Raw genomic sequence first — 144,179 nt, 5'->3', positions numbered from 1 at the left:
AAACAATGATTTCTTTGAGCTTCTTCAGGTAAGTCGCTATCTAAAAAGTACCCATTTTTTTCAAATTTGGTGGAAAATAAAAAAATTACCCTCGCCATGTTTTTAAAATAAGCTCTTCGAATGGCCCTTAACATATTTAAAAAATTTGGTTGCCCGCAGTTGCCTCAATGTTTTTTTTGGGGGCAAAAATGTTTAAAATGCATGTTTCAACTATTCGCATGTCGTTAATTCCGGGGAAACCCACTACTATGTTATTGTTATTTAAGGTATATCTATCTATCTCTATCTATGTATATATATATAAATGAATTTCTGTTTGTTTGTGGGTTTGTAAATTTGTTTGTTTCGTATAGGCTCAAAACGGCTGAACCATTATGCCAAAAATATAACCCAAAATCAAAAGTGATATCAAAGGGTATCAAATGAAGGTGGGCGGACCCTTCCCCTTACCCCAAAAGTACTACCCAAAAATAAAAGTGGACCGATCGGGACAATATGGGATTCAAATGAAAGGTATTCAAGAGAAGAGTACGAATTTCGTAATAGAAGTTGGGTCCAAGTACCTGGGGGCCGCCCCAGCCTCAAAACCCCTTAAAATAGGTTTATTTGACGATCATGACAATATGGGACTCAAATGAAAGGTATTCGGGAGTAGATTACGAATATGGTCAGAAAGTAGGAATAGGCTGTATAATTTATTGATAACGGAAGGGGGCGGACCCTCCACCGTTACCCTTAAAACACCACTCAAAATCAAAAGTGGACTGATAAGGACAATATGGGTATCAAATGGAAAGTATGGGTATCAAATGGAAAGTAACGAATCTGGCATACAAATTCATGTGGGGGTCACCTCACCCTCAGAAAAACGCCCAAAATGGGCATATTAGCCAATTACGTATATATGGGACTCGGTTGGTTTGTTCCGTATAGACTGAAAACCGATTTTCTCGAGTTTTTCGCATATTGAGTAGGTTGGTCTGGAAGGAAACATATGCTATATAATTTTTCGGTATCGGAAGAAGGACGGACCCCCTCCCGGACCAAAATCGAAAGTGGAACGATCGAGACAATAAAGATATCAAATTAAAGGTATTGGAAAGTAGTATACGAAAATGGTATTAGAATTTGAGTCTAAGTACCCATCGGGCAACCCCAACCCCAAAACTCCCCCAAACAGACATATTGGACGTTCATTTCAAGATGGGGCTCAAATGAAAGGTATTCGGGAGTAGATTACAAATATGGCATAAAACATTAGGTCCAAGTAATGGGAGTTCGCCCACCCCAAATACTCCCAAATGGGCATAATAGCCGACCACGGATGTATGGGACTCAAATGAAAGGCATTAGGGAGTAGATTACGAATATGACATTAAAATTTACGTTCAAGTATAGGTAGCGCTATTCCTCTTAAATATACGTTAAATGGGTTATTTAACCCATTATGACAATATGGGACTCTAGTGAAATGTATTTGAGAGAAGAAAACGAATTTGATATTCAATTTTGGAGCCAAGTGTTTTGGGGTACGCCCTAAACTGAACTTCATTTCCGTTGAGAATAAAGAACGAATTTGATATCTATTTGCAGTGCAAAGTGCCGGTGGCCGCCCCAGCCCCAAAACACCCTCGAAACGGTTCATATTTACCGGCCATGGCAATATGGGGCTCAACTTAAAGGAATTTGGAAGTGCAGCACGAATTTGACATCCATATTTGAGTCGAAATGTCTGAGATGCCATCCCTCCCCTAATGAGAACATTACCACCAAGAATCCAGAAGGGGCAAATTGTCACACATCAATGAGTGCTTTCCGATTAAAGTTTAAACTCAAGGATAAGGGACCTTTTTTTTTATAGCCCAGTTCGAACGGCGTTCCGCAGTGGGACACCTATTTGGGGAAAATTTTTTAAATTACCATGCATGGCATTGTACCTCGTAAATGTCATCAACATAAAGAGGAGATAAACACCGCTTTGTTTGATGTTCTCGCCAGGATTCGAACGCGTTCAGCGTCATAGGCTAGAATGGCACAAATTCGGTATCCGCATTCAGGGCTAAGTGTCCCCATCCTAAAAAGATATTAGAGAGTTAAAGAAGACGCAGTGGAGCGGGCCCTGTTCGACTAGTTTACAAATAAACTTAACTTTAGATGAAAAAATTATTTTCGCAAATTTTTATAAGTCATCTACAAAAAACTTGTTTTCAAACCAAAAATCGGCTATAAGTAGTTATCTAATTTTATTTCCATTTAGGGACAAAAGTGCATTAAGCCGCAATAAATTATTGTGTAAAATCGCAACACAATTTTTTTTTACAACAAAAAATTCGTTGAAATTTGTGCGGCATCCTGTTGCCTATCATTATCATTGTGAAAATAGACTAGGCTATTTAATCTGGTAAAGCTCTCATATAAGCCAGGGCATTTATTCTTTCACATCCCGAGGTTCATCCAAATCGAATAAAACTTCAGACTTGTAAGGGCTCAAAAAGCGAAATATGGCAATCGGTTTATATGGGAGCTGTATTCAAATATTTATCGTTTTGGGCCACTTGCATTCCACAAAGATAAACGTCAAATTGAATCCACATAAAATTTCAAGATAATACTTTTTTTAGTTGGAACAGTATCGTTATTTTTATGGACATACATACTACATTGAGAAGATAGATATTTGCAAATGATATTGGGAGCTGTATTAAAACACAACTCCACCAACAACAAAAATGTTTTCTCAATTTTAAAATTAGTTAGATCCTTACACATAATATAGTAAAATTTTTCTCCATTCTAATACAATATGTTAAACTAGTATGCTGTTTTTCAATTAGCTTAGCTGCTTGTTTATAAATCTGGAATGGTTTATATTGTTATATCATCTTACTACTCATTTTCGAATATTATAAATGATTGTTTGAGCCAGCGTTCAGTTGTGGATGTGTAATGTGCTGGTTCGGCTCACACTATTGCTGGCTATTAACCTTTGGGGTCTTTTACGACAGCGAATTGAACAATGTTACATTCATTCAAATTCGATGGCTTCCATATAATGTGTGCAGAAAAAATTCACCAAAATCAACTTAAACCGGGGACATCAGTATTTCATCAACATTATTATTATTATTTTTTTTTGAAATATCCCATTTTTTAAATCATGAACAATTTGTGGATTCGTAAACTGGACTGCAAAAATATACACAAAATTGAGGGCGAAAATTGATTGATGAACGTTAAAGATTAAAATCAAGTTACAAAAAATAATCAAACGACGTAACCAACAAATTATAACTAAATAAAAAACACAAAAAACTTTTGTTATAATGATTGATTATTTATAAAAAAATCCTAATTAAAAATGGATCTTAATTTAATAGTAGGTTCTTGTTTCAAACTCACTTGAATTCCGCAAAAAATAAAAACAATGGATCTTTTTTACTATAAATAAAACACTTTTATTACTTACACTTTATTTTATTAAGTTTGTTTTTATTATAACGGTGTAACGATTCGCTTTAACATACCAAAATTTGTATTTTGTGCTTGTTGTTGTTGTAGCAGTTTATTGTGTACTATCTTTCGTCTGCTTGATTCTGTTGAGTGTCAAGACCCAGGAACTCCGCGACTAAGATGGGTGCGTCCACAGGGATCTGGGTCTGAGTCGAGTGGGTCTGGCCGGGCAGTTAAACAGGTGACGTGTATCGTGCGGTCCCTGGTTACAATCGGGACATACATCTTGCACGTCGGCATCAATCCTAGCTCTGTGGGAATTGAGGCGGCTGCATCTGCCGGAACGTAATTGAGCCAGAACTACTCTGGTTTGCCGGGGGAGGTCGATTTCTTCGGGTGCAATGGGTAGCGGTCGTTCTCCAAGGACTACATTCACCCGGTAGCCAATTAACGCGTCTGCTACCGTGTCTGCATGAATGTTGTTCAGACCCGCTTGATATGCCGCTTGATGTAGAGGTTCTCTCTTGTAGCGCTGAACCTCACGCTCTAGATCGTGTAGATCTACCTTAAGGCTTCTGGGCGGTGGGTATCTATCCACAAGATGATGATTTGGATGATTTCTGCGATAACAGCCCAAAAGGTATTGCTTAGACAGCATGTAGTTATATCTTCGCACTGGTAGGATCTTTGTCTCCTGATGGAGGTGGTCCACATGAGAACTGAGGAGACAGCCCGTCGCAGTTCGGAGGGCGGCATTCTAACAGATCTGAATATAATTCCACTGCGTGTCACAACGTTGACGAGACCACACTGGCGCTGCATAACTTTCCACAGACCGGCCAATTGCTTTGTACGTGGTCAACAAGGTTTCTTTGTCTGCACCCCAAGTGCTGCCAGCGAGTGACCTGAGGACCTTGTTTCTACTTTTGACTTTATTGCAGATTGCTGTGGCATGTGGGGAGAAAGTGTAGGAACTGTCAAATGTGACGCCAAGTATTTTGGGAGACTTGATGGTCGGAATCATTTCTCCATCGACCATCACAGTCAGCTCAGTATTCACCTCACGCGTATTTGTAGTGAACAGTGTGGCTGAAGATTTGGTGGCGGATATCTTCAGATTTCTTGCAGCGAAATATGAGGCAAGCTCGTGGAGGTAGACGTTCAACCTATCGCAGATGTCATCAATGGGTGGGGGGCCTGATGCCATGATCGTACAATCGTCCGCATAAGATACGATCTCTATGCCGTCTGGAGGAGGTGGGATGGAGGATAGGTAAAGGTTAAACAGAGCCGGAGATATCACCCCACCTTGGGGAACTCCCTGTTTCACTCTACGGTGTTTTGAGTTCTTATCCCTAAATTCCATAAATGACTGGCGGCCACACAGATAATTCGCGACCCAACGTTTTAGGCCTGGCTGGAGGGACGTGTTGGCGATGTCCTCAAATAATTTGGCATGGCTGACCGTGTCGAATACCTTCGATAGGTCCAGTGCCACGAGGACCGTCCTATCACATGGCCTGGGTTGATTGAAGCCACGGCAAATGTGTGTGGTGATGGCATGCAAAGCTGTTGTTGTGCTGTGCAGTCTCCGAAATCCATGTTGATGCTCGGCGAATGGAAATTATCCTACGAGGCTCTGGACGAGTAATGCCTCAAGCGTCTTTGCCACTGGTGAGAGAAGGGAGATCGGTGTGTACAACTCCCCCAAACTCGGGTCTTTTCCAGACGTCGAGAACTATAAGAGTGTTCAATGACAGGTTAAGGACAGTGGTAATGTACTCAACTCCAGGTGAATCCAGATTCTTCAGCATCAATGTAGAGATTCCGTCGGGGCCCTTGGAAGATTTGGCCCCACGGATGACATTCGTTACTTCGCCCACGGTAAATTGTGATGACAGTTCATCGGCTCGGAGACCACGAATACGGCGAATGGCTCTCCTCCTTGCCCTGTCTCTCTCGGGATGCACAATAAATTGACGGTTGAACAAACTGGCGCATCTCTTCGGATCATTCACAGATATCTCGCCAAAAGTGACTGAGGTCCTGTCGTCCCGTCTACCGGGGTTCGAGAGAGACTTAACAGCTCGCTGATTCTGGGGTTAGCGGGGTCCATAGCACGAATCCCATCACGCTCGTCTGCGAGTACCACTGCTTGGGTCGCACTTGCGGTATTCGACCGGCTGGTATAAAGCGAGCGGCTGCTGCGTTGATGATGTCTCCTCGGCCGCAAGCACATCAGAGGGAGGTGGCAGTTCATTGAAGCGGCGATTGGTATACTCTCTGAAGCCAGTCCAATTGGCCTTCTTATAATTGATGAACGTCCGGCGCTCAGAGGTTATGAAGTCGGGTGGTCGGTCGATGGTGAGGATTATGGGGAGGTGGTCTGACCCCAAAGAGATGACGGCTTGCCAGGATACGTCACTCAGGAGATCAGGGGATGTAATTGAGATGTCTGGCGAGCTGCTGCACCTCCTCGTAATCCTAGTGGGGCATCCTCATTCACCGTGCAAAACGTGGAGCTATCTATCTGCTCTGCCAAAGCTATGCCACGCTGGTCGTTACCTAGGGGAGAATGCGTTGACGTGTGATGTGCATTAAAATCCCCCAGAACCAGACGACTATGGCCAGATAGCAACCCACTTATGTCGGGGTTGTAGGCCTGGCCATTAATCGGGACACAGCTACCAACCGGCGGTATATACACGTTGTATATCTCTATCTCGGCAGTACCAGACCTGACTGCTACCCCCATACATTCCATGTATGGGTCACTAGCGTCAAGCGCAGGCGAGATAGGTCTATACTGCACGGAATGGTGTATAACGAAGGCCAATCCCCCACCTCCATTCCTTGAGCGATCCTTACGTAGCACATTGTAGCCGTGACAACTGTGCAAGCTGCAGGTGTTAGTCAGCTTTGTCTCCTGGATCGCTGCGACCGATATGCTCTTCCGACTCATAAAATCTACAATCTCATCAATCTTGCCACGCAGTCCGTGGCGGTTTAACTGCAAGAACGATACACTTCCCGGCACTGGCCTGGCAATAGTAGGGCTAGGGTGCTATCGTTGCATAAATTGCCGGGAGAGGTCGGGGGGGTCACATAGTCCGACGACGAGGACGCCAAAGGCGACGACGGCGACGCTTGTGACCCACTGCTGGCTGTGTTCGCACAGCACCTAGCGACATAGCCAGTATGACTATACTCCCGTAGCGAAGTTAGGCCAGAGCAAGAACGGAAATGTACCCACTCCAAGCACCGGTTACACCTCACCGACACCGACCGATGATGAAGGCGGTTCTGGCAAACCTAACAGAACCAGGGTCCGGGGTTCTTTTCAATCCCGGCACGGACCAGAAGCGTACGGAGAAGGCACTCCGGGATGTGCCTCTCCCATGACGAAAAAATACGAACACGTACACTGAGGCGGCAGCCCTTGCCGATGAGGATTCCATCGGGTCAATCCGGTGCGTACAACCGGCTGCCATAGGATTGCGTACAGCCGGTGCGTACAACCGGCTGCCATTGTGCTTGTATTTGTATTATATTAATACCCATACAAAAGACAGGGTCTTCTATAAAGTATGTGGAAGATAATCGTACAGTTTTGATTTGCAACATAATCACAGAGTTAGAATAAAGTGATATATTTTAATTTTAGCAATTTGAAGGCAGCAAAGAAAACGTTACACCCAGAGAAAAGTTGACACCAAACGTGCTCATTTCAGTACCATACGGCATTGATGGTAAAGCAACACCGTATCGTACGAAAACAATACCGCATGGTATGGATGAGACATAACAAGTAAAAGCGTGCTAAGTTCATACGGACCGAATCTTGGGAACCCACCACCTTGGATTATGCTAAAATTTTATACAAAATAAATTTAATTGAAGGGCATAATTATACCCTTCACCATAGGATGGGGGTATACTACAATAATTTTGTCATTCTGTTTGTAATACCTCGAAATATGCGTCTGAGACTCCATAAAGTATACATACTCTGATCGTCATGTCATTTTAAGTCGATCTAGCTATGTCCGTCCGTCTGTCTAAAGCACGCTAACTTCGAAGGAGTAAAGCTAAGCGCTTGAAATTTTGCACAATGCCATTAGTAGTGTAGGTTGGTTGGGATTGTAAATGGGCCAAATCGCTCCATGTTTTGATATAGCTGCCACATAAACCATCTTGGGCCATGACTTCTTGATTCTCTAGAGGGCGCAATTCTCGTTCGACTTCACTGAAATTTCGCACGTTGTGTTTTGGTATCACTTCCAACAACTGCGCTAAGTATGGTTCCAATCTGTCCATGTTTTCATATAGCTGCCGTATAAACCGATCTTGGGTCTTGACTTCTTGAGCTTTTAGAAGGCACAATTCTTATCCGATTTGGCTGTGATTTTGCACGTGGCGTTTCGGTATCACTTCCATTAACTGTGTTAAGTATGATTCAAATCGGTACATAACCTGATATACAATAGATACCATATAAACCGATCTGGGATCTTGACTTCTTGAGCTTCTAGAGGGCGGAATTCTCATCCGATTTGGCAGCAATTTTGTACAACGGCTTCTCTCATGACCTTCAATATACGTGTCTAATATGGTCTGAATCGATCAATAGCATGAAACAGCTCCCATATAAACCTATCTCCCGATTTTGCTTCTTGAGCCCCTACAAGGCGCAAATCTTATCCGAATGTTGATATAGATACAATAGCATAACAGTTCATATTCAATATTCTTTGTTTGTCTAAAAAGAGATACCTCGCATAGAACTCGAAAAATGTGATCCAAGGTGGAGGGTATATAAGATTCGGCCCGGCCGAACTTAGCACACTCTTACTTGTTTTATTATACATACTTCTAGGAAGCAAACAAGGATGAACTGGAGATCGGTTTACATGGAAGCTATATCAGGTTAAGGACCGATTTAGACCGTCTTTAGCACTGTTATTGGAAGTCAGAACAGAACACTATATGCAAAATTTCAGCCAAATCGGACAAAAATTGCGGCTTGTAACGGCTCAAGAAGCCTAATGGGAGCCATATCAGGTTATATACCGATTTCGAACGTACTTGACAGAGTTGTTGAAAGTGATAACAGAGCACTACATGCAAAATTTCAGCCAAATCGGACAAAAATTGCGGCTTGTAAGGGGCTCAAGAAGTCAAACCAGGAGATCGGTTTATAACGGGGCTATATCAGGTTATATGCCGATTCGGACCGTACTTGGCACAGTTGTTGGAAGTCATAACAAAGCACTACATGAAAAATTTCAGCGAAATTGGACAAAAATGGCGTCTTCCAGGGGCTCAAGAAATCAAATCGGAAGATCGGTTTATATGGGACCTGGATCAGGTTATACACCGATATCGACCGTACTTAGCATAGTTGTCATAACAGAACTCTGCATGCACAATTTCAGCCAGATCGGACAAAAATTGCGGCCTGGAACGGCTCAAGAAGTCAAACCGGGAGATCGGTTATATATATCAGGTTATAGACCGATTTGGACCGTACTCGGCACAGATGTTGGAAGTCATAACAGATCAAAAATGTCAGCCAAATCGGACAAAAATTTCGGCTTCTAGGGGCTTAAGAAGTCAAATCGGGAGATCGGTTTATATGGGAGCTATATCTAAATCTGAACCCATATGGCCCATTTGCAATCCCTAATGCCCTACATTAAGAATATATATGTAAACATAAATAAGCACTTAATTACCAATTGTTGGTATGTTTATTATTTGTTTCAGCTATATTTTTAAAATACCATCACTTTTTTCAAATTAAATTAAGTTTAACAAAAATTAATTTAATTTGTCAACATTTGGATATGATTTTTGTGGGGTGAATTTTAAACTGCTGGTAATTATTTCATTTTATTTTTTTTTTATTATTTGAAAAATGTCCACTGCTGCCGCTAAAATCTATGTTTTTTCACATTTCAGTCTGCAAATCACATGGCTTTGCAAAAAAACATGTTTCCAATTTTCGAACGGGAATTCGAAAAATTGTTTTTACCCTCTATCACAGAACAGCTAATTTTGGCAGGGGGAAAGTGAAATGTTTTCGAAAAGTGAAGCTGAGGTGAAACACAGAACAGACTCTATTAAGTATCTGACTGTATCAGACTGTTATTGGTTTTCGTATCAAACCGTTATTGCTTCCACCTCCTAATGAACCAAAAAAACCATTGAAAATAATTTTCGAATTCTAATTTTGTTTCGATTATTTATGCTAATAATTACAAAAAGTAATGTTACACTGTGACCAACCTCAATGCTTTGAATTCAGCAATTGATTCCATATCCATTGATTCCCAGAATTGGTTTTCATATGAATACACCAACACAGCATCGTTTACCACACAATACACTATCATGTTTTTGATGTAGAATGTCCTTAGAATTTGTGCTATTTCCATTTTCAACACTTTCGAGAATTTGAGCAGGTTTCTACGCACTCAAATTGTATTAAAACATTTTATTTACTTACAAAGTACAAAGCTCAACAACACTTCTGGCGCGACGACAAGAATACAAATGTAAGGCCGTCAATTCTTAATAGCTTCCTTTGTCTGGTATTGAATTGATACCAAATGGTTTTAAAAATCTTTGCCAATGACGCGAACAAAATAATACCATGCGGTATTGACAAAGTACCGTAAATTTTCTATCAGTGTAGACATAAATATAGAATTATTGAACGTAAGTAACTTTGTTTATTTACCCCTTAACTAATGGAAAAGAAAACTTGCCGAACGCGAAGCAAATATATGATTCTTTCATTGTTAAATAAAAAATTCTTTAATGGTAAAAGTGTTTTGTTAGCCGCAAACGATGATTCCTTTACCAGATCAATAAGTATTGTATGTGTCTCTCCTACTAAAGAAGAGAGAAAGGGAGAGAGGTTTGAGCGTATACACACAATTTTGTGCACATACATTTTTTTTGTTCTTTGACTGAGCGATCATTAGGTTGGAAGAGAGATGCCAATATTTATGTATTTTCTATTCCTCGTGAACTCTTTCTCTTCTCTCAAAAGTAAGGCCTACATTTGACTGGGTTGACACCTCTGAGTTCATCTAGTGCCTGAAAGAAAAAATAAACAAGTATCCTATTTTTACTTAGGGATACTGCAGGGCTTTGGCATAGGAAATGAAAACTATCCTCTGTAGCGTCAATATCGAGACACCAGCGGCAGATATGATTGACTAAGCTTATTGTGTCGAGTTACGATCCCAATGGCTGCACGTAAATGCATCTCCTCCATTTCTTCGAACATTCGTCCCATTTTTTTTTTTTTTTGTAGAGCTCTTGAAGACCATACATAATTTGTGATAGCAAGTACATCGGTCTTTTCCTTTTCCTTAATATCCTTGTGACCGGCACCCAGCGTTGGGTCAAGGTATGGTATTCCTGTAGACGCATCCCGACAGCGGCTCAGGACTTTGAATATGAATTTCCGTTTGGTTGGTATTAATAGACAACATAAGCTCCGCTGCTACAACCATCGCATACACTTCTGCTTGAAAGATGCTGCAGTCTATCTCATCCGCAAGGAGACGTTGATATCGGGTTCGCTGCAACATATAACACACCCTGTTCCATTCTACATTTTCGATCCATCTGTAAAAACGTTAATGCCTGAAACCTAACCCGTCCTTTCTGACAATATGCTAGGGTAGGTTACCTTTTCCGCAGTTCATCCAATCCACAACGTCCATTCCTATCTGGTAGTCTGTGTGAGAGACCGCCATGGTACTATCCAATATATCAAGCTGTGACAATCTGAGAAGAGTTCTCTTCGCTGTTTTCCTTATAAACAAGTCCATAGGCTGAACCTCTTATGACCTAGTCGCACTGGTTGCCATAGCCCCAAGCACAAATTCTTGGGTTATGTCACGTACATGTGACATAAAATCAGTCGTCGGCCAACAGAAGTGGCAACAATTTGCCAGTCCTGGCAGTCCAATTTTCACCTGCGTGGAAAACAACCAATGTATAAGGCTAGGCCTCAAACCTCACTTGCCCCCTACGAGCTTCTGCCACGAATACAGTGCCGCAAAGCCCTTCTAGTCCTCGACCTCATGTTTCTTTTCCATTTCAATTTCAGTTTCGTCTTTCCAGCATTCAAACTCGGGATGCAACCCGATGCCAAAGTGGCAGTGCAGCCTAGCGCATCATCCAGAACCTCCGAAACCGTGTTCAGTGGCGAGAATAACCAGATCGTATGCATACGCACAAACTCTAACAACCATATTCTCCAATCTCTTAAGAAGACCGTTTATGGGCAAAATTTGCAATTTGCTTAGGAAGACCATTTATCGCGAGGATCCAGAGCAGAAGCGATATCACCCCTTCCTGAGGTGTGGCATTCACCTTCACCGTCTCGGCTACTATTGGTGGTAATAATGCAAGCAATCACACTGTTCCCCAGACCTGCATCCCTAAGTGCAGCATTTATGGCAAAAGAGCTTACGTTGTTAATAGCCCCTTCAATATCCAAAAACGCCGCCATGGTATAGTCCTTATCATCTATTAGTCTTTCCAGATGATGTATTATATGATGCAACGCAGAGTCCACTGATCTGCCCTTGATAGCAGCATGGTAAATGAGATGTCCCCAAGTTTCTGCTGATATGGAGGTCTAAACTCGTCTCCAGCGTCATGACAAGGAAAGAGTAGAGACTACTTCGTCTAAAATTCTTTGCTGAACGGTGTTGCAGCTTTCCCGCTTTCGGTGTAACAACTACCTTAAACCTCATATACTTGTATGTCAAAAGCCTCCTGCAGCATTTTTGGATAAATGCCCTCCGGGGGATTTAAATGGACGAAACGTGTATAGCGGCCAATGCATACTTTCATTTGTTACTCCGCGTCCGTATAATTCAGCAGCATCGGGGCATCACATTGAAGCCTGCAGGGAGATGTCAAAAATAATCATTTCTTACATTTATAATGGTGAACTTTGGAAAGGTTTTTGAAACCTTGTAAATAAACTCGCACTTGAATTTTGTAATAACGTAATGAAAATGGACATGATAAACCTAAAAGGAAGTGGTAATAAGACCGAGAGGTATTTAAGAGGTAACTAATGTTAAATGTTGCTATACTGGATCTCTGATTCCAGAATAACGGCTAATTCTTTGGCAATACATCAAGCAAGAGTGGTTTCTACAGGTAAGTGTGGTACTGCTTTTCTATATTTGGACTGGGTTAGGTTAGGTTGAAAAGAGGGTGCACATATTAATCCGCCCATGCAACTATGGACACACACCTAAGCCAGTAATCGGCTTATTGTGTGCTCTAAAAACTATAAAGTAACCTCTAAAAAAAATTTAAGTTTGCAATTCCGTGCTACTTACAAAATCCTTAATTGTTTTCAATACCACTCCCCTAAGTTGGTTCATGTCTGATATTGTGTCTCCACCTAAGTACCGGTATCTGTTGTACGCGAAAGCCGGGCAATGACAAAAGAAATGCTCCAACGTCTCATCATCTTCCGAAAATCTTCGGATTAACCAAATTTATTGATGGAAGGCCTCTGACCTTCACCGTAAAATTGTCTGCCCTTTTATTTCCCCTTACTCCGTTATGGCCCGGCACCCAAACGATGCGGATTTTGCCATCCTCAGAAAAGGGGTTAATCTTCTTCTTACACTGCAAGACTGTTCATGACCTTACCGTCCTGGTTGTTATTGCCCTAATGGCAGGTTTACTGTCGGTAAAGATGTTCACACTCGACGTCCTCGCGTTAGCACCACACCACTTCACGCATTCCGTGATCGCCCGAATCTCCGCCTGCAGGACTGTATTATGGTGTAGCAGTCTAAAACAGATCTCAGTCCCTGGGTTCTCAATGTAAACCGCCAGGCCCACTCTGTCCTCTAGCTTTGATCCATCCGAGTAACATAATCTTCCAAATGGCAATACTAGGGTTTCGCCAATCCAAGGCTGTGCCGATGGCAGCAGTGCCTCGCACTCGACTTTAAGGTTCATCTCAGGTATCCGATCGAAAACCTTTTCCCTTCCTTCCAGGTTTCCTATCGTCGCCTCGATTATACCGCGACGGTATGAGCTGCTGCCATCCTCAATCCATTCTCACATCGCCTTAAGTCTCATAGCCGCAGTGCCTGCCTCACACTTAATCTGTATGTCAATGGGTCGGAGATCTAAAATAGTCTCCAGTGCCCTAGTGGGCGTGGTCCGTATCGCTTCGCCTATGCCAAGACAACATGTCCTCTGAACCTGTTGTGTGGTCCTTAAGTTGCACTTTTTCTCCATAGCAGTCCACCACTACTGAGACGTAAGTAAGTATTGGTCTAATCACGCTTCTGTATATTTGGACTAATTCGTTCCCTATTCGGGGCAAAATTAGCTTATTGTATTACTTTAGCCTGATGAGTAAATTTTTATTCCTGTTGGTATGATAATTCGCCACGACCATAGCAACCGGCAAGCACTAGCAGCGCGCAATCACGGCAAAGCGACATGAGGTCAACAAAACCCAACAAGAGATCATTCAACCATTTTAGGAACAGAGGTCCTTTTCTACTAAGCTTAAGTGGAACTGGCCAGCTCGCCCTAATATGCGAGAAGTGTCTTTTTGTTGTCACTTGATACAATTAAAAATTTTATTGAAGCCAAGGTTTAACATTTTATTACTAAATTTATTTTAAAGAAAAACAAAGAAAAAGGTATTAAGTTCGGCCGGGCCGAACACTGGATACACACAGCCTGGGGTATATATGTAAATCCCCTTTCGTCACAATCCGGTGAAAATTTGATAACTTATGCACCCAAATTCGGCACGAACATTGAGTGGTATAATATATATGTCACTATTCAATTTTGTAGAACAAAATATTGGTCTTTTTGACAGATATATCCAATTATAAACCGATCCGAGCCATATTAAGGTCGGATATAGTGAAGCTCACAAAACTCACGGTTTAAAATGTGAGCGAAATAGGATACTAAATAAAGCTTTAATAGGCTTCAGTCCCCTTATCGGCAGATCGGTTTATATGCCATCTATATAAAATATATAGTCCGATCAGAACCATATATAGATCGGATTTTGGGAGGTCTTAAACTACTCACTGTTTCAAATTTCAGCGAAATCGGGTAGTAAATAAAGCTTTTATTGGCTTCAAACCCCTAATCGGCAGATCGGTCTATATGGCAGCTATATTTAAATATAGTCCGATCTCAACTATATTAAGTTCAGATATCGGGAAGCTTAGAATAACCCACTGTTGCAAATTTCAGCGAAATCGGGTAATAAATAAAACTTTTATTGGCTTCAGACCCTTTATCGGGAGATCGGTCTATATGGTAGCTATATCTAAATATAGTTCGATCTGAACCATATTTGGGTCAGTTGACGGGAAGCCTTAAACTACTCACTGTTTCAATCAATTTCAGCAAAATCGGATGAAAAATCGGAAAATCAGTCTATATAGCAGCTATATCCAAATATGGTCCGATTTGGACCATTCAAGAACTTAACTAGTGTGCATCAAAAAGACCTATCTGTGCCAAATTTCAGCTCAATATCTCAATTTTGAAGGCTCTAGAGTGATTACAACAGACGGACGGACAGACGGACAGACACACGGACATCGCTTGAAATATAAACACTTTGTAGGGTTGGAAATTGATATTTCGATGTGTTGCAAACGGAGTGACTAAATGAATGTACCCCCTATCCTTAGGTGGTGGCTATAAAAAAAATTTAAAAATATTTGCAAAAGACAAGTAATTTAAAAAAAGAAACTGGCTGATTTTTAATTTATTGCACTGGAATCGACCATAATGTTGTTTGTGTCTTTTTAATGAAACCATTAATATAGGAGAATCATTGGATAATCATTAAATTTCTTAAAATATATTTCGGCCCCACACATAGTATCAGACATTTTCAAAACTATAGTGTCATATTTTTATTATTTTTTTTAAAGATTTTACTATTAGCAAATTAATGGCGGCTTTGCCAAAAAAATCCACAGGCCAAAAAACTTCCATTATAAAGATACAAAAATAAGTTTGCAAGCGTTTATAAATTTATAGAATTTTAAAAGTAGATTATCTTGTATTTCGAAATCAATAGAATGTGGCTAAAGAAATGGCAAATAAATTTCAGCTTACTAAAGCTGCTTTGTCTCATCCTAAGAACTGTGCTTAAGGCAATTCAAATTTGAAAGCTGCCAACATAAACAACGCCAATATCTTTTCATAATTTTTTCAAATTAATCACATTCATTTTTCTTTCAATCATTTTAACATTTCGCAAACAAGCAAAAACAAAATGCCTTAACAAGAATGTGCGAATATTGAAATACAAAGAGAATTATGATTTTACACACTACCGCCATTTACAGTGAAGGCTCGAAAAAACGGATAGGAATATGAATAAAAATACCACATAATCAAATCAGTCAAAACGTGTATGCGAACAAAAGACTGAAGACACGAACTTGTTGAAAGCACTCATTAGCATGGTTCTGTCTTAAGTCTTCGGTCTTTTCATTTCGGTGTTCGGTTTCCGCATCAATTATTCCATAAAAAAAGTATAACTAAAGATGGTAAAATGCCCACTTCCACATTGGACATGCCCATCACCTATCACCCACCGATCATCGCACGCGTACAACAAAAATTTGATTTGCTTTGATTTGCAATTTTCAATTATCCATACATATTGATTGATTAAAAATGTCCAACACGTGTTAACTTTGGGGGAAAAAACCTTTTTAGAATCGCGTCAGAGAGAAGTTTTTGTATACACGTTTTTGTTTGTCTCGGAAAAAGCCAACTTAAGTCAATGGGACTAATGGTGATTTCAAAGATACGGACTGCCTATGAAATGCCATACGGGTTCGAACAAATATTTACGATTGTTGCATAACTAAAGTATGTTTCGATGTGTTTGAATGCTAATTAAGTTTTTGACGGTGAATGTACATTAGACTGTCCCATGCTATAAAGGCATTTTTTTTTGTAAATTAATTTTTTCCCTTTTGATCCCAATAAACAAAATACGAAATATTTTGGTGATTGGTTAACGACAACCAAAATATAAAAAATCATATCTATTGAACCGAAAAAGGATAATTGAATGATTTAAACGTCATATGAATGTTTGGAAAGGATGCTACGTCTGTAGGTTTTTAGTTATGGCACAACAAAGTTAAAATTTGTGGAAAATGGTAACTTTACAAATTTTGTCCATGAACATTCCACTAAGGTCCTATTCAAGTTTTAAGCTCAATGATAAGGGACCTCCTTTTTATAGTCGAGTCCGAACGGCGTGCTGCAGGGTGATACTTCTAGGGAGAGAAGTTTTTACATGGCATAGTTCCTCAGAAATGTTGCTACTCCAATATCTTACAAGTCTTTAGGGATAATCCAGACCTGTAGTCATGTTTTTGAAGGATTTTAAGAGTTCTACATTTTGCAAAAAGAATAATGAAAGATCGAATTGTAAATGCTTACTTGGCAGCACTTAAAAATGTGAAATGTTGGAAGTGACCAACATACACGCCCCATGACAACCCATAGACCTACTTGGTTCTCGAAATTGTGCATACTTATTGGAAACCTCTCCACATTAACAATGTCCATTTTCGTGTAAAAAAGTTTTAAAATATGCCTATACAAAAGGGCATTTTTTATTTGCCATCAAAGTCCAAAAATAGTGAAAAAAATTGGGTTTTTTTATATCCACCACCGAAGGATGGGGGTATATAAATTTTGTCATTTCGTTTGCAACACATAGAAATATCCTTTTCCGACACTACAAAGTACAATATATATATATTCTTGATCAGCGTAAAAATCTAAGACGATCTAGCCATGTCCGTCCGTCTGTCCGTCTGTCTGTTGAAATCACGCTACAGTCATTAAAAATAGAGATATTGAGCTGAAACATTGCACAAATTCTTTTTTTGTCTATAAGCAGGTTAAGTTCGAAGATGAGCTATATCGGACTATATCTTGATATAGCCCCCATACAGACTGATCCGCCGATTTATGGTTTTAGGCCCATAAAAGCCACATTTATTATACGATTTTGCTGAAATTTGGGACAGTGAGTTGTGTTATGCCCATCGCATCCTTCATCAACTTGGCCTAGATCGGTTCAGATTTGGATATAGCTGCTATATAGACCGATCCACGGATTTAGGGTCTTAGGGCCATAAAAGTCACATTTATTATCCGATTTTGCTGAAATTTGGGACAGTGAGTTGTGTTAGGTCCATTGACATCCTTCATCATATGGATATTGCTGCCATATAGACCCATCCGCCGATTTAGGGTCTTAGGCCCATAAAAGCCACATTTATTATCCGATTTTGCTGAAACTTGGGACAGTGAGTAAGGCCTCTCGACATTCTTCGTCAAGTTGGACCAGATCGGTCCAGATTTGGATATAGCTGCCATATAGACCGATCTCTCGATTTAAGGTTTTGGTGCCATAAAAGGCGCATTTATTGTCTGATTTCGTCGAAATTTGGAACAGTGAGTTGTGTTATGCTCCTCGACATTTATCTGCAACTTGGTCCAAATCGGTCCAGATTTGGATATAGCTGCCATATAGACCGATATCACGATTTAAAGTCTAGGCCCAATAAAAGGCGCATTTATAATCCGATTTCACTGAAATTCCTTGTCGTATATGGTTCAGATGGGTTTATTTTTAGATAATGCTACCAAAAAGATCAACTTTTTGTTTTACACAATTGAACAATGACTTGTACTTATTAGTATTTGTTCCAAATCGGAACATATTTCGATATAGCTGCTATGGGACATAAGGTATGCATTTTTCACGGGATTTCGACGAAAGGTGGTTTACATATATACCCGAGGTGGTGGGTATCCAAAGTTCGGACCGGCCGAACTAAACGCCTTTTCACTTGCTTAATTAGTAATTTACATAAAGAAGAAATCAAAAAAATCACTATCTCTGCATATGACGAATCTTTATCTGGTTTTCGAGATATTACATATAAAATAGGAACAAATTACTAAAAATTGGTCAACTTTTTCTAAGCTCAAAGCTCTAATTTTCTAAACTAATCTTACATTTCTATGCATTTTAGGGTATGCGTATAAAAAAAAATTTTTTGGGACACTCTAATGTACATAGAGAGTTGGTATTCCTGTATGTATATAGGTATGTATGTATGTAAAAAGATGTTAATGAATGTTTTAACCTGCTCTCCCATGTTCTAAGACTAAAATTTTATAATTCTGTTTGAGAAAGTTAAATTTTTATTTCGACATGCTGATGAGAGTTTATATTTAGTAGGGATTCGATTAAAGTGTACACTTCCAATAATTTTAAAATTTATTTAAATGGCGATAACTTGTTATAGGAAAAGCGTGCTAAATAATTAATTGAATGTTTGATTCTACCATGTTATAAATCTGCAAAGCGAAAGCTAAACATTTTTTTAAACTTTTGTTTTAAGCATTAGACAAGTTTTTGTGAATCAAGAAAAATTTATGTTGGTCCAAATGGTGAATTTAATTAAGTGGCATTACCTGATTTTTTGATCGCTTACAAATTTATATTTTCTTGTTTCAAAACGAAGAATAATATTGGTGTGTAATTCAATCCATCTTTTAGTTACTTCACTTTAACTGACTATGACAAAACATTTGTTTCACTTGCCGAACGTAGAAAAGCGTTAAAGCGCTTCGATCTTCTGCGCTCATTTTATAATCTCTGAAACCAAGTCTGGAGGTGTCTTCCACTACTTAATTTTCCATTGGGCGTTTGGTCGTCCCGGTTTGCCTTCAAAAGACTTCTTTATTCATTCTGACAACATGACCTAACCAACGCAATTGTTGTATTTTGATACGTCGTCATCATACAGCTCGTGGTTCATACGATGCCTATATACTCCATTAACGCAAAATGGTTCATATATTTTACGAAGAATCTTCCTCCCAAACACTCCAAGCACTGTTTCGTCTGCTTTCACAAGTACCCATGTCTCAGAACCACATAACAACACGGGTAGTATCAGTGTCTTGAATAGTGTAATCTTCGTCTGTCGAGAGGTGGACTTGTCTCCAAACTGCCTACTTAATCCAAAGTAGCATCTGTCTGCCAGTATTATTTCCCGCCCCATCCCAAAACTGGCGTCATTTGTTTCGGTTATGGTGGTGACGAGGTAGATAAATTCAATCGATCTCAGTAAGTTAAAATGCGAAAAATTCGGTCGAAGTTTAAATATACACCATAATCGATACATTTATAACTCCTAAGTCAGAGGAAAGTGTTTGCTGTTATCGGCCATCACTGCAGTTTTTGTAGTATCAACGTCCTTATGAGTATAAATCGTCGATGTATATATATGGGAGCAATATCTAAAACTCAACCGATTTAAAACAAAGTTAGTAACGTTTGTCTTTGGGCTAAAAGCGATATGTGGAAAATTTCGAAAAGATTGGGTAACAAATGCGAATTCCACCTTGATTACAATAAATGACAGAAGAAAACACGGTACATAAAGGATATGTGGACAGACGTTCAGGGCAAAATCGTATCAGGAAGAACTTGTGACTCCAACAATACACAGCATCACAGCTCCAGTAGTGGCGCAGAACACAGTTCATGTTTACGAATTTAATACTAGGACCGTAAATCCTTAACTGTTTCTTTTTGGATCAAAAGAAATCAAGTAAAAGTGCGTTAAATTCTACCGGGCCGAATCTTATTTACCCTCCACCATGGATTGCATTTGACAAGTTCTTTCAATGCCTTTTCTCAATACATAGGAGGTTCTTCAAGATATGGACTGATATGACTTTTAGAAGCTAAAAATACCGTTTAAAATTAACGCCAAATCGGATAAATATTGCGTCCGGCGATCCAGGATTAAGTTTGCCGGAGCAAAATTTCGCCAGAATCGGTTAACAATAGATCACAATATTGCGATGTTAGAACTATATTAAAATCTGATCCAATTTTTTCTAATTTCTATAGGCTTTGTCTCTGGGCCGAAAAAGAATGTCTGTGCCAATTTGAAGATGATTGGAGAAAATTGCGACCTGTATTTTGTACACAAATTAACATGGACAGACAGACGAACGGATATTGCTAAATGGAATCAGAAAGTGAATCTGATTCGTTGGTATATTTCTCATCTATCTCTCTCTCTCTCTAATGTGGAGGCCACCTCAGCGCTGAGGTTAGCATCTCTGTCTATGACGAGAAAGTCTGAGTTCGAATTCAGGCGAGAACATCAGAAAAAAGTTTAAAAGTGAGTTGTGTTAGGCTACTCCAGATTGGCATATAGCTGCCATATAGACCGATCTCTCGATTTAAGGTTTAGGGCCCATAAAAGGCACATTTATTGTCCGATTTCGCCGAAATTTGGGACAGTGAGTTGTGTAGGAACCTTCGTCATTCTCTTTCAATTTGCCCTAGATCGGTCCAGATTTAAATATAGCTGCCATATAGACCGATCTCTCGATTTAATGTTTCAGGCTCATAAAAGGCGCATTTATTGTCCGATGTCACCGAAATTTGGGACAGTGAGTTGTGTAGGGACCTTTGACTTTCTTCTTCAATTTGGCTCAGATCGGTCCAGATTTGGATATAGCTGCTATGTAGACCGATCTCTCGATTTTAGGTTTTGGGGCCATAAAAGGCGCATTTATTGTCCGATTTCGCCGAAATTTGGGACAGTGAGTTGTTTTAGGCTCTTCGACATTTTTCTGCAATCGGTCTAGATTTGGATACAGCTGCCATGTAGACCGATATCTCAATTTTTAAATCTTGGACCCATAAAAGGCGCACTTATCATCCGATTTCACTGAAATTTGACGGAGTGACTTGTGTTAGGTTTTTTTTGACATCCGTGTCGTATATGGTTCAGATCATTTTATTTTTAGATATAGCTTCTAAAATGATCAATAGTTTGTTAAACACAATTGAATAATAACTTGTAATTATTATTATTTGGTCCAAATCTGAACATATGCATATGCATTTTTCACCGGATTTTGATTAAAGGTGGTTTACGTATATACCCGAGGTGGTGGGTACCCAAAGTTCGGCCCGACCGAACTTAACGCCTTTTTACTTGTTTTTTTAAATGGTAGGTAAATAGATCCATAACTTTGTGTTTTGTTATTACAGAAAAAAATCTTAAATGGAGGTCAAATTATGGTTGAAAGTTAGAAAATTGCCTTTGGGACAAGACGACAGTGTTCCTTAGGTAAAGATGCAAAACAGTTTTTTAGTTTTTTTTTAGATTAAGAGGAATGTTCGATCAAATAATAATTCAACAGTTAACTGTGTAGTAAAATAAAAATAAATCGGCGATCGAAAATTAATAAATTAAATAAATTAGTGAATTATATTTAAAAATAGCATCTTTATTTTGGTTTTTGGCTCGTTTTCATTGGTAATATCCTGCAAGAAAGAAAATTACTCCACCTCATATATTTCTACCAAATGAAGACATCCAACTATGGGTACATTGAAAACTTACTCTCATGGCAATCAACGATCGTTTAGAATAGCAGTTGAGCAAGTGTGTTTTGTTGTAATAGTTAAATGTCTTCTTTTGGTATGTTCTCGCCAGGATTCAAACCCAGACGTTCAGCGTCATAGGCGCACATGTTAACCACTGCACTGCGGTGGCATCCAACGTTAGAACTTTTTGGAGGTTTGATGCAATGACCTTGTACCCTTACCTTAACTTGGAGTATTACACCTTTCAGATTTGCACTCGTCTTGTTTCAGCATTGAATTATTTAAAATTATAAAATCTTTTAATAATGGTTTCGTGGCAATCTCTATTCGTTTGCAGTTGTTTTTTCAAATTTTATTTAAGAATTATATTTACTATTTTCAAGCGACCTCCCCTTGAAAATAACTCCACATAATATTTAGCAAAGGTTGACATTTGCATATATGCTATGCTTTTATCATAACTGAACTTTAATATGCTGTTGTATTAAAATTTTAACTGAAAAGCGTATTAGCGAAATTTAATAGCAACTTAAGCGCAATGGGCGTATTTGATCACTCCTTCGGAGAAGTGTGTTTTTATGGTCATACTAAGTAATAACTATAGAAAATTATACTAGCTGTACTTGAGTTGGAATCGAGGGATAATTAAAAAAAAAAACAAAGAAATGTCAGCAGTTTTTATCGCTTTATAAAGAACTGTAAATGTTTTTAGACTATTTTACTAAAAAATAGTATTTCCCTTTTTTCTTGGGAAATACAAAATTGAACTCCAAAACATCCCATTGCACATTGTGCGGTACTTGGCAGTCAAAATGACAATCAATTCAGAGAAGCGTTCAATATTGATGAAAATTAACAAATACGGTTTTTTATGGCCTAGGAAAGAAAATATTAAAATTCTAAAAAAAATCGGTTCTGATTTAGATTTAAACTATTATTTGATAGCTCAATACGTCTGCCGATTTTCATAAAAATCGGTTCAGATTTATTTAAAACTCTCCTACATTTCTTTCATCCGATATCTGCTTTTATAGCTGTGAAAGCCACAATTTTAGTCCGAGCATTACCAAATTTGGCAAAAGATGTACTATTTGGTTTCTCAACACGTCTGCCAAATTTAATCAAAATCGATTCAGATTAAATATATCTCCCATATACATTAATCTTTTTCCAGATATACACTTTTATGGCTGAAATCGACGTAAGTTCGGTACGAATTTTACAAAATTTTGCATGAGACATTAGAGGTATTAATATGTGTACAAAACAACATCGGATCAGATTTAGATATGGTTCTTTATGGTTCTGGCTGCATGGGTATATAGTACGTATATGGCGAGCAATGAAAAAACACTTGTCGATCGTTATTTTTGCTATACTAAAATTGCAAAGAAACAATAAAAACTACAAGTGTAGCAATTCGTAGCAATTATCACGAACACAGTAAATTAGTTCACATCAAGAACTACCGGTATTTAAAATATCGCAAATTTGATCGATTTTGGACCAATATTGGAAAAATCAAAAAAAAAAATAATAAAAAAAAACTTTCCGAGAGACAATTGTAGAGTAAAATATTTTTTTTATAGTGGTCAATAATGAGGTATTGAGGTTGAAGGCTCCAAATTAAAAAAAACTAAACTTCTTTGACTTAAACATGACATTTTAAGTCGATCAACGATGTCCGTCCGTTCCGTCTGTCCGTCCGTCGGTCGAAGTCACGCTAACTTTCGAAGGAGTAAAGGTAGCCGGTTGAAATTCTGCAAAAATACTTCTTATCAGTGTGAGTCACTTGGGATTGTAAATTGGCCATATCGGTCCATGTTTTGATATGGCCGCCATATAAACCGATCGTAATTCTCGACTTCCTGATCCCCTAGAGGGCACAATTCTAATCCGATTTTTCTGAAATTTTGCATGAAGGGTTTTGTAATAACTTCTAACAACTGTGCTAAGTGTGGTTGAAATCCGTTAATAACCTAATATAGCTGCCATATAAACCGATCTGGGATCTTGACTTCTTGTGCCACTAGAGCCCGAAATTCTTATCCGATTTGGCTGAAATTTTGCACGAAACTTTTTTTTATGACTTTTAACAACTGTGCTAAGTACAGTTCAAGTGTGTACATAACCTGATATAGCTGCCATATAAACCGATCTGGGATCTTGACTTCTTAGGCCTCTAGAGGGCGCAATTCTTATCCAATTTGGGTGAAATTTTGCATGACATATTCTGTTATGGCTTTCAACAACTGTGCTAAGTATCGTGCGAATCGGTTTATAACCTTTTATAGCTGCTATATAAACCGATATGGGATCTTGACTTATTGAGCCACTAGAGGTCGCAATTTTTATCCCATTTGGCTGAAATTTCGCATGTCGTATTTTATTATGACTTCCAACAACTGTGCTAAGTATGGTTCAAATCTGATATAGCTGCCTACCGATCTGGGATCTTGACTTTTTGAGCCACTAGATGGCGCAATTCTCATCCGATTTGGATTTGTTTCATTTAGCTTACGCAATTTTCCGTTTTCTTATTTTTCAAAGAAACATTGGAATAGTTTAATTTTGGAGCTAGCCTAGAGATCGAAGTTATCGATCTCTAGGCTTGTTCTATTGTATTTTCGGATATCGTCATCGAATTTTGACTATTTTGTCGTAAAAAAAAATCGATTACTTTGCTCAAGTTTTTTGCCTGTTAGGGCGAAGATTATTATATTTTACAATATTTGTTTGTTTCTCTTTCGAGACGAGCTCAATGATCGGAGAATCAAATGAAAAAGGAAAGCCATAGATAGCAACACACACCATCTACCATGGGACGCGTTTCGTCTTTGGTTAGAAGACTTTTCAACCATATTAGGTGTGACGGCTTCAACGGCCGTGCGTTGGTATGTTGCATTTCAATCGTATTAATAGCGAAAACGCATCTATTTATAATACAATTACCACATTAACCACGCTCGACAACCCTGCTTAAAAAAATAATTAGTAATTTTGAGGGCCAAATACGCCACCGCTCATTGTAACCAAAATTGTTTTGGGCATAGAGTTCAACTTAGGCAATGGTAAAAAATTTAATCGAAAATGAAAATATGTCCTCAGCCAGGCATTTCTCCCCTTTTTGGAAAGTTTTTCCTCTAACTAGTATGTGCAAATCAATCCATCCAAATCACAAACATATCCAAATCAAATTAAATTGCGCAGTAAAACAAATTGGAGTTTATTTTCACTTTTCTGTAGAACCCGTTTTTACAATTTTGGGGCTTAATTGTGTTTCTTTATCTAAAAAACGCAAACTGGGTTATATTTTTACAAATTGTTCATGGGAGCGAAATCACGAGATTTTTTCGACAGCGGCGGATTATCTTGAGGAGGCAAATACAGAATAAGCAAATGAAATTATGGAGATATAGAATTTGATGTTCTGGAGACGGGGGTGACAAATCGGAAATACTTAACATGGATGTTGAAAGTCATAATAATACAATGCATGCAAAGTCGGATAACAATTGCGGCCACCAAGCACGCAAGATACCAAATGGGGAGATCAATTCATACAGGAACTATGGCACGGTTATTCATAGTCCTATGCTCAGAAAAATGCTTATCGTAAATATGGGTTGATTACATAATACACATTAGTTCATGATCTTTACTCACGTTTTATTAAAAATTCGTAAGGGGGTTAGGTTAGGTTTGAGTGGAGCCATCAAACTCATTTGGACGTTTTCGTCCATTGTAATACCACAGGAACGGAAGAAGGAAGATGCCTTCTACAATAGTTACTATCGTTGAACCATCCAGATCGCTTTAAAAACCTGAATAACTTGCGAATGTTCACATCCGCTAAATCAGACAGGTTTTCAAAAAAATGAGAATCTAAAGTGGAACTCCTTCTCACTGCTAGTGCGGGAAACACACACAGGTGTTCAATAGTCTCTTCTTCTTCGATGTCCTCGCAGCTTCTGCAAAAGTCGTTGCTGGCAACCTTCAGTCTGTAAGTCAGCATGATTTGGGATTAGACAGTGACCTGTCATGACGGATACAATGACTGAGACGTCTGTTCTAGGCAATTACAGCAAAGCAGTAGCCATCTTCAAGTCTAGATTAGGCCACATAGTTTTGGAATGTTCACAGTCCCCTCTTTGTGACCATATATCATTCGTTGTCCTTCGGCCCTGGTCCTTACATGTCGCTAGAGGCATACCAGATTCCAGTATCCATGGAATGTGTAGGGTAGTTCCTATTCTCACAAACTCGTCCGCTTTAAAATTCCCTGGGATATTTCTGCGGCCCGGCACCCAGAACAGGTGAATTTTGAACTGTTCAGCCACCTCGTTGAGAGATCTGCGACAGTCGGGGGCGGTTTTTGTGTTTAGAATACTTTCTCCAGGGATTTAATGGCTGCCTGGTTGTCTGAGAAGATATTAATGCTATGCTATCTATGTCATACACACCGCAGTGGTTGGGTAACCTTTTCGATATGACCAGTTCTCTCAATGACGCTCTTGCTGGTGTATAGGGCAAGAGTTGCCTTTCTTGCCCTTTCCAAAATGTTGCATTTGAAGTTCAATTTACTGACCAGACCAATTTGTGATTCCTTAATTTTTTTTCTTTATACCGAACATCGAAGGATAAACCATATAAACCAATATTCTGTTTAACCGTCCGTGCTGAGTTTTATCGAGTTTTCGTAATGCAAAATTACCCCAATTTCTTATAGATTTTAGGGGCCTATTGTCATGGAGTCCAAATTTTGCTATCAAATTCTTGCCTTTTATGATTGATGTAAAAATTTACTATCGAAAACAACACATTTTTGTGAAAGGTGATTCCCTTAGATAAATGGTATACAAATTGAGATTTTCAGGATGCATAAGTCTCTAAAGGATCATAACATAATCGTCTTCCGATTTGGTTTGAAGATGACCAAGAAGCTTGATTTATTTATCGATTTGGTTTCTTTACCTACATAGGTAAAAGCTGAGTACTTTTGAGTACATTTTTAGTGTAATTCGTGCTAGTAGGCCGTAAAATTTCGCTTCGGTTGAACCTCGGTAGTTTTAAATTGGTTTTCGTTTTTAAAGTTGTTTTAATCAAATATGTACATCATTGACTTTCATTACTGAGTTTAAAAAATCCTTTCCACACATACCCACAAACAGTTAATTGAAGTTCTTTTTTCATACCAAATGTTCAATTTGAAATTAAATAAAGTAAATGAATCTATCAGAATCACTACCATTGATAAATAGCGCGGTACTTAAAATAGTTTGGCGAAGATGTATTGACAGACTTTAGTATAAGTGTGCCATAAAAGTCAGTTTAGCTATGTGTTTGATGTTGGGGATATGAATAATGGAAAAAAAGACACCCAAAGGCGAAACCAAACAAAGTACATACAGACATAGTCGTACGTAAGACTTCTGTATGACTTTAAGTCATGTACGATATATGTATATAGGTAAGCATGTATGTGCGACTTTCCGAATGACCACGCAAAGATAACAACGACGACGATGACGGCGGCGATGGCGATGGCGGCGACGTCGTTTCTGCTTCGCAAATATGTGAATTTGTGGTGTAGTTGTTGTTGCCCTGGTAGTGGTGTTGGTGGTCGTGGTGATACTGCTGAAGCTGAGTGTTGAGCCGAGCAGGTGACAAGATCGAATCGAATCAAATCGAATAGAAGACGGGTACCTTTAGTCCAGATGAAGTTAGTCTGCTGTTAAACCGCGAACAAATCGCATGTTGGTCGGACCAAGTTACGCGGCAAAGAACAACAACAACAACAAGAAATTTTCAAAACCGATTACCAAAAAGGAATCCCCTCGAAACGAAATAAAATACAAAACATTGAATTGAATTAGTTTTGCAAAATAAAAGAAAATTGAGAACGAAAAACAAAAAATAATAAATAAAACGTGTGTGATAGTGTTACGAAAATTTTATTTTTTTTTTTTTTAAAAATTATAAATTTTATGTTGAAAAATTACTAAAATTAAATTTTGAAAAATTTTGTTCAACTTAAAAATATAAACATTTTTTTTTAAAATTATATCAAACGTTTCGTTATTTTCAATACAAACATTTTATAGGACTTTTATTGGAGGAAGAAGACGAGAAATACATTAAATAATTTATTCGATAACTAAAAGGCAAGTACATACAACAACAACTACAAAAAAAAAACAAGTGAATGAAATAAAACCGATATAATGAGCTGAAAGATGTTGTCCTTGCCAAGCCAAGGATGGATGCCCTGCTTGCCTGCTCTTCCACACTACAGTGGCCGCAATGGCGCGATGCTGTTGAAATACTAACACTTTGACACTTCACTTGCTTTGTCAATTCTGACTTCAATTTGGTCATTGGCGGTTATTTAGTTATTTGCTTGTTAAACGATCTCGCGCGGTAGTGTATGCTAAAGACCTCGAATTTGTTATTCGTCTTTTTCCGTCATTATTATTTATCTTTTTTTATTTAATATTTATTTTTGAAATTTCAATTCAAATTAGCAGATAAATGAGAGAAAAAACTTACTATTGCTTCGATATGGCTCACATATGGCGGACACGGATGCTTATTGTTGCCTATGGTGTGGCCCAGCATACTAATGTGAATGAAATTCAAATTTTCTTCATTTCTAAAGATCTTTTTATGAGACCAAACATTTTTTTCATTATTGGTGTGTATCATTGTCGCGATTAGACTAAGCCCACGTGCGTGGCCACGGAGGGACTGAAGGAGGTGATACGGGTAGGGGGAGTTGAGTTGAGGTAGGTCAGCACAGGGACAGAGATGTATATATGGAGATGCTGAGATGCTTGTTTTGGGAATGGGAGTTTATTGATAGCTAGTGGCAATGGCTCTTGGTTTTTTGGTGGGATGTAAACCAACGATTGATTGAATCAAAAAAAAAAAAAAAAAAACAAAAATAAATAAAAACCCGCTCTCGATCCCAGAGTATGGGTGGGCATTTTTTTGTTTGCTTTTGTTTAAACGAAATCAAAATGCCCTTCACTTGGAGGCAAGTGTATGTTGGCTTGGACGGGTTGATGTATGAACATGTCTGCGTTATGCACCCATAACCATCGAAGCACCACTAACTGTCAGTTTAACGCACCAAACCAAGCCAATTCGTGGTCAGATCACTTTATCGCAGTGTTGTCGTTGTATTGACGAATGTTTGAATATACGAAATTTCTTTTGTTTAGTGACTGCCTTCGGCCGCCAATAGATCATAGTCCCCACCTCATGTGTATCGAACTAAAACGGAAGTATTTCCTCCGATTTGAACTAAGCCAAACAACCAAACACCAGGGTGTTAATTGAATATTTGGTAAATTAATAATAAACGTTTCCCTAACCTCGACTCAGGGACTTGACTAAACGGCGCGCTGGTAGGGGATAGGCAGTCAATTAGCTCAATCATTTCGTTTCTAGTTCACCAAACAATTGAAGGCAAAGACCTCACCAGAAAAAAGAGAAGAAGAAGGAGACGAAAAAACAACGCAAGCTTCAAGAAGGTGACAAAAATTACAATTCAGCAAAACAAACTGAAACCAAGCCATTACCAGCCATCACCAATAAGCAACAGATACTCCACACTACATCACACTGCTCAATGACCGCATAATTTATATGAGTTTACAAATAGCAACAATAGCACCAAAAGTTTACACCATAAAATGATGTTTATTTAAATATGAATTGATCCCAAACCAGTTAGTACATCGTAAAAAAAACGACCCAAGCCACCAAAATTCAGAATTTAGTGAAAACTATTTCCGAGCAAACCATAAATTGTAACACTATCGAATCAATAGACAGCCACTAAACGCCAACTACCATCATCTCAAAAGCATCTTTTGGGCGTGTATGTGTGTTTGTGTGCGATGTATTGATTAAAAAGGTACACAATATACATAAAGACTTGTATTTCCGGTGAGTCTGAATTGAATAGAGATTTTGTTTGCGTTAAATACGAAAATTAAATTCCATTGAAGGTCAACTACATCGATCGCTAATCGAGGGACACATGGGTAGACCACACGAGTTCTTTGAATTAACCAAAGAACGCGTTTCATTTTCAAGGTTGGCTGAATTTTAAGTGGCGCAAAACCATCCGAAAGACCGTTAAACCGATAATACAGAACAAATAATTATAAACAATAGTTAAAAATCATTAGTTTATAATCTAAATAAAAAAAAACACTTGAAATTCCGAAAAAAATTATCTAAATTTTTTCACAAAATTTTTTACAAATTTTTTTAAAAGTTTTGATTTTTGCAAAAAAATTAGAATTTGGAAACTATTTTAAAATGTTCAAATATAAAAAGAAATAGAAATTTATTGTTTAAAGTTTATTTTAACCGCCAAATATATGAGGCCTAAGGGGCCTGGACCATTTAGTAGCAATATTCACCTACAACCAGAGTAATGCTTCTAAATACGGTCTGCTGATTTTACATAAGTTTTTTTTTTAATTTTGAAGGAAACCTTTTAATATTGTCCAGCTTCTAAACGATAATTAAATCGTTTTGTATATATTCATATACGTTTTTGGTAAATTTAATGGTGTATATTTTGTTAAAAAGCATAAATATTCATCACGTAAAAAAAAAACATAAAATCTTAGGAAATTAGAAATAGTTTATGTGATTTGTTCTTTAAATTAAAATATAAGATGTATTAAAAATTTTTGAACTATTAACAACATTTGACCATTTAAAACATTTCACATCTAACACCAACAGTAAATGTTAGCATTTTAGCAAATTTTCTATTGTCTAGGGCGGTATGCACCTCAAACGAAATTTTCGCCATAAGAAATGCATTGACGAATCCTAAGCCAAATTTTAAAGCATTATATGTTTTTTTTTATTATATTGGAAGACAACTATTGCTTTGATCATTTTTTGCACCACGTTATGGATTTGTTTCTACAAAATACCGCTTAATTTTGATAAATGCGTACTTTAGCAGTAAAAAAAGTGTAGCAGTTTGGCCAAACGAATGCATACTGGGCTTTACAGCAAAAATTTTTTCTGTTTTTGCTAACAAATTTCTCTGAGTGTATGTATTATCTGTATGCCACCGTAGCGCAGAGTTTTGCATGTCCGCCTTTGACGCTGAACGCCTGGGTTCGAATCCTGGCGAGACCATCAGAAAAAAATCTTTTAGCGGTGGTTTTCCCCTCCTAATGATGGCAATATTTGTGAGGTACTAGCCATGTAAAACTCTCTAAAGAAATTTCGCATTGCGGCATGCCGTTCTTGCCGACTTGACTATAAAAAGGAGGCTCCTTATCATTGAGCTTAAACTTGAATCGGACTGCACTCATTGATATGTGAGAAGTTGGCATCTGATTTTTAACGAAATGTTCATGGGCAAAATTTGCATTTTTGCATTTTGTATGTATTTTCTATGGGTACTGTGGAGCAAAAGTCTTAATTCGGTACTGAATTTCAGCCTAATTAGTGAACATTTAAGTTTTTACGGCATTGAAAATCTAAATTTGAGGTCTATATGGGATATATATTTACAATTAGAGAAAATTGTAAGAAAAACCAGCAAACGTTTTTACTGTCACAACAGAAACCTGCAGCAGTAAAAATTTTCTGCTGTTTTCTGATGATAAACATTTTATGATAGCCTGAAAATGTCAAAAATATTTTAGAAATTTTTACAATAAAATCAAAAATACAAATTGAATAAAAAAAGTCTAAATTTGGCGAAGAAAACTATTAATATATGCACTCAGAGAAATTTTGTAGTTAAAACAGCAAAAATCTTTGCTAAAAACATAAAATCTGCTGAAATTGGGACAGCAATAAAGTTTTGCTAAAACACCAAATATCTTAAGAGTAGCCTAAATACTTCAACGCCCAGAAGAGCGATAGCCACAGTGATACGTATACGTATCGACTCAGAAGCACTTTCTGATTCGATTTAGCTATGTCCGCCTGACCGTCCTCCGTTTGTCTGTTTTGTCTGTTCATGTTATTTTGTGTACAAAGTGCGGGTCGCTACTTTCATCCGATCGTCTTCAACCAACAACCCTGCCGTTGAGATTTTTTGAAAAGAGTAAAAAAAATTATACATATATTTTTTTTGAAAAAAAAAAGAGTCAATAAAGTGTATTTTTTAAAAAAAGGTCAGAGCCTTCTTTATTCCTCTTCTCTGATCAGTAAGACCTGCCTGGAAAGACAGGTTTCAATACACTTTCTTGTTCCACTTTGCCGCTTCGATGAAGACCTTGTATTTGAATGGCTTAACGCCTCTGAGTTCATCGAGTGCCTGAAAACAAAAAAGAACCAAGTATCCAATTTCTACTTTGGGATAGTGCGGGGCATTGACATAGTAAATGAAAACTGTCCTCTGCAGCGTCTATATTGTGACTCCAGCGGCAGATATAATCTTTTCTAATGCCTATGCAAGACATGTGTTTACTTAGCTTATTGTGTCCAGTTATGATCCCAATGACCGCACTTAAATCCTTCTTCTCCATTGACAGTAAACTTTCAAACTTTCGTTTCACATTAGTTTGGTTTGCTCACAGCCAAGTTTCTTTGTATCGCTCTTTGAGACCATAAAAATTTTGCGAGAGGGAGGTATGCATATCCACTTCCGTCATAGGGGGAAGATTTACTCCAGACTTAGCAAGTACATTGGCTTTTTCATTTCCTTCTCTATCCTTGTACACCGGCACCTAGCATAGAATCAATATATGGTATTTCTGTATATGAGAAAGTACCCTCGTTGTTTCTAAATGGATGTGGGAAGTGAGCAAATTCGAAATTCTTGTTGGTCAACATTTCTTGGTTCTGAACCAAGTGAGTCATCTGATCTATGCCTGTTTGCTTGTATTTTTTCCTATATAAAATCAGCTGATATCAATCCACGACCTCGATAACACCGCAATAACAAAGAGATATCTCTACTCTTTCTCACATGGCATATTTTTTACTAGTTTTTTTTTGATTTTCTCCCACTGTGCATCGTGATATATATCTAGTTGGACCTATTCGAACTTAGTTGTTTTTGATAACAACTGGACAAGAAATGCGGCATGTTCATTGGTTTCCACAATACATGGACAAACATAGCTAATCAAATGATCGATCTACTGAACGAGCCCTGCTTCTTATCATTTCAGAAATACAGAATGTTGAATACCCTGCATAACCGTAGAGGTTTAATTGCATACCATCCTTACAATGTCTGTTCACCTTTTAACTAGGCATATTCTTAACCAATGGTTTAGGTTTATTACCGATTTATTAGCTGAAGATTGTCTACATAAATTCATATATCCTCTGCCGGAGGGGGATATTGCTCTAAGACCCTATACCTCATAGCCATGATATTTCAAGACGGTGTCTGTCCGTCCGTATTTTTGAGTTAAGCTAGCTCCCAGTTATAAGCCTTTTATTACTAGAGGCAATTGGATGAGGTTCAAGGACGAAATTAGCAGTTGACACGGAATTAATAAGGGTTGCTTAACTATGTGGCTACTCCCGATAGGAACTTCTCTCATAACTTTCTTATTAATGTAGGTCAGTTGCAACAGTAAATGGGCCAAATCATTCAATGCTACGATATGGTTCCAACAAAAACTGACTTCCCAATCTGACTTCTTCAGTACGTGAAGGGAGCAAATATTGTCCGTTTTATCTGAAATGATGATTGTTGTATTATCCTCCAACTTCTACCTTGGGTATTTTCCTAAGCAGTCTAAAATGTATTTAGTAATTGGATGTACCTTCTTCCTTTCCTTTGGGGAAGGTACGTCTTTCGGGAGTCTATTGGAGACTATTATCTATCTTAGATTTAGTTTAAGGAGTTGCCTAACATAAAGTTGACTTAACTCTTAAACCTTGTATCTATAAACAAAAATTCTATATGGACTTTTGAATATGATCGCTTATTATTCTAAAACTTACTGGACAAACTCGCTTTATGGTGGAAGTTTTATAAGCCTGACCAAACTTAATGCACTTCCATTTGCATAAATTCCTTTTTATATCGAACAACCTTTATATTGGAATGATAAGCACATACGAGATGATAGCTTTGTTTTTAATACAAATCGACCATTCCATGAATAATTAGCCGTAATTTAAAGCAATAAATATCACGATTAGGCATTTTAAAATCAAATAAATAATGCACCCATTAAATCATTTTGAGGTTAAACGTTGTGCCCAAGTCCACAAGTGCACCGATTGTTTTGATTCTATTCCCGGCTATAAGACAAATATAAGCATTTTTAGCGGTGGTAATCAACCTTGCTCATGTCGTTCCTTAATTACATGGCTTCATGAGAAATGTTTGGACAACATATTTTTGAAAAATATTTTGCCAAAAGACTATCCGAATTCATTTTTAGTTAAATTAACAGAAGTATGTTAATGATACACTCCCATATATATATTTCCGTCTAGAACATGTTTAGTGTTCATTCACACTTCTTAAAAAATTTAGAGCAGAGATGTGACAATGCTGTTTGGCTTAGAATCATTGATTATACTTTGCGCTCTTGAAGTGTTTGATTTGCTTCAAGTCATTGCAAATAAGAATTTTTCATAATTATGTTCAAGTTTGAACATTATTTTTCCATCACTGAAAAATTTGACAATGCTTTTAACCTTAGCGTCGATATCGAAATACATATATGCAAAATCAGCACACTATCAAAATATGCAATTTCGCACATCTATAAAGCGCAAATTAAACGGAAATAGCCGATATTCATCGCCAACAACATGACCTTGGCCTAATATATGCGAAAATCAAACCCAAAAGCAGGTTGGCTTCGTAAACTTTGAAGTTGCCATGGCTGGCATTGCCAAATGTAATATATACTGGCAAAAATGGAACAAATCTGGGGAAATGAATGTGTTTCACCATACGTATCTCTATTTCAATATTCAATAGAACGCATTTCAAATGTCATGACGGAAGTTTTTCCCTATTATTTTGCAAATAAACTTGAATAAAAATTTTTTTGATATCGGCTTATGTATACATACATATGTCTATCTGTTTATGATAAAATCGCTTTATTTTGTCACTCCATAAAAAATCGCATATCAATGTGGCTTTAGTTTGTTGATTCAAATTAAATTCGTATATATAAAGAATTAACATATGGTTTATAAAATATGTATGTATGAATAGTTATTGTGAGATAATGGTGCAAAATTAAAAAAATATATAAACATTTTTTGTCCATTCCCAAGCTTTACGTTTAAACTGTTTTAGATTTTATTTTCTAGAAATTTCATAAATAATTTCACTTTTTCGAGTTTTGACCGGGACGAATCTTATATACCCTCCACCATGGATCGCATTTTTCGTGCTCTTGCCACGGTATCTCTTTTTTGGCAAACAAAGGATATAGGAAAAGAATTGATATGTTATTGGAACAATATCAAGTTATGGTTCATTTCGGACCATAATTGTACTGAATATTGGAGACCTTAGTAGAAGTCATTGTGTAAAATTTCAGCCAAATCTAGTAAGAATTACGCCCTTTAGGGGTTGAAGAAATAAAATAGGGAGATTGGTTTGTAGGGGAGCTGTATTAGGCTATAAACCGATTCATGCCATATTCGACACGTATGTTAAAGGTTATGAGAGAAGCCGTTGTACATCATTTCAGCCAAATCGGGTAATACTTGCGCCCTTAAGAAGCTCAAGAAGTCAAGACTCCAGATCGGTTTATATGGCAGCTATATCAGGTTATGGACCGATTTGAGCTATTCTTAACACAGTTGTTGAAAGTCATAACAAAACACCTCATGCAAAATTTCAGCTAAATCGGATAATAATTGAGTCCTCTAGTGGCTCAAGAAGTCAAGACCCCAGATCGGTTTACATGGCAGCTATATCAGGTTGTGGACCGATTTGAACTATTCTTAACACAGTTGTTGGAAGTCATAACAAAACACGCCGTGCAAAATTTTAGGCAAATCGGATAGGAATTGTGCACTCTAGACGCTCATGATGTCAAGACCCCAGATCGGTTTATATGACAGCTATATCAGGTGATGGACCGATTTCAACCACACTCAGCACAGTTGTTGAAAGTCATAACAAAACATGTCATGCAAAATTTCAGCCAAATCGGATAAGAATTGTGCCCTCTAGCGGCTCAAGAAGTCAAGATCCCAGATTGGTTTATATGGCAGCTATATCAAAACGTGTACCGATATAGCCCATTTACAATCCCAACGGACCTACACTAATAAGAAGTATTTGTGCAAAATTTCAAGCGGCTAGCTTTGCTCCTTCGAAAATTAGCGTACTTTCGACAGACAGACGGACGGACATGACTAGTTCGACTTAAAATGTCATGACGATCAAGAATATATATACTTTATGGGGCCTTAGACGAGTATTTCGAGGAGTTACAAACAGAATGACGAAATTAGTATACCCCCATCCTATGGAGGAGGGTATAATAAACTAAAAAAATAAGTAAAAGCGTGCAAAGTTCGGCCCGGTCGAATAATACCCTCGCATTTGTCAAGTACTTTGCCCGGTATCTATTTATAGGCAAACAAAGGATAAGAATTGCTATGATGTTGGAACAATATCAGGTTATCAACCGATTCGGGCCATACTTGGTTTGGAAGTTGGAGACCATGGTAGAAGTCATTGTGCAAAATTTCAGTTAAATTGTATAAGAATTTGAGCCTTATAGGGACTCAAGAAGTAACATAAGTAGCGGCACCTATATCACACCATGCTTAGCACAGTTGTTGGAACTCATAACAAAACATCTCATACTCAATTTTAGCCAGATAGGATAAGATTTTCACCCTCTAGAGGCTCTATAAATTAGGATCCGAGACCGGTTTATATGGCAGCTATATCAAAACATGGACCGTTATGGCCCATTTACTAAGCCAACAGACCTACACTAATAGGAAGTATTTGTGCAAGTTTGTGTGCAGTTCATTGTTCTATTTCTAAGAGACTTGCTCAATACAAAAGTTCAAATGTTTGTTAATATCAAATACGTTGCAATTTTGTTCTTCTTTTGATAAAAGTGCACATTATTTCATTGGATATCTAAAGAATTGGCATTACGTACTTCTAAGAATTATAGCAATTAAAAATTTTTAATTCGCATTTCGTCATACTCATTGCTAATCCTCATTAAAATCTGCCCAATGAAGGAATTTCATGCTAAACCAAAACAAATTGACTTTATTATTATGATAAGCTAATTAAACTGTGTAACAAGGAAATTAACATGGTAATGGTCAGTCACCACTTCTCTTCACCATGCGTAGAAATCCGGACGATTTTTCCATCGCTTTTTAATGTGATTCTCATGCAAAGATGATGTAAAGAAATTACTTGGAAACCAATTGTTTGGCAAGGAAAGTGAGAGTTCGGAATAGATTTCATAATAAACAATTACCTAAATAATAATTTATGACTTCCCTTCCACCTCCAGTGGCAAGTTGAGACACATGAAGTTTGAGGCACGCAAGCGTGAATTGTCATCATACAAATGACATACGTACAACTAAGTACGCTATATAATTATCTAAGATTTACTTGTCCCTAGGGGTGCTTTAACACATAATAAGTAACAAATTTTACTAACAAGGTTTCTTTGCAGCAAATATTGGTGGTGTTGTTCATCATAACCGCAATACCAATGATTTTAATGAGGCAAGGTTGAGCTAATAATTTGTCTAGAAACACATTTAAGCCTAATCGGATGAATGCACAAGTTTGGGTTTTCCATTTTCTTAATCACACCCGCTTAGATAAAATAACCCTTGTGCAAAAAAGTCCCATTGAAATATCGCTTAGCCTTAGAAGAGTTGTTAAAATGTTGCTATTCTGAAAATATTTTAGTAATTACAAGTGTAAATAATTGCAAAATTGTTATCTAAGCAGAATAGTTTATTTATCACTATTAAAAGTTTTTCCGTCGCCGTCATTGCGGTTTCCACAAATAAAAGACTCAAGACACACACTCGACTGTGTCAGACATTTGCAGTGATGATGATGATGATGCTGCCATAGCACCTTTGGTAGTTGTTATTTGTTGATTCACCATCTCAATAAGGCTGTGTGCTGGTTGATAGCAAATTTGTAGGGTTTGTAGAAACATGACATTTAATGCGGTGAATAATTTTTGAGTAGCCCAGGGGCTAGTAAGATTTTGTGACAGAAGCAAAGCAAATTTTGACGTTTATAAAGCAGTTGCTGGTTGTGAATAGATACGCAGGTCTAATACAATTTGCGAGCGGCGATTACTAGCCGCTTACACAAACATATTTATTTGTTTATGATTTATTGATGATTTGATTAAATATATTATTATATTATATTTTCACATTGCCATTTGAAAACGGATGACAAATGCTACACTGTTGAAAGAAATTAGCAAATACACTGTTGAAAGAAATTAGCAAAAAAAACGGCATCAGCATTCAATTGACTTTTATGGTACAATAAAATCATTAATCCAAAGAGACTTAAGCTTAACACTTAGCTTGGCTTGTTTTTTGCTCAGGCAGAAATGTCAACAATTTGTATAGTGAGAAAGTTACCGTTTACTGATTCAAATCAAATAAAGACAATATAAAAATTTTAAATAACATAAAATACAAAACAGAATAAAATCAAATAAAAAACAAGTTAAATTCCGATTCGGACCATAAATTAATGTATTGTAGAAGTCATTGTGTAATATTTCAGTTCATTCGGATAAGAATTGCGCCTTGTAGGGGCTCAAAAAGCAAAATCGTGAGATAGGTTTATATGGCAGCTGTATCAAGCTATTGATCGATTCTTACCGTATTATACACTTATTTTGTACAAAATTTCTGCCAAATCGGAGGAGAATTGCGTCCTTTAGGCTCAAGAAGTCAAGATCCCACTTCGATTTATATGGCAGCTATTTCAGGTTATGTACCGATTTGCGCCATACTTAGCACAGTTATTGGAAGTCATAACAGAACACCTCAAAATTTCAGCCTAATCGGATGCGAATTGCCCGTTCTATTGGCTTAAGAAGTCAAAATCCAAGATCGGTTTATATGAGAGCTGGTACCAGCTATACCAAATTTCGAGCAAATATGTTCAAACCGTAATAACTACGATTGACAAATGACAACATTATTGCAAATTTACCCAAATCTGACGAACATGTATATGGAAGCTATATCTAATTCTGAACCGATTTCAAGCAAACTTCCCAGACAATGTGGTAGTCGTCGAGGAAAGCGTTGTGCAAGATTGGTCAAACAATGCGCTTGCAGTAGCTCTAGAAATAAAAATCGGGCGATATATATATGAGTGTTATATCTAAATCTGAACCGATTTCTATGAAATTCACCAGTAATGTAGAGAGTTAAGAGAAAATCCTTCGTACCAAATTTAAAGAGAATCAGTTAACAAATGACCATTTTAATATTTACACTAATACCGAAAATCGGACGAACATATATATGGAAGCTATATCTAAATCTGAACCGATTTCTATGAAAGTTATGAGAGAAATTTTCCTGCCAAATTTCGCGAGAATCGGTTAACAAATGACCATTTTATTGCATTATTACTGCAAATCGGACGAACATATATATGGGAGCTATATCCAAATCTGAACCGATTTTTCCCAATTTCAATAGGCTTCGTCTCAAGGCCGAAAAACATGCCTGTATCAAGTTTGAAAACGATCAGATGAAAATTGCTACCTGTAGTTTGTATACAAATTAACATGGACAAACGGACAGACAGCGGACATAGCTAAATCGAATCAGAAAGTGATTCTAAGTCGATCGGTATACTTATCAATGGGTCTATCTCCCTTCCTTCTAGGTATTACAAACAAATGCACTAAGTTATAATACCCTGTACCACAGTATAAGGGGTATAAATAATTTTTCAAAATTTCGAGCGGTTAGTTTTACTCGTTCCAAAGTAAACGTGAACGGAAGGACATAGTAGAATCGACCTAGAATTTTAGACGATCAAGACTATACGTATATACTTTCGCAGACCAACTAAAACAAATGATCTTGAACAAACATAGGCGAAGAGCAACGACAAATGAGATCAACAAAACAAAATAATATAGTTTGTATACAAATTTGGTTCGCAACTTTCAGCGTTGTTTTGTTATATATAAGTTCTGAACTCATTAGTAAAACTATTATAGAATAAAGTAAATAATGCAAAATTGATTACAAGTGTTTGCCTTATGTAATTTCTAACAAATTAAGAATCTAACCAATGCTTTAATTACACCTTTTTTTACATTGTCATAGAGTTTAAGATTTATAATATTTCTAGTGATTGCATGTGGGCTTTCATTTAGTTATTCTTAACTGCAATCACAAATTAGACATATACCATCCCTTGCATTGATGTTGAACTATGTTTAAAGAATGATGATATTTAAATTAATCTTTCAAAGGGGAATTTTGTTCCTTTGTCTAAGTCAATTACAAAACAATTGTTTGCATGATCTGTAGAAACCTATACATTGTATGTATGTTTTTCGATGGATGATTATTTAATTGCTTTTGTTCTTTTATCTTTCGATATGTCTATTTGAATTGGTACATATTTCCTTATTGGTTTCTGTAAAAATTTGTAGAATCATACAATAATTGATTGAATTCTTGTGAAATTGAATAGAAAAATATTATGTGGTATATTCATATTTGATAATAACTGCTTGTCAGCACTAATTTTTAGTCAATATTTTCCACTCATCATCAACGTCTACTTTTTGATAGAATAATTAAAATCAACTTATCATAGATAAAAATTCCTTTGTGAAATGGATACGCAATTTTACAGTGATGATGATGGGCCGGCTTTCCTTTTTGATGCCCTCAGTCTTTTTGAGTTTAGATGTATTAGCCATGAGGAAGTTTATGAGAGTTTTGTCCGTGTTAAGTCAAATGGTTTGAACGAAGTTGATCCGAGATTTCTACGAATGCTACTTCCATATCTCCTACCGTACTTTACGTACCTGTTTAATACAATTTTGAGCTCCAGAGTGTATCCCATTATTTTGAAACATCCAAAGATTATCCTCATTCCCAAATCCAACGTTGATTATCGGCCGATATCAATTCTATGCTATCTCTCTAAGTTTTTCGAGAAAATCCTTCATGGACAGATGTCGGTATATCTTTACCAGGAGTCTCTGTTGTCAGAAAGAAAGTCCGGCTTCCGTTCTGATCATAGTTGCATTACTGCATTGGTTGAAGTGGCTAAATCGATTGGCTTTCTGGTTCTTTTGGATCACTCCAAAGCTCCTGAATCACCTGAATTTTGTGCATGAAACTACGGAATATTTTTAACTTCACATCAACGGCAATGAGTCTGATTATGTCGTGCGATAGACGGCAGTCTGTATGCGCAGGGAATATTTTATCTAACCCCTTGTTCGTAACTAAGGGGTTTCCCCAAGACTCGATTATAGGTCCACTTCTTTTTTCCTTATATGCGAACGATTTGCCTCATCAACTAGCACACGGTCCGATTATGATGTATGCTGATGACGTGTAGATTTTTCAAATCGGCTTTGTGGACAATGTAGACTACTGCATAAGTAAAGTTAACGCGGACCTGCATCGCGTTTATGACTGGGCTAGTAAAAAATGGTTTGTTGTTAAATCCAATTAAGTCCAAATGTTTGGTTGTTCACAAAAACAAGAATTTCAACATGCTACAACCGGATATTTACGTTAATGGTCGGAGGATTGCTATTGTATCTAGCGCGAAGAATTTAGGCGTGTTTTTTAACAGCTCTTTGAGCTGGTCCCATCATGCTAACATTGCAAAGCTTCGTACTTTATGGATCACACACTCTTTTAAACCCATAAATATCTGAATTCTTCTGGCGAAAACATTCCTAGTTCCAGGTTTAATATATATGGTTGTGAACTTTTTTCAAATTGTGATTCTTCGAGCCTCCGCAAATTGAATGAAGCTTTTAACAGCATAGTCCATAGTGTATGGTTTAAAAAGGAGTCAGCATGTTTCGCAATATGTAGATTCTCTATTTGGACTTTGTTTCAACAATCTTCTAAATACCAGATCATTTATATTTTTACATAACGTTATTGTGGAAAAGAAACCCAGATATTTGTTTGAGAGACTGAGATTTGCCCAATCCGATAGAGGAAGAAAGTTAATGCCTTTTAGAAGACGGAGTCTTATGTCTGAACGACAATTTTATATTAGCAACATACATTCATTGGAATAATCTACCACATGATATTCAATGCATCAGCAACACGATTACATTTTAAAAACGGCTTATTCAATTTTTCTCATAGTTAACTGATATTTCATTTCTTTAAATTTTGCTTTAAAATTTTAAATTTATTTGTGCTTTTTGTTAAATTCCCAATTACACACGTCTGTTTTATTTTAACACTTTTTATCCCTAATTATAAGATTATTACCTTGTTGTGTAGACAATAAATCCAGAAATAAATAAACAATAAATTTTGCCAGTAATTTTAAAATTTGTTAAAGCTGTTTATGTTTTATGCATATAAAGTTTTTTATATTAGAACAAAAGCATGTTTTATCTCATTGATTCATTTTCTATTTATAAATAAAACAAACATCTCATAAAACTTTGTACTTTTTCTAACTCCAGTGACTCTTTTACTATCGCCCAAAGGGTATGGTCTAAACTTCAACACATTCTCTTTGTATAAGATTTCGGTTTATCCCATTAATTAATTTTTTTAATACGCACCACTAAGCGTGTAATATTTTCTTAAAACTTTCAACACCAGCTAAAAGTGTTAAGTGTTGATAGAACATCCGCAAGAAACACCAGCAGTTGTGATCATGATGATAAGCAAAAGTTGGGTAAACAAAGGCACGAACAATCGACAATAGATAGGATATAGATCGAGTCACATTCCAAGCGATAAGATGATTCAGAACATTTCATACTCGTGTGTATATTGGTTTGTGACTGGACAAAACTATGAACTAAGGAACAGTAAGGAAAGGCAAAAGTCGGACGGAGCACCACCGAGTATACGAAATACTTTTAATAGATAGCACTTATATTCAAATTTAGTCAGACTTTAATTTTGCATACCTATTGAAATATCGAATAGAACCTTATACGGATTTCTTATAATGGTACGGAAATTGTGGCTTATACAGCATTAAAAGTCGAAAGGCATAAAAGATATATTTGGGAGTTTTATCTAAATCGATTTTGATGAAATTTTGCACACGTATTGGGATGTCAATTAAACCAGCTCAATCGGACCAAAATTGTGGCTTCTACAGCCTTAAAAGGCCATATCGGATGAAAAATATATATATGGGAGCTATATCTAAATCTGGACCATTTTTTTGGAACTTTGCACACATATGAGGACGTTGAATAAAACGCTCTATGCCAAATTTTGTAAGGATGGGACCAAAACTGTGGTTACTACACCTTAAAATGGGCATATCGGATGAAAGATATACATGGGAGCTATTATTATGATAAAATTTCGCACACATATTGGGACGTCACAAAAAGCACTTGGTGCCAAATTTTGTAAAGATCAGACCAAAATGTGCCTTCTACACACTTAATAGGCCAAATCGGACGAAAGTTATATATGCGAGCTATATCTAAATCTGAAACAAATTAGATGAAATTTTGCACACATATTGGGACGTGAGATCGCACCAAAATTGTGACTCCTACAGCTTTAAAAGGGCATATCGGATGAAAGATATATACGGGAGCCGATTTTTTTTCAAAATCATAGCGTTTATCCTTGGACCAAACAAGACACTTGTGTCAAATTTTTTGAAAATCGGACAACAAATGCGACCTGTACCTTGATTACAAGAATACATGGACAGACAGACAGACGGACATAGCTAAATCGAATCAGGAAGTGATTCGAAGCCGATCCGTATACTTATCAATGGGTCTAGCTCTTCTCCTTCTTAGCGTTGTAAACAAGTGCACAAATCTATAATACCCTGTACCACAGTGGTGGTGTAGGGTATAAAAATCAATTGACGTTATTGAAATTTCATAAGCAGATTATGCTGAAATGGCAATGATTAAAACCGCTTTAATTTCGACTTACTTTGCAGTCAAGGAGATTTATCCCAATTTTATAGCTTGTGGCTAGTCCCAACTCATGATTTTATGAAATCAAGCTGAGATTATCTCTATTTTGTGTTACTTATTACTAGTATTGTATATTGTATTATAATATAAATGGTACTACCAATAATAAAAATAACGAATTAAACTAACTAGTCCCAACTGGACAGTGATCAGACCCAAAGGTCATTCAAATTTATCATCTATCTTTAAAAACCTAGAACTAGTGCCGCACCGAATTGGCTCTTAATCCTACAAACACAACTCCCAAATTTTAAACTAGCTGCAACTGTAAAAATGGAAATTTTGCCCATGAACATTCCACTAAGGAACAGGGGCAAACTTCTCACAAACTTCTAGCTGCAACTGTATAGAAGGAAAATGAACTTCCTTGGGTTCTAAGAATTATTCGAGCATGACGATATTTACAATCATTCTACAATCGTATGTCGAAAAGGCAAAGAATACAGAATCGTATACATATACTGTTGGCAGGCAACCATCTTTTAATATCTTCTCTATGTATAAAATTAAAAAATCAAGATTTTTTTATTGAAACGGCCTTTCCAAATTCAACAAGCTTTTATGTTTCCATGTGTCACTTATACTCAAATTATGAATGAAAATATTTTTAAATTTTATAAAAATTTATATATGTATATACTCGTTGTGGTTATGGTTCCATTACTGTATACCTTGAATACTAATTTAGAGTTTTTCAAACTATTCCCAAAAATCTGAAAAAAAACACAATGACCAAATCAATTCCATTTAGTACGAACAAGTTGCGCAAGACAATGAACTTTTGAACGATTTCTCAACTCATCGTAGATGGATTAAATGGTAAACATCAATAAAAAAAAAACATAAATAATCTAAATTTAAATAAGACCAAAGAATTAGCAGTTTTCCCACTATATAGTGCTGTGCCTTGCAAATCATCAAAATCGCATTTTAAGACAGCTAACAAAAAATCAATTCGCATCTTCCATACAATTGTCATTTGATTGCCCATTTTGGCCATACGCTAGAGTGCGGTCTTGCATCCACAATTATGGGGGCAGCAGCAGCGACATAGGAACTATTCAGCATCATAATTATTGAAACAGAGAATTGGAATTTTGATCGCCTCTATTCCATGCTGCTACTAGCTGTCAACGCCTGATGCCCAAGCTTTTGTGGGATTTTATTGTCTGTGGACGTTTTTGAAAACTCAAAACGAAGCGAAATATGCTACTACACAAAATAAAATAGAAAAAAACGTGATCATACTGAAAAATGTGAACGGTGCGTACAGAATTTCAATTCAGGCTAAGAACGCTTTTTAATACGGAAATCAAAAAGGAAAAGAAAATAAAATTAAAAAACCACGAATCATGTCTTTTGGTTTGGTGGACGACAACTGAGTTGTAATGACGTCTTCGCACTGGCATGTGCCATGGGATAATAAATAGGCAAGTTACTATGTCGGCTGCAAAATTTACTCAATAAGAATTGCAAATAATCCAAATTTATAGCGGAGTGTTTGTGTTACGTCAATTTGACATTACTTTTCCCACAAATGGTGACTACTGGCGATAGTTATTGAATGTGACACAATAGTGTGAAATTAAAATTGAAAATTAGACATTTTATTTAAATGGTACATAACTAGATATTTATTCTAAATTCACTAATACTAAGCCTACTCGACCAGAGATACATGTTACAAAATAAAACAAAACTCACGTAGATAACAACTAAATTAAAAAATAATAATAATATATTAGGAGAGAGTCAACGAAAATTACATGTATGCATACATATTATAAAGCTTAAAAAAATATTTAAAATTTATAGAAACTAAAAATTTATTACAATTCCATTTTGAAATATTTTACGAAGTAATTGGAAAAACTATTTTTGAATTAAATTTTATATCTATATTAACCTACATATGTCTGAAGGGACTATTCTTGTCTGGCCTCCACACATAGCTTCCAACTAGAGGTGTGCATGTGAGCAGTGAGTTATGGTCCGTGATTGAAAAGAAAATTCTTGGTGCGTAAGCGTGAGTGAAATCATGATCACAACACTAATTACGGCTCACAAGAAAAATCACGACTCACGGGGTACTCGCTACTGAAAAGGCATTCACGACTTTCGAGATACTAATGACTTAAGGTGGGTATTACGTTCAGTTTTTACAATGAAATTCCATATAACAAAAATGGTGAAAAAATCTGTGAAAACATTTATATTTGTGGTACAAAGTTCTTCACTGACTGGAAATTTGACGTTTATTAAAAGCTTCCACGATACATTTTCCACTTGGGTCATCATGATCAAAAATAAATAATTTTCGTCACATTTGGGTTCATTGTGTTTCAAATTAATTACAATTGTAAACAAATAAATCTCTTTTATTTATTTTTTATGATAACACAATCTACCAAAATAAATGCTGGTGGTAAAATATATGATGGGTTTGCCGATTCGTACGAAGTTTATCAACCGTCGCTGGCTTGTTGGCATAGATCCATGACATAATTACCAGTTAGTGTACCGTAAACAGCTGAGTACAATTTTTTTTATAGAGAAGTGCACTATCTGTCAACGAGTTTTGGTTGCGTGTGTGTGAATTATAGTTAAGAACTATAACTCACACAAACAATGAAAAATGGCGCGAACTAGTAACATAATTAAAATCGGAATTGCACTAATCACTGATTTTGACCGATAGTGCACTCAAAATTTTGTTGTTGGGCAACAGTAAAGGAATACTTCTTGCATAGATCCATGACATAATAACAAGGTAGTGTACCGTAAACAGCTGAGTAGAATTTTTTCTCGCGAAGCGCACTATATGTTAAAGAGTTTTGGTTATGTGTGTGTATTATAGTTAAGAACTATGACAAACAAACAACGAAAAATGGTGCCAACTAGTAACATACTCAAAATCAGAGTTGCACTGATCACTGATTTTGACAGATAGTGTACTCAATATTTTATTGTTGGGCAACTGCCACAGCTTGTAAATGAATATGTCTTGCATAGACTTGACTTAGCCCCACGGAAATTAGCCAAACGGCGTCAAATCGCACAACCGAGGCAGCCAATCGACTGGACCATTTCGTGAGATAACACGTTCTCCAAGCTTGGTTTCCAATAAATTGATTGTGATATTCGCAGTATGGCTTGTGGCGCTATCCTGTTTGTACCACATATCCTCCAAGTTCATATCACCCAATTGGTGCCAAAAAATTTTCTGTTATCATTGAACGATAGCGATTCCCATTCACAGTAACATGCCGGTTTTGATCATCACGAAGGAAGTACGGCCCAATGACGCCGTCGGGTCATAAACCGTTATTTTTTCGGGATGCAATAATGACTTATGGAGTACGTGTGGATTGCTGTGTGACCAATAACGCATATTTTGCTTATTGACAAAGCCATTCAGCTATAAATGAGCCTCATCGCTGAAGATGATTTTTCGATGAAAACGATGAGGCCACTGACTCTGAATTTCGGTAGTAAATTTTTATTATTTCGACTCATTGTTGGCTCGTATATCATGAAACGGCAAACCTTACTGAAGAGAAATGTCAAAAGAGGCAAAAAATATGGGGCAAATTGTTTGATGTCCTTGTAGTTATGTAGTGGTGAGAAATTTTATGCATTTACACTGGTATGTATTTTTATTGAAAGAAATATATGTAAAAAATTCGGGCCATAAGAAGTCGAAACTGGTTAGAAGATGCAAATAGCTTGTTCGAATTATGTTAAAGGCTGTCAGGCTTTGCTGGGTCCCGGACCATTAAGGTATGGCGGGAAACGAAGCGTCCGATGTATCGCTGATTGCTGCAGATCTTGCTGCGGAACGTTTGAGCCTTGCATTGTGCGAGCTTCTTGGTAAGGTGGAGACTTCTACGATTACCGCGCGAATAAGGCATGGCCTAATGTTGTAGGTTGCACGTTGGCAAAGGCTTAGTGGCCGAGTATTGCTCGGAACAGGACTTTGCTTATCCTTTTATGTCACTGCCCGGCAAACGCGAGGAGAAGACACAGGATATTGGGTGAACACCACTTTCCGTGCCTCAATTCCCTCCAGGGACATTGTAGAGTCCTGAATTGACTGACTGTATCGTAACCTTGCCGGTAACAGTTTGTTCTTTTTGTCTTGTGCGTCAGTTTCTTTTTTCTCTTTTTGCTGGTTTGTATCGTTTTGATTTGATGTTCCCACCAGAATACTTCGAGAACATTCTAAACCAATGATCGATAGGCAGACGGAAGGACGGACATCACTAAATGGACTCAGAACATAAACTGGAGTGTTCTATGTTTCAATTTACCATGCATCCATTAACACAACTAGTTAATAAAATTTCATAAACCATTTTGATCCTAAGGTTTGTTAAATAATTCTAAATAATTTATTTGTTAAATAAAACCACAAATCATTCAATTTGGTTTCTATTATATTATTATTATTATATTTTTTGCTATAACTATGACATCTTAAAGATTATGTCAGAGTCATTGGAAATAAAAACAGAACACAGGTCATTAACATTTTGTTAAACAAAAATGTTTTAATTTTGAGATTGACTGAGACTAGCAAATTGGAAAAGAAAACCGGTCACGAGATGATTCGTTTCAAAGTGTTGCAAAAATTTCAAATTTATTTGAAATGCATAAATAATCGTCAATCATTTCTACATCATAAATTGTATTAATGAATCACTTTTTGAAAGTTTTCGTAAATGAAACTCTCTACTCATTCATCAGGATAATCACCGAGTTCGAACCGAGAAGTAATAAGTGAATATTTGGTTTCCACATTACCATTCAATAAAAACGTTAATATTTTGTATGCAATGAGAAGGAGACTAAGACGTCTGTAATTTGTCTTTCTTCTTGTGTCCTTCTAGCCTAATTGTACACTCATAGAAAAAATCCTACTTATAAAAGCAAACACTGTCTGCAGACACAGTCAGAAAATATGTCTATAAAATTAAAACACGTAACCGGTTATAACAGGCAAACATAAACAATAGGATAATATTGCAGAGGTCACGCATGGTTAGAGATGGGATTCTATTGGTAAATTGGGTATTTGCCCAATAAATACATTTTTGGCGTATTTATATATATATATTTTTCATATGTATTGCAAACACCTGCAAACATTTTGGATAATTCCTTATTCTTTGTAAATAAACGGACTATATTTATAAATAGACGCTATTTCGACATATATCCCTTGAGGAGAGGAGGCAATAAAAAATTTTATCCGATTTTGCGGAGATTGCGAAATGTGGTGCAGATCAGACAATATTTCAATATAGCTGCCATATACTCCTATCCCGATCTCCCGACCTCCTGATAAAGAGTATTAAGCCAATAAAATGTGCATTTATCACCCGATTTCGATGGAATTTGTAACTGTGAGTTTTGCTCTCTCCCTTTTTTCGATTGTGGTCCAAATACTCTATATCGGGAGATCGAACTTTATGGCAGCTATATCCAAATATAGTCTAACCTGGACCACATTCACCAAAAGAGTATAGAGGTCTACCAAAATTCACTGTTTCAAATTTCTTCGAAATCGGTCAATAAATACGACATTTATGAACGCAATACCCATATCGGAAGATTGGCCTATATGACAGCTATGTTAAAATATTGTCCGATCTGCTGATATAGCCCCCATATAAACCGACCTCCCGTTTTTAAATCTCGAGCATCCGATTTGGCTGATATAAGGGTGGCATGTTATGTCTTCCAATAACTGTGCCAAGTACGTTCAATAACCGATATAGCTCGCCTATAAAACAGTCTCTCGATTTGACATCTTGAGCCTGTGAAGCCGCAGTTGTTATCCGATATGGCTGAAATTTTGTACGTGTTTTGTTATGGCTTTCAACTACCGTGCCAAGTTCGATTCAAATCGGTCTACAACCAAAACTCACTGTGTAAATTTCCGATATCGGATGTAAAATGCGCGATTTATTGCCTCAAGACTTTAAGACGAGAGATAGGTCAATATTGTGGTTATATATATGCATGACTATAATCCGATTTTTGACTTTTATCAAAATGGCAATTGTCGACTTTTCGTAAAATTTTATGGACTAGTTTGCATTGATGAAGAGTATCGGTGTGGTTTGAACCACGAACTGTATGACGAAGTTAGCATATTTAAATGTACCAAAATACAACGGTTGCTTTGGCTAGGTCATATCGACGGCCATGTGTACATTAACAGACCAATAAAATTGACGACGGATTTAAGCCACCTTCGAAATGTATGCGATGTCAAATTAACATTTTCTCCTCCAAATAATTTCTCGTGGCCATTACCTCGACTCTCTTTGAAAAATATATCTAAAGAAATCAAAACGCATGACCGGCTTTAATAGCCCAACATAAATAATAGCATAAAATAAAACAAAATCAAAAATTTTTGGCAGCTCAGCATAATAATGTGTATTTAATATTTTAGCACATTTTTGTATTTAAAACAGCAGATTTTGTTAGTTAAAAAGCAGATCGAAATGTGTGCTGAAACAGCAGTTATGTCTGCTTTGCCTTTTTTCAGGAAACACTTTTACTATTTTTAATAGCAATTTTCGTTGAGTGTACAAAACAGCTGATGAAACCCCTTTGAAAGCGTTTCGCCAATCGGTCTAAAAAAGTTCCGCGGGTAACCTATCGGTTCCTGCTGCCTTATTCTATAGTCAAGTTACTTTTACTTTAATCTCCTTTTGACGGGGTAATATGTTCACCCAATATCCTCAGAACGCTCGCCGCATCTGTTACCATTTTTTTTTTCTGTTCAAGAAGGTGTGCCTTGTAATTTTACACAAAATTATCACATCATAGCTTTTTCTCATTTAGTCATTTCGCCACGAAATATTTGTCCCAGGCATTAACAAGTTTGATGTTAACAAATATACAAGTATTTTACTTAGAAACGACAAAATGTCAAAATACATAAAAATGTTGTCCATTTTTTCGTAAACAAATACCTAAAAGACGAAAATTTCATCTCTTATGTGCCGCATATCAATATGTTTAAGTTTTTATGTGTAAAGTAGAAAACCCAAATAAAAAATCGTATCCAAAATATGATTCATTTTGGTTCCTAGTACTTATTCTGCTGTTTTCTTTTATCGCTAATTTTGTAGCAAAGTACAAATTCAGCGAGTGATAAAACACCACCGCAAAAAACTACAACTCAGAAACTTTGTATGTGTGTGAGTATGTTTTAACGTGCCACACGTGCTTTAGACCCTAAAATGTTTCGGAGTCTATTTTATTTGCTTTCTTTTAAGTAATATTTATCCAAAAGAGACAGGCCTGCTGCCTCTCAATATCGAAACACTAGAACCTAAAAATAGCAGTTGCTAATTTTTGCAGAAATATTTGGTCGAATACAAGTTTGCACCTAGTTTAGACGCAAAATATGTAAAAATATGTAATATGTATTTAGAAAAGGTTTTACATATTTCCTTATACATTGACTATCAAAAATCCAAGGGTCGTTTATATATTTTGCATAATTACTAATTACTAATTACTGTCTGTTGTTAAGTTTCGCCAAACCAGTTGTGATATTTGAAACTAATTTCAAGATCTATAAAAGAAGTTCTTTTTACATCAAATGATGATTTGGTTTGTAAATACAATAACAATGAGCTATATACAACAAAACATACTATTGGTGACAAAGAGAAAACGGCCATTGTTTGAAAACGAGTTAAGTTCAGTCGACCTAAACGTGGATACACATTAATGATATTACTAAAAATATAAAAAGCTCAGCTCAGTATATATTTTGAAGAAAACAAAATTTGCAAATAAATAATTTGTAGGGCCACAAGTTAAACTTATGATTGGTTTATTGATTGAGTAATTGAGGGCTACTTGTACTAATGAACTAACGCGGTATTTGGTATGACTATTGCAGGACATAAGAGCACTACACCCATAGAAAAAATCAAGCATGGCGTTGACAAAGGAACCACATTCGTTCATAAAAGTGAATCAACACACAGATGTTATCAGATCAAACACAAATCTTCAAATCTTTATTTTTTATCCAAATCCGACAAAAATGTAATATTCTAGGAGCCGCAGAAGTCAACTCGCGAAATCTTTTTATATAGGAGCACATCCATTTGTGGACCTCCCTGAGCCGTATTTGTCATAGGGATTCCAAAGTCAATTTTCGACTAATCAATTAATCGAAGTCGACTTTCAATGATTAAAAAGTCGAATAATCGATTTTGATTTGCTCTCGTGCCAAAGTTTGTGCACATCCAAGCCAAATTTTGGAATTACGTCATTATAAATGTAAGATTCATCTTAAAAGTTTTATGTTTCTGGAAGCTACATTTTGGCACAAATGTATTTTTTATCCATTATGTTCGAGGATGGACTGTATAAGACTATATATTTTTAAAGCCCCCGCATAGACTGGATTCCAAATTTTAAATCTTCAGCTCATAAAAGGCGTATTTAATGTCCGAACCACGAGCTGTATGACGACAATAGAATAGTTAAATCCAAGATATTCATTCATATTCATTTACAGGAAGTGGCAGTTGCCCAACAACAAAATATTGAGTGCACTATCTGTCAAAATTAGTGATTAGTGCAACTCTGATTTTGTGTGTGTTACTAGTTCGCGCCATTTTTCGTTGTTTGTGAACTTCGCGATAAAAAATTGTACTCAGCTGTTACGGTACACTACCTGGTAACTATGTCATAATTAAACCAATCAAAATACAACGTTTGCGTTGGCTAGGTTATGTTGAAGGCATCCATAAAAGAAAACGCAAAAGAGGAAGACCAAAACTCCAATGGAGTGACCAAGTGGAGAGCGACATCTCTAAACGGGGTGTCAGAAATTGGAGAAGAAGCGCAGAAGATCGATGCGCTTATGCATCTATTTTATGCTCAGCTAGAGAAATATATTTTCTGAAATGGTCCATTAAAGTAAAGAAATATACCGATCCCAGTCCATATTTCGATGTAGCTCCCATATAGATCAATCTTCAGATTAAACATCTTAAGCCCATAAAGCGCAAATATAATGAATTATGTCCATATCGGTCTAACTTTAGGTGTAGGTCCATATTAACGTACCCTCAATTTTGGGTATTTGTGCTCCGAAACCCACATTTTGTCTAAAATTTTGTTAACAACTTATTCTCGGCCTGGCGAAAGTATAATCCACAGACGAATCGACCAATATTTTACAGTAGCTCCAAGTAAGGGTACTTTTGACAGAAAGAGATTTTTGCACAAAATATATTTTTATATGGACTCCGATTTTGGGGTAGGTGGTCGTTTTTCGTGTTTAATGGTGACGACAACAACACAATTTGGAAAATCCTACAATTTTGAAAAATGGTCTTCGCTAATGCCGGATACATTTTTGTGTTTCTTTTTGGGATTTATAGAGAAAGTGATAGAGAATAAAAGTTCATTATTCATATTTGCTACGGAGACCACAGTAGCGCAGAGGTTAGCATGTCCGCCTATGACACTGAACGCCTGGGTTCTAATCCTGGCGAGACCATCAGAAAAAAATTTCAGCGGTGGTTTTCCCCTCCTAATGCTTGCAAACATTTGTGAGTTATTATGCCATGTAAAACTTCCCTCCAAAGAGGTCTCGCACTGCGGCACGCCGTTCGGACTCGGTGATGAAAAAGGAGGCCCCTTATCATTGAGCTTAAAACTTGAATCGGACTACACTCATGGATATGTGAGAAGTTTGCCCCTGTTGCATAGTGGAATCTTCATGGCAAAATTTGTATTTGTATTCATATTTGCAATAAAATGTGATGTTCTGCTTGGATTTTAACATTCAGAAAAATACTAGTTTAAAGTCGGCTAGGATATTTAGATCATTAGAATATGAAAAGTTTTGAAATTTAGTAAAAAATATTTGCCATATTGGCTTTAAGATGGCGGGGTGGTATGATGTAAAAATGAGCCAATTTTGCATTTAAACATTTTCTTAATACCTCCCCTTTATGAATATATGTACGAAGAAATGATTATATCTTGATGGCAAAAGTTTACAAAGACTTGTATAAATAGAAGTTTCTTATTTCGAAAATTTTGCCAATTTTTCCAAAAGTCGACTTTTTGATAGAGTCAAAAAGTCGACTTTTGCCATTTTTAGGAAGGTCGAAAAGTCTAAAAGTCAACTTTTCGCCCCAACTTGGAATCCCTAATTTTTAGCTAGGATTTCACTACATAAACCCTAATAATGGTACAAAATTCCCCATGAACATTCCACTATGGAACAGGGGATACTTCTCTCATGTCAATGAGGACTGCACTCATTAAAGTTTAAGCTCAAAAATAAGGGGCCTCCTTTTTTATGCCGACTCCAAACGGCGAGCCGCATAGCGACACCACTTGTTATAAAAGTTTTACCACGGCGGGATAACCCACAAATGTAGCCAGCATTAGTAAGGGGATTACCACTGCTGAATATTTTTCTGATGTTCACGCTTCATAGGCGCACATGCTAACCTCCTCGCCACGATGGCCTCCACATAAACCTACTACTTTTATCAAAATTGCGACTTATGGGGGTCGGGAAGCCAATTAGAATGAATCGTTTTATATACATATTTATTTATTTTATATCCAAATCTGAGCTGATGTGATGCTTTTGCAATCGCTTATGAAAGAAAGTATCTGCCTGAAATGTCAAAAGGATTTCGATATATGGACGGACAGACATGGTTATAATGACGTAGAACGGCAAGGCTATTAAGAAACAGAATTCTCTGCATTAGAAGCGACCATCACCACAGATACATGAGAATACAAAAAGTTTATAACATATATGAACAAGCAATAATTTGATGACTTGGCAATATTTTTCCGACTTGTTTCCAGCTATATTTACCTAAAAACTTAGTCCACATCTTAAGCCAGAGAATACACGAGTTTCGATTCTTCTTTGTTTGTTTCTTTGTGTGTTGTTTTTTTTTGTTTATTAATAATAAATGTTATTAGTGAATTCTTCTGCAGCATTTATTTTTTATATATTTCTTTTTTTATATTAATGCAGACGTTTTTGTTTTTACTTGAGAATAACTGTTACAATGTCATTTCATTCACGGCAACCTGAGTCTAGTTCAATATGGCCAAGTCAACACAAAATGCAACAGTTCATATTAACAACATTGCGTCACATGCAGACACACAGAATTCAAAAGGAAATTCGAAATAGAATTAAATAAAAATATATGTTTTTATTCTAATACAATGGAAATGGCCATCATTGAGATTTGCAAAATTGCGGATACGCACAAAAAAAGTCAAAAATCTGCATGTTGCGGAGATCACGGACTAATTATAAGCATGTGAGGCTGTCAAGTGCATGCGTGACGTGTCCTCAGATTTGCTATAGATATTAACTGTATCGATTTTTAATTTAAAATGTTAATTGCTCTCGCTTTGATCGTTGGAATGGAAGACCAGCAATTGTGATGCAATATTTAGACTACGGTGCGCCATTTACATATAATTCTGAATACAGTCACAAATCCATGGCTCAGTCTAGTATAAGAAAAGAAGCAGATGCTAATGTAGTCAATGTTTAGCATAAATGAGAATAAAATGTTATGTTTCTTTTCAAACCCACCACCATAGGATAGGGGGTATATTCATTTTGTCATTCCGTTTGCAACACGTCGAAATATCCAATTCCCACCCTACAAAGAATATATATTTCTGATCATTGTACGATTTCCAGACGATTTAACGATGTCCCTGTGTCTGTCCGTCAGTTGTATTCACACTACAGTCTTTATACATTGATATATTGAGCTGAAAGAAGCTACCGTAGCGCAGAGGTTAGCATGTCCGCCCATGACGCTGAACGCCTGGGTTCGAAACCTGGGGAGAATATCCGAGCGGTGGTTATCCCCTTACTAATGGCTGGCTGCGGCACGCCGTTTGGACTCGGCTAAAAAAAGGAGGCCCCTTATCATTGATCTTAAACTTGGATCGGATAGCACTCATTGATATGTGAGAAGTTTGCCCCTGTTCCTAATGGAATGTTTATGGGCAAATTTGCATATCGAGTTAAAATTTGGCGCAGACTCGTTTTTCTGCCATACGCAGGCTGAGTTCTTCAATGGGCCAAATCATACTATATTTAGATATAGCTGCCATATAGACCGATCTGCCGATTCAGGGTCTTTAACCCTTAAAAGCCGCATTTATTATCTGACCTGAATATGATCCGGATCAGACCATATTTAGATATAGATACCATACAGACCGATCTTCCGATATAGCGTTTTAAGCTCATAAAAATTAAATTTATCATCTGATTTCGCTGAAATTTGAAACGGTGAGTTTAATTATGCTCCTCGACCTAAATATGGTCCAGATCGGATCATATTTAGATATAGATGTCATGTAGACTAACAAGCCGATGTAGGGTCTAAAGCCCTCAGAAGGCGCATTTATCATCGGATTAAAATACCGTGATATCCGACCCAAATATGGTTCATATTTAGAGTTAGCTGCCATATAGACCGATCCGTCAATTTGGGGTTTATGCCCATAAAAGCCACATTTATTAATTGATTTCACTAAAATTTGAAATAGTGAGTTAAGTTTGGCGATTTTTTCATAAATTTTAAGAGTTGTGGTATGTTTTTTGGTAGACGTATATGTTTTCATGTATTAAGGCCATACCAGACACATATCATATAAATAATTTCTTAATTGATCTAAAAGCAAAAAATTGCAAATAATTTGACAATGGGCTTCAATTCAATGTTAAAATTAGTGCAAGCCGAAAGTCTGATACACCCATCAATAAAAAATATACAATTAGCTCTATTTATGTCATGATTTGATATTTGGTTGGTATGGCTGGTTAGGTCATAGACAAGGTCTCAAAGAACCTAAAGTGGAACTTAATCTGATTGTCAGTGCGGGACACACACACATCACACATCAAAGTCTATTCTTCCTTGACGTCCTCATAGCTTCTGCAGTAGTCGTTACTTGAAACCTTCAGTCTGTCAGCATGTTTTTCGATCAGACAGCGACAGCATAGCGGTAGATCTCTACAAGTCTATATTGGGCCACATTATTTTGAAGTGTTCACAACACCCACTTTGTGATTCCATTTCCTCTGGAATGTATAAGTTAGTTCGAAGTCTACCAAGCTCGTCTACTCTACATCTCCCTGGATGGCCGTGGATACGAAAACTACTATTCCAAAATGTATGATGCCGTGGTTTTTTTGCCAGATACACCTACAACTACTTGGCATAATCTGGTTTGAGAAGTGCATCTAGGTAACCATTTTTGTAGCCAATTTCGATAAACCCGCAATATAAAATTTTTGGAAAATATTTAATCCAAACAATTAGTAACTAAAATCTTAACTGCTAACATTATATAACAGTACTGACTTCGTCTTTTCGCCCGAACAACTGTCAAAACGCAATATAAAATAATGGTGTCGGAGAAAATGTGAACGCATTCCATAGAAGTAGCCATGGCGAAACAATTAAAGGTGGCCTCATTTGTACAACAACCACAAATTACATGGTGCAATCAAAGAGGGTAAGATAATCAAGAGAGAGTTTCTGCTTTGTCTTCCCCGTACCGTAAAATAACTCGCGTTAAAGACACAACATTTTTATTGTATTCCAATTGGATTCACATTGAGGGTTGCAACATTTTCGGGTTATTCTGCTTTGATTCGGGCATTCGTTCGAACATTTTTTCGTATTTTGCTTTGTCTCTTTGCAACCGAAAGTTGCAATAAAGGAAAAACGAAATATCGTGAGCAATTCAAATATGTTGTGTCTTAAAATTTTGTCACTCGTCATCACGTATTGCCCTCTAACGCCAGCTCTTATCTTTCTTACCCTCTTTGGGTGCAATCCGCCATCAAGCTGATCGACGTTTTGCCAACAAACACAAAGAAATTTGTGTGCGTGTGTGTATCAAAGAGGGTAAGATAATCAAGAGAGAGTTTCTGCTTTGTCTTCCCCGTACCGTAAAATAACTCGCGTTAAAGACACAACATTTTTATTGTATTCCAATTGGATTCACATTGAGGGTTGCAACATTTTCGGGTTATTCTGCTTTGATTCGGGCATTCGTTCGAACATTTTTTCGTATTTTGCTTTGTCTCTTTGCAACCGAAAGTTGCAATAAAGGAAAAACGAAATATCGTGAGCAATTCAAATATGTTGTGTCTTAAAATTTTGTCACTCGTCATCACGTATTGCCCTCTAACGCCAGCTCTTATCTTTCTTACCCTCTTTGGTGTGTATACGTCTTCGTAATTGAGCAGAGAATATGCGAGAGAGAAGATAACAACAAGAGAATGCAAATAAAAATCTGACATCTTAATACCGTCAGAGCTGGCCGGCTGTTAACAGCGGTTAGCGTGAGACCACCTTATTCAATCCGCCTTGAGAAGTAACAATGAACTCTTATGAGTAAAATAGTTGCGACATGTCGCTGCGTCAGTATAAATTTCGCATCAATTAATTGCAAATTTAATTAAATGCTCACGAAATATGCACCAATCAATTCTGCTTTAATGTTGTTGTCTTTGTTGTGCATTCTGGAATATTTTTTAGTCCTTAGAGCAAACGCTTTAACTTAGCCCAAATAGAAAATGCGATCGGATTGGCATCTAGCGAATTGGACAGCCATAATGGGGACGAAGTGAAGTGCGGAATAGTTTCTTAGTTTCCACCTGTTTTTTTTAATGGTACCGAGTCTTGTTTGCATGACTCCAAAGCAGCTTCCAAAATGTTTTCCCAATAATAAGTCGAATTTACTTTGACGCCAGGCTCAATAAAAAAGAATGGAGAGCGGCCATCGGCAGTCACAGCTGCCCATTGCATTACTTGAGATGGAAGATTATTTTCGTTGGATTCCGAAGGCTCTACGAATTGATCAATTGGGAAACGTTTGTGCTAGTGCACCTTTGCCCTCTCGAGTCTTACTTTGTTTGCTTTGGTGTAAGATTGTTTGTCTTTTGGAAACTTTGACGCCAGGCTCAATAAAAAAGAATGGAGAGCGGCCATCGGCAGTCACAACTGCCCATTCCATCCGTTGAGATGGAAGATTATTTCGCTTGGGCTTTCGAAGGCTCTTCGAATTGATCAAATGGGAAATGTTTGTGCTAGGCGCACCTTTGCCCTTTCGAGTCTTACTTTTTCTATTTTGGTGTAAGCTTGTTTGTCTTTTGGAACTTGTAAGCCTTGGTGCGAAATATAAATATTTTGTACACTTTGAGGTGGTGTTAGAGTTCGTCTTCAATCACGGTTTTTTATTTATAACGCTTGAACTCCATCAAGAATAGCTTTATGTTTACATAAACTCAGAAGCAAACGCTTTTAGTAAATTGTGAATAGTATAATCAGCTGCCAATGAAACGAATGTCAGCTAGCTGTCATTTCCAGTTTGAAATTTGAGGCTATTTTTGAGGGAAGGGCTCATAGGATCTAGCTCCCAAATAATTGTAACGGATTATACAGTCAAAGGCCTTTAAATTCAGTCCTATTTTTGTCTCGATTGGACTACATGTTCGTTTTGGACGATTACAGTTCCTTACAGTCAAAGGCTTTCATTTGGCTCCATATGGCCCTGATCGTCCTACATGTCCATTTGGGGGTTGGTTTTGAGGGCCCCCAAACAGGTGGGACCTAATTTTTATATCAGATTTGCATTCTACTTCTAAATATCTTTCATTTGATACCATTATTGTCCCATTTGGTAAACATGTCCGTTAGATTGTGTTACAAGCAAGGGCGTTCCCCCTGATCACCACATATCTCCAAGGTCTGGCGTTTCTGAAAATTAAGGTAAGCCTAGATTTCAACTCTTACTTAACCATCGCATTCGATGCAAACGATTTCAAAGTTGTCTCAAAAATCCCATTGTCTTAACAAGGCCTTTGATTTTGTTTGCTTTGAAACTATAAATTTGGCGGCATCTTGTTGGGCCTTATAAATAAATGAATTGCATTAGCAAGGTAACAACTGAATTTTAAGATGCACTTTAATCTTTTGAAACAGTCCGCAACATCTTAACTAGTGTAACAGCATTGAGACAAACTCTTTCGTTGGCAATCAGTGCTTTGGTTTCTTTTTCCTAATTTTGTTTTTGTACGAAACTTTGCTTACAAATATTTAAAGTTTTTTTGTTAATTCAAATATTTCTACAAAAATTAAACAGGGTGGAGAGAATTGTTGCAAATCATTGAAACACATGCTCACTTGGGTGCTTCCAATTGCAAAGTCATCCCATACGTCCCTCCGTTTGTGTGTGTGGGCATCGGTCTATACGTCTGCCGCTTTTGCATGGCAATCATCAGGTCTTTTATCATTGTTAAACACCACAATTAAGGCAAAAGATTTATAAAAGGGGGTGTAGCAGAAAGAAGGGGACAATTTAGTTCAAAACTGACACTAATGTTGTGTCGGGGTAAAACTTTAACTAAACGAAAAATCACAGAGTGTTAATCAAAATGTTATGGCTACAGGTATTTACACTCAAAAAATGCAGTATAGCTATAAATTGTTTAATAACATGGATATCTAAATAATATGGATATAAAATATAAATAATATTTTTAAACATTTTTTGAAAAAGTTTAAAAACTTTTTCCAAAAATCAAACAAAGATGTTCACACATTTTAGCCGCAAACATTTTCCAAGAATGCGCGCTGAGTATGGTCAGAATCGTTCCAGAACATGATACAGATCCCATATAAATCGATCTCCCGATTTTATTTCTTAAGCCCCAATAGGGCGCATTGTTTGGCTGAAATTTTAAACAATGGCTAATTCTATGTTCTCCAAAACAAGTATGAGCCGAATCATCCATAATCTTATATAGCTCCAATAGCATAGCAAGACTTATCCATTATCCTCTTTTTTTGCCTATAAAAAGTTACCGGGCAAAGACTTGGTGGAGGGTATATAAGATTCGGCCCGGCCCGGCCGAACTGAGCACGTTTTCACTTGTTGAATATTTTTACTGAAAAAATATCATTCTAAGTTTTTTAAACAGGTTTATGGTTTCATCTATTTGTATACCCTCGACCACTACTGTGGTACAGGGTATTATTACTAAGTGCATTTCTTTGTAACACCCAAAAGGAAGAGAGCTAGACCCATTGATAAATACACCGATCGATTTAGAATCACTTTCTGATTCGATTTAGCTATGTCCGTCTGTCTATTATTTGCCTATAGAGTTACGGGCAAAGAACTTGACAAAGGCGATCCATGGTGGAGGGTATATAAGATTCGGCCCGGCCCGGACGAACTTAGCACGTTTTTACTTGTTGAATATTTTTACTGAAAAAAAATCATTCTAAGTTTTTTAAACAGGTTTATGGTTTCATCTATTTTTATACCCTACACCACTACTGTGGTACAGGGTGCTATTACTTAGTGCATTTGTTTGTAATACCCAGAAGGAAGAGAGCTAGACCCATTGATAAGTATCGCGATCGACTCAGAATCACTTTCTGATTCGATTTAGCAATGTCCGTCCGTCCGTCTGCCTGTCTGTCTGTACATGTTAATTTGTGTGCATGTCACCATTTCCACCCGATCATCTTCAATTTTTGTTTAGCCATGAGAAGAAGCTTATTGAGATTGGAAAAAAATTGGTTCAGATTTCGATATTTGAATATTTATTTGGAATAAGGTGGTCATTCGTTAACCGATTCTCTCGAAATTTAGCAGGACAGATTTGTTATAATGTGGTCTTTTTCAAACAATTGTCTTGAAAATTGTTTTTTGACTGTTGACATTTTTGTTAAATTTTATAAAATCGGTTCAGATTTAAATTTAGCTTCCACATTCATATATACATCGCCTTATTTGCACATATAGAGAAAATATTTGTTCAAAAATTGATAGGGATTGTTTAATTGCCCATCTGAAAACCTCCAGCAAAGTCCATTAAATTCGGTTCAGAATCAGATATAGCTCCCAGGGTAAGTGAAGGGTATTATATAGTCGCCGCCACCCTTATTTTGCCTTTCCTTACTTGTTAAATGTTTGTAACAGTTGAAATTTGGTTTATACACACTTTCCAATTTTTAAACGCATGTTTTATTCAAATCTTATCAGACAAGGAAATATTGACAAAACCTGCTATTATCAAGAATTCCATTCCAATCATTGTGGCATACTGAAAGACTCTTTTTCTCATTAACCTCCACAGGTTTAAAGAAAAAAAAATAGCAAACCATCATAAATTATGATAAATGGTCATCGTGTTGCCGCCGCAGACTAGAAAAAAGACGTCGACATAAATTCTGTGGATCTCGCAGCAGAAACGCATTTTGCAACCATTGAATGTTTGCTACAAAAGAATATATGCTCTCTCGATGGCTGTTACATTAACGATTTAAGCCTTTTCTAGTTTTATGATCAATTTTGAGCTGGAACTGGTTCTGTGCGTTTGTGCGAAAGGGCTATTTTCTTTTAGAAATTCTAAACGATATTCTAGAAAGATTGCGGCGCGCTGCTGTGACTAACTTAAATGAAACAAAGAACTGGTTTCCTTTGTCTGCTTGTGGTGATCACATGAATGTATTTGCGTTATAAGATGCCAGGTATTCGTAGGAACATAAATATCTAGTAAAAAAAAAGAAGACATAATAAACGATGATTTCTTTTCTTTAGGATTGCAAATCTAACAGGCGAAAGGGTTTTCAACAAACGAGCATTCGACGGCAATTGCTCTTCGACAGATTACCTGTTTTCTGATCATGCCTTAAACCTGTTCACCAAACTCATGACTTGGCTATCAAGACTGCGGGGAAAACCCAGTAAGTCGAATGGTACAAAGGACAAGTACAAGTATGTTTATGGTATGCACTTGGAAAAATAAGTTTTCTACTGACATCAAACAATGTCTGTTGAACAAAAATTATAATTTATTGATTAAAAAAAAGTCCCACTAATATTCATAACATTAATTACCCCACGATTATTCGAGCTAGTGACCACGGTAATCTTGGTTGATTTGGCAGATGGAATCGAATAACATTACCGTGATCATTAGCTGGATCAACTTTCTTTTGAGGTTATTATGGTAAGAATAAAATTAAAACTAATTTTCATAAGAGCATTGTTTCTGATATGAATTAATTTCCATACCAACACGAAGCAAAATTAAATTTTTTTGATAATAAATGTTTCAATTCAGAATTGGGGCCACTGTAGCGCAGAGGTTAACATGTCTGCCTATGAACGCCTGGGTACGAATCCTGGCGAGACCATTAGAAAAAAAATTTCAGCGGTGGTTGTCCCCTCCTAATTCTGGCAACATTTGTGAGGTACTATGCCATGTAAAACTTCTCTCCAAAGAGGTGTCACACTGCAGCATGCCGTTCGGTCTCGGCTATAAACAGGAGGCCCCTTATTATTGAGTTTAAACTTGAATCGGACTGCATTCAATGATAAGTGAGATGTGTGCATCATTTATCTGCAGAATTTTGCATTTGCATCATTTATCTGCAGAATTTTGGGCTCTTCTGAAAAAATATGTTTTATCGTATAGGTCTTAATTGCTCTCCATTTTTCAATAGAATTTCTACGCCAAACAAAATTTTGTTTTAAGTGTATTACAAAATATGTATTGCAAAGCATATTGTGTGAACATCAACTGCATGCGCCTTGAGATAGACGAAATATTCTATTAAGGAAAAAATCTTGTTGATGATAATTTTCTTGGAAAATCAAGTTTCGACGATAATTTGCAAGAACAACTTTTAGCAAATTAAATATGGCAAATTTTTTGTAAACTTGACAATGAATATTAAATGTTCAATATGAATATTAAATTTTCTTCAAAAAATTCAAATTTGAGGACATTTTTTTAAAACTGAATCATTTAATGGTTGACTCGTTTGTTCAACAACATAAAAACCATATGGTGAAATCGCCAGCCTTCCAACAATTAGGAGTGAATTTCTCACTTCCTCAATGAATTGTCTCTTTTAAGGTTCTTCTGAAAGGCAGTTAGTAGAGATACCAGGATTTAAAGCAACAAAATACATTACTATCGCAATTCTATGGTCCCTCCCCCTTACCCTTATTTTCAGAAACTCCAGGTCTCGCAGATGGGTGGTGCGATTTAAGTGAAATTTTGTGTGCTCTTTTATAGCAACCTAAAAACAAAAATTTGGTTACAAATTTCGGATGGGGTACCTAGGGGAGACGCCCCACCCCAAAACCTACCAAATATATATATAGAGCAATCACGACAATATGGAACTCAAATGAAAGGTATTTAAGAGTAGAATACAAATCTGATACCCAAAGGGTTTGGCGGACCACCCCAAAACACCCCTAAATCGGACTTATTTACCAACCATGGCAATATGGGACTCAAATGTAAGGTATTTACGAATACAATACGAATCTGATATCAAAATGTGCGACCAAGTGTTGGGAGGGGCTGCACCTCCCAAAAACACCCCCAAACAGGACTTATTTACTGACCAACGTAATATGGGGCTCAAATAGAAGGTATTTGAGTGTAGAATACGAATATGATATCCAAATGTGGAACCAAGAGCACAAATTTTATATGAGGCTCAAATGAAAGGTCTTTGGAACTACCCCAGGAATCTGATATCAATAATCGGAAAAAAGTTTCTATGGGGCCAACCCACCTCATAACACCACACAAATAGAAAGCATTTGCTGACCATTGCAATATGGGGCTCAAATAAGAGGTACTGAGGAAGTCACTGAATGAACGCCCCATCCCCCAAAAAACCCCCAAACCGGACATGTTTGCCGACTATGCAAATATGGGGCGCAAATGAAAGGTATTTTGGAGCATACCACTAATCTGATATCAACGTTCGGGACCAACTGTCTTGGGGACGTCCCACCCCCATAACAACCCCTAAATGGGACGTATTTGCTTACCATGGCAATTTGGGTCTTAAAGAGAGTGGAGCTCCCCATTAAGCGGATATATTTGCTGACTGTTGCAATAAGGGGTTTAAATGAAAGATATTTGAAATTAGAAAACGAAATTGATATCCAACTTTATGTCCAATAACAATATGGGGTTCAAATAAATGATATTGAGAGTAGAGGGCTAAGTATACCTGAATTGGACCAGGTCAATGTGGGACCTGGTCGGTAAATATGAAAAGTATTAGAGAGTAGAGCACGAATTTGATATGGTTTTCGCAACAATTTTTCTGGGGGTCTACACCTTCCCAAAAACACCCCACAAACGGCAGTTATTTACATTGACCATCGTAATATGGGGCTCAAGTAAAGGTATTTGGGAGTAGAATACGAATCTAAAATCCAAATGTGGGACAATGTATTTGGGGTACGCCTCATCCCAAAAACTTCCCTCTTACCAATGGCAATATGGCGTTAAAATAAATGGTATTTGAGAGAAGAGCACGATGCGGATATTTTTTCTAGGGCCAAGTGTCTGGGAACCAACTAACCCCGAAAACACCCATAAATAGGATATACATATTTACGGGTCAAGGCAATATGGAACTCAAATGAAAAGTCGATTTATATCCACTTTCGGGACCACGTTTCTAGGGGTCCATACCACCCCCTTAAATCCACCAACCGCCACCCTGGGAGCTCAAATAAAGTCTCTTTAGAATGGAGTACATCTAACATACAAACTTAAATGACCCTAAACTCGTTGAGCGAATTCATAAATCAGTAAAGATCATATGGGATTTAGATAAAGGCATTTAAATTGTTTAACTGTTAGCCAAGCGATATACATACAAATACTATTTTCGTAGCATGGTTATTCACTAAAAGCTCTTTAATTGTCGAAAATAAATATTTAAAGGATAATTTTGTTCCATAAAAAATAAAAGAAGGCGCAGCGGAGCGGGCCCGGTTCAGCTAGTACAATATATATATATAAACAACTTGTTATCATCACGCAAATGAAGTGTGAAAATGTTGAACTAACTCAGCATTTTGTTTACGTGTTCATTAAAAGATGCTTTTAGGAGAAAAATTAAAAAACCTAACCTAACCTAAGCTGCAAATGGTACATTTTTATACCCACCACCATAGGATGGGGTGTACTAATCTAGTCATTCCGTTTGTAACACCTCGAAAAATTGATCTAAGACACCATGAAGTATATATTTATATTATTGATCGTCTCGACATTCTGAGTCGAGTCCGTCCGCCCGTCCGTCTGTCGAAATCACGATAGCGGTCAAACGCGTAAAGCTAGCCGCTTGAAATTTTGCACAGATTTTGCAGAAGCTGTAGGGACATCGTATTAATGGCCGAAAACGTGAGTCTGATGGCAGACTACCGATTAAACCTGCTGTCTATAGGTGCCATTTTTCGAAAACCATTGCATTGACGAACTATAGTATGCCACGGCGAAACAACCATTTGGCAAATGTTGTTGCTCAAGACATTAGTTGCATTCATTCAAGTCAAAAAGTATTGATTTCTAGTGGACGTTTAAAAACTGAGTAAAGGCATCATAATTATAAGGGATTCCTTGGCATCCATGGCAATGATGGTTGCCTGCTCCTGTCATGCAATAACTACAACATAGGGTAGCATGCCAATGAGTTGGTTTCACAAAGAGCACTTCAATTAATTCTACTTGTGCTGGCCTTCAACCTCGATATATCGATTATGCTCATTTTTTCTTTTCCATTTTGTTCTTTTTACATACTCAAAGGTTAAAATATTAATTTTTTTTGTATATATATTTTTTTTTTATTTACAGACGACCGCATCGAAAATGTCCACGCACACATTGAGCCTGAATGAGACAAACACAGTTGTCGATCGTCTGGTGAACTTTTTTGTCGAACACGAAGATCTGCGAACAAAAAGTTGGTTCCTTTCGAATGCCCCCGGTCCTCTGTTCACAATTTTGGGTGTCTATTTGTATTTCTGCTTATATGCTGGTCCCAGATACATGCGCGATCGCAAACCCTTTGAGCTGAAGAACACCCTGCTGGTCTACAATGCAGTACAAGTGGCCTTGAGTTGGGTGCTGTTCTATGAGGTAATCACTTAAAACTATCGCTACCTTGTTAAAGTGCTAGTGTTAATTGGTTGACGCGATCACCTTTCAACATTTTTGGTTTCAGGGTTACAAAGGAGGCTGGGGTGGTCACTATAATTTCAAATGCCAACCCATCACCTATGGCACAGATGCCGTCTCAATGAGAGTAAGTTTTTGGATAGATTGTATATTTTAAAGTATATATACATACATATATAAACATACATACATATGTATATTTAATTTCTGCATACGGTTCATTGTAGATGGCACGTGCTGTGTGGTTGTACTACATTGCCAAGATCACTGAACTATTGGATACAGTTTTCTTTGTATTGCGTAAAAAGGATCGACAAATCTCTTTCCTCCATCTGTACCATCACACTCTGATGCCAGTGTGTGCTTTCATTGGTGTTAAATACTTTGCCGGTAAGTGTTGTTAGAATATAGGGAGGGTAAGGTAATTTAAAGAAACCTTCATATTTTCAACCATAGATTTCATTTCAAACACCTTTGAAAGGGGCAGGAACTTGTCACAAGGCTTAAATTTAGCATATGTGAAAAATGTAGACGTGTTGTAATGTATATAAAACGTTTTAAATGAAAAACCAATCTTGAAATATATATATGAAATTTTTCGATTAAAGCGAGTCGGTATTGAGTAAAAATTTGATTTTTACTCCACACCGTCATTATCTATGGTATAAAGTACTGAAAAACTCCGTAATGCACCGGACGACACCCAAAATGCACACATATTTTTATGGGCGAAGCTTTCAACGATTGGTGTCATGGTAAACTACTCTCCCTACTTCCCTACACGCAAAAAAATAATTCGTTTAACATAAAGGAAATTTTCGCTAAGGAGACTTCTTTTATCAATAATCTTGGACTTTGTTTACGATTAAAGTACGAGTTTTTTGTGCGATAGACTCTTGCAAGAACTTGTGACAAATATAAAGTTTTTTAACACTGACAATTCTGATATATTCTTGTTATACCCTCCACCATAGGATGGGGGTATAATAATTTCGTCATTCTGTTCGTAACACCGAAAAATATGGGATCTTGACTTCTTGAGCTTCTGGAGGGCGGAATTCTCATCCGATTTGGCAGAAATTTTGTACAACGGCTTCTCCCATGACTTTCAACATACGTGCCTAATATGGCCTGAATCGATCAATAGCTTGATACAGCTCCCATATAAACCTATCTCCCGATTTTGCTTCTTGAGCCCCTATAAGACGCAATTCTTATCCGAATGAACTGAAATATTACACAATGACTATAACTTGATATAGATTCAATAGCATAACAGTTATTATTCAATGTTCTTTGTTTGCCTAAAAAGAGATACCGTACATAGAACTCGACAAATGCGATCCATGGTGGAGGGTATATAAGATTCGGCCCGGCCGAACTTAGGACGCTCTTACTTATTTTCAAAAAGTTTTTCTTGATTTATGAATTAGTTTAGGACCATGCTTATGTCTATGTATATTCTTATAAATTTTAAAAAAGATTGTGTATGTTAAAAAGAATTCCAAGTTCAACTTAATGTTATAACATACTCGATACCTATTATAAGCAGATCTCAGCTGGTAATACAAACTCCAGGATTCACTAATAGAAGGTTAGGTCACATGCAAAACACAAAGTGGATAGGCCCCATAAACATCATTAAGGATGTCAAATCTGACGATTGAAAATGTCATCATATAGGAGAAAACGTAAACAAAGAATGAATGTAAAAAGAGAACAAGTTGACATCCTCAATGCCAAGTACTGCCAAATATTAAAAAAAAGTATATCGGCTGATCGCTTGGCTTAACCTTATTCAGTGAATCCTGACAAACTCTTTCAGAGTTTTTTTTTTTGGATTTATTTCGATGTTATGATACAAAGTTATATAAAGCCTTCCATTTTCGCACAGCTGCATTGTGGATTCGTATACTGATCTGAGGTATTTATTATACAATAAATAAAAAATAATACTTGCGGAAGTTGTTGTTTTCGCACATTTAAATACCTATTTTGATATGGATATTTCTTATCGCTGAAATATTAGCCAACAATGTTTGTGCCTTGGAAATTCTTGTTGTGTTTTCTTGTACCTGGCAGCCATTTGTATGTTGCTGTAATGATTTTTGTGATTGGTCATACCAGAATTTTTATTCCTAAATATAGTCATATCTGAACCTTATTAAAGTCGGACATCAGAAGTTTAAATGAAACTCAAAGTTTCAAATTTTTGCACAAACGGCCGTCAGAAGTCTAAATTCAACTCACTGATTCACATTTTGGCACCATCGGGTAATAAATACTGCATTTATGGACTAAGGACCCTAAATGGAAGCCTATATACGGTCCATATCGCAGCTTTATGTAAATATGACCCGATTTGTACCAGAAAGATGTCAAGAATCTTAATACAACTGTTTCAAATTTCAACGAAATCGAATACTAAATGCATTACATGGCAGCTATATGTAAATATGACCCGATATGGGCCATCGCCGTTTCGAACAACAGGAGGCCTATTTCCACTCACTGTTCTTAATTTCGGGTAGTAAATGAGGCTGTTATGAGATAAGACCATATATCGGCAGATCAGTCAATATGGCAGCTCGTCGGATGGCGGGAGGCGTAAACAACTCACAGTTTATAATTTCAGCACAATCGGGTAATAAATGAGGCTGCTATGGACTTAAGAGTATAAATTAGCAGATCGGTCATTATGGAAGCTATGTCCAAATGTAGTCGGATCTGAACTTTTCATGTCGAATGACGGGAGGCTTTAAAAAGATCAATGTTCCAAATTTCAGCAAAATCTGATAATAAATGCGCTTTGATGGCCACAAGACCCTTAATCGAAACATCGGTCTATATGACAGCTAATCCAAATATGATTCGATTTGGCCCGTCAAAGAACTTAATCTGCGTTCTAAACAAATACTGACCTATGCAAAATTTCAGCTTAATATTACGTTTTTAGAAGGCTTTAGCGGGATTACAACAGACAGAAGACATCGTTAAATCGACTAAAAATGTTACGACGATCAGAAATATAAAAACTTTTTCGGGTTGGAAATTTATATTTCACCCCTATCCTATGGTGGTGGGTATAAAAATGTCCTGTGTGAGAATGTGTCTATACCAGTGACGAGCATAAAATTTCAATTATGTTCAATCCCATGGGCTTGCCCGGGACTATTATATATTATTATAAGCTCCAAAACTCACCCTTTTAATTGTCGTAGGAAAGACACAAGATACAAATTATTGGTCCGGTAAACGAAAAACTTTTTGCGGCTACCTAAACACTTTTGTTATTAAAGATTTTTTGGTTTTTCAACAAAAGCTGCTAAACGGTTAACAATAAATTAAATTACTTTCAATAATGTTAAGTTTATGGCTAACGTATGATATGTTGAAGAAGAAGAAACACTTCGTGATACGAATATTTTGTTTGTCGTAAAAATAATCCAAACATTTTATATTTTTGCGTGTAAATGATCGTTAGAATGTGAGTGGCGTGACTTTGTTTTACCGGTACTTACCTGAAAAGTGCTCTATAAGGAGTTAGGAAAGAAAGTTAAGTGTTTTCAGGATTGGCCACTTGACCGAATCATATATTTCCCAGAAAATTCGTTTTTGTCGTATCTGGAGAGGATATCTTTTCCATTTTGTGACCCAAGCTTAAATTTTCCTCCATAAGTACAGCCTAGATGGGTCTATAAATAGATTTAGCATAAATATATACCAATCTCACTATTGCGTTTCTTGAGTCCATAGCAGCCGCTAGTTTTCTCCAATTTGGCTGAAATACACTATTTCTCCATTTAAACTCTACTTCCGGGTTGACTTCTTGTTTTCCTAAAAACCTTTAACATCCACCAAATGTAGTCCGAATAGATCAATAAATTGATATAATCGCTATATAAACTGATTCCTTTATAGACTTCTTTTGTCTTCTTAAGCTTTATTCATTCGTTTTCTACTCTCAAATACCTTTCATTTGAGTCTCATATTCTCAAAATGGGACAAATAACCGCCAAAAAGCGCCAAAAAGCGCCACTTAGACTTGAACGCAAATTTTAATCTCATATTCATTATCTACTCCCTAATACCTTTCATTTGAGTCTCATATAGCCATGGTCGGCTAATATGCCCATTTGTGGGTATTTGGGGGTGGGTTGACCTCCAATTACTTGGACCTAATGTTTTATGCCATATTAGCAATCTACTGCCTAATACTTTTCATTTGAGTCCCATATTGATATGAACTTCGAATATATCTGTTTAGAGGAGTTTTGGGGTTGGCGGGGCCCGCTGGTTACTTGGACCCAAATTTTAATACCACATTCGTTTTTTGGTGTCCTATACCTTTCATTGTACCTATCGGACCACTTTCAGATATGGGTGGCGTTTTTGGTGTAAGGGGGAGGGTCCGCCTCCACCCGGAATCTACAAATTATATAGCCTTCCTTCCAGACAAACGTACACAATCTATGAAAATGTTAAGAAAATCGCTTCAGCCAAGTATCATATAGTCATAATGGGTCTAATGGCGTTTTGGCTATATACTTCGATCTGATTTTGTATGCGAGATTCGAAATCTACCCCCGAATACCTTTCATTTGAGCCCCATATTGAAATGAGCGTCCAATATGTCTGTTGGGGGGAGTTTTGGGGTTGGGGCGGCCCGATGGGTACTTAATTTTAATTTTATATTCGTATTCTACACTTCAATACCTTTCATTTTATACCTATGTTGTCCCGATCGGCCCACTTTTGATTTTGGGTTGTGTTTTTGGCATAAAAACCGTCCTCCTTTCGACCCGAAAAATTATATAGCTTACGTTTTCTTCCACACCAACCTACACAATAAGCGAAAATTTCAAGAAAATCGCTTCTGCCGTTTTTCAGTCTATACGGAAGAAACAAACAGAGTCCCATATATCCATGATTGGCTAATGTGCCCATTTTGGGCGTTTTTGTGGGGGTGGGGTTACCCCCCCTATACTTCGACATGTATTTGTACGCAAGATTCGTTATCTACTCAGGCATACTTATCATTTGATACCCACATTGTCCTTATCGGTCCACTTTTGATTTTGGGTGATGTTTTTGGGGTAACGGTGGAGGGTACGCCCTCTTCCGTTATCAATAAATTATAAAGTCTATTCCTTCTTCCTGACCATATTCGTAATCCACTCCCGAATACCTTTCATTTGAGTCCCATATTGTCATTAACCTATTTTAAGGGGGTTTAGGACTGGGGCGGCCTCTCAGGTACTTGGACTCAACTTTTATTATGAAAGTCGTACTCTACTCTTGAGTAACTTTCATTTGAATCCCATATTGTCCCGATCGGTCCACTTTTATTTTTGGGTAGTATTTATGGGTTAAGAGAGAGGGTCCGCCCCCTCCCGATATCAAAAAATTATATAGCCTATATTTCTATCCACACCAACCTACACAATCTGTGAAAATTTCATGGTAATCGGTTCAGTCGTTTTTTAGTCTATTCGGAACAAACAAACAAACACAAATTGAATTTTATATATAAGATTTATTTTTGCACATAAAGTCTCCATTACACGGTATGTAGGTGTGTAATGTGTAAATGATGAATAGTATGTAAATTGACAATTTTGACAAACATTTTCAATTACATGTGGATACAAAAATTGACATTTCACAGTACAACTACATGCCGTGTAATAGCGACTTAAAATATTTATAAAACTAAATATTTCGTAAAAATTTATTTTTTTACTATTAAAATTTTTTTCTAACTAGTTTTTTTACACTAAAACAAAGATTTGCCGTCATTTAGAAAAACAACTGTATTCTTAACATCTGTTACTATTTACATATCTTCGTTTTTAGGTGGCCATGGTACCTTATTGGGATTCATCAATTCCTTTATCCACATCATTATGTATGCATACTACTTGTTGTCGGCTATGGGACCAAAGGTACAAAAATACTTGTGGTGGAAGAAGTACATCACCATCTTGCAAATTGTAAGTATATCTCTATTGCTGTTTTATTTAGTCCTACCCAGTGCAAGTCAGATGTTCTGGATAAAGTTATCGATAAATGAAATAACCGATAGAAAACCATTGATCGTGAATTGCACTACCTATATGTTACTAAAATAAGACACAGCATATGATTTTGAGATTATTCAGCGGAAATACTGCTGGTTCTCTGTCAAAGACTTACATATCTCCCCATCTTTTTTGTAGGTTCAATTCTTGATCATCTTTGTGCACACCTTGCAAGTCCAATTTCAACCAAGCTGCCCCTATCCCAAACCCATTGCTGCTTTGCTGACCTTCAATGCCGGTCTCTTCACCTACATGTTCAGTTCGTTCTATGTGAAAAACTACAACAAGGAACAGAAAAGAGCCGCCCTCAAGAAAGAGCAGGAGGCTGCCGCCATGCTTAAGCAGGACTAAGCTGATGCAGTGGCGTATCAACAATCAAGAATTTCATCACATCTTTCTTGCGCGTCCTTTCTAGTAGCATGGCGCGTGATCCACGCGCCTTGCAACACAGCCATCCTCTTCTTCTCACCTCCTACACGCACAAACCACCATTTATGTATTTTTTATGGGAGTACATGCTAAGGGTTTAGAAATCGATACATTCTCTTGGGGCCTGCGACGAGAGGCCCTCAGAGAATCGAGGGGATTTGCTTTTACCATGTTTGTATAGTAGCCTAAGATAAGTAGTTCGTTTTCTTAGATTTAGACTTTGTTGCTATTCAGGCATTTAAAACGAAGTGCTAACTAAAGATTATGTGAGTGAGTGCTTCACTTTGATAGTATTTTAAGTTTTCTTTTAAGAAATTGTTATGTTTTAAGTAAAATCAAAAAAAAAAAAACAGAAATAAATAAATCCGACAAACCAATAGAAGAGACATTATTTTGTCACACATACGAAATTTTTTTAATTACAAAGCCACTCTACAAACCTCTGGGTTAAGGTCACATTGGTTTTTATTTGTAATTTATAAATATTTTTATTGGAACCATTGACCTTAAGTAAGTGGCCATTATTCTAACTTCTTCAAAAAACATTGCAAACTTTCCCACATTATCCCAACGTTGTTGTTGTTGTTGTTGTAGTAGCAGTGTATGGTACACTGAAGCGGCAGCCCTTGCCGATGAAGGAATTCATCGGGTCAATCCGGTACATACAACTGGCTGCCATGAGATTGTTTTTTGTTGTTGTTGTTGTTGTAGCAGTTTATTGTGTTCTATCTTTTGTCTGCCTGATTCTGTTGAGTGTTAAGACCCAGGAACTCTGCGACTAAGATGGCGAGCATTCACAGGGATCTAGGTCTGAGTCGAGTGGGTCTGGCCGGGCAGTTAAACAGATGAGGTGTATCGTGCGGTCCCTGGCTACAATCGAAACACACATCTTGTACGTCGGCATCAATCCTTGCTCTGTAGGAGTTGAGGCGGCTGCATCTGCCAGAACGTAATTGAGCCAGAACTACTCTGGTTTGCCAGGGGAGATCAATTTCTTCAGGTGCAATGGGAGGCGGTCGTTCTCCAAGGACTACATTCACCCTGTAGCCGCATTTGCTGCCGTGTCTGCGTGAATGTTGTTCAGACCCACTTGATATGCCGCTTGATCTAGAGGTTCTCTCTTGTAGCGCTGAACCTCACGCTCTAGATCATGTAGATCTACCTTAAGGCTTCTGGGCGGTGGATATCTATCCACAAGATGATGATTTGGATGGTCTCTGCGATAACAGCCCAAAAGGTATTGTTTAGACAGCATGTAGTTATGCCTTCGCAGTGGTAGTATTTTTGTCTCCTGATGCAGGTGATCAACATGAGGACTGAGACCGGCCAATTGCTTTGTACGTGGTCAACAAGGTTTCTTTGTCTGCACCCTAAGTGCTCCCAGCAAATAACTTGAGGACCTTGTTTCTACAAATTGCTGTGGCATGTGGGGAGAATGTGTAAGAGCTGTCAAATGTGACACCAAGTAGTTTGGGACACTTGATGATCGGAATCATTTCTCCATCGACCATCACAGTCGGCTCAGTATTCACCTCACGCGTATTTGCAATGAACAATGTGGCTGAAGATTTGGTGGCAGATATCTTCAGATTTCTTGCGGCGAAAGATGAGTTCGTTGAAATAGACGTTCAACCTATCGCAGATGTCAACAATGGATGGGGGCCTGATGCCATGATCGTACAATCGTCCGCATATGATACGATCTCTATGCCGTCTGGAGGGGGTGGAATGGAGGATAGGTAGGGGTTAAACAGTACCGGAGATATCACCCCACCTTGGGGAACTCCCTGTTTCCCTTTACGGTGCTTCGACTTCTTATCCCTAACTTCCACAAATGACTGGCGACCACACAGATAATTCGCGACCCAGCGTTTCAGGCTTGGCTGAAGGGATGTGTTGGCAATGGTAGGAGTAATACTTGAAGCGTTTTTGCTACTGGTAAGAGAAGGGAGATCGATCTGTACGAGTCCCTCAATCTCGGGTCCTTTCCAGGCCTTAGTAGCGGGATAACTCTGCCCATTTTCCAGCAATCGGGAACTATAAGCGTGTTCAAAGGTAAGGTACTCAACTCCAGGTCAATCCAGATTCTTCATCATCAATGTCGATATTCCGTCGGGGCCCAACGCCTTAGATGATTTGACGCCACAGATGACATTCGTAACTTCGCCCACGGTAAATTGAGTTGGCTGTTCATAGGCTCGGAAACCACGAATACGGCGAATGGCTCTCCTCCTTGCCCTGTCACCATCGGGATGCACAATAAATTGATAGTTGAACAACCTGGCGCATCTCTTCGGCTAAAAGTGACTGAGGTCCTGTCATCCCGTCTACCGGGGTTCGAGAGTGACTTAACAGTAGACCACAGCTTGGCTACACCGGTGCCTAAGTTACATTGCTCCAGGCGTTCCAGCCACGAATTCTGCTTATGTTCGTAGACCACCCTGTTTATTTCCAGATTCAGCTCGCTGCTTCTGGGGTTAGTGGGGTCCATACCATGAATCCCATCACGCTCGTCTGCGAGTACCACTGCCTGCGCCGGGAAATTGGGCCGCACTTGAGGTATTCGACCGGCTGCTGCGTTAATGATGTCCCGGAATTTCCTCTAGGCCACTAGCACACTCGAGTGGGTGACAGTTCACTGAAGCGGCGATTGGTATACTCTCTGAAGCCAGCCCAATCGGCTTTCTTCTGATTGATAAACGTCCGGCGCTCAGACGTGTGGTCGGTCGATGGTGAGAATTATGGGGAGGTGGTCTGACCCCAAAAAGATGACGTCTTGCCAGGATACGTCACTCAGGAGATCAGGGGATGCAATGGAAATGTCTGGCGAGCTGCTGCACCTCCTCGTAATCCTAGTGGGGGCATCCTCACTATGCCACACTGGTCGTTATCTAGGGGAGAATGCCATGAAGTGAGATGCGCATTAAAGTCCCCTAGAACCAGACGATTATGGCCAGATAGTAACCCATTTATGTTGGGGTTGTAATAAGGGCAAACTTCTCATATATTAATTAGTGCTGTCCGATTCAATTACGAACGTCGCAGTACGACACCTCTTGGGGAGAAGTTTATACATGGCAAAATACCTCACTAATGTTGGCAGCATTAGGAGGGGATAATCACCGCTGAAATTTTTTTCTGATGTTCTCGCCAGGACCATTACAATTGGTTAATCTAACATTTTGTATATACTTTCTGATTCAAGTTTTAGCTCGCCACAATGCGGTGAGGGGATAACCACCACTGATGTTCTCGCTAGGACCAATTCAATTGCAGTTGGTTAAGGATATACATTTTGTATATCCTTTCTTATGGCTCCCGCAAAATTGTTCTTAAAAATGCGTCTTTTACAATTTTTAAACGGATTCCAATTGCAGTCCCACTGATGAAAAGTCCCATTGATTAAAGTTTTAGCTCGCCACAATGAGGTGAGGGGATAACCACCACATTCAGCGTCATAGGCAGGGCGCGATTAACGTTGGCCTACCTCATCTAAAAAAAAAATAATTGCTCTTTCAAAAAGTAAGAAATGATAAAAATATATCCTTCTAGGATTAGAACTCAAATAAACAATATCCTGTTGCTAAAGAAATTCAAAGTCTACATTGTATTGCTTTCATGTCATACATGGACACAGAAAATCCAGTTAAATATGATAGTGTCACAATACCGATCTTTACAAGTCTTTCACCACGTCACTCCAATTTGTTTACAATCCCATGGCAGCCGGTAATGCGTACCGGTTGAGCCGATGGAGTCCTTGTTGTTATTGTTGTAGCAGTGTGTTGTACACTGAGGTGGCAGCCCTTGCCGATGAAGGACTTCATCGGGTCAATCCGGTACGTATAACCGGCTGCCATCGAATTGTACTTGATCATGGGAATCCTTCATCGGCAAAGGCTGCCATCTCAGTGTACGGCACGATGCTACGACAACAACAACCATTGCAATTGTTGACAAAGTCATAGACAGGAAGAGTATCCTAAAATTGCTTACCGTTACCACCTGGGGTGCAGACAGAGAAACTTTTCTGGCTGCACAGAAAAAAACAAAAGTCGGTTTAAATCACGAAATTAATTGATCCACTTATTTTTTTAATTGAAACGGCTTCAATCGCAAAAATGATAATATCAATAAGTTTTTGAAAAAGATGGATAATTAAAAAATTTTCAAGTAAAAAAATTGGGTATTCAATTAAAAAAATGATTGAAAATTTTGGAAATTTCCAATTTCTAATTAATCGAATTAAAAAATGTTTAATCATTTTTAATTTAATATGTATATCGTTTTTTAACTAAAAATGTTTTCAATAAACATTTTCAAAAATTGATTGATATGATTATTTTAGTGATTGACGAAGTTTCAATTAAAAAATTAATTGTTTCATTAATTTCGCGATTTATCTTTTTCTGCGTAGGCAAACATATTTATAGTGAAATTTTAGCATTACAATATAGTGCTCGCATTACAAATTGCACAGATAACACCAATGAGAGTGTTGTCCGTCTCCACGTTAGCTGAATTATACGCGGCTTCCTTCCTTTAGGCAAGTTGGCTTGTTGAAGAATGACACCTCTTGTAGAAAAATTTTACATGGCCGCCAAAGAAAAGGTTCATTTTATAACGAAAGGAGATTTAAATCTCCAATTGCTTGACAGTTTAAGTGAAAAAACATATGTACATACATTAAGTTGTTGTAGCAGAGTGTTGTACACAAAAGCGGCAGCCCTTGCCGATGAAGGACTCCATCGGATCAATCCGGTGGAACTTTAACGGCCTTATTCACAAAACTTTAACGGCCTTATTCACAAAACTTAATGAAGCCTTAAAATAGGTTTATTTGACAGTTCTATAAAGGAAATCTGTCAAATAACCTATCTCATATCTACATTAAGTTTTGTGAACATTGGTGCAAGTATTTTTTAAAAACTTAGAATGTGTCGCATGTGAAGAAGGAAACAAGACTAGAAGATAACTTCTAAGGTGATACACTGTAGCTACCCTTTTGAAGCCAAAATAAATGTTTGAGTCGCCAAAACAAAACAATAGTCGTATTTTGAAAACCATATCTTATAATTTGTTGTATATTTTGTAATAATAATATTTTAAGACAGTTACAATTAGATTCTTGTTCTTTGTTTTTTTTTAATAACATTGGAATTCGAAAATATATAAAATGTAGAATAGAATATCTTAAATTAAAGAGACAATAAAGAAATAATGTAGTTCTTTAATTTTTATCATTGTTCCATCTCTTAATTCCGTAAATGATACACCATTGCAGCTGAGCGCGATTAAGATCGATGACTTCACCAAAAAACATAAAGCATCTCCTTCCTTCTCTTCTGTTAATATTTTTCTCTTCTTAAAAACATAACATTTTATTTTTTGCTAGTTTATTGTAAAGTTGTTTTCTATTTAAATTTTATTATTATTATTTTTTCACTTTTGTTCGTTATCATCCATGAAGCCTTTTAGGTGTTACGTATTTTGCCGGGAACATAATTTTTATCGATTATATTCTCTTGTAGAAACATATGTAGACACCGTTCGTTTTGGGCTAGTGGATGACCGGCGATTTTATTTATAAATGCCTCCAAGCCTTTGCGTCGTTCCTCAATGAAATTTTCATCGAAAATCCCTTCATCGTTGCGGAATGGCATTTGCCGTTTCCAGGCTTTACCAGGTAATGGTGGCACCACAATCTACAAATGTAAAAGAAAAGCTAACGCATGAATTTTAATTGCCTGCAGGCACCTACCTTGCTATCACGTTCCAGTTCATTTCTTAACCATTCGAAATCACTATAACGTCGTCGTACACTTGAGTCTTTTACTTTGAAAACAGGAAGATTTGTCTGAAATATCACAAAAGAAAGAGTGATTAGTAAAGAAAGTCGCAAATAAATCCAAAATATCCGTTATGTACAAAACATCAAAAACACGGATCGAAAGAAAAATGTAATTACAAAAAGAGTGCCAAGTTTATTGAGGGTGGGGAGTTTTTCGAACAAAAGGTAACGGCTTTTGGACTTGAATATGATTTGCATTGACCGTAAAACTAAACTCAGAAAAATGCGAGAAATGTAGTAACGTTAGCTTCATAAATCAAATTTTCGCATCCGTTCCTAGTTTTGTCTCATTTTTTCGCATTCATGTTACTTTCATGCTGCTAATCTTTGGTCGATTATTTCTGTTATGAAAATTAATAAAAAAAAGTCATGCATTTCACTTTGCAAACTCAATATAAAAAAAACACAAAATAAAATCTTTTGCTTTCAATATAACATTTATATATAAATCGTTCTTCACTGTTTGTATTAATTTTTTTTATTCAAATTAAACTCTGTACCTTTTAACCAATTACCAATAACGATAAGTCTATGCTCTATGCAGGATAGAACGTTTTCTTTCAACAACAAATGCAAATTTGCCAATGAGGAACAGGGGCATACTTCTCACACATCAATTAGTGCTGTCCGATTCAAGTTTAAACTTAATGATAAGGGATCTCCTTTTTTTAGCCGGGCCCAAACTGTGTGGCACAGTGCAATACCCCTTTGAGGAAAAATTTTCGCCGGCTTCTGTGTAAGGCATAGTACCGCAATTATATTTTTTTTCGAATACTCTTTTATATAAAAATAATGATTTCTTTCAAAAGTGTATGAGAAATAAGTTTTATAAATTTTTTTTTTCTCAAAACTACAAATACTTTTACCAGTGTTGTACCAAATATCTAGAGAGTTCGCCCGAACAATTGTCAAAACGTATTATAAAAATGATGGCGAATATAACGCACTCTCCACTTTCACCAGAAGTGGTACTGAGTTTCATGAGCAATATGTTGTTGTTGTAGCCACATACCTATAAGTGGCCGCCGAAAAATAAAATTGGACCGGTCAGGACAATATGGGATCCAAATGAAAGATATTTGGGAGTAGAGTTCGAATTTGATATTAAAAATTTGGTACAAGTATCTAGGGAGCCGTCCCAACCCTAAACTAGAGCTATGGCAATATCGATATTTTAGTTTTTGGCTCAATTTATTTTTTAATATTTTTTCTATCGAAAATGTTTCACTATTTTCAAAATTGAATAAAAAAATGAGCAGTCCGATTTTACTTTTTTGGCCAATGGATAGCTCAAGTTTCACCGATTAGTCTAAAATATTGTACAATGGTCTCTCTAATGATTACCAACTGACTTTATTTAATTTGATTTTCTCTGCATTGCATTGATATTGATTCTATATTAACGGTCTCTGCATTGATATTGCTTCTATATTAACCGATATTCTAATTTGTACTTCTCATTTTAAAATATGTGATATGAAATTAACGATAGTTTCGATATATTATACAAATGTTGCGTATAACGATAGTTTGCCAGCTCTACCCTAAACTCAAAGCAAAGGGCAAGGGGGTTTTAATTTTTTCTAAAATTTCTAACGTAATATTTCGCACCAAAATGTCAACGAATACGAAGTGAATGATGAGGCATCTCTTATTTTTAGTGTGTGCATGTGGAGGTGGCAACCCTCGTCAAGCTCTTATAGGCGAACAAGCTCGTTCCAGGAACATAATGGCCATTGGTTATTTAAAGGCGCAAATAACTCGCCTTGTTGTATCGATCATCATAGGCACTCAGTATTTTAGCAAGGGCCGGTGCCACCCGGCCCCTCACTGAGACTCTCCACTCGATACCGCTGATTGTCCGCGACTGCAGTTGCTCCATATGGAGCATTGTACTATCCGCAACCTGTGGAGCCACCCGACAGCTCGCAGCTAAGCTTCTTGTGGCAGCTATGGAGACCCGCAGATTGGACCTCAAATTCCAGCCTGTGTGCTTGTGGTGTAACGGCATTATAAAAAAAGAAGCATAAAGAGCAACAACAACATTCTACTATAGATCAATGAATACTCCAAAACCAAAACGTCAGAAATCACTATATTTGACATTTCGGAGTTAAATCGCAAGTTAAAAGTTCGTAGATCAATCTTTAAACTCTATTTCCCTTAATACACACTCTAGACGACATTGGGATGGTAATCAATTGCGGACGATTGGCATCATCTATTTGTTGTTGGAGCAGTGTGTTGTACACTGAGGCAGCAGCCCTTACAGATGAAGGAATCCATCCGGTCAATCCGGTACGTACAACCGGCTGCAGTGGGATTGGTTATCTAATTTTTGTCGTTGCTGTTGTAGCAGTATGTTGCACAACGAGGTGGCAGCCTTTGCCAATTGAGGACTCCAGCGATTCAATCCGGTACATACAACCGGCTGTCATGGGATTGATTATCTATTTGTTGTATCGGTCTTGTATGTGGCTACAAACATATTTGTAACAAAAAGACCCAACAACAAGTGACGTCTGGCAGAACTTGGAGTACTGAAAGGGAATTCTTGTTTTGGAATAACAACTCGACACTTTGCTAAAAGTGGACGCCGCTTAAGTTTACAATTGTTAGGCATAATTTATGGATAAAATTTTCCAATTTTGTTATTACCTTCGTTATACCTTTCGTTATTTTATTTCAATTTCTAGATGAACCTCTATAGATATCACCCAGTCGCCAATTTCTAGCCTCAAATAAAACCGTCTACTTACTCCTTGTATGCCTCGCTACCTTTGAGGCCGACTCTCTCTTTTAAGTTTTCTTACAAGGCAGAGATGGCTAGAATTGCAGATGCCAAGAAGTTGCAGATAATTCCTTGCTATAAAGGAAGACACGAAAAAAACTATTATCAACTTATTGCCAATAATCTTCCATATAACAACATGATTTATAGATGATTTATTCTAAACTCAATTATTTCTAATGGAAAAGTTCAATCGTACGAAAAACAACAAACTGTCTTCGCAATTAAAAAAAAAACAAAAATTCAATTTATGTTACACCATAATTGAAAACAATTAGTCATCACGCATTTAATCCTATGATTGATCTCCTAACTAGTCATCGCTTTTTCGCATTGGCATTCAGACAACCAAAGATATTTTGTTTCCTTTTCATGGCCTAAAATTTATGCGGGTGGTGTTAGTATTATCACTGCACCACACACACACACATAATAAAACATGCAGTCCATGCACGCTTTCATTGATCGTGCATCGACATTGGACGTACGGCCATTAAAAAGGAATATAAGAAGGTCGATGACTAATGTCACATGAAAGTTCAGTTTATATTATTTTGTGCACATATTTGATTAAACACAATTGGAGAAAAACGACAAAAGTCGGAAGCATAATTATTGCTTATCAGTTTGGAGCAATTTTGGATTTTATGCATGGACAGTTTTGCGCTTTACGCGCGTATATGAAGCAATGAACGAATAAAAAGATTACGCCCCATCATTTACAATACCACAAACAAATCAAAAATAAAGCGGCGGTCTCTTAACGATTGCCACTCCCCCGCCTCGCAATAGTGGCCCTAATCACAATCGTGGTGAAATGCAAATTAGCAAAGGCAACAAACAAAGGCCAAACTGGCCAATCTCTACTCACCCTCATTTTGACTTCATAATCGGTGTAGCGTTTTTTACCCGCCGTCATGGAAGTCTGTGGATTGACCACATCGATCTCCAGGAAATTCGCAGGGACAGCATATGCATCGTCCAATGTTTGTTTCTTCACGTTCAGGCGACGAGTAGCATCGGTAGTTGTTGTTCCGTCGGATTCAACCATCATATTTCGAGACCTCTAACTTTCTTTATTAAATAATTAATAATAAAAACTACTCCCCAAAGTGTGTGCAGTCTATTGTTTTTCGTACTTGTCCAAATACTTGTTTTTCCAGAAATTTCAAAAATTTAAGGGAATTTCTCGCGTGAGTACGCCTCCTTCATGCGTCTTCGGGCCTTCTCTTTAGTTTAGGGGGACACTGCAAGCCGAGTACATTTGATATTTTTCTTTAAATTTTATTGTTGTTCAATATTTAATTTTTTTCTCCTATAATTTAATTAAATTTAATTTTTCTTGTATTGCGATTTGTTGTTGTGCTTGTAAGAAAAAAACAATGATGGGAGATGAATTGGTATCTAGTACTTCTACCGGTTAGCAGTTATATATTTCACTACCGGTTACAGGTTTTTGGTTACAAGTATATTGAACGAAAACCATGGTAAAATAAAAAAGGTAAGAAAACTATGCAGCCACATTGCTCAATAAAACACATTACACTAATCAGAGCTGCCAGGCCTTTTACCCAAAAAATCGTCGAAATTGAGGAAAAAATCGTCAAAAGTCTTCACTCTCTAAATAAGTCTAAGTCAATTAAATGGTGAGGTTTTCAAAGGGTGGAAGGCCAATAGAATGTCCATCAATGCACTTACTTCAAAAAGGTTGAAGGTTGAATAATTTTTTTAACATATTTTCAATAAAAACAAAATATATATTTTTTTATGGAGAGAATATCCTTTTTTGTGGCTAATGGCTGGTACTATGTTCGTGTTTCACAGTTGAAACCCAATGTTTTTCACTGTTACTTTTTGAAACACTACACAAATAACAATGACAAAATAAAAAGTTTATTAAAATTTTACCATAAGTAATTAGGAAAAATCCTACTGGATGTAATCAGCAAGTCCATTTGCTTTAAAATCTATTATTTAAAAAACGTAACCGGTGAAAAATATCGCAAAAAGCGAATATAGTACCATCCTTAAAACAATACAAACAAACAAAAGATATGGAATTCAGACATTCATATGATATAATAATATTTAAATGCTATATTAAGGGAAGTTAAATTTTAACGGCCGGTGTTGAATGTGAATCACACCTTAATGTCGAGTTTTTTCTGCATTTCATTTTACATATTTCAATTTCAGACGATCACAATTTTAATGATGGAAAAATACACAAAGGACACACAACCAGCTAAAGTAATTCAAAATCAAAATTGCCCTTAAAATTAAACCATATTTTATATTGAAATTGGGCAATAGGTACTGTCGCTCAAAGTTTATCTAAAACCCCGCTTATACTGCGGATTAAAGGCTCTCGTTAACTGATTTTATATAGGGAAAACAGATGATCGAACCATTAAATTCGGATTTAAAGAGCAGTGTAAACGGAATTATAAACGATAATTCTTAACTTTTTTTGTCTAATTTAAGGTCAATTTCAATTCAAACAGAGCCAGAAAAAAACGTCAAATTATAAAGGGATTCAAATCAAAAATCGTCAAGTGTCAAAATGCCAAATTTTGGACAAAAAACGTATAAAATCGTATTGCTAAAATCATAATTTCTGCCGCCGATAATTTCCGTACTTGTTAATTTTCTCCATTTTGTGTTACCCTGCAAGATATATTCGTTTACAGGTAGTGACAGTTGCCCAACAACAAAATATTGAGTACACTATCTGTCAAAATCAGTGACAAATGCAACTCTATTTTCGTTGTTTTTGAGTGTTATGGTTCTTAACTATAATATACACACACAACCAAAACTAGTTGACAGATAGTGCACTTCGTGAAAAAAAATTGTATTCAGTTGTTTACGGTACACTACCTGGTAATTATGTCATGTAACCCTGTCAGTTTAGCAAATTTTTGTTATCGAAAGTTAGCGACGTCGTTATCTTCATGCAGGAATTCATTTCGACTTCTTTTCAGTAAAGCTGAGTGTATAAAAAGGTCGGCGAAATGCTGAAGGAAAATAGGCGAAGAACTAGTACTCTGTTTATGGTGAGGAAAATGGCAAAAAGAAATTTTATTTTTATTATTATATTGACATTATTTTTCTTTTTCTTTTGGTATGAAAATAAAAACAAAACATAACTGTCAAATTCCGCTCGTGGAACAATTAAAGATTTCCGCGACTATTCCGAAAGCAGAATGGAATACCAACCCTTAAGCTGTATATGCCCTTCTTGCGAAATTTTCGGTTGCAGTCAAAGACATTTATGTCGCCACTGAAACTTTCTAATTTACACTCTAGTTTTTATTTGCATCATGTGAAGCAGACACAAGATTAAAATTTATGATTATAAACGTGTAAACTATAAATTAAAATGTGAAAAAACACAAGATGATATATATTTGTTTACATTCTCTTTGTTGTTATCTCCTTTCTCGCATATTCCCTGCTCATGTACGCACACTTACACACACACTCACACAAATTTCTTTGTGTGTGTCGGCAAAACGTCGATCAGCTTGATGACAAGATGGCGGATTATACAACATGATTTATGGTTGTTGCACAAATGAGACCACCTTTAATTGTTTCGCCATGTGGGATTTGAATACAACTGTGGACTTGGACAATTCCATCAGCTGGGCAAGTGACTATATTCTTTTCCATAGATGAAAACAAAAATTTTTCACCGCTACTTTTTTGAAACACCTTGAAAATCTCAATAAAACATTATACTTTTATGAAAATTTTTTATAAGAATTAAGGGAATTTCCTACTGAATGAAATCGGAAGTTTTTTCCTTCAAATTTTGTTATTTAAAAAAAGTAATCACGAAAAACGATCATAGTACCAGCCATTAGGGCGAAAAGTCGACTTTTAGACTGATCGGATATCTAGAATAGTTCCCAGTGCCCTAGTAGGCGTCGTCCTCATCGCTCCGCCTATAGCAAGACAACATGTTTTCCGAACCTGTTGTATGGCCCTTCGGTTGCACTGTTTCTTCATAGCAGTCCACCAAACTACTGAAGCGTAAGTAAGTATTGGTCTAATCACGCTCCTGTAGAGCCAGAACTTTCTTTGACATAGGCAAAAACATCCCTATGGCAATCCCAAAATCATAAGCTTGTGAATATGAAAACTTCGAATTGCGTATGTACAGGCGAAAAATTAAATTCGACATACACAAGACGAAAAAGATTCGATTTCGAGTGATTGTTATTTTTCGACATCCTCAAAAAGGCTATAAATAAAATTAAAGAAAAGAAAAAAAATCGCGTACCGTTTTTGGTAAAAGCTGGAATCAACACATACATACGATGAGTGCCATAACGTGCTTTTATACGGCACATCATGATCGCATGGTACAAATCAGAGGTATCGACATTAGCACAACAACAAAAACCTACCCCAACCAAACTACCTTGAGTTGCAAATGCCGTAAATTGAAAAGTGGTTTAGTAATGAACATTTTTTTTCTATTTATCTTATATTTGTATATGTATATTATTGTATATTATATTTGTATATTCATCCTTATAAGAATGGCCTGCTCAAAGCCCTGATCTAAACCTCATAGAGCATCTTTGGGCTATCCTAGTAACAAATAGTAGTAAATCCCAATGGAATCCAGATCAAATCTTCAAGCATTTTGGGAAAAATGCAAATTGGATGGCAATTCCAACAAATATTTTGAAGAATCCAGGATTCACTAATAGAAGGTTAGGTCACATGCAGGATTCACTAATAGAAGGTTAGGTCACATGTAAAAACATAAAGTGGATAGGCCCCATAAACATCATTAAGGATGTCAAATCTGACGATTGAAAATGTCATCATATAGGAGAAAACGTAAACAAAGAATGAATGTAAAAAGAGAACAAGTTGACATCCTCAATGCCAAGTACTGTCAAATATTAAAAAAAAAAGTATATCGGCTGATCGCTTGGCTTAACCTTATTCAGTGAATCCTGGGTCACATGCAAAGACACAAAGTGGATAGGCCCCATAAACATCATTAAGGATGTCAAATCTGACGATTGAAAATGTCATCATATAGGAGAAAACGTAAACAAAGAATGAATGTAAAAAAAGAACAAGTTGACATCCTCAATGCCAAGTACTGCCAAATATTAAAAAAAGTATATCGGCTGATCGCTTGGCTTAACCTTATTCAGTGAATCCTGTGAAGAATCCAAGGCGAATTTAAAAATGTGGTCTCACGCTGTTAGCAGCCGGCCAGCTTTGACGGTATTAAGATAACAGATTTTTGTTTGCATTCTCTTTGTTGTTATATTCTTTCTCATATATTCTCTGCTCATGCACGCACACGTATACACACACGCAAAAAAATTGTTTTATGTGTGTTGGCAAAACTTTGATCAACAAGATGGCGGATTGCACCTTATGACTTCTGGTTGTTGTACAAATGAGACCACCTTTAATTGTTTGGCCATGTGAAGAACCTTGCTTTAAGTAAGCCGAAAAATTGAGAGAAGTCATAAATAACAAGGTAGGAACAACTTCGTACTCAATCAGGATTCGCTGAATCCTGGTACTCAATTTTAAAGCTATTTATTTCTTTAAAATATTTATTAGAGAAGTGTTACTTTATTTTGTCATTTGAAATTCCTCATGTCCATATAGTTTGTATTATAAAAAGAAATATAAAGAAAGAATTCAATGTTAAGTTCATTATTAGATAAAATATTAATCGAATTAAAAATAAAACTATAGTTTATAAACATTTGAAAACAACAAATATGTTTTAATCAAAATATTAAAAATATTTAAAACCGCACTTTATTTTGTCCGACAGTGTAGGCAAAACAAAACAGCTGACACGTCTTTCTACATTTACGGTATGTTTCTGAGAGTATGACCAGGCCTTTAGATTGATTGGAAGATTGCACAGTCGACTTTTAGATCCCTAATACAAACATATAAATAAAAAATGGAATCTTCGGAGTCAGCACAGGATACTGGGAGCCGTGAAGCCCAAGACTTAATAACAAAAGCCAGTGATGAATTTGACATGTAGGTAACATTTGTTTGAAAAAGTAAATTTTTTAATTTACATTTTTTGTTCTAGAGGAAATTATGATGAGTGCATCAATATCTTACAACAACTGGAAAAATTAAAGGGTCGTGATTGTAAGTCACATCACAATCAGGCCGTGGCCAAATTCTATAAGGGAAAATGTAAAGATTACTGGGGCTTGTTGAAAACATTGGAAGAATTAGACGTGAATGAGGTAAGTTAAAAGGTTATTCGTCATGACGAGAGTATTATGGTTCTTCGTCTAATGCCTTAATTCACGTATTATATCTTCGATGGCCTTTTTAGTTGTGCAAATTTCCTCGCAATGGTGCGGTTGCCCGATTTGTTGTAGCAGTGATCGACATCTGATGGTAACTTGTTGGCAAACAGCCCCAGTTTGTTTGCGAGTTGCTTCAATATTTTTAAGCAAATCTCTATTTAGCAATATTAGTTTATCAATTCTTGCCACTATTAAAAGGAGTAAAACGTGTTATTTAAGTAATAGTCTATGAAATATGTGCACATACCATCTTGCAACTTGCTTCGGTATTCCATTTCCATATCCACCTCAAGTTGCTTACATCTATCCTCGGCGTGTCTCTTTAATATCTGTCTATCCAATCGAAGCTGATCAATTTCGCGCCGGTACGCCACTTTTCCGGTGTGTGTTTGTGAAACAGTTGAAGATTTCTGTGACGAGTTTACCGTTAGATGGTCATTTGATGTTGGTTGATTTATTTCCGCGTTAAATGTGGATATTTCTGGTTGATTGAAAACTTTCGGTCTCCCGTAGATAGCCACAGAAGTTTGTACAGTTGATGTACTGCCCAAGAAATTTTCCATCTTTAGTATTGTTAATAATTTTTTATTCTACTAATTTTGCACACTTAAACTTAGCTATTTCAGCTTCGCTTATGGTATTACCAGGTAGAAAAATATTTTAATCGGTTACCTTTTAAACTTAATTCTTAGCGCCTAAACTCTAAACGCTGAATTATTTTAGATCAGTTATTTGGCATTTTTAGCCTGGATTTCAGGAATAAAATTGAATGTAGTAGTTGAATGCTCCAGATGCTGGATAGGTTTTCTTAAAATGAGCTAAAAACTTCTTCCCAAAGAGGTGTCGCTCTGCGGCACACCGTTCGAACCCTGCTATAAATAGGTCCCTTTTTTATTGTAGAGCTTAAACTTGAATCGGACAGCACTCATTGCTATAAGGGACATTTCCCTGGGCATTTTCAAAATGAGTAAATTAATTTTATTGTTAACGTTCACTTAGATGGGATAAGCTGCTAAAAATGTTGCGTAAAATAAATTTTTTTCTCGTTATCGTGCCCTGCAAAACAATTTTTCACAAATAATATGGTAAGAGCTATCAACGTTGGTAGTGCTAACTTTGAAAAAATGTCCCACTGAAAATAATGTAGATTCTGTAAAAAAAAAAAATCGTAAATGGAAAATATTTGACAATCGAGGTTAGAAATTTTTACGTGAATAATTTTCAACGTAAATTACAAATTTGCCAACAAACAATCAATTAAAGTTCACGGAGACCATCGCTTCGTATAGGTTACCATGTCTGCTTATGGCGCCCGGCACGGGATGACTATGAGCACCATATGGGTTGGTGTTGTTGTTGTGAAAACATTTTTATGTGGAGGTGGCGATTCTCGTTAAGCTCCTGTAGGTAAGCAAGCTCGTTCCGGTTCAAAGGACCGATCGCCGCGGAAACAGGGTGGCCATTGGTTTTTTGAAGGCTCCAATAAATCGAGTATCGTAGGCACTCAGTATTTGAGCAAGAGCCGGTGCCACCCGACCTTTCATTGAGACTCTCAGCTCGATACCGCTGAATGTCCGCGACTGCAGTTACAGCTACTCCGGATGGAGCATTCCACTATCCGCAACCTGTGGACACAGCTAAGCTTCTCGTGACAGCAATGAACACCACACAGATCGGACCTCAATATTCCAACTCGTGTGATGCTCACAGTTATCCCGTGCCGGGTGGGTTGGTGGTGCTCATCGTCACCAAGAGAAGCTTAGCTGAGAGCTACTGGGCGCTTTCTTACACATATTAACATTTGGCTTCAACAAGGTGATGCAGATCTCCGGGGTTCGAATCATGGCGAGTGTATCAGACTATTTTCAGCAGTGACATTTGTGAGATACTATGCATGGAAGCCATGCAAAAACTTTTCCCAAAAAAAGTTGTCGCCCGCCCTGCGATACACCGTTCTTACTCGTCAATAAATTATTTTCAAGGACAAAATTGATTTTGCATATTCGACATGTTTGATAGGAGTTACTGCGCTTGTACTAACATGTTGAATTACCAAACAACGTGTTTTCTGACTATAAAAATTTTCGGATTGAGCAATTCGTGAAATTTAAAATGATCGTGTTTGCTTAACCGAGCGCACGTAAAGAATTTGAGCCTACAAACGGCCACCCGAAGTACGAGGTCTGATCGAAAAATAACCGTTATTTTAAAGTATTTCAAAAAGTATTTATTTATTTATTAATAATTATCTTGTTCCATTTAAAGTAATACTAAAATCGTGCTTTCCTTGTAACATCGAAGTAATGATCTTAGTCCCAACAAAGTATTTTTTGATCAGACTTCGTAGTTTTCCATGCCAAGTGGTGGCATGGGCAGCTTGAAACTCGTTTCATGACCGACGAGTAAAAGTGAATGGATTCTGAAATTAAGATTACTTCCACACATTATTGTCATGTGGCCGTTTGAATTGGTAACACATCGTGTCAGCAACCCGCTAGGTAGTCATCATATAAACCGATGACGAGTTTTAATTTTCTTCTTCTTACTAACCCCGTTTATTTCATAAATATAATTTCGTTAAATATGTTTCATGTTTTCAGAGCAGTCGCAATATACCCACGATTTCAGCATTATCGCCAGTGCCGCTGTACAATAAAGCAGTGATTTATTATCATCGGCATATGTATCAAACAGCCATGGATACCATCAGCCCAATTACGGAGAAGATAGAGACGTACGACGCCAATGCAATAGCAATGATAGGGATTTTAATGCTGAGGTTGTTGCTGGCAACAAATCAACCACAGAAAGCATATCGCTTTCTCGAAACTATTCTTGGACATTTGGGTATAAATATTGCAACATTAGCCACGGATGAATGTAATGTTCAGGAGACTGTACCTAGACTTGAAGAGAAAACGAATAAACACTTAAAACTTTTGTCATTACTGACACATGTGGTCAATAGAAAGATTGTTGTGGTGCCAGAGGATGGAGTAAGTATTGCAGCTTATTGAAAAATAACAAATCAAGAATTTTGATTTCATTTAGTCTCCAGAATTTGCTGCGCTTAAAGCACATCAATATTATATAATGAAGGACTTCCAAATGGCCGCTAAACAATTAAAGAAGATAAATGTGGATTCGTATATGGGAGGGTAAGTTAGAACAACTTTTATTCTACTTTTACATCTGTGAATGTTTAATTACTCTCCTCAGTATTTACAACCACGAACTGAACACACTTATTGCCAATAATATGGGCGTAATTCATTTGCGAGTACGACACTATGCTATAGCAGCAAATTTCTTCCAGAATGCCATTAACTTTGATAAACACATCGCCTCAAATCTACGCAATGCCGAGTTGCATGACATGAGTTCTGCTAAATCATGCGAAATTCTCTATAATTTGGGCATAGCCATGTTACACTTGAGAAGACCAAAGGAAGCGTTTCAATGTTTTTTGATGCCTTTGAAAACCTACCACAGTAATCCCCGTCTATGGTTCAGAATCGCCGAGGCTTGTATAATGGAGTATGAAATGGTATGAACTTGGTATCTTCTTTGAATAAGAAGTATAAAAAGTTAAATTTTCTTTGCAGAAAAGATCGAATGATGAAAAACTCAAAGCCAATTCCGCTACAAGATCATTGTTTTCCAACAGAATAGACTACTCGTAAGCGCAACGAACTTGCTTGTGAATAACAATTTCATAATGGTTGTTGTTTTTAATTTAAATTTTAGTGAGAGCAGTCAATCGGCGGCAGTGCCCGAACCCACAATGCCTTTCGCTGCGTTGAGTTTGCGCAATGCTTTAACGTTTACACGATTTTATATGAGCCAATTACACACTTCATCCTCGTCTGATGAGTCAGCTGAGGGTATTGAAAACCAAGAGTCTAATTGGCAACGAACTAGGGACAATAATTTTTGTAATCCCTCTGGTCCGGTTACCAAGGAATCATTTGATACGATGCTATCTTCCATATATGCGGCACACAGTTATGTCTGTTTGAGATTAGGTGATTATGTAACAGCATTGGAGATGGCAGAGGAATTACTAAAAATGGAGAATCTATCCGATGCACATAAGTATGTATAATTTTCATATCCCTTCAATAAAAGAAAAATAAGCAGAACATAATCTAAAATTAATTTAATATAAAAAAAATATCTGAAATTTAAAACTTGTAATTTCGTTTGTTGCTGTATAAAAAAATATGTATCTGTTATTAATAAGTTGTAATTTGATGTTCACATTTTTTAGACTGCCTTTAAAAAATCATATGCCTATCTGAATTGAAAGCTTCTTTTGCACTTGTTTCCTAGATGACAAAGTAATTTAACCTTAAAAATTTTTGTCGATTCCATTGCATTTACTTATATGAATGAACCCATTGATGAAATTTAAGTATTTATTTATTTTCTGTATTATAGAATGCTAGCACACATGTATGCCGGCGAAGCATTTATAATGATGGACAATTTGTCAGAAGCCCGGCCCCATTTAGAACCCACATTTGTTTCGAATCTTAATACATTTGATTTCGAAACTAAGGATTGGCAGGTGAAATCATTGGATGCTGCTCAAAACGTAGTACGCTATAACCTTGCTGTAGCCATGACATTGCAAGGCGACCTTGAAATGGCACGTAGCCTTCTCAATACCTGCACACATCCGATAGTGGCGCAAAAAGTATTTAATCTAAAAAAGACTCAGGGTGCGATAATGGCAGCTGCTTTGCAAAAACAACAGCAAACAACAACACCTAGGATTACATGATGATTGTAGTAAAAATAAATAAAAGTAAACAACAAAATAAAAAAATAAAAGAAAAATTCAAATAAAACACCATGGATCGCATTTGTCAAGTTCTTTGCCCGGTATGTCTTTATTGGCGAGAAAAGAATAATGGATAAGAATTTGAGGTCATAAGAGAAGTCGCTGTGCAAAATTTCAGACAAGTCAAATAAGAATTACGGCTTCTAAAGGCTCTATAAGTCCAATCGGTTTAATGACAGCTACATTTGGTTTTGCACCGGTTCAGACCATACTTGGCATGTATATTGGAGGTCATAGGTAAAGCCATAGTGCAAAAAATTGGATAAGAATTGCTCTCTCCAGAGGCTCAAAATGCATCATCAAGAGATCGTCAAAATTTAGTAAAATCGGATAAGAATTGCACACTCTAGAGCCTCAAGAAGCCAAGTTCCGAGAGCCGTTTATTTGACAGCTGTATCAAAACAGGGACCGATATGACCTATTTGTGGAAAATTTCAAGTCCCAGCTCGACTCCTTCAAAAGTAAGCGTGCTTTCTACAGATAGATGGACCGACATGTCTAAATAGACTTAGAATGTCATGACGATCAAGTATATACTTGGTTGGGTCTTAGATCAATATTTAGTGGTTTTACAAACGGAATGACGAAATTAGAATTCCCCTATCCTATGGAGGATGCCATAAAAAAAATAAATGTAGAAGCTAATTGCCTAAAATACGAGATTGGTCCAATGGTAAGGGCAGTATATCGCAAAGCGGGAAAAAAAAAACTAGTAAACAATATGCCATTTGAGAACGAATAGAGATAACTTTTTGAAATTTCCAATGATTAAAGATGAGGTGTTATCGTGTTAATCGGCAAAAGGAGGTCAATACCTTAGAAGCCCGCCCCCCTGGCAGGCCCCTAAATTTGGTCACCTCGGCATTTCGAAAAATTGTTCGTTTTTGCTCGATGGTGCTTAAAAATTCCTACAAACATTATACAATATCTCCACTGGTTTAGGAGATATTCGACTTTTTGTTGTTGAAATATTGTCCGCGATTGTTTTTTTAAGTTTGGAATTTACGAAGACATTTGTGGTTCGATTTTTGATACATGAATTGGATTGGTGACAAAATTTAAAATGAGTTTGCTGCGGTATGCGTCAACAGCCTATATTTGAATTAAAATTTATACAGTTTTGAAGTTAAAAGAATTGAAAAAATTGCATTATTGGTCAAAAAAAGTATTTTCATTGATTAGTTTTTTATCTGTTTGCGCTTTTTTTGGTCTTAAAATCTTATTGAGATTCCATTGCAGGATATTGCCCAGTTTTAGACCATTGTTTAATGCTTTCTATTCAAAAAGTAGTATCGCGATTTCATTTTCGACCAAGGAAAATCATCAGTGGGAGATGTCAAATGGATCATGGTGCTTTACAACCATCCCAACTAGAGTAGGTTGTAAAGCACACATCTGAATTTGAACAGGGCTCTTTAAGAGACATGTGGTTTCAATTAGACGGTGCCACATGCCACACAGCACGCGCAATGGAATTATTTGTGAGATACCGGCAGAAATGTTGGAAATAGTATGCCAAAATTGGACTAAGTGGATGGGCGATTTGAGGCGCAGTCACGATCATCATTTGCATGAAATAATCTTCAACCATTAAGTTATATGTGCCGTACTATCGATTCGAAAAAAATTTCATGTATTTATCTAAAATTTACTTTCTTTGAACAAAAAAATCAATTTTACTTCCAAACTGTATAACTTTTAAGTAAAATATCGGATGTTGACGCATACTGCAGCAAAACCATTATAAATTTTACAAAATACAAACCCAATGTCGCACAGTGACGATGAGAAAATCGAAAATAACTAGTAAAAAATATGCCGTGTGAGAACGGGTAGAGATATGTCTTTGAAATTTGGAATGGTTAGAGGTATTAGCGAGATCGTGTGCGATATTTTAAAGCCCTAGGTGGTCCGGGCGCCACTTGGCACGCCCCTACATTTTTATCTGTGGAAATTTCGGCTTGTATACCCCCGGAACCAGAGGATATATTGAATACCTAAAGTGGACTTTTTTGTAGGAGTTTTTAAGCACTATACAGCAAGAAAAGAATTTTGAAAATTGGACCACAAATGAATATGGCAGCCTGAAAAAGTTTTCGAAATGCCGAGGTTACCAACTTAAGGGATCTGTCACCTAGTTCCTTAAAATTTTTCACACGATCTCGTTAACCTCAGCTCTAACTATTCCAATTTCAAAGAAATATCTTTACTCGTTCTCACGCGGCATATACCACAAGCGGACTTTTTTGTAGGGATTTTTGAGCGCTATCCAGTAAAATCCAGAATTTTGATAATGCAGAATTTTGAATATCGGACCACAAGTTTCTATCCCACTGTGCATCGTAGGATGGGGAATATGTAATTCTCGATATTCTGTTTGTAAGACCTCGAAATATCCAAAGATATTATCTTGAAAGCAATCGGGTGTTTTCTCACGTAAACAAACAGCCAAACCTAATTTCTTCTTTGGTTTTATTTAAGCAATCTTATGATGATAATTATTGAATTCTATTCGCGTCAATATAACAAGTTTCTAGAGATAGGGAAAGTGAAACCTTAAACATTACAAAATCTATTAAACTATTCTTTGGTTTTATTTGAAAAATCTTATAATGAAAAGTACACCAGCCACATTAAATAGGGCTCAGAAAGGCCCGTAAAAATATATTGCAAAGTCGCCATAAACATTCAATAAAGGAACAGCAGGGATACTTCCGATAAACGTTTAAAGCTCAATGAATCCGAACGGATTGCCCCAATAGGGGGGAATTACCACTGCCAACAATTTGTTCCGATATTCTCTCCGGGTACCTAGGCGTTTAGCATCAAAGACAGGCAGGCTAACTTCTGAGATACAGCGGCCCCCCATAAAGTTGTATAGTCGACATTTATTGCAAAACGTGTCCATATTTAAAACGATGTTGTTGTTGTAGCCACATTTCATGGAGGTGGCGATTTTCATTAAGCTCCTAGCTAGCTCGTTCCGGTCCAAAGGACCAATCGCCGCGGAAACAGGGTGGCCATTGGTTAATTAAAGGCGCCAATAACTCGACTTGTCATATCGAGCATCAAGGGCGCTCAATATTTGAGCAAGAGCCGGTGCCGCCCGACTTCCCATTGAGACGTTCCGCTCGATACCGCTGATTGTCCGCAACTGCCGTTGCAGTCACTTTCGTATGGATGCATGTTCGCAGCTAAGCTCTCGTGGCAGCAATGAACACCACACAAATCAGACCTCAATGTTCCAGTCTGGGTGGTACTCATAGCTATACCGTGCCGGGATTTTAAATCGATGCCCCTATTTGGTTTTTTGAACTTTCAGATATCTCAATTTTGCTCTGGCTTGGCCGAAATTTTCTTGAAACAGCACACTTGTAGCTTAGACATCCACACAAAATTCGGGCCACCCATACTAAAAGAAACTAGTTCGTTTCAGGGATTACATCCAAAGATCTTTTTCAACTAAAGCTTGTAAGACCCACGAGAAATTGGGTATCCTCTAAATGGATCTTAATGTAGCTCACATATGTATGTACTAATAAAAAATAATTTACTTCTTAAGAGTACAAAACACATATGTTCCTAGCTGATTTTAGGTCTGATGGGAGAGTAAGAACAGCCTTTAATCTCTTGCTTTTTATTTGAATTAAACAGCTGAATTTCATAAAACAGCTGTTCGAAGCTACAAATTTCTGTGGGAAAAAATCTCCCGTAGAAATTTGCAAGCTCTCAATTACCAAACACTCAAAAATGTTCTCGCGCACTCTTCTGCTCTCTTTTGGTGGCAAATAAAGTACGCGAACGACTTACAGTAACAATTTTTGTAAATTTGCACAAATTTTTGAGTACGAACATTCCAATAAGGGACAGGGCAAACTTCTCACATATCAATGAGTGCAGTCCGATTCAAATTTAAGCTTAATGATAAGGTGCCTCCTTTTTATAGCCAAGTCCGAACGGCGTGCCGCAGTGCGACACCTCTTTGGAGAGAAGTTTTACATGGCGTAGCACCTCACAAATGTTGCCAACATTAGGAGGGGAAAACTAACGCTGAAAAATTTTCTGATGGTCTCGCCAGAATTCGAACCCAGGCGTTCAGCGTCATAGGCGGACATGCTAACCTCTGCGCTACGGTGGCCTATGCAACTGTTTATGTCCTTACTATAATTTCGTTAGGCATGGTCTAAATGAACCCTATTTTCGGTTCCATGTAGTCCGATCTTCCGATTTGACTCCTTGGGAACATAAAAACCTTTCTTCCTTCCGATTTGTAACATAGGGCTATTACACCTTCTACCAAGATATATTAATTTACAGGTAGTGGCAGTTGCCCAACAACAAAATATTGAGTACACTATCTGTCAAAATCAGTAATTAGTGCAACTCTGAATTTGTCTATGTTACTAGTTCGCGCCAATTTTCGTTGTTTGAGTGTGTATGGTTCTTAGCTATTATACACACACACACACACAACCAAAACTGGTTGACAGATCGTACACTTCGTGAGAAAAAATTGTACTCAGCTGTTAACGGTCTACTATCTGGTAGTTATGTCATGCCTTCTACGTTATTCTCATGTGTGGTTCACATAGATCAACCTGATTAAGCAACCAGATCGGCGAAAATCCATGGTAGTGTGTAAACAAACTTTTGTCCGGCTAAACTTATTGCCGTTTTTTACTTTTTTAATTATTAATTATTTAAGCTTTATTTACTTTACTTTATTTCCAACTGGGACATAATACTGATCGTTGGTGTTTACTCACAATAAACCGTAATCAATTGGTAGATAACTGTTACGTTAAGACATATTCGTACCATTACTTTAACAATCATTTTTTATCATGTTGTGCCTGTGTATTAGCTTCTAGAATACATTAGGGTGTATCTTTTGTAGTGTATTTCTCAAGAAAGTATTTCTTTGAAGATATGAATCTATACATTAACATATAAACATAAAAACTCTGGCATTATTGTGCTAAAAACTTTTAAACGTTTGGAATGGTTTGATGATTAATTTTGAGATACAAAAAAGGTTTGGAACCACTTTGACCTAGTTTTCGGAAAATATTGTATAAGGAAGTTTTAACAATCTCAATAATCCTCAAATGTTGAGCAGCCTTAGTGAGTGGATAGTATTTAGAGCGTACAGCAAGACGAATACCGGCATAGGTGTATGTATGTCCATAGTGGCATGAGGCGGATTAATATCGCACCTCCTTTTCAACCTAACCTAAGCTAATGAGTGGATACAAATTGCTGACAAATTGTTTAATGAGCCGAAGTGCATACGGTTTTATAGGCGTCCATAGTAACTTAAGTACAAAAAAAAAATCAAATTCAAAGCTTTGGGGAGCCTTAAAAATATGTGTACAATATGACATATCACCACTTGATAACGCAAAAAAAACCAATCCTTTGGGCATAGAACTTTTCGACTAGCTCCGTAAGCAAATTTCATATTCTTACAATGTGTTCTAATTATTGTTCTTAAACCACCCTCATATTCGAATGGATATGGTAATCTAAGCATTGAAATGGTTTTGCTTTATCAAAAATTATTAGTTATTATGGATGATTCTTTGTTTCCCTGGACATGGAGGTGAAAACATGTTTAATTGCGGTGTTATTGGTGGTAGCTGAACCATGCTCCGAGGCAATTCAGCAATATGTTGAAAAAGAGGTCAACCAAACGTCGGTATTTTTCCCCATGAATCTACTGTGGATTATTTGCTTTTAATAACACTTCTATTATTTATACATAGGTGGATTACATTCGCAAACTTGGTTACCCTGCAGAATCTCATTTCGTGAAAATTTCAGATGGTCATGTACTTAAGTTGTTTCGGATTCCCTATTCGCCACATTTGAGTAATGCCATCGTGAAGAAACCTGTCGCATTCGTACAACACGGATTATTTTCCTCTTCTGATTGCTTTCTTCTGACTAAAGATCAATCCAATAATGCTTTGGCCTTCAATTTGGCCGATAGTGGTTTTGATGTTTGGTTAGGAAATGTGCGCGGCAATATTTACTCTTCCAGCAAGACAAACTGTTCCCTAAAACAGCCAAAGTATTGGAGATTTGATTGGCATGAAAGCGCCAACATTGATCTTCCACAAATGATTGATTATGTTCTGAAGCAGACGAACGAATCACGATTGCATTTTATGGGACACTCTCAGGGAATGACCCTGTTTTTAGCGATGATAAGAGATAGGCCAGACTATGGTGTTAAAATTAAAACATTCCATATGGTAGCGTCTGTTAATTTCCCGGCGGACTGCACTAGTTGCTTGTTGGTGAATATGGTACCATTTATGTCTAAGACTATTGGAAAATGGATGTTATTGCCAGATATGCTTGAATACATTTTTCTCAATCGCTATGTTCAGCGTATACTCCAAGAGACGTGCAACAGTCAAATCAACGGCCCCAGTTACTGTGATGCATTGTTGTTAATGTGGGCAGGATCTAATTATACCAAGGTAAGTAATATTTCGATTAAAAGATTTTTTACATATTTAATACTGAATTCGATCTTTGATCTAGTAAAATTTCAAATTCAATGAAGATATACAAAATTCCAGCAATATTTATCGATACATTGACCTCCAGCTCCACCTGCTCCAAAAAACAGAAATTCATACTCCATATTGAATTTTTTTTCTTAAAATGGAACCTCCCACTTTATATGTTAAAAAAACCTATAAAATATGTTTAACTTTAAGTAGTCTTTTCGAATTGCTTTTTCTGATTTCTTTAAATTGCGCCAGAATTGCTGAATTTGTCACATTATGCTTTATGTGACTCAGTATTAAAACAAGATCCGATGACGCCTGATCTGTCACTGAGACTATGCACTCGATACCGGTTGTCCACGACTGCAGTTGCAGTTACTCCGTGTACATACAGAGAATTCCACTATCCTCAATCTGTGGACGCGTCCAGTAGCTTTCTGCTAATAACTCTCAGCGATGAAAACCACACAGGTCGGAACTCAAGGTTCCAACTTGTGTGGAACCTGCGTCAGGGTATAAATTCGCCTATTATTGCATTAAAACTGCAAATATATGAAAAATGTTAACATATAACATCTATATAAATCTGAACCGATATTTATCAAATAAAATTTTTATTACAATTCCGTGAATAGTTCGGGTTGAGGTCATGTACAATTAATCATTAAAAATAGATGTCGGTGTTTTTTATTAATTGTTTTACAATATTTAAAATTTTTCCAATATTTTGATTACCGCCGGTAATCTTCATCAGGGAATGGATAACTAAAAAGATTATAGTAACATAACACAGAATTTAACAAAAACACAGTAACAAAAATATGAATTTGATTAAAATGTAACGTTTGAAACAGAAATTACATTTTAAAACAAGTGAACTTATTTCTTACACCACACAATAATGACTGAAGCTTATTGTCTATTGCTTATATTTATACCCTCCACCATAGGATGGGGGTATACTAATTTCGTCATTCTTGAATTCTTGAGCCTCTAGAGGGCGTAATTCTTATTCGATTGGAATGAAATTTTGCATGACGTATTTTATTCTTACTTTCAACAACTGTGTCAAATAAGGTTCAAATCGGTTCATAACCTGATATAGCTGCCATATAAACCGATCTGGGATCTTGACTTCTTGAGCCTCTAGAGGTCGCAGTTATTTTCCGATTTCCCTGAAATTTTGTACGACGGATACTCTCATGACCATCATCATTCGTGTTTATTACGGTCTGAATTGGCCTATAGCCTGATACGTCTCCCATATAAATCGATCTCTCTATTTTACAATATTTTGTTGTTGGGCAACTGCCACTACCTATAAATGAAAATATCTTGGGTTGTTGGGCTAATATCTCAACGTCCTTGAAATTTGGTACATGTCCTCGAGTTGCACAGTGGGTAGTGTAGTCTTCGGTTTTAATGGCTTATCCTTTGCCTTTTGATCCGATTTATGATATTTTATATTTAATGTATTTGTGGAGGGGGGGAGTGTGTTCAGACTTTGGAGAGCAGAGAAATTCAAGAGAATGCATGCATTTATAGACAACCATTTACAGAAATATAATTTGGGTAGGAGAGAAACAAATTTATTCTAAGCACAGTGGGGGAATCTCGAAAATTTCTAAAGGAAAATGGGGAGATTTTAATACTAAGCGCAGATAAAGCAGGAAAAACAGCGGCGATGAAAAAGGGAGAATATGACGCGAAAAGGAGATGCACCATAGGGGACATCTGCACGTATAGTCGACTAAAAAGAAACCCAAAATCAGGAATTCAATTCAAAAACAACAAAATTGTGGACAACCTTTTTAATCAAAACATCATAAACACGACGATAAGAAATAAGTTATTGAGTAAAACTGCTAACACTCAAAGGATATATGGTCTACCAAAAATCCATAAAACAGCATACCACTTAGGACGATATGTTCTTCCATAAATTCCCCTACATACGGATTATCCAATTAGATCGCAGAGATATTAAACAATGTTACAAAGGACTCAATATACAAGATAAAAGACGAAATAGAATTCAAAACGAGAATCAAAGACAAGGAGATTAAAGACACGGAATTGCTAGTCTCGTTCGATGTTGTATCCTTGTTCCCCAGTGTTCCTGTCAATCTGGCAATATCGACAATAAAGGAGAAATGGACAATTATACAAAAATCCCAATGGATTTTCTTATAGAGATGGTAAACTTATGTACAAAGGATTCCAGATATTTAATGTATGACGACAGGTTTTATGAACAGAAAAAAAGGCATGCCAATCGCCGATTGTAGCAGACATAATTATGGAGGAACTACTAGACAATCTGCATTGATAAACTGACGAGCAAACCGCGATTTTTGCCCAAATATGTAGATTACATGTTTTGGATAATCGACAATAATGAAGTAGAAAACACACTCGGAATATTGAATTCATTCAGTAAACAGATCCAATTTTCAATGGAATGTTAAACAAATGGGATGCTATCCTACCTTGACACAGTAGTCCATAGGAAAGGCAACAGATTGAAGCTCGATTGGTATCAAAAAGACCCAGCATTGGGAAGACTCATCAATTTCTATTCAAAGCATACAAGGAGGATGAAAATCAACACTGCCACAAATTTTATCGATAGGTAGAGAATTCGAAACATATTAGAGCAAAATGATTTCCCAAGAAAAACAGTAACGGATCGAATAAAACACGTGAAGAACAGAAAGGACAAGGATGCGAAGGAACTTCGAACAAGAATTTATGAAAGGACAACATATATTTCAGGCTTTTCGGAGAGATTTTGTAATTCCAACATTTACAACATGGACTCATACCAACTGGCACTAAAAAGCGGCAATACCGTCAATATAGGTTGCTATTTAGCAAGACTAAAAACAGGATAAGGAAAGAGGATAAATCGAACGTGGTATACAAGAAAAGCTGCGATGGAGACAAGTCCAATTAACACCCAATGGCATATATTGGTGCTACAAAAACAACACTAAAGACAAGGGTTTCCGCCCATAAATCGGATTAAAAGGCAAAGGATAAGCTTTAAGAACAGAAGACTGCACTTACAGCCCACTGTGCACCTCGAGGACATATACCAAATTTCAAGGACGCAAGATATTAGCCCAAGAACCTAACTACAAAAGAAGATACACATTTGAAATGCTGCACATAATTAACACCCCAACTGCCGAACGTATGAACTACAAAACGGATACAGCCCACTATGCACCAATGTATAGAAACTTAATACAAAAAATAAGCAATAGACAAATATAAACAATAGACAATAAGATTCAGTCATTCTTGTGTGGTGTAAGAAATAAGTTCACTTGTTTTAAAATGTAATTTCTGTTTCAAACGTTAAATTGTAATCAAATTCATATTTTTGTTTCTGTGCTTTTGTTAAATTCTGTTATAATCTGATGAAGATTACCGGCGGCAATCGAAATATCGGAAAAATTTAAAATAAAACAAGCCGAACTATCCACTATCGAACTATCCGAAATTATAATAAAAAAGGGTCAACAACACACAACAAAATAAAATTTTTATATTTGAAGTAATGCCGTTGAACCCTGCATTTCTTGGAGATCAATCCAGTAATGCCCTTTAAATGGATGCATGCATACATATATCTAAATCGCAACCGATTTCCAATTGGAATATTCTTCATCTTTAGGCCATAAAAGAGATTTCTGACAATTCTCATCGAGAGAATTAATTTCCATTTTGAATGACAAATACATCATTGTGTGGTGGTGGCATTATGGTACCAGGTGAATGGTGAAATGATAACTATTGATTGGTAATTTTGTTGTGCTGCAGTCTATAATGATGTTGTTGCTTTGTTTTTCAGGCGTTCCCCACGAAAGCGGCATCTTACTTTTCTAACATTTTGTTTAAACATGGAATTTTTTATATCAAAGAATATATCGACGAAGAACTATTCCAAATTGAGCGCAGTTTTCAAATAGACCCAAACTTATTGGATGACGCTTGGCATTTGATATGTGAAAATATTATACATATTATCAATATAATAGTAATTTATTTTTTTATATCATTCTGTTGGAATAGTTTAAGAAATGACCATTTGGTCCTGTTTCCACTATTATCAAACTCTATATAAGAAGTGCAAGCAGCAAAGTTCAATAAAATAATAACTATATATACAGGGTGGCTGATGAAAGCCGCTACCAAAAAAAAATGTAATAACTTTTTTTCTATTTAATAATAATAATTTAATAATTAATTTAATTAATTAATTAATTAATTTAATTAATAATAATTTAATAATTAATTTAATAATTTAATTTAACATGAATAAAAGAAAAATGTATTCCATACACCGAAAAAAAAATGTAGCAATATTCATCATTGTAGCAATATTCATCAGCCACCCTGTAGGTTTGCTCTGAGTTTATCTGTGGTGTGTTTAAGATCCTAATAAAATAACTTTCATTTATTAATAAACAACTGAGGGAGTAGAAAGAAAAATCAGAAATAAAGTATGTCCCTAAAGCTGTGGAAAAAATTAAAGAATACAAAATAAAAAAAATTTTAAACAAATATGAAAAACACCAAATTAAATTACCGGGATTAGTTTAAAGTTTTTAAAATCGTATGAAGGCTTAACAAATAAAGGGTCTAAATTTGTTCGACCTGCACCTTCTCTAATCTCAGGTATACTAAAGATAATTTCTAGTTCCAAGTTGTACTGAATAGTTATGGATAAAATGCGATAACCGTCGAAAACACCTACATTGCACATCTACTGTACTAAAAATTGAAGACCCAATCAATGAATATATATTATGTTAATTATGTATATGTTATGTTAATGAAACCTAATTATGTCATGTACTGGTTTAACTTCCAAATCAAAAGTATTTTTGGAAGTATCTAATTTTATTTGGGTTTTATTTCGTCGATATTGTTTGGAGATTATTTCATTATGAATTTAATCTCAAATATAGTAATGAAACAAATTTTAAAGTTAAAAATTAATTTTTATCATGATTGCCTTTCGAAAAGAGAAGGTGATAATTCCGGCTGTTCTAGTAATGGAAAGGGATGAAACGTACGTTTAGTACCGTATTTGGTACCATTTCATACTTTCTTTACGAATTGAACTAGAGCTCTGAAATTTAACAAGTGATTAACAAATCATACATTTGGTACCAAAAAGTACTAAATAAATAGCATGTTAACTTTTACAGAGAACGAAGAAGGGTAAAATTTAAAAAAAAGAAATTTAAAAATGATCGATGTCTTGACAGATATACGATAAGTTGTACTAAATATGAAATGTTGAAATCGTACCAGGATTGGAATAAAAAGTACTTGAGTGCTGTAATTGGCACTATTAAGTACATTCTTTATAGATAGAACTACATATTGGAAATTTGGGATGCAAGCACATCTTGCCAGTATTTAGCGGACGACTAGCAGATTTAGGTGATATTCGTTCATTTTGGTACTAAAACGTACAAAGTGGTACTTTTATTACAGACTGATCTACTTCTATGACATTAGGGATACATGTACACCTTAGCAGTACGTAACGGATGACTAGAAGATGGTTTTGAAATTTGTACATTTAGGTGCTAAAGCGTACAAAATGGTACTTTATTTACATATAGAGCTAAAGATCTCAAAATTACCGTACAGTTATACCTTGACAATATTTATCGGCCGACTACAGTTTTTTTTTTTAATTCGTACATTTCTTTTTATTTCCTAAGCCCATCAAATGCAACAAGACATTAAAACGGGTTCCAGAAATCTCACTCCTAAGAATTTTGAGAAAGTTTTTCGTGTCATTTTTGGGATATATAAAAAATTTTCGACTTTTGACAAGCCAATTTTCCCCCAAAACATGACGGGAATATTTGTTGTAACTGGATTCAGTCGCCTACTTTACGACAACCCAAATTTCATCATTATTGCAGGACAGCCCAAGATCTATGAGCAAAATATTGACGATGCAATTATTTGCGAGCAGTACAAGAATAATGTTTTGAAACACTCAGGTAGGGCTGCAATATGTGCAACTGGAAAAATGGCTATAGAAGAGGAAATGAACCACTCCGAAACCGGATTCACCAGGGTCAAGATGGTATATATATAGCTGTTACATATCCCCCAACATTCCACTAGACGAGTTCGCGAACATCGTTGATAATATATAGCGAATGACGCCAGTTTTCACCGACCTGTAATTATAGGCGGAGACTCCAATACCTGGAAAGTCGCAGAACAAATGAGAGAGCCAGAATCCTACTAGATGCGTTAGCAAAGATAGATATAGTCCTAGCAAATACAGAAGATTCGAAAGCAATCGTGATTTCGCGTGAACATCAGAAAAATTTGAGCGGTGCTGGCTACATTAGTGACGTATTCTGCCATGTTTATACTTCTCTACTAAGTGCTGTCGCTATGCGGCATGCCGTTCAGCCTCGACATAAAAAAGGAGGCGCCTTATCATTGAGCTTAAACCTTAATCTGACTGCAGTCATTGATATGAGTAACTAAAATATTTTTCGAACAAAGTTAGTGGGTACAAACCGAAGCCAAAAAGAATAACCGGGTGTGTTTGGGTTTCACTTTCACTTTTCTCCTCAAATGTACTTGTTATTAACCCATGTAGGATGTGCCAAAATGTAATAAATTTTCATAATAAGATTTCTTAAATAAAAGCAAGCAATCATTTGGGCTTGCTGTTTATGTGGTAAAATCAAAATAATTTGAAGCGAAAAATGAAAGTGAAATCCAAAACATCCCGAACAAGGCGTATTTAATAAGGTGGCCGCATAAGCACAGCTGGTGGAAATTGATATGTCAATTCATTTTTGAATTCGCCTCATGAAATTATAAACTGCTGTTATGATTCTTAAACTTAGCTTATCGCTCAATCTCAATCGCTATCAGCTTCACTCAGGGAACTTAGATTCATTGTGTCGCCCCCAAAAAAGATTCAAAAAGCGCTGAAGGACACCGACAAAATTTACGCCAGCACAATGCCATACATTACAGACATTAGAATGAAGAAGTTATGGAGCCAACATGCATGACAATATCGTCAAGCCCATTGACCAATCTTGGCAGCATACTATATTCACTCTGACAGCCACACACCAAAATGAAAACGCCATCCTAGTAGCCAACAAACTTCCTTTTCAAATACCTGAAAATCCCACAAATATTGAAGGGGAACAAAAACCGACCTTGTGGTGCTTGACAATAATCCTATTTGAGCCCTTTACTCTTGGAACGTCCTGTCCATCAACATCGTATGAACTCAATTCAGGAGGAATCATGTTCAACAGAGAGTCATACATTTCATACATGTGATGTGTGGTCCCTGGTTACAACCGAGACACGTCTTTGGGGTTGAATCAATCCCAGCCCAATTGGAATTGAGCCAGAACTACCCTGGTCTACCGTGGAAGGTTAAAGGCATTCACTTGGTAGCTATTTTATTTTCTTGATTGATATTTATAAATTAATTAACTTCTTTCTTCTTGCTCTAATTGGTCGGAGGAAATTTGCCGCAAAGTTTAAATGTCACGGCGAATCGATTTTTCTTCGTCCTGTTTACAAATATTGACATACATAGATGCTTTCTTTTTGAAAAAAAGATGCTTTGTTGGAGTAATTCGCCGATGCGGCCACCTTATATTGGGTTTCCTAAAAAGTAATTGCGGATTTTTTAAAAGAAAGTAAATGCATTTTTAATAAAACTTAGAATGAACTTTAATCAAATATATACATAATTGCCATTTTGTTCGATAACCTTTTGCGATCTTCCTGGCAAATTTAGTATTCCACGCTCATGGAACTTCTTGCTTTTATCTGCAAAAAACTGAACCAAGTGCGATTTTATAGCCTCATCATTGCCGAAAGTTTTACCATTTAAGGAGTTCTGCAAAGATCGAAATAAATGGTAGTCTGATGGTGCAAGGTCATAGCTATATGGTGGATGCATCAAAAGTTCCCAGCCAAGCTCACTCAGTTTTTGGCGAGTGACCAAAGATGTGTGCGGTCTAGCGTTGTCCTGGTGGAATATGACACCTTTACGATTGACCAATTCTGGTCGCTTCTCCTTAATGGCTGTATTCAATTTGTCCAATTGTTGACAGTAAACATCCGAATTAATCATTTGCTTCCTTGGAAGCAGCTCAAAATATACCACACCCTTCCAATCCCATCAAACAGACAGCATAACCTTCTTTTGGTGGATATCAGCCTTTGAAGTGGTTTGAGCTGGTTCACCATGCTTGGACCATGATCGTTTTCGACTAACGTTGTTGTAAACAATCCATTTTTCATCTCCAGTTATGATTCGTTTTTAAAACGGATCGAATTCATTGCGTTTAAGGTGCATATCACAAGCGTTGATTCGATTTGTTAAATGAATTTCTTTCAATACATGTGGTACCCATATTAAAATTGACGCCAAACAAACAAATGTAAACAAAATTTCGCGCACTTTTTTTCTAAAGCAAGCTAAAAGTAACAGCTGATAACTGACAGAAGAAAGAATGCAATTACAGAATCACAAGTCGTTGAAAAAATTTGTCAACGCCGACTATATTACTACTATATTACCGACAATTACTTTTTGGGCAACCCAATACATACGCCTTGATCGCGAAAGTTTCGTTTCCTTGGGTATTTCCTTCATTTACGTCTCAGATAATTGTGGCCTCTGCCGCCACCTCTGTAAAGTGTTTGGTATTTTTGTGCTCTTAAATAAAAAAATAAAATAATTTACTTTATTTACGAAATATACGTCTGAGACCCCATAAAGTATATATATTCTTGATCGTCATGACATTTTATGTCGATCTAGCCATGTCCGTCCGTCCGTCTGTCTGTCGAAAGCACGCTAACTTCCGAAGGAGTAAAGCTAGCCGCTTGAAATTTTGCACAAATACTTCTTATTAGTGTAGGTCGGTTGGTATTGAAAATGGGCCATATCGGTCCAAGTTTTGATATAGCTGCCATATAAACCGATCTTGGGTCTTGACTTCTTGAGCCTCTAGAGTGCGCAATTCTTATCCGATTGGAATGAAAATTTGCACGACGTGTTGTGTTATGATATCCAACAACTGTGCCAAGTATGGTTCAAATCGGTTCATAACTTGATATAGCTGTCATATATAAACAGATCTGGGGACTTGACTTCTTGATCTTTTAGAGGGCGCAATTCCTATCTGATTTGGCTGAAATTTTACATGACGTATTTTATTTTTACTTTCAACAACTATGTCAAATAAGGTTCAAATCGGTTAATAACCTAATATAGCTGCCATATAAACTGATCTGGGATCTTGACTTCTTGAGCTTGTTGACTTCTAGAGGTCTCAATTATTATAAGATTTGCCTGAAATTTTGTACGACGGATCCTCTCTTGACCATCAACATACGTGTTTATTATGGTCTGAATCGGTCTATAGCCCGATACAGCTCCCATATAAATCGATCTCTCTATTTTACTTCTTGAGCCCCCAAAGGGCGCAATCCTTATTCGAATTGGCTGACATTTTACACAGGTATCCAACATATAATTTAATTATGGACCAAACCGGACCCGATCTTGATATCGCTCTAATTGCAGAGCAAATCTTTTCTTATATCCTTTTTTGCCTAAGAAGAGATGCCGGGAAAAGAACTCGACAAATGCGATCCATGGTGGAGGGTATATAAAATTCGGCTCGGCCGAACTTTGCACGCTTTTACTTGTTTTTTTTTATTTAAACTTTTAGATGTGGAATGAAAACAACGCTGAAACTGCCAGTTTTATACAGATCGCTTTTTTCGATCGAAGAATTAATCATAAATCCTTAAACAAACTTCGACTTTAATGCAAAATTGTCCTTCAGTGAATGCTATTGAGGAGCAGATTTCACATATAGAATGCAAATTTTTGATCCGCGTAATGTCAAAGAAGTCACAGCCGAACCCGCCCGGTGCGTATAGCGGAATTTTATTGTTTTTTGATTGCGACGCTTTCTATTTACATTTTTACCTTTGTAAGTAAATAAATACATATAATTATTTTCATTGGAGCCTTATAATGTAGTGATTTACTTTATGAATAATGCAACCATTTACATCTCCTTCTAGGCGCATGCTTACCAACTAAAGCATTTTGTTATGTTGAAGGCTTTGACATAAAGCTCGAACTTAATTTTTGAATGGAATCGTCGGATTTAACCATAATGACTATAAAATCAGGGAATTACATTTAAATACACATTCGTGCTAGGTGCAGGTATATACAAATTTAAGTCAACTAGGCTATACATACAAATAACATCTGAGTTGACTATTTAAATTATTAAGCTCTTAAAATCCATAATTTCTACATTACTTGGCAAAAGTCACGTAAACATTTTGAATCTTTCAAGCAGATTGTTATGTATTACTTATGATAGACCCATAATATTAAAAATCTGCACCCTGCGCAGAGCTATTGGAGCTAACTACACAGAAACAAGTAAAAAGGCATTAATTTCGGCCGGGCCGAACTTTGGATACCCACCACCACGGGTATATATGTAAACCCCCTTTCGTCACAATCCGATAAAAATGGGATAAGTTATGCACCCAAATTCGGCACGGACGTTGAGTGGTCTTATAAATATAAGTCGCTGTTGAATTTTGTATTTCAAATTTCAACAAAATCGGGTAGTAAATAAAGCTTTTATGAGCCTCAGATCCTTAAACGGTATATCGGTTTATATGACAGCTATATCTAAATACAGTCCTATTTCTACCATATATGGGTCGGATGGCGGATCGGTGGCTTAAAACTACTCACTGTTTCAAATTTCAGTGAAATTGGATAAAACAAAACTGCTTTTATGGGCTTCAGACCCTAGATAGGGAGATCGGTCTGTATGGCAGCTATACCTAAATATAGTCCGATCCAAACCATATTTGGGACGGATATCGGGAGACCTAAAACTACCCACTGTTTCAAATTTTAACGAAATCGGATAAAAACTAAAGCTTTTATGGACCTCAGACCCTTTATCGCCAGATCGCTCTATATAGCAGCTATATCTAAATATAGTCCGATGTAAACCATATTTGGATCATATATGAGGAAGCCTAAAACTATTCACTATTTCAAATTTCAGCAACCCTTTATCGGCAAACCGATCTATATGGCAGCTATATCTAGATATAGTCCGATCTGAACCATACTTAGGTCAGATGTCGGAAGGCTTAAAATAACCCACTGTTTCAAATTTCAGCGAAATTGGGCAATAAATAAAGCTTTTATGGGCTTCAGACCCTTTATCGGCAGATCGGTCTATATGGCAGCTATATCTAAATATAGTCCGATCTGAACCATATTTGGGTCGGATGTCGGGAGGCCTAAAACTACTCACTGTTATAAAGATATAGACCAAAATTTGATCGATTACACTTGGTATTGACTTATAACAATATTTTCAAATAAGGTGTTAATTAATTGTTTTTGATATAGAAATTCGTATTTCTTTGAACCTTATTTTAATCGATCAATTCTTTATCAGTAATACAAATTCCTTGATAGTTCCGATTTCAGTGAATTTCGTAATGAATGCACAAATGTCTTAATTAAACATAGTTTTCCAGTTTATGTGCGTATGTTAAACTTGGTTATCAGGTTATCCTTTAAACAAAGTTATTTGTAAAGTACTATTGTTGTTGGTATTTCAGTTTCAATTGTTATTGTACTGGCTTCTTTCGTTACAAATATCTCTCATCTGTGTTTTTAGTGTATATGGTTTATTATTGGTCAATATATCAGGGTACTTCTGTATGATTAAGTTGATTAACATAATGGATTATCAGAATAGAGAGATTGATAAAAGCTCAACATTTTGGTTCCTTTTTAAGCTTTTATGCACTAAATATTAACGAACATGTTAAGTGGTGCAAACATCTAAGATAAGATTATCCTAAAGAGGTGATCGAAAATAGAAAATTGTATCTGTGAAATTTGTTAAATGGTCAAAAAGTTTTCGATTCTTTACCGTACGACAGGCAGTATTCTCTCAGACATGGAGCTGAAAACATTTATACTGGCGGCCTTGGTGCTAGGTGGGTTGGCAGTAGCTGAATGTTACGTCGAAGATTATGACCCCTATTGGGATCTAAATTTAAAACCAGTTAAAACTTCGGTAGGTGTCCGGGTTTTTTAATTCCTAGTTACAACTGCTAAAATTTGATTATCTAACCTCAGGCCGATCGTATTCGCGAACATGGTTATCCTGCGGAGGTTCATAGAGTTGAAACCTCTGACAACTACATATTGACCATGTTCCGCATTCCCCATTCGCCTCGACTGAATAATGAAAATGAATATAGACCAGCTATTTTCATTCAACATGGTCTCTTTTCTTGCTCGGATTGCTTTCTCTTAAATGGTCCTGACAATGCCTTGGCCTACAATTTGGTGGATGCTGGATTCGATGTTTGGCTGGGAAATGCCCGTGGCAATATCTATTCGCGTAACAATAGCGTAGTCTCCGTCAACCATCCGTATTTCTGGCGCTTCAGTTGGCACGAGATTGGAACCATTGACTTGCCCGAGATGATTGATTATATCATCGAGAAGACAGGCCAAAGCAAAATTCACTATGCTGGACATTCGCAGGGTGGTACGTCATTCTATGTAATGACTTCTATGCGCCCAGAGTACAATGATAAAATTAAGACGGCCCATCTGTTGGCACCCGCCGGCTTTATGGGAAATTGTACTAATGCCCTGTTAAAACTATTCGAACCTTTAGTTGGTAAACCCGGAAAAGGATCTCTATTGCTGGAGGATCAAGAGTTTATGTTCCACAATCAGTTTGTTAACCGAGTACTGGACACAGCTTGCGGTGGCAAATCGAAATACCCCATATACTGCCGAAATCTATTCTTCACTTGGGCTGGGCACGGAAACACCAACTTGAATACGGTAGATTTTGATATCTATGGGTTAGCATTGGGGAATATATATCTTTGTTTTTTTTCAGTCTCTTCTTACTCAAATAGCTGAAACTCATCCCGCTGGGGTTTCATCCAATCAAGGTATCCACTACATACAGGGATTTGATAGCAATGAATTCCGCCAGTTCGATTTTGGACCTGAGAGGAATATGCAGCGGTATGGACAGATTGAGCCACCAAATTATCCCCTGGAAAATATATCAGCCGGCATATATATGTACTACAGCTTTTCGGATGCATCAACCGATTACAGGGATGTGGAACGCATAAGGCCACACCTAAAGAATTTGAAAAACTGGTATTTCGTAGAAGATCTAAACTGGGAGCATATCGACTTCATTTTTGCCTTAAAAGTTAAGGAGACTATCAACGACAAGGTTGTAAACTTTTGTCTAGCCTATGAAAACGGGGAGGAGCCAGAAACCATTCCATAAATAATGGTGCTATACATATTTTAAAGTTAAATTAAAGTTATAATTAAACTCGCTGACATGTTGGCGGGTCAAAAATAAATGACAAAATAAAACTTAAAAGTTTCCAAAATATACATTTTGGGTGTGTGTTTTAAACGCTCGATAGAGTTTTGATTACATTGCATATGTTGTTCGTAGTTAGAGTTATGCTATTTACTAAATAAATAGCAAAATGGTAAAAATTTTGCTATTAATATAAATTAAAAAACATGAGACATATATTTCATTATTAATTCTCTATTGATTAAATGAAAATGATTGGGACATATAAAATGGGACATATATGTCCCATTCATCCTGAGGGGGTTAACGACGTTTTAATTTTTGTTCAACATTATAAAATAATATTTAGGAATATATTGTCCGAAGCATGCTTAATATAGTCAAAAATGCATGACAGCATTAAGGTTTTTCCGCCTTATCGTGAACAATTGCCTTTAACCCATGTCTGAGAGTGGTGTTATATCCACTTTTCTGTTTTTTTTTTTAATTTTCAAAATAAATTGATTTATATGCGCTCTATGGTAGCATACGAAGTTAAACTAAAGATTCTCAAAATTAAATCGACCTCCCTTTTTTATAGTCAATATCAGCTTGCAAAATTTTGGAACTAAAGTTCAGGATCATAAATCTATGTAGACACTTCTGAAAATTCAGGTGAAATTTTATGACCAATAATTTTTGTGAAGTACCATTAGCCCTCGTACCCCCATTCTCTGATTAAAATGCCTTATCGACATTTGAGATCTGCTACTTTTCATCAGGCGTGATATTTTGGGAGAAGTGAAAAACAAGCATTATCTTCAGATAAGATAATTCCAAGTTAAGAGCTGAAAATAACATATTCTATTGATAACTCATCACTTTTGGAACCTTACGTTCGTAACGAATTAGACCCCACTGGATATAGTGTTCGTTGGACGGCTAAAGGAAGAGGATGAAATTATATTGGTTTTTGGCTCTGCTAGTAGCAGCATCAGCCGTTGAGGGCTACAAATTGGAACAAGAACCCTATGTTAATTTGCCACTCAAAGAGATGAAGACATCGGTGAGTAAAGCATGCAATATAAAAGTGACCTACGTGAAAAGACAATAGTGGATACTAAAAGGGGATTAGGAGACAATTTTCACATTTTTTTAGAAATAACAAAAATCTTTGTTCGGTCGGGCCGTCGCTTATGTAAAACTATGCTGTCGATGTTAGTTCCGAAGTGATCTGAAAAAGTGCATTAAGTCGATTCGGCCGACCATAGATCGCAATTGTTATTTCTCTTGGCAGCAATTGGAGGTCATTGCAAGAAGTTCATATGGAAATAATTTTTTTACTTCGATCAGAAATGTCATTTTTCGGTTCAATTGAAATCGCTATTTATAAGAAAGCTATTTTCGGCTATGGACCATATCTGACATTGGTATAGAAACTTGTAATAGAACACAAGCCTTCCAAGTTAGCGTGACCTTAAATCAGAGGATTGGTTTTTTGACAGCTATTTATATTTTAGACTATAATAAATATAGATCAGTGTGGGGCACATGTGCTAGTCTGTATAGCGTGACCTTGAATCAGAGGATTGGTTTTTTTTGACAGCTATTTATATTTTAGACTATAATAAATGTAGATCAGTGTGGGGCACATGTGCTAGTCTATATAATATTCCAAGCCTATGGGCTTATGTTCTTGTGCACATGGGCGTCGAAAAAAAAAATGTAAACCAAATCGGATATTTATTCTATTCTCCACGAGCTCAAGATATCAAACGATGACAAAAAAGGAGTCAAACCGAATGTACCCACTCCATCCCCCGGTTACATCTCACCTATACCGACCGATAATGGAAGCGGTTCTGGCAAAGCGCCAAGCGTTACTCCTTCGAAAGTTAGCGTGCTTTCCACAGACAGGCGGGCGGTCATGGTTAGATCGACTTAAAATTTCATGGCAATCAAGAATATCTATACTTTATGGAGTCTTAGATAAGTATTTCCACATGTTACAAACCGAATGACGAAGTTAGTATATTGCCATCCTTTTATGGAGGGAGTAGAAAAGTTTGCCAAAAATTCGTTATAGAGACATTAGTTTGTGTAAGAATTCCGACTTGCGCTTTAAAAATAATTTGTTACAGAGAAGTATTCGTGATAGCGATGTTCGTTATAGAGGTTAAAATTGGTGAACATGACCAAAACAAAATCGTGTTTTCAATTTTTATTCGTAAGAGAGAGAAAATTCAAGCGCCTAGTTTTACTACTTTGATAGTTTGCCTGCTTTTGACGGACGAACATGGCTTAATTAATTTAGAATGTCTAGACGATCAGGAATATATATACTTTTTTGGTTCTCAGATTAACATGTCGATGAGTTAGAAACGAAATGTGAAATTAGCATACCCCCATCCTATGGTGGAAGATATGAAAATAAACCTTCCAATCAACAATTTTTTGTCTTTAATTCAATTAAAATAAATTTTTGTTTTTAAATTTTATAGGCTGATCGCATTCGCGAACATGGTTACCCAGCTGAGTCTCATTATGTGGAAACTTCAGATGGCTACGTTTTGAATATATTTCGCATACCATTCTCCCCCAAGCTGAATAATGCCGGCGATAAGAAACCTGTTGTGTTTATACAACATGGTCTCTTCTCTTGCTCGGATTGTTATCTCCTCAATGGTCCCGACGATGCTTTGGCCTATAATTTTGCTGACAATGGTTTCGACGTATGGCTAGGCAACGCTAGAGGCAATATTTATTCACGCAACAACTCAAAAATTTCTTTAAATCATCCCAAATTTTGGGACTTCAGTTGGCATGAGATTGGCAATATTGATATGCCACAGACCATTGATTATATATTGGAGACAACCGGTGAGTCGAAACTACATTATGTCGGCCACTCACAGGGTACCACAGTATTTTTTGTAATGACCTCAACAATGCCGGAGTATAATGATAAAATTAAGACGGCTCATATGTTGGCGCCGCCCATATTCATGGGCAACGTAACCGATGGTTTGGTGGTTGGTTTGGCTCCCTACATAGGTTATCCTGGAAAGCCTGCAGACATTTTCCAGTCTCAGGTAAGGCAGACATTTTCTTTCGTTGATACAAAAATGGTCTATTTTTCATTCTTTCGAAATATTTGTAATTTAAGGAATTTACCCCTCACAATGTGTTAGTCCAACGCATTCTCGACACTGCCTGTGGAGGCAAACCCACTTTCCCCAAGTACTGTCAGACATTATTTCTTTTGTGGGCCGGTACCGAGAATCCCAATCTAAACTATGTAAATATGAAAATGATTCCAAATGAAAATTCTTCTTAATGACATTTAATCGATTACCTCATCTGCATAGACTCTCCTTCCCCAATTGGCCGAGACGCATCCTGCGGGAATCTCCACTAGCCAAGCTATACATTTCATTCAGGAATATGTTAGCAATGAATTCCGCCAATACGATCATGGGCCCAAGAAAAATATGAAATTTTATGGACAGGAGGAGCCACCAAATTATCCCCTTGATAAAATCACCGCTGAAATGTACATCTATTACGGCATGGCCGATGGTTCCGCCACTTACAAGGATGTCCAACGTTTGCCAGAACACTTATCAAATTTGAAACATTTTGAGCTAATTGAAGATGTTAACTGGGGTCATTTGGATTTTATCTTTGCCATGAAAGTCAAGGAGACTATCAATGATCCAGTTATTGATTTCTGCCTAAAATATGAAACCGATCATAGTAAGAAATAAAAAACAAATTTACGGAAAATGTTAACAAACATAATTGATCTACAATCTTTAACTTTTATGAACTATTCCTAGTTCACTATTGCATATTTATGTGAGAGTTTTTATAATTATTCTATAATTATATCAGGTTTCTGTATTGCAGAATTGATTTTAATAAAAATTTTAATATTTTTTAAATTTGAATAAAAAAAAATGTTATGGATATTATTAAAGAATGCATTTTTTAATATTCCATTTATTTTAATCAAGTACTACATTTCTCCTTTCTCTGATGTCTTAATGGTTGTGGCAAACTAGAAAATAGCCTTTAGTTTCAAACCATTGCAGTAACGGTCATTCCATTTTTGTTCTACATAAAATTTTAAATGTTTGAAGATCATATGTGCAATTGTTGGTCAAAATTTAAACTGCAAAATAATATTTCAAATTGCACCACAGGAGGCCTCTTCGTGGCGCAGAGGTTAGCATGTCCGCCTACGACGCCGAACGCCTGGGTTCAAATCCCAGCGTGAACAACAGAAAATTTTTCAGCGGTTGTTATCCCCTTACTAATGCTGGCTACATTTGTTAGGTATCCTTAACACTACAATTGGAGTCACAAAGCGGCACGCCGTTCGGACTCTGCACAAAAAACGAGCGCCATTATCATTGAGCTTAAACTTTGAGCTGAAAGTCTGTGGTTTGCTGAAAATTGCTGTTGCTTAATCATGAAGGGGAAAAAATAAAATACACATGTAAAATTGTGTCTCAGTGGATGTTTATAATCACCACTGAATTTATACTTTCCATAATCTCTTTTTCAGTCCGATTAAAGTTTAAGCCCCATGATAAGGGTCTTTTTTGTGGCAAGTCCGAACGGCGTGCAGCAAAGCGACGTCACAAATGAATGAATACAAACGAATATGGTCCGGAAGGAGTAATAGGCTATATAATTTTTAGATATCGAATTGGGGGCGGACCTCCTCCTTACCCCAAAAGCACCACCCAAAACTAAAAGTGGACCGATTGGGACAATATGGGACTTTAATGAAAGATATTCAAGAGTAAAGTACGATTTCCATATTACAAATTGAGTCCAAGTAATGGGGGTGCTGCCCCGACCCCAAAACCCCCCAAATTGGTTTATTGGAAGATAATGACAATATGGGGCTTGAATGAAAGGTATTCGCGAGTAAATTACGAATATGGTCAGGAAAGAGCTATAGGCTATGTAATTTGTTGGAAGGGGGAGAATGCTCCCCCGTTATCACAAAAACGCCACCCAAAATCAAAAGTTGACCGATAGGGACAATATGGGTATCAAATGAAAGATATTGGAGAGTAGAAAGCCAATGTGGTATAAAAAATTGGTTTCAAGAATCCAAGGGGTAGCCCAAGCCCGAAAACTGATCCAAATAGACATATTGAACGTATATATCAATAAAGGACTCAAATGAAAGGTATTCGGGAGTAGCGAAGGATTTTGAAGGGCCTAACACAACTCCCTGTCCCAAATTAAAGCAAAATCGTGTGAAAAGTTTCAGTTCAATGTCTATATTTTTAAAGATTTGAAAATGTTGGGGGTTAGCTCTGGAGGAAAGTGGATGGTTTAATCACTGGAGTCGTGGAAAATATTTCTCGGAGTAGAAATATTTTCCTCGCAAGGTGAGTTTGGGGAGAATAGGAAAAAATGAAAACACAGGTGGGTTAGAAATTGGGAATTTACAATTATCTCTTTATTGGATGGAAAAGAAAGCTCTGAATTGGAGATTGAACGAAACTCTTACCAGGAAGAACAGCAGTGGTTGAAGCCCAGATAATAAGTAAGTTTGAAATAGGAAAAAGAAAAGGAAAAGGCCGACGGAGTACACAAGGCTGCTGAAAGCGAGACATCTTTAGTACAAAGAGAGACACACACACACACACATATAAAGTATGAGGTATGTGGGTGTATGCAAATGCAAATAGCTGCGAAACTTAGAAAGTAGATTAGGGGGACCAGGTAGGAACAAGGTTTGGCATTAACATTACCGGCCCCCTTGCAGTACACCTGCAATAAAAAAAAGGAAAAATGCAACTGTGTGTACTCGCACCAGCTTACAATTACTCGCACGGAATATAATTGAAAACTCTATGAAAACGGACGTTATGAATCTAATTACTCTAGTTATGAATTTAATTACTCTAGTAAGGAAAGGAAATGTTGACATAATAGTTGTATAGCTCCGTAGAATAGCCAAAGGATCACTCCCTCATCAGGATCCAGCTGGTACATGGAAAAGGCAAGCTTGTCAGTAGTGGACATCCTTCTATGAATCAAACCGCTCAATGGACCTGTTTAAAAGATAGAGCTTGTGCTTCGCTAGTAAAGTAAAAATCAACAGTGCATTTCATAACTCTTTTATTCAGTTTGGATTAAATTCATTGATACCGAAGAATAATGAGAACGCTGTAGTGCGCTCAGTGCGAACAGACACCATAGATCACCCAACCAAAAATAGTACTTTGTGCCGTAGGCAAACCATTCTGGGCGTATACACCCTCTGCGATGACCCTGGGATAAAGATCGACACCAATTACAATATCCACCGGGGCCGATTTGAAAAATTTCGAATCCGCAAAGAATAAGTGGGGGAAATGTCTTTTAAATGATTCCGGAAGCGATTCAGCTGGCGTCACCGTTGAAATGCGGGTACTCACACGAAATGTGCCTTCAATGGTTACCGTTTCGTCGAATCTGGAGGTCAGGCGAAGTGGGCATATGGTCTCCTCTTTCAGGCTCAATGTCGTGAGCGCCAACGAATCTACCAATCTCTTGGAGATCCTGCTCACCGGAGACCCCGAGTCGAGAAGGCACCGGGCTGTGGATCGTTCAGACTTGCCTTTTACCTTAACGAGCACCGTAGGAAGCAACACAATGCTGTTCTGTCGAAGAATAGCCGAAAGAGATGTCCTCTGCTTAGAAGACGGTGATGGCGAAAAATCCCTCGGTGGGCACGAATCCTTTGACTTCCGCTCAGGAGTGTTGGGACGCGATTGCTTCCGATCGCTCTTAAGAAGGGCATCCCGTAGTTTCGGATCGACGTGGAGGAGGGTATGATGGCTCTTTTTGCAGTGGTGACACCGGTGACTGCTAGAGCAGGATACCACCAAGTGGTCATGAGCCAGACAGTTGAAGCAGTAACTATGCCTTCGAACTGCTTCCAAACGATCTGCCATTTTCATTTCCAAAAACCTTTGGCAAGATCGTAGGGCATGAGACCGGTGACAGATACGGCAATCGTATTTTTCCTTCTTGTAGGGAACCGCGGATGACTTCCTTTGTGTCTCTTTGGTATACTTGGGCATGATAATCTATGGTGGCAAAACAAACAATAGGGAAGTGATGGGAAAGAATAGAAAATCTGTGTTTAATTCGGAGAGGAAATGACGACAAGCTTGGTAATGGGTCGCGTAATGGTGCCCTTCTGAGTCACCACGTCAGCAACCCGAACTCTGCGATCAGTGCCGAAATACGTCTTGCAAACTCTGCCTAGACGCCAAACATTTGGTGGAAGGTTGTCATCTTGAATAACGACTAGTGTGTTCTCTTCTATATTCTTTTCTGAACTTTGCCATTTAACTCGCTATTGTAGTTCTCGTAAATATTCGTTCTTCCATCGAACGCAAAAACTCTGATGAATAGCCTTAAGTCTCTGCCATCGGTTCAAAATCGATACAGGACTCTCCTCAATGCGTGGATCGATCGGAGCAAGAATGGGAGTACCAATCAGGAAATGACCTGGAGTTAAGGCAGCGAAATCGTTAGGATCACTGGATATAGGAGACAACGGGCGCGAATTGAGGCATGCTTCAATTCTCGACAGGATTGTCGAGAACTCTTCAAATGTAAATTTGAAGGAACCAGCAAATTTTCGAAAATGGGACTTAAAACTCTTTACTCCCGCTTCCCAGAGTCCTCCCATATGAGGAGCTCCAGGCGGGATGAAATGCCAACTCAAAGACTGGTGCGCATAGTTCGACTCAGTTCCAGCACGAGCAGCATGAATAAATTCTCTCTCTAAGATCCTGGAAGCTCCGACGAAAGTTGTACCGTTATCGGAATATAGATGCAACGGACAACCCCGCCGAGAAACAAAACGATGGAAAGCCGCTAAGAACGTGGGAGTGGACAAATCGGACGTCGCCTCTAAGTGTATCGCCTTTGTGGAGAAGCACACGAAAACGCAGACGTAGCCTTTCGTAATACGACAGGCCCGCCCACTGTAACTCTTTATGTCGAAAGGACCCGCGAAATCCAAACCCGTTCGAGTGAATGGACGAGTGAACTCGGTGCGCTCTGGCGGCAAAGCCGCCATGAGCTGCTGCTGACAACGCCTCTTGTAGAGAATGCAAGGCTTGCACTTATTGATGGTCGTTTTGATTAAATCCTTGACCTTCGGGATCCAGTACTGTGATCTGACCATACGAAGTACAAGCTGATTCCCACCGTGGATAGTAAGTTGGTGGATGAACTTCACGAGCAGCCTGGAATATTGACAACCGTAGGGCATTATTATCGGGTGTCTCTCATTGTACGGAAGGCCGACTGACGATTCCAGCCGGCCACATGAACGAATTAGCCCCTCAGCGTCCAGGAACGGGTTTAAGTTCAGAATAGAACTTGATTTCGAAATTTGCTCTTGTGACGACAAACACTTGTACTCATTTGGAAAACACGCTTTTTGACACACTCGAATCAATCCATCTCTAACCAGTACAAGCTCAGAACTTGTGATCAAAGTGGACTGCTTTGAAAAGCTGGAACGAAATCTTGAATGAGTACGATAGAAGAATCGATACACATAAGCCAGTACACGTAGCGCTCGTGGATAGGAAGAAAAACGTTCAAGAACGTCCTGGTAGTTCTGAAAGTAAGTATGATGAACCTTTATGGCTTTACGCTCCAAATCTATCTCGGGAATAGTGGATTGAACAGAATTAGGCCAACACTCAGGGGAGTCGCGGAGCCACTCAGGTCCCGACCACCACAACTCATTTGCGACGATATCCTGAGGCAGGAGACCTCGGCTAGCGAGGTCGGCAGGATTCGTCTCTGAAGGAACATGACCGAACTTGGAGGGGTCAACCACTTGAACTATACTTGAAATTCGGTTTGCAACAAATGTTGCCCAACAACACGGAGGTTTCGAAAGCCAGGAAAGGACAATAGTGGAGTCTGTCCAACAGAAAAGAGAATACTTGGGAATGTTAAGTGTCGGAAGTAATGTATCTAACATCTCTGCCAATAGAACAGCCCCACAAAGCTCTAACCTCGGAATGGACAATGTCTTAACAGGAGCCACTCTTGTCTTTGAATAGACCAAATGTGTGGAGACCGAAGTAGTTGTAGCTATTCGCACATACAAAGCTGCTGCGTATGCCCTTTCTGAAGCATCACAGAAGCCATGGAATTGAATATCGGCGGAAGGAACATAATGAAGCCACCTCGGAATTCGAACTTCATTTATAGCCGAATAACACGTCTGAAACTCTTTCCACTTTGCAAGTGTGCCAGGGGTAACGACCTCGTCCCAGCCCGTACCCTCTGACCATATCCTCTGCATAAGAATCTTTGCTACCACAATACATGGCGATAGCCAACCAGCAGGATCGAAAAGCTTTGAAATCTGGGAAAGGAGTTCTCTTTTAGTATCTCTGGATGAATCTGGGAATGGCTTGGTAGTGAAATAGAACGAATCGGATCGAGCATTCCAACGAATTCCTAGCATTTTTGCTGTGCTACTGTCGTCGAAGTCCAAAAAATCTTCACACAGCAAATGATCGGAAGGAAGACCTGCTAGAATATCCTTTGAATTTGCTGTCCATTTTCTCAGGAGGAAGCCGGCCGAAGCCAAAGCGGATATCAACTGCTCCTTAGACTGCATTGCCTTCTGCAGCGAATGTGCACCCACTAGGGCATCATCCACGTACATAGAACTGCGAAGTATTTCACTGGCAATAGGATGACTGGATTGAACGTCATCAGCAAGTTGGAAAAGAGTGCGAATAGCTAAGTATGGAGCACAATTCACACCGAAAGTGACAGTCTTCAACTCGAAATCTTGAACGTCGTCACTTGGATCTCTTCGAAATAGAACTCTTTGGAACGGTGTGTGATTGGGATGAACTCTAATCTGCCGGTACATCTTTTGAATGTCGGCATTGAACACATACCGAAAGAATCGCCACTTGAGAATCAACACAGTCAGATCACTCTGCAACACAGGACCTGTATGCAAAGTGTCATTAAGACTCACGCCATTAGAGGAAGGTGAAGAAGCATTGAAAACCACCCGAACTTTGGTGGTAGTGCTCTCTGGTTTTATAACCGCATGGTGCGGCAGGTAGTAATGAGACGCACTTCCCATAGAACTAGAAGTCTCAACTTGACACATGTGGCTTAAATTCGCGTACTCTTGGATAACGGAATCATACTCATCCTTGAACGCAAGATTGCGAAGGAGGCGGACTTCATTTCTCAAAAATTGGGCCATAGCACTTGTCCGTGAATTACCTAGAGATATACTCTTGGGAAAATCTCTTTTGAACGGAAGATGAACAACGTACCTTCCATCTTCATCCCTCTTAGTAGTTGAAACGAACAATTCCTCACAAAATCTATCAGCTGCTGACACAAAGTTCTTCCTTGGAAGATTCTCCACCTCCCAAAATCTCGAAATCTCTTTGTCCAAAGAGATTTCACAAAAGTTGGAAATAATTCTGGAATATGGAGATGGAGATTGGATCGGAATGGGGCCAGTCAAAATCCATCCAAAGATGGTATTTTGGCCCATCAAGGAACCACAAATATCATGCTTCACGCCGGACCGCATGCTGGAAGGAAGGAAGTCACCACCAATCAGAATATCAATACTGGAACTCCTGTGAAATAGTGGATCTGCCAGCTCGAATTGGGGCAGCTGAGAGAAGATGGAGGGGGGTATTGAATGAGATGGAAGGGCACCAGATAAATTAGTAATAACGAAGGCCTTAACCGAAATTTGAGCATCTGCATATCTCGAACATAGAAGCAGAGTACATTCCTTTCGAACGGAAGCAGCCATGGAATCATTCAGACCAGAAATCTGAGCATTGACTTTTCTATATGGGAGCTGCAATCTATTGAAAAGTCTCTCTGAAATGAATGTACCCTGCGACCCAGAATCCAAAAGCACTCGTGCCTGGTACGTAACACCCAAGTGCAACACATCAACCAAAGCAGTCCCCAGCAAAACGCCACGAGAACTGGAAGAGAAATAGGTTTGAACGACTCCCGTACCAGAACTAGTGGACTGTATAGGACTAGGAGCGAAAGGTGAGGAGTTTGCATTCAAACCTGAATTTGTATTTGCCGGAGTCTGCACTCTTGAGTTACTGGCCTCTGGATTAGCGGAACTCTCATGAAGCAAAGTATTATGCTTCCTCTGGCACTGGAAACAAGTGTTCTTGCTTGTACAATTTCGAACGTGATGAGTTTTAGAAAAACAGTTCAAACACAGACCTTGCTTCCTTATCTCGGACTTTCTCTGATTAATGTCCATTGCTATGAACTTAGGACACTTCCTAATCACATGGAACTCTCTTGGACATAAAGGACATTGTGGACCCGAAACTCTCACTTGGAATGAATTAATATTTCTCGAACTCTTAGTATTCGTGCTATTGGATTTTGAATCTTGATCCCTTGCATTGGGATTGGCACGCATTTCAGAAACGGACTCCAGTGTCCGGTATCTATTCGTAAGAAAGGAGTCAAGGTCAGACCACTTAGGAATTGCAGTCTTATCTGCGAGACCCTGCTCCCATAAGGTAAGTGTGGACTCTGGAAGACGATTCGAACAGAGAAATACGAATAGAGGGTCCCAACCTCTGACATCAATGTCACACAACTCTAGGGCCGAGATACAAGAAGTAAGGTCGCGCTGCAACTGTTTAAGTGCACTGGCGGACTCTTTGGAAATGGAAGGAAGATTGAACAAAACCTTTAGCTGCCCGTTAACAAGGATTCGTCTATTCTCATAACGAGCGCATAGATTTTTCCATGCCAAATGGAAACCATCATTCGTCAAAGGGCTCCTCTGAACAATGTCACGAGCCTCGCCTCGCGTTTTTTGCGTCAAGTGAAACAGACGCTCGACAAAACTAAGTCTGGAATTCTTTATGTACACTGCCGTAAACATGTCTCTGAAAGTAGGCCAGGACATGTAATCACCGTGGAAAACCTCTGTATCACATGGCGGGAGATGAAAGGAATAATCAGTCCTTCCCGTAGAAGACGGAGTGTCTTGAAATTCTGGATGACCTTCGGAAACAGGTGGATTTGCGACAAGACGTTGGCTTGGAGAAATCTTAGTTGCCGGCAACTGAAACTCCTCCGCGAGCTGTGACAATGTCGCCAAGCAGTTGCAGTAAGTCACATAAGAACTCTTAAACTTGGCTCGGAAGGTCTCCAGCTCGGATGCATTTACGGAATCGTCTGCACCGCCCTCGTCTTCGTCTTGCTCACTATCACGATCAGCCATGAATGTATCGAAAGTGGACTTAATGTCGCTCCATAATGACTTCAGCTCTGTCATGTGTATATTAATTAAGTGAATCGATGAGAGCGGAAGCGTATTATCACCTATATCAGCATTGAATGCGACAAGGCGATCAGCTAAGCGAATGAACGACTCTAAAGACATATTCGAACTTGAAAGAAAAAAGTAGAATTAGCTCTGAACCAGACGCACTTAACTCTCTTAAATAGGTTAGGGAAAAACCCTATCTAAATGAACAGTAAATCCGAAAAAATGGAACTGGTATCGAAAAAAAACGTTGAAAATGACGTAGGCGTATGCGTAATATTTCCGGAGAACAGAAGAATGAACAGTTGCGCCGGTTGAAATAAGTTCGAAATGCCTCTATAGTATTGAAACTCTTAAAATCAGCAGAGGAAAAAAAAATTCTCTTGAAAATTATGAAAATTCGAACTTTTTGGATCCAAAAGTCGACCTTGGCTCACTGTAGGGTGCAAATACGATTTTTGCTTTACACGAACACCAAACGAAAACAGTCTCGTGAAGAAAATCAGAAAAAAATTTACTTTTCGAAAAAATCAAAGTTTTGTACCAAAAGTCGACTATGACCGGCTGTAGGGTGCACTATATATATCTCTGACCGATCAGGGTATCACACAAATGCATATATATGCCAATGGAACCAAAATATAAGGTATGTCTCAAACGCCCCGAGTCGCGACCACACAAACGGAATGACTGTAGGGTGCACGGCAAACAAAGAGTATATAAGAGCGAATGAACAAATTCAAAGCAACACAGAAGTCTCTTATTCTCTTCGCAGTAGCAATGTCACCCGCAACGAAACTCAATAGAAGCGAATAACAAGAAATGTTTGTATGTACGTTCAGTTGTGTGTATATATGGATGTATGTATATTGGATGTTAGTTATGGAGATCAACGTTGGTTAGTTCTAAAAAAAAAAAACAATAACAACAATCACTGTGCTTGTAGGAAAGGCTGTGGAAGTGCGAGAACTATTAACAACGACGAAATAATGCTATGGGCAGCGCGACTGCAGCATATGAAAGAGGGCAAAGATCACTTTCAATGCACCACGATTGAAAAAGAAAAGAAACCAAAGGAACACACTGCCGCGACACCGATTGAAATATAAAATCTTATGTTATTTTTTTTGCAAATTAATGGCAATTCTTATAGAGGCAAAGCACACTGTTACTTAAATTTCTCTATGGAATTTAATGAAATTCACTTCCACCAAATTTTAAGAAAATTAATAACCGAATAGTTGGAAAAAAAAAAATTTTTTCAGTACGGTTTTTGAAAAATTTTATTTCGAAGCACTGTTTAGGAAATGTCGAAATGCCGTCGGCAAAACACAACTGAAGCACAATGAATATTTGGAAAAAAGCACTATTGTTTTCACTTTTTATGGAATAGAACAAAGCACAAACTCACCTTTTTTTCTATGATGACGATGATGATATGTGTGTTGGATGAAATGGTGATGAAGGGATGATTTCCAGTAATAAATCCGGTTCGAAGGACCACAATGAAAATGTTGGGGGTTAGCTCTGGAGGAAAGTGGATGGTTTAATCACTGGAGTCGTGGAAAATATTTCTCGGAGTAGAAATATTTTCCTCGCAAGGTGAGTTTGGGGAGAATAGGAAAAAATGAAAACACAGGTGGGTTAGAAATTGGGAATTTACAATTATCTCTTTATTGGATGGAAAAGAAAGCTCTGAATTGGAGATTGAACGAAACTCTTACCAGGAAGAACAGCAGTGGTTGAAGCCCAGATAATAAGTAAGTTTGAAATAGGAAAAAGAAAAGGAAAAGGCCGACGGAGTACACAAGGCTGCTGAAAGCGAGACATCTTTAGTACAAAGAGAGACACACACACACACACATATAAAGTATGAGGTATGTGGGTGTATGCAAATGCAAATAGCTGCGAAACTTAGAAAGTAGATTAGGGGGACCAGGTAGGAACAAGGTTTGGCATTAACAAGATTGTAGCGTGATTTCAACAGACAGACGGACGGACATGTCTAGATCGTCTTATATTTTTACTGATCAAGAATATATATACTTTATAGGGTCGGAAATGGATATTTCGATATGTTGCAAACGGATTGACAAAATGAATATACCCCCATCCTTCGGTGGTGGGTATAAAAAAGACTAAGTGAAGACTAATGATGAATGACCATTCATAGACAACCACCATACAATATGATCCACTCTAAGCGAGACGTACTAACATTTAAATTAGCGTCATCTGGCAATCTTCAACTAAAATTGTTTGATCCAATTGGATTTAGTTGATCCAATTAAAAACATACCAACATGAACAGAGAGAGCGCAGAGAGAGCGCAGAGTGGTAAAAATTAATCATCAGCAGGTATTATGACTACCTATCGGTCCTTTAAATAAAGAAAAATAAAATATAGGAATATAGGAAGGATCTAAAAGCAAAAAATTTGGTATCAAATTCTGGGGTGGGATGCCTAGGAGAGCCGCCCACCCCTAAAACCCGGCAAACGGATTTATAGACCAACCACTACAATATGGGACTCAAATTAAAGGTACTGGAGAATATAAAACCCCTCATATCGGACATATTTACCGACCATGGCAATATAGATCTTAAATGAAAGTTTTTTGGGAATAGAGCAAGTGTCTGGGGGTCCACCACCATGTAGAAAAAGTCCTTTTCCATAGGAAAATTGGAATACATTTTCAACTACAATTACGCAGAAATGTTAAAATTTAGAATACTTCCCTCCAACATAACATAATCGGGCGCAGCAGAGCGGGCCGGGCTCAGCTAGTCTTATATATAAAAAAGAATTTGTGTTTGTTTGTTTGTTCCGTATAGACTCAAAAACGGCTGAACCAATTACTAGGTTGGTTTGGAAGGAAACACAGGCTATATAATTTTTTTGATATCGGAAGGGGGGCGGAGGCTCCCCCTTACTCCAAAAGTACTATCCAAAAATAAAAGTGGACCGATCAGGACAATATGGGACTCAAATAATAGGTATTGAGGAGTAGAGTATGAATTTCATATTAAAAATTGGGTCCAAGTAACTCTGGGCCGCCCTCCAAAAATATAAGTGGACCGATCAGGACCGCCCCAACCCCAAAATTCCCTCAAACAGACATATTGGACGTTAATGTCAATATGTGCCTCAAATGAAAGGTATTCGGGAGTAGATTACGAATCTGGCATTCAAAATCAGATCGAAGTAAAGGGGGTTGATTCTCATTTTCGGCAATCCCTGGATGTCACCCACTCTCAAACAGAATTTATTTACTGTTCATGCCATTATGGGGCTCATATAAAATGTATTTGAAAGTAGAGCACGAAGCGTATATTTGCATTAAGGGCCAAGTGTCTTTCTAAACCGGTAATATTTACCAATACGATAATATGTGACTGAAAAGAAAGGTATTTGGGTGTGGAGTAAAAATATACCCAGGAACCGAAAAGGGGCACACTTCTCACTCATCAATGAAAGTCTTCCGATTCAAGTTTAAACTCAATGATAAGGGACTTTTTTTATAGCCGAGTCCGAATGGCGTGACGCAGTGCGACATCTCTTTGGGGAGAACTTTTTACATGAACATGTATGGCAAATGTCGCCAGCATTAAGAGGGGATCACGACCGCTTTAAATGTTGCCCGATGTTATCGCCAGGATTAAAAGGCGTTCAGCGTTATAGGCGGACATAGGCCACAGTGGCACGAATTCGGAGTGCGAAGTGCCCCAACCCTAAAATAATATTAGAGAGTTAAAGAAGGCGCAGCAGAGCGGGCCCGGTTCGGCTAGTAATTTCATATAAAAAACAAGTTCCTTCAATTTTGGTTCATTTAATTTTTTTTTTCTGATTTCATGGCAAAGTGCCTTCAAAATCTTTACTTTAAGGCCGGTATGCAACTTAAACGAAATTTTTGTTGCCCCAAGAAGTTCATTGACATATCCTTAGCGAAATTTTTGGTATCGATATCCTTACCGAAAATTTCATTTACAGGTACGAAGCTCAAATGAAATATTCTTTGCGTAAAAAAGGTTATATAAAAGGCATTGAAGAATTTTTTCTTGCAACTACAAATGAAAATTTATGTTTTAATAGCTCCATGCAACATGAAATAAATTAAAAGTTTAATTCATCTAAAATTGGACAAACACATTAATCGATGTTTGCCGCCATCTTATAATCTACACAACTATATTTCAGTGGAGATGCTAATGGCTTGGCTGCAACCGAAAGTGTCGCTAGAGTTACAGTTCAGTTTTTGTCACTTTCCGAGTCATTTTCAACTTCATTAACTTCCCAATAGATATGACATAAACATACTAACTTTGGCACACATTCTGCAAAACCCCGAAATAATTATTTAAGACCCTTTTAAGCATGAAGCTGAAGCCTTTTATATCAAATGCATTTTTGAACAGTTTGTTATGTTATAGATTAAATAGGTCTATCATCGAAGGGAGATGAGCGAAATCGATGAATCACAATGGGCCTTATTCTGGCGTACGTGTATGTGTAGACTAAAGTATTGGCATCAACCTCCACCAACTTAAACTAACCTAAGTTGGCCTTATACAATAGTGATTTTTGCACTTTTTAACTTTTCCAAAATGAGGTTGTAGCACCCTAATATCTGGCGAATTTGGGCTAATCTTTTTCACCTTGTGTGGTATTTAATAGTATAATCTTTGTTCGCATACACATTTATTTAAAGTCGATTATCTAAAAAGCTTCTTAGAAATTTGATAGTCGAAACGAATTTATAGGAGTAAAAATGCCCCGCAAGACTTTTAATAAATTTTCGAAGAAAGCAATGAGGTCGTATTACGGACTTATTGGAGCATTGTTAACTCTTTCCTTAATACAAATAGGACTGGGACAACCGGTGGAATACGGACTAGAGGAGAGGTTATTGAAAACAACTGTGAGTATCCCTCAACTTTATATAAACTCAAGAAAATTCAAGATTTGTGTTACCTCGCCATAGGCCGACCGCATCAAGGAACATGGCTACCCTGCGGAAGTTCACATGGTAGAGACTGAGGACAATTATGTGATTGGCATGTTTCGCATTCCCTATTCCCACAAATTGCAAAACCAAAATGAAAAAAGGCCGGCGATTCTTCTGCAACACGGCTTAACCTCTTGCTCCGATGCTTGGGTTTTGAGTGGCCCCAATGACGCCTTGGCTTTCTTGCTGGCCGATGCTGGCTACGATGTTTGGATGGGAAATGCCCGCGGCAATACCTACTCACGTAACAACACCAGGCTGTCAACTAATCACCCGTATTTTTGGAGATTCAGCTGGCATGAGGTGGGTGTCATAGATATGGCTACAATGATCGATCACATTTTGGCCACCACAGGTGAAACCGCCGTCCACTATGTAGGCCACTCCCAGGGCACCACAGTATTCTTTGTTTTGATGTCCGAGAGGCCTGAATTTAACGAAAAGATTAAGACGGCCAGTTTATTAGCACCAGTGGCATTTATGGGCAATATGAAAACTTTGTGGGCTAAGTATACTCGACGTTTTATTGGACGGCCCAATCAGTTGACCCGTATGCTTGACACCACTGAGGTAATGCATTCGACATTCTTTGCTGAACTCTACAATGTCTTTTGTACACACCATCCAATTTTGAAATTTATGTGCAGCAACTTCATGTATCTCCTAAATGGTGATACCGATGCTGGAAATATGAATAAGACCGTGGCCGCTCATTTAAGTGAAACACATCCCGCTGGAGCCTCCTCTACACAGGTTCTGCACTACATGCAAGAGTATGAAACTGGCCGATTTTGTCAATTCGATTATGGTGTGGCCGAAAACCGCAAAAAATATGGCCGAGACACCCCTCCTGATTATGATGTGACTAGGATTACGGCCACTTTGTTCTTCTATTACAGTGATGCTGACACCTTGGCCGATGTACAGGATGTGGAATATCTAGCATCATTGCTGCCCAATGAACCCACCATGACCCATTTTCCTGGTGACCTCATCACTCATGGTGAATTCAATTGGCACGTTCAAGTCAAGGAGTTGATCAATACACCTATCATCAATGCCTGCAATGCCTATGAGAAATCTTTGGATAGACTCAAAGGGAATAAATAATAATAAATATGGGGGACACATTTATGTCATAATTGTCAAGAACAAATGCATTCTAGATATGTAAAATAAAAAAGAACTAATCTAATCATATGTGAATGGTTTATTTGTCAATGTTAACATATTCAATTGTTTAATAAGTGAGTAGTTTGCATGATATAATTACTAGGTAGTGTACTGTAATCAGCTGAGTACAGTTTTTTCTCGCGACGTGCACTATCTGTCAACCAGTTTTGATTGTTTGTGTATATTATAGTTAAAAACTATTACACACACAAACAACGAAAAAAGGCACGAGCTAGTTACATACACAAAATCAGAGTTGCACCAATCACTGATTTTGACAGATAGTGTACTCAATATTTTGTTGTTGGGCAACTGCCACTACCTGTAAGTGAATATATCTTGGTAGTTTGCACTTACAATGAACTCGAAAAGTATTCATCCCAAGATAATGCTTATATATTTTTTTTAATGTAACGCATTTTCAAAATTTTCATTTGCATACACTAATGTTGTCATTCCGTTTGGATCAACTCAAAATATCGATATATATCTGTGGACATTTGAGAAAACAACATATCTCGAAAATACGAACGTTACAGGATAGCGATAAAACGCATAAAATAGCATAAAAAACATTTTGTGTATCAATTTAAGCAAATGTGGACAGCTAATAAGATAAAGGAGTCTTTGAGGCTTTTTTTGAAGCCAGTCATTCATTCGTCATTCTGTTTGTAACTCCTCGAAATATTTGTCTAAGACCCCATAAAGTATATATATTCTTGATCGACATGACATTTTAAGTCGATCTAGACATGTCCGTCCGTCTGTCTGTCGAAAGCACGCTAACTTTCGAAGGAGCAAAGCTAGCCGCTTGAAATTTTGCACAAATACTTCTTATTAGTGTAGGTCGGTTGGGATTGTAAATGGGCCATATCAGTACATGTTATGATATAGCTGCCATATAAACCGATCTGGGATCTTGACTTCTTGAGCCTCTAGAGGGCGCAATTCTTATCCGATTTGGCTGAAATTTTGAACAACGCTTTCTCCATAACCTCCAACGTACGTGTCAAATGCGGTCCGAATCGATCTGTAGCCTGATACAGCTCCCATATAAATTGATCTGCCTATTTTACTTCCCGATTTGGCTAAAATTCGGCATGAAGTGTTTTGTTAAGACTTCCAAAAACTGTGCTAAGTACGGTGCAAAACGGTCCATAACCTGATATAGCAGTCATATAAATTTGTACAACGGTTTCTCCCAAAACCTTCAACACACGTGTCAAATATGGTCTGAATCGGTCTATAGCCTGAAACAGTATCGGTCTAAAGCCTTAAACAGCACAACAGAACAGGAAAAGAATTCGACAAATTTGGTCCATGGTGGAGGGAATATAAGATTCGGCCCGACCGAACTTAGCACGCTTTTACTTGTTTCAATTGATTTTAGTGTTTGCTGCTTTTATGGTTCTTAATCTTAGGTTATTAGTGACACGCGTTCAACAAACCCAATCGCTATCAGTTTCACTCAGGACAATTGTGTCGCCCTCGGAAAAATTCCAGAAGTTGAAGAAAGATCCAACATGCATGACAACACGGCGATCAGACGGGCTGGAAAGTTCCCTCCAATCTGCTATTTAAAGCCAAGTCAGTCAAGAATGGCGAAAGGGATATGTGCCTGAAGAATATTTAGACATGAAAACATGTGTTCGTTTAGCCATAATCCTGCACCTACCCCCAGTTTCAGGGCAGTGCCACAACAGGTGCTCCACCGTCCATAACTCCTCCTCATCTCACACAAATCAAACGAAAGTCCGTCATGTATCCAGCGCAATGTCAAAGTCAGAGTGACAGCGGCAGCTCCACCCCATCTACACAGAAAAAATGAAATTCATGATTTAATTAAGAAATTTGTATATTCAATTAAATATTTTACTGAAATCGGTCCTATACACAAATTTTTGTAATAAATAAACGATTTTGGAATTTTCATTTAATATAAGCTGAATAATTCAATTAAAGAGGTTATCAACTCAATAAACCATTTTATTGAAAAATTCCTTATTCTTTCAAAAACACGTTTAATTGACCTAATTAAAATAAATAATTGGTATTTTCTTCACAAATAAACTATTATACCCACCACCGAAGGATATTCATTTTGTCATTCCGTTTGCAACACATCGAAATATTCATTTCCGACCCTATAAAGTATATATATTCTTGATCAGCGTAAAAATCTAAGACGATCTAGACATGTCCTTCCGTCTGTCTGTTGTAACCACGCTACAGTCTTCAAAAATAGAGATATAGAGCTGAAACTTTGCACAGATTCTTTTCTTGTCCATAAGCAAGTTAAGTTCGAAGATGGGCTACATAGGACTATAACTTGATATAGTCCCCATATAGACCGATCCGCCGATAAAAGGTCTTAGGCCCATAAAAGCCACATTTATTATCCGATTTTGCTGAAATTTGGGACAGTCTGTAGTGTTAGGAAATTCGACATCTTTCTTCAATTTGGCCCAGATCGGTCCAGATTTGGTAACAGCTGCCATATTGACCGATCTCTCGATTTAAGGTCTAGGCCCATAAAAGGCGCATTTATTATCCGATTTAGCTGAAATTTAGGACAATTAGTTGTGTTAGGCCCTTCGATATCCTTCTTCAATTTTGGCCAGATATGTCTAGATTTGGATATAGCTGCCACATAGACCGATCTCACGATTTAAGGTTTTGGGCCCATAAAAGGCGCATTTGGGCCTATACATTTCTGTAATTTGGTGCAGATTTGGATATAGCTGTATTATAGACCGATCGCTCGATATAAGGTTTTGGACCCATAAAAGGCGCATTTTTTGCCCGATTTCGCCGAAATTTGGGACAGTGAGTTGTGTTAGGCCCTTTGACAGCCCTCTTCAATTTTGGAATGACGAATAATATTTTCTTCGTCTTGTTTACAAATTTTGACACATCAAGTTCCCAAAAAAGCGTTCACCTTAAAAATAATTTTAAATAATAATGTATGTATGTTTGTTTCTTTTTCAATTTTTTTTTTATGTAGGAAAAATAAAATTGATGCATTCTATGTCGAATTATAATTTTTTGTGAAACTGACGTTCAGTAAAAATGTGGAAATATATCGAAATAAGATGTCTTGTCAAAATCAATCTTGTAACAAAATTAGAGGCATATTTGAAATAAGTTGTTGCATCAAAAGGACTTTTTTGAAAAACGTGCAACTAACATTTTTATAATTTTTATTCTTTTATCATATGCAATTTCAGAAATGGTGGAAAGACTGTAAGACAGAAGGAATCGCTTTTAAAAGACACATTTATAACAAAAATCCTGAAAAATTGTCTGATGTCGAGATAAGTTCTTTTGTCAAATGTCCACGTATATTTTTTTGAAGATAACTAAAGTTTGACTATTACTTTAAATATTGCTTTTGATAAAAATATATTAAACATTTAATAAAAAACCTTACGAAAACAGCACGGTTATAAATTATGCAGTTTTTTACAGATTAATTAACACTCGTAAAGGAATTAGCCAGATATCCCTAATAGTTTGCGAGAAATCGTTACTTTATTCTTCACAAAAATTAGGATTTTTTTAAAATACCGTAAAATGGTTGTTAGCACAATTCATAGTGAAAGGTTCCCAAGATTGAGCCCGGCCGAATTTAGCACGTTTTTACATGATTTTAGGCTTAAACTTTGAACAAAAATCGACAGACAGATAGGACACTCTACAAGGTCCCAACTCCAAATTTTATTGTAATTTTCGTGTTCTACTGCCAAGCATATTTAATTTGCACCCTATGTTGATATTTTCGGTCTTCATCTCCGTTTTGGGGATGGGCAGCCACCACTCGCTGTATGCGAAAAATTGATTAATTTTCTCTCAAATACAGTTAATTAATTACTATCGGTATGCTCCTTTCGATGGTTTTGAGGACAGAGTAGAACGTAGTTTTAATATATATATCCTTTGGGAAAAAAGCAGCCACTCCATGGACCAAACTCCATTCAAAAAATGTGGCAACAAGAAATGTTTGTGCAAATTTATTAAAAGCCAAATTTTATAAATATTTTAAATTAGGTTGAGGCACTCTCATATACATAACTCCTTTATGGCGTTGGTTCAATGGGGGGTTTATAATCACAATCCATGTCACAAACACTAGTATTCAAAAAAGATTATCTATAAAAGAAACTTCCAATGGAATGTTAGAATTCAGATAGTCGAACTGTATTTATAGGAGCAAGTTCAGATATGGCGCCGTTTAGTAGATTCCAATTGAACAAAGAAGTATGACAATTCATTTCACATTTCTTGACGTATTTTTGATATTTTTTGTGTTGCAAGCGGCGCTAGCCCAACCCATTCAATATGATAGTCCAGATGAGAAACTCATGAAAACAACGGTAAGTAACTTTGTTTGAGTCCTCTTGGAATTGAGATAAATACTTGTGTGTTCATATAGGCCGATCGAATTAAGGAACATGGTTATCCAGCTGAGATCCACTACGTCGAGACGGAGGACAATTATGTGATTGGAATGTTCCGCATACCCTACTCGCATAATTTGCAAAATCAAAATGAGCCAAGACCTGCCATTCTACTGCAACATGGTTTGACCTCTTGTTCCGATGCTTGGATTTTGAATGGACCAAATGACGCTTTGGCCTTTTTGTTGGCCGATGCCGGCTATGATGTCTGGATGGGAAATGCTCGGGGTAATACATATTCACGCAATAACACCCGACTCTCTACAAATCATCCTTACTTCTGGAGATTTAGTTGGCATGAGATTGGAGTCATCGACATTGCCGCAATGATTGATCACATTTTGACTACTACTGGGGAAACTGCCATACATTATACGGGCCATTCTCAAGGCACCACAGTTTTTTTCGTACTGATGTCCGAAAAACCCGAGTATAATGAGAAAATAAAGACGGCCCACCTATTGGCTCCTGTGGCCTTCATGGGTAACATGAAAACATTGTGGGCTAAATATACTCGCCGTTTTATAGGCCGACCCAATACCCTGACCGGCATAGTTGACACCACGGAGGTAATGCATGCGACCTTCTTTGAGGAACTTTACAATATTTTGTGCACTAAACATGCAGTTATGCAGTTTATGTGCAAAAATCTCATACATCTGCTGAATGGAGACAACGATGTGGGTAACATGAACCAAACAGTAGTGGGCCTACTGGACGAAACCCATCCAGCTGGAGCCTCATCTACCCAGGTGTTGCACTATATGCAGGAGTATGAATCTAAAAGATTCTGCCAATTAGATCATGGTGTGGCTCAGAATCGCAAGAAATATGGCCGTGACACTCCTCCAGATTATGATGTTGCCCAAATCACCTCAACTCTGTTCTTCTATTACAGTGATGCCGACACCTTGGCCGATGTGATTGATGTTGAGCATCTTGCTTCTCTTGTACCAAAATCTCCTACCATGACTCATTTCCCTGGTTCTACAATGTCACATGGAGAATTTGCATGGCACGTCAATGTCAAAGAGATGGTCAATATGCCGATAATAAATGCATGCAACGAATATGAAAACTCTGTGGAGACATTGAATCCAAGCGAGTTGTAGGGATCCAAGGCGCCACTAAACAAATAGACTAAAATAAAAATATTTTTATCTTATCAAAAGTTTTAGGATGTTCTAAGTCTATTGTTATTATCGATGTATTTCGGGCGTTTTGTTACTGTAGTACGTGTATTGTAGTCGATTTATCGTCATAATTATTGGTTGTACAAACGGTGTCAATATTTCAATATTAAAGTTTATTTGGATCCTATTTTTATATCATTTAGTTTGGATTTTAAGCCTTAAATAGGGAGAATGAGATACAAATAACTATAAAATGGGAAAAATCATTTATGCTAGTAAAAACATTGGTCTTATGTCAAAATTGTGCCCACTGCGAGCGACCAAGAAAATGGGATTATTTCACGGCTGTGGATATTTGTGATCCATGGGATTATTTTTCGTCTTAGGGGGTATTTTACGAGCGAACTTATTATTCTTGACACTGGACACGTTTGCTTTCACTTTGCCTGAGGTTTTGGATTCTGCGCTTGAAGGCTACGGTGTGTGACTTAGGCCGAGTGCCTGAGTTGGTTTTTTTGCGTGTAGGTAGAAAGTGTTTAAGTTTAGACAACCAAGATTTCATGTGGTGACCATCGGGCTATCAGGATCCATTTCTATTTTTGGCTATTTTAGACGTACATTTGTTGTTTAAAGTATTCTTGATGTTTGCTGCTTTAGGAATGCAGCCAACATTTTTGCTGTTATTGCTAACAAATTTTTCCAAGTATAGGTTGGTTTCAGATCGTAAGCTGAATCTGAAGATAAAAAAGTTTCGCTTTTTATTAGTGCAAGCTTCTCGTAGATAGCAGGTGCGTTCTCTCCTGTCCTGGCAGTATTTGCTTAATATGGTAGTTGAGATTTATAAGTGTAGGTATTATTGGGCGTCAATTTGTTCGATCTATAAATCAGACGTTTCAGAGGCCAAGAGGACGCTGTTCAGATTGTTGTAACTTGATCAGCATCGAAATTGCACATTCTCGAAGAAAGTGGAAGAGAAGAAGATGGAGACAAAACGATACAAGTAATCAAATAAGGAAAGAAAAAATTGAAATAACGCATAAGAAAGAAAGAAAAAACTTACCGTTGAGAGTATGGTTCAGTCAGCCAACTGAGGCCTCTGCAGAATTCCAGAATGACAAGGGGGCTAAAAGCCTGCAGGGATTTCATTTGTTCAGCCATTATTCTGCGTCTTCTCCACGCAATTGCGTCTCCAACTACTCCACAAATCCTGCATAAGTCTGTTTTCTCAGCTCCAGGATAAGTGGCGTCGTCTTTCGCGAAACACTTGGCCATAGGGTTCTTGACACCCTTGACAGCTCCCGCCCATGTATTAAGGGAAAAAATTAAAAAAAAAACAAGAAGTCAAGATCCCAGATCGGTTTATATGGTAGCAACATCAGGTTTAAGATGGATTTGAACCACACTTTGCACATTTGTTTAAGTTATAACGAAGCACGTCGTGCAAAATTTCAGCGAAATCGGATAGTATTTGCGCTCTCTAAAGGCTCAAGAAGTCAAGACCTCAGATCGGTTTATATGACAGCTATATCAGGTTAAGCATCGATTTCAGCACAGTTGTTGGAAATCATAACAAAACACCTCATGCAAAATTTCAGTCAATTTGGATAAGAATTGCGTCCTCTAGAGGCTCAAGAAGTCAAGACCCATGATCGGTTTATATGACAGCTGTATCAGGTTATAGACCGATTTCAACCATCCTTACACAGTTGTTGGAAATCATAAAAGATCACCTCATGCAAAATTTCAGCCAAATCGGATAAAAATTGCGCCCTGTAGTGGCTCAAAGAAGTCATCTTGACTTCCCTACAGAGTTCTGCGATAGCTCGAGCTGTCAAGAGAAATCAAACGATTAGGTACCTATAATATAAGTGATACGAACATAGTCTTGAGTGAGGTATAGCTATGAAAATTACTTGGGTATAAACGGTAAACTACATCTATCCAGGACAACGAAGTTCTGGATAAATTACCAGCCAACCAATTTTATGAACGCGCATTGCTGATTTCATGCAATGTGGTAAGGCGTTGGTAAACAAACAATCATGGGATGATGGAACACAGGTTCGATTCTCAGCAGCCCACAAAATTGTTTCAGATCTATGAACATTTGTGGATGATCTGATAATATTTGTGTGTTTATTCACTTTTTTTACCAAGCCCGTGCTTTATTTTTTCTATGGCTGCAGAATTTAGGAATAATGACTTGTGCAACTTGTATCATGAAACAGTTGTCGCGGAAGATAGTAATCATTTTCGCTGCTAAAATATTAGGATCTTTCTTTCTTCTTTCAGGCATTGGAGAAAATAAAAGAGCTGAATTTGGACAGGTTTAATTGCTGCATTCTGTGATTTAATATATGATCACATACAGGGTTCTAGGAGTACATTTGGTTCTGCGGATACTTGGATAGCTTATTTTTGACAAATTTTGATTTTAATTATGTACTAATATATTAAGTGAACAAAATTCTTAGCACCATCGATATTCTAGAAGAACTTTGCATAGGATTTCCTTTCAACCTTTTCATTATAACAGTTTGCCCTTTAATTCAAAATAAAAAACAACAACAATTATCGGTGGACATACATTGTAAATTACACTATGCTTTATTAAATACTATTAATTATAAACTTTTCACATTTGAACTTAATCGTATATCTAATATTAAGCTATCACAAGTTATACAAATTCATACGAAATGAAAATATTTGGCATTATCGCTTTCTACAAAACATAATCAATGCTATATTAAGTTTTGTAGAACTTTAGCCATATTCGTAGTGTAGTAGACTTTTGACAACATTTTCAAAAATGATTTGTCGCACTCCCAGACCACAGATAAAATCAAAATGGTTCCAACGTTTATAAGGTAACTTATACACCGCCTGAACACTTCGTAAGCGACGAACTAACCTCCAAATATCTTCAACCGAGACGATGTAATCATTCTCGGCATAATAAATAGTAGTGGGAACTCTGACATTTTCCAAGCAATATTCAGGAGGCTCAATCTGATGGTAACGCAGATAATTTTGCTCTGGCCCATAGTCATATTGGCGAAACTTCTTTGACATGTAACCTTGAAAATAATGCATCATTTGTTTGAAAGAACCTCCAACGGGAAAATTTGCCATGATATCAGGCAGTAGAGTCTGAAATGAAAATAAATGTTAGCATTAGTAGATATTTACTGTGTTTTATTTTAGCCCCATCCAGTGCAACTCAGATGTTTTGAATAACATATCAGGGCTAAGTTGTACTGGTAAGTTATCGATAACAGATAATAAGAAACGATTAATCGAAGAACACAGCAATTTATTATGCAAGCATTTGTGGTTTTGGAATTAAAAATAAAAAAATATTTTCATTCTATGTAATTCTTTTAACAAAAAGTGTCCTATTTAGTACAATTAATTGTTTCGCATTGCTAATAAAATTTCGAGACTTTTATTTCGGCATGATCTTTTTCGCCACGCAAATATGGTACTCAATTTAAAGGTAAATTTGGGTATATCACCAATAAGATGGAAAAAGTCCGTTATGGTTAATCTATTTGTATTTAGAATTTCAACACCTTTTGCAAATTTTATGTATGTATGAAAGGATTTCTATGCCAAGTATTCCCTTGAAAAGTTTTATATTTGTGAGTATCATTTCATTTCCGAAATTGGTGTGCTGGAAGTCACAACTAATCATCACCGTATATGACGGACAGTGGGATCTCGCTAGCTTGTTTTTTAATGTTATGGCAACCTAGAAGGTTTTTACGTTAAAATATTGGTCTTACACCAATATTTTATGGTGCTAAAAAACACCAACCACTATGGGACGCTTTTCATCTTTGGTTGGAAGACTTTTCAACCATTTTAGGTGTGGTGGCTTCAAAATCATACATTGGTTGTACACCTTTCACACTAGTTGATCTCTTCCACCGGCAGAGCACGGCCGAGATTCGGACCTGGACACACGGAGCTACAGTGAGAGCCGCGACCGTTGATTAACGTTCGAAGCCATCAATACAACTTCCAAAAGTTGGATAAATGATATGTGTAGTCGTATAGAAAAAAAGTCTATCACAGAGATGTATGACCAGCCAATGTTTGGCCCTTGAAGCCTCCACGCCTAACATGGTTAAAAAGTGTTCTAAACAAAGTTTAAGGCCGAAAGACCATGAACGCGTTGTGCATTGTTTTTGAGTATCGCGTTGGAAAATTCAACTCTGCAAACACACATTCAACACAAAAGCAACGCTCACAAGTAAAACAATACATAATTAAATGATGCGGCAACACAAATGACGCTCGATTTCAGTCGTCAAAATTGAAAAATTTTTAACTTTTGCGCGTTGATTTTTTGGTATTTGTTTGCATTTTACAACGCGACGCTCAAAAACAAATCACAACGCGCTCATTCTGTTTTGCCCTATAGTGCTTGGTGCGTAGTGATCTCTGGCTTTCCGTTTCCGTTGCAAAAATCTTCGATCACTCGAAAGAGAAACAAAAAAAAATTGTGAAATAAAATAATTTTGGCCCTAAAGCCTAGTACTGACTTCGACTTTTCACACGGACAACTGTCAAAATGCACTATAAAAATGGTGATGAAGATAATACGAACACATTCTGTACAAGTGGTACTGAGTTCTATGAGTAAAATAGTAGCGACATGTCGCTGCATCAGGATTAATTTCGCGCAATTTTAATTGCAAATGTAATAAAATGCTCACGAAATGCGGCGAATCAACTCTGCTTAATACCGCCGTCTTTGTTGTATGTTGTTGTTTGACATTTGTTTGCGTTCTGACAAAGAAAGGAGTCTGTTGGATTTCGTAGTAAATTAATAGGCATTTTCGCTGTGTATGAAGTCAGTACTAGGCTTAACATACAAAATACTTGAAAAAAAAAGATGTAAAAAACGTTTTGCTTACCTTATTTAAAAGTTGGGTATCATAACCTGCTGCAGGCCACAGACGACTAACACATACCAGTGGCCTTTCGTTCTCCAAACACGCCATGGATAGTAGTTTCTTTACATACTTATTTGTGGACACCATCTCGACGCCTTCCAGTACCTTGGAAACGTAATTTCTTGTTCCCAACAAGGGTCCAAAAATCTTTGCCAAACTGCCCTTGGTATTGCTGACATAGGCCACTGGGGCCAATAGGGTAGCGGTCTTGAAGACTTGATTGTATTGAGGCAACATGGAATTCAGAACTAAGAAGACGGTACCTCCTTGAGATATGGCAATAAAATGCATCCTTCTCTCGCCTGTATATGCACGAATGAAGTCCACCATGGCGGTCATGTCATAGATGCTCATCTCATGCCAAGAAAAGTTCCAAAACTCGGGATCACTGGCATTGTGGAAGATATTCTGCCTCGAATACACATTGCCCCGATTGTTCCCCAGCCACACATCGAAACCATGACGAGAGAGTAGATAGGGCAAAGAATTCTCCCGACCATTGAGCAGCCAAGCATCTGACGAGGCATAGATTCCGGCCAGCATAAAAACCACTGGTCGCCTTATTACACGTTGACTGCCATATGGGAACTGTTGCAAAATGGGTATGCGATGCAGTGTCAAAATATAACCATCCTTGGTCTGTACCTTGTGATATTCCACGGGAAATCCGTCATGACGTATACGCCTCACCTGGAAAAACATGGACATTGTTTACATTTCAGATAAAATAAACTTGACCCACATTTGAGAAAGTTTGCAAGTGCCGGTAAACATTTTAAGACGTCAACTACGTGAGTCAGTCAAACGTTTTGGTTCGCGGGCCAGCCAGCCAACTAGACGTCATGAGTTTTACCAACCGCTGACCGTGAATTAATTCCAAATGCCTATTTGCATAAAACAACACAAGTCGAGATTTCTACGTGAGTCACGTACGTTGAAAATTTTATGAGAACGACATTTTGAGGTGATTCCTTTGCGCATTCAATGACATCGTAAACACTCAAAAACCCTCACCATACCAACGAACCATTCAACCAATCAGCCATTCATTCATTCATATGGCCGAAAGCAAACAACAAACACTTTGAAGTTTGCTAATTTTCGTAATATTGGCTAGTCACTTTTGGAGCTTTGACTATGAGTTGGGGATGCTGCCACGTGCCTACACTGGAAAGGAAATTGATTTGACATCCAGCTATACTAATCGAATGAGTGCATTAAAGCAACAACCTCACGTCACCTCAAACCACATAATAAATGAACATTGTTGTAGAGTTGATGCGTTTCTGTCTTTACCTTTCCATATACAAATGTCTATAGGAAACCACAATAAGACTGCCTTCGATATTTTTCAACTACATTTCAGTTCAATTGGAATTCATCCTATATTGGTTTTATTTAACCCTTCAAAAGTTACACAACAGTATCACATGCACTAAGCTCTTGAACCACGAGCTTGATGCCAAGATGATTCTGAGCTGAAATAATCAAGAAAAGTGAAGGAAGCTAGAAAAAATTACTAAATTCTTAAGGAATTTTATGTCGTTTGAAAGTTAAAAGAT

At 37.3% G+C, this 144,179-nt stretch overlaps 9 protein-coding genes across 11 annotated transcripts in view; 6 read left to right on the top strand and 3 right to left on the bottom strand.

Annotated features, from left to right (window-relative positions):
* Positions 1 to 28,115: 28,115 nt before the first annotated feature.
* On the top strand, positions 28,116 to 74,114 carry LOC106083353 (elongation of very long chain fatty acids protein AAEL008004). Its single transcript, XM_013246297.2, has 6 exons — positions 28,116 to 28,128; positions 66,905 to 67,189; positions 67,275 to 67,355; positions 67,456 to 67,618; positions 73,085 to 73,221; positions 73,447 to 74,114. Exons 2-6 carry the CDS (start codon positions 66,920 to 66,922, stop codon positions 73,657 to 73,659), a joined length of 864 nt encoding a protein of 287 aa, XP_013101751.1. The 5' UTR covers positions 28,116 to 28,128; positions 66,905 to 66,919; the 3' UTR covers positions 73,660 to 74,114.
* Positions 74,115 to 78,789: 4,675 nt separating this feature from the next.
* LOC106083352 (sorting nexin-12) lies at positions 78,790 to 83,764 on the bottom strand. 2 transcript variants are annotated; one of them, XM_013246296.2, is made up of 4 exons: positions 83,519 to 83,764; positions 83,251 to 83,453; positions 79,499 to 79,594; positions 78,790 to 79,442 (listed from the first exon to the last, which is right to left on the bottom strand). In XM_013246296.2, the coding sequence occupies exons 2-4, from the start codon at positions 83,431 to 83,433 to the stop codon at positions 79,212 to 79,214; spliced, it is 510 nt and encodes a 169-aa protein (XP_013101750.1). In that variant the 5' UTR covers positions 83,434 to 83,453; positions 83,519 to 83,764; the 3' UTR covers positions 78,790 to 79,211. The 2 variants fall into 2 exon arrangements, with proteins under 2 accessions (XP_013101750.1, XP_059219497.1); XM_059363514.1 differs by having other exon boundaries at positions 83,251 to 83,449.
* Positions 83,765 to 88,212: 4,448 nt separating this feature from the next.
* LOC106092167 (CCR4-NOT transcription complex subunit 10) lies at positions 88,213 to 93,572 on the top strand. 2 transcript variants are annotated; one of them, XM_013258940.2, is made up of 8 exons: positions 88,213 to 88,421; positions 88,477 to 88,639; positions 91,306 to 91,701; positions 91,757 to 91,863; positions 91,925 to 92,252; positions 92,311 to 92,384; positions 92,453 to 92,800; positions 93,146 to 93,572. In XM_013258940.2, exons 1-8 carry the CDS (start codon positions 88,339 to 88,341, stop codon positions 93,489 to 93,491), a joined length of 1,845 nt encoding a protein of 614 aa, XP_013114394.2. In that variant the 5' UTR covers positions 88,213 to 88,338; the 3' UTR covers positions 93,492 to 93,572. The 2 variants fall into 2 exon arrangements, with proteins under 2 accessions (XP_013114394.2, XP_059219375.1); XM_059363392.1 differs by lacking the exons at positions 88,213 to 88,421; positions 88,477 to 88,639 and adding an exon at positions 89,935 to 90,112.
* Positions 93,573 to 99,147: 5,575 nt separating this feature from the next.
* On the top strand, positions 99,148 to 104,212 carry LOC106092159 (lipase 3-like). Its single transcript, XM_059363634.1, has 3 exons — positions 99,148 to 99,249; positions 99,317 to 100,039; positions 103,932 to 104,212. The coding sequence occupies exons 1-3, from the start codon at positions 99,148 to 99,150 to the stop codon at positions 104,202 to 104,204; spliced, it is 1,098 nt and encodes a 365-aa protein (XP_059219617.1). The 3' UTR covers positions 104,205 to 104,212.
* A 7,902-nt stretch (positions 104,213 to 112,114) lies between these two features.
* Positions 112,115 to 117,311, top strand: LOC106092160 (uncharacterized). The gene is made up of 7 exons (XM_013258933.2): positions 112,115 to 112,257; positions 112,320 to 113,042; positions 113,101 to 113,504; positions 114,478 to 114,595; positions 116,031 to 116,621; positions 116,696 to 116,827; positions 116,898 to 117,311. The coding sequence occupies exons 1-7, from the start codon at positions 112,138 to 112,140 to the stop codon at positions 117,294 to 117,296; spliced, it is 2,487 nt and encodes an 828-aa protein (XP_013114387.2). The 5' UTR covers positions 112,115 to 112,137; the 3' UTR covers positions 117,297 to 117,311.
* A 1,671-nt stretch (positions 117,312 to 118,982) lies between these two features.
* On the bottom strand, positions 118,983 to 127,842 carry LOC131995097 (uncharacterized). The gene is made up of 2 exons (XM_059363011.1): positions 127,609 to 127,842; positions 118,983 to 120,629 (listed from the first exon to the last, which is right to left on the bottom strand). Exon 2 carries the CDS (start codon positions 120,621 to 120,623, stop codon positions 119,736 to 119,738), a length of 888 nt encoding a protein of 295 aa, XP_059218994.1. The 5' UTR covers positions 120,624 to 120,629; positions 127,609 to 127,842; the 3' UTR covers positions 118,983 to 119,735.
* Positions 127,843 to 130,692: 2,850 nt separating this feature from the next.
* On the top strand, positions 130,693 to 132,038 carry LOC106092163 (lipase 3). Its single transcript, XM_013258937.2, has 2 exons — positions 130,693 to 130,803; positions 130,867 to 132,038. The coding sequence occupies exons 1-2, from the start codon at positions 130,693 to 130,695 to the stop codon at positions 131,998 to 132,000; spliced, it is 1,245 nt and encodes a 414-aa protein (XP_013114391.2). The 3' UTR covers positions 132,001 to 132,038.
* A 4,185-nt stretch (positions 132,039 to 136,223) lies between these two features.
* On the top strand, positions 136,224 to 137,853 carry LOC106092162 (lipase 3). Its single transcript, XM_013258936.2, has 2 exons — positions 136,224 to 136,436; positions 136,496 to 137,853. Exons 1-2 carry the CDS (start codon positions 136,323 to 136,325, stop codon positions 137,630 to 137,632), a joined length of 1,251 nt encoding a protein of 416 aa, XP_013114390.2. The 5' UTR covers positions 136,224 to 136,322; the 3' UTR covers positions 137,633 to 137,853.
* A 2,442-nt stretch (positions 137,854 to 140,295) lies between these two features.
* The window catches only part of LOC106092169 (lipase 3), a 16,640-nt gene continuing 12,756 nt past the window's right edge, over positions 140,296 to 144,179 (bottom strand). Inside the window, exons 2-3 of the mRNA XM_013258941.2 lie at positions 142,579 to 143,307; positions 140,296 to 140,806 (exon numbers count right to left, since the gene is read on the bottom strand). Of these exons, the coding sequence (XP_013114395.2) occupies positions 140,420 to 140,806; positions 142,579 to 143,307 (1,116 nt within the window). The 3' untranslated portion in view covers positions 140,296 to 140,419. The remainder of the gene's footprint in view (positions 140,807 to 142,578; positions 143,308 to 144,179) is intronic.

Source organism: Stomoxys calcitrans, chromosome 2 (assembly GCF_963082655.1).
Source record: "Stomoxys calcitrans chromosome 2, idStoCalc2.1, whole genome shotgun sequence".
NCBI classification, from domain to species: Eukaryota; Metazoa; Arthropoda; class Insecta; order Diptera; family Muscidae; genus Stomoxys; species Stomoxys calcitrans.
Note: the sequence above shows the minus strand (reverse complement) of the source record. Positions and strands in the feature narration are given on the sequence as shown.

Excerpts from the sequence above, each read along its gene's own strand:
- LOC106083353 (XM_013246297.2), top strand. The coding sequence starts at position 66,920 with ATGTCCACGCACACATTGAGCCTGAATGAGACAAACACAGTTGTCGAT. Across the intron at positions 67,356-67,455 it reads CAGATGCCGTCTCAATGAGA|ATGGCACGTGCTGTGTGGTT; the intron begins GTAAGTTTTTGG and ends GGTTCATTGTAG. Across the intron at positions 73,222-73,446 it reads ACATCACCATCTTGCAAATT|GTTCAATTCTTGATCATCTT; the intron begins GTAAGTATATCT and ends TCTTTTTTGTAG.
- LOC106083352 (XM_013246296.2), bottom strand. The coding sequence starts at position 83,433 with ATGATGGTTGAATCCGACGGAACAACAACTACCGATGCTACTCGTCGC. Across the intron at positions 79,595-83,250 it reads ATTATGAAGTCAAAATGAGG|ACAAATCTTCCTGTTTTCAA; the intron begins GTGAGTAGAGAT and ends GTGATATTTCAG. Across the intron at positions 79,443-79,498 it reads AACTGGAACGTGATAGCAAG|ATTGTGGTGCCACCATTACC; the intron begins GTAGGTGCCTGC and ends TTACATTTGTAG.
- LOC106092167 (XM_013258940.2), top strand. The coding sequence starts at position 88,339 with ATGGAATCTTCGGAGTCAGCACAGGATACTGGGAGCCGTGAAGCCCAA. Across the intron at positions 88,640-91,305 it reads AAGAATTAGACGTGAATGAG|AGCAGTCGCAATATACCCAC; the intron begins GTAAGTTAAAAG and ends TCATGTTTTCAG. Across the intron at positions 92,801-93,145 it reads AATCTATCCGATGCACATAA|AATGCTAGCACACATGTATG; the intron begins GTATGTATAATT and ends TCTGTATTATAG.
- LOC106092159 (XM_059363634.1), top strand. The coding sequence starts at position 99,148 with ATGGAGGTGAAAACATGTTTAATTGCGGTGTTATTGGTGGTAGCTGAA. Across the intron at positions 99,250-99,316 it reads AAGAGGTCAACCAAACGTCG|GTGGATTACATTCGCAAACT; the intron begins GTATTTTTCCCC and ends ATTTATACATAG. Across the intron at positions 100,040-103,931 it reads CAGGATCTAATTATACCAAG|GCGTTCCCCACGAAAGCGGC; the intron begins GTAAGTAATATT and ends TTTGTTTTTCAG.
- LOC106092160 (XM_013258933.2), top strand. The coding sequence starts at position 112,138 with ATGGAGCTGAAAACATTTATACTGGCGGCCTTGGTGCTAGGTGGGTTG. Across the intron at positions 112,258-112,319 it reads TAAAACCAGTTAAAACTTCG|GCCGATCGTATTCGCGAACA; the intron begins GTAGGTGTCCGG and ends ATCTAACCTCAG. Across the intron at positions 116,622-116,695 it reads CAGACATTTTCCAGTCTCAG|GAATTTACCCCTCACAATGT; the intron begins GTAAGGCAGACA and ends TTGTAATTTAAG.
- LOC131995097 (XM_059363011.1), bottom strand. The coding sequence starts at position 120,623 with ATGCCCAAGTATACCAAAGAGACACAAAGGAAGTCATCCGCGGTTCCC.
- LOC106092163 (XM_013258937.2), top strand. The coding sequence starts at position 130,693 with ATGAGGTCGTATTACGGACTTATTGGAGCATTGTTAACTCTTTCCTTA. Across the intron at positions 130,804-130,866 it reads AGAGGTTATTGAAAACAACT|GCCGACCGCATCAAGGAACA; the intron begins GTGAGTATCCCT and ends ACCTCGCCATAG.
- LOC106092162 (XM_013258936.2), top strand. The coding sequence starts at position 136,323 with ATGACAATTCATTTCACATTTCTTGACGTATTTTTGATATTTTTTGTG. Across the intron at positions 136,437-136,495 it reads AGAAACTCATGAAAACAACG|GCCGATCGAATTAAGGAACA; the intron begins GTAAGTAACTTT and ends GTGTTCATATAG.